Raw genomic sequence first — 143,431 nt, forward strand, 5'->3', positions numbered from 1 at the left:
AATAGAATAATAGGGTAGAGTAGAGTAGAGTAGAGTAGAGTAGAGTAGAGTAGAAGAGAAGAGAAGAGGAAAGAATAGAATAGAATAGAATAGAATAGAATAGAATAGAATAGAATAGAATAGAATAGAATAGAATAGAATAGAATAGAATAGTTGGAAGGGACCTTGGAGGTCTTCTAGTCCAACCCCCTGCTTAGGCAGGAAACCCTCCACCACTTCAGGCAAATGGTTATCCAACCTCTTCTTAAAAACTTCCAGTTTTGGAGCATTCACAATTTCTGGAGGCAAGTTGTTCCACTGGTTAATTGTTCTGACTGTCAGGAAATTCCTCCTTAGTTCTAAGTTGCTTCTCTCCTGGATTAGTTTCCATTCATTGTTTCTTGACTTGCCTTCTGGTGCTTTGGAAGGTAAGTTGACACCCACTCCCTTTTCTTTGTGGCAGCCCCTCAAATAATAGTGCAGAGAAGAGGCGTCGCCAAATCAATATGTCAGGGGATGCCCCAAAGAAGAGGGAGTCAAGCTATTCTCCAAAAGCATCTGAGGGTAGAACAAGAAGCAATGGGTGGAAACTAATCAAGGAGAGAAGCAACTGAGAACTAAGGAGACATTTCCTGACAGTTAGAACAATTAACCAGTGGAACTACTTGCCTCCAGAAGTTGTGAATGCTCCAACACTGGAAGTTTTTAAGAAGATGTTGGAGAACCCTTTGTCTGAAGTGGTGGAGGGTTTCCTGCCTAAGCAGGGGGTTGGACTAGAAGACCTCCAAGGTCCCTTCCAACTCTGTTACTCTAAATCAATTTGATTTCAGGAGGAATTAAAGCCCCATCAAAGTTTCCCAGCACATTGGCTGCTATCTTATCATCCAACTCAGATTTCCCAACAATAGAACTGTCCCCAAGAGAATGTATTTTAGTTGACGATGCAGGAAGTAACAAGGATTTTGTCCAACGGCATGGGATCTACTGCTGGAGATCAAAAAGAGAAGCTACCATAGATCATGCAAATCCCAAATGATGAATCACGCCGGATTCATCATTTCAGCCCAGTTTTTATTTTTCCGAGAAATGACAAGGGAAGAAGCAGAGGTGGGGTCTCTAAGGTACATAAGGAATATATATATATATATATTTCAATTTCTCCTGACATCCTCTCATAATAACTTCTACGGGGAGTCCCTGACAAGGAGAATTCATGGATTCTGCAAAATTCATCATCCCCAGCTCACCTATTGGAAATACCCCCTATAGATAAGTAAATAAGAAAGACATAGCAGCATTCAAAACATATTATGGGTATTAAGGAAAACTGTATTTTACTCCGTGTACAGTACTGTAATTTATTTATTTTTTGAACAGTTTCTTCAAAGGAAATCATGGAAAATTGGACCTAGTACGTGCTGCTAAAACATTACAGCCTTTCCATTTCTAAAAAAAAAAATTATTTTCTCTGAACATAGGATTGACCTAATTCTTAAGATAAGGGACGCTGTGGCTCGGTGGCTAAGACGCTGAGCTTGTCGATCGAAAGGACAGCGGTTCAGCGGTTCGAATCCCGAGTGCCGTGGAATGGGGTGAGCTCCCGTGACTTATCCCAGCTTCTGCCGACCTACCAGTTCGAAAGCACGTAAAAAAATGCAAGTAGAAAAATAGGGACCACCTTTGGTGGGAAGGGAACAGCATTAAACAAGTTATCATGTATCACCCCCTAATCCTTCTCTTTGATAGGCTAGACATACCTAGCTCCTTCAATCGTTCATCGTACGATTTGTCATTTTTGTGGCTCTTCTCTGCACCCATTCCAGGGTCTAAGAATCTATTTTTTGTATCGTGGTGACCAGAACTGTATGCCATACTCCAAGTCAGGGGTGGGTTTGCAGGAGTTCGGGAGAACCTCTAGCTAAGATTCTGTGCAGTTCGGAGAACCCCCAAATCCCAGTCCTTGCTGGCTCTGCCCACCCCACCCCTCCCCTCCCAGGAGTCCCCACGCAGCCCGTTTTGGATGCATGTAAATGCAAGGCACATGTGGAGGCTCGGGAGTGCGAAAAACAGGTCTACCGGAAGTTTGGGAAAGCCGTAAACGGGCCCATTTCCAGCCTCTAAAAGGCCTCTGGAGCCTGGGGAGGCCAGTTTCGCCCTCCCGGAGGCTCAAACAAAGCCTCCAGAGCCCGGATAGGGCAAAAATGCCCCCCTCACACCGTGGTGCAGGAGGCCAACAAGGCCACGCCCACCATGGCCACGCCCACCCAGCAACCAGGCAGAGAACCCCTTGCTAAAATTTTTGAAGCCCACCCCTGCTCCAAGTGTGGCCTCACTACGGTGGTGGGTTTCAAATTTTTTTACTACCGGTTCTGTGGGTGTGGCTTGGTGGGCGTGGCATGGCTTGGTGGGTGTGGCAGGGGAAGGTTACTGCAAAATCTCCATTTCCTCCTGATCAGCTGGGACTTGGTAGGCAGAGAATAGATGGGAGCGGGGCCAGCCAGAGGTGGTATTTACCGGTTCTCCAAACTACTCAAAATTTCCGCTACCAGTTTGCCAGAACTGGTCAGAACCTGCTGAAACCCACCTCTGCCTCACTAGTAGGGTAGAAGAGAAAAACAGAGTTGGAAGGGACTTTGGAGGTCTTCCAGTCCAACCAGCTGCTTGAGCAGGAGACCCTACACCAATTCAGACAAACGGGTCATCCAATCTCTTTCTTAAAAAAAAACAAAAAACGGTAGATTTAATTAAGAAATAATCTTGGAAACGCATTTTTGCATTCTTCAGAAGACCCCGATGGGTGTCGTCACACAGCCCATCTAAGAGCAATCCCAATTTTTACTGCTAGACCTGGAGAGAAGAAAAAAAATAAAATAAAAATCAAGGGATGGAGGGAGAGGCAGGCATTCCCCGAAGGAATGTCTGAAGAGCTGCAGCGGGAATACACCGGTGGAACGGGCCTCTTCAGCCACGCCGTGGCATATCTGCAAAATGAAATGGATTAACAGCTCACTTTCAGTCCGCTTGAATTATGAGCTCAACGATTTGCTGGACATTTTACATGAACCAGAAGATGTGTTATCTGATGAAAATTGCTTAATTTAATATCCCGGCTGGAGAAGGCAGTGAACTGTACATCTTTTGGTGAAGATGCCAAGGAGGTTGATTTTACTTAGCGGGGAAGATTGAGGAACCTGTTCTTTTGCTGTTTCTCTCTCTCTTTCTCTCTCTCTCTCTCTCTCTCTCTCTCTCACACACATACACACACAATGTGGGCTTCCAAAATTTTAGAAAGTGGTTCTCTGCCTGGTTGCTGAGTGGGCGTGGCCATGGTGGGCGTGGCCTAGCTGGCCTCCTGCACCATGGTATATCTTGTCTTTTTATGTACACTGAGAGCATATGCACCAAAGACGTATTCCTTGTGTGTCCAATCACACTTGGCCAATAAAAGAATTCTATTCTATTCTATTCTATTCTATTCTATTCTACTCTACTCTACTCTACTCTACTCTACTCTACTCTACTCTACTCTACTCTATGCCTAATTATTCTATTCTATTCTATTCTATTCTACTCTACTCTACTCTACTCTACTCTACTCTACTCTACTCTATGCCTAATTATTCTATTCTATTCTATTCTATTCTATTCTATTCTATTCTATTCTATTCTATTCTATTCTACTCTACTCTACTCTACTCTACTCTACTCTATGCCTAATTATTCTATTCTATTCTATTCTATTCTATTCTATTCTATTCTATTCTATTCTATTCTATTCTATTCTATTCTACCCTACCCTACCCTACCCTACCCTACCCTACCCTACCCTACTCTATATTCTATTGTACTCTACTCTACAACCGTGTGACTCATTTAACAATTGCGAAAGTGATTCCCTTAACAAATGTTAAAGCAAGAGAAGTCGTAAAATGGGGCAAAAGAACTCACTTAACCCATGTCTCCTTTAGCAACATAAATTGTGGGCTCAGTTATGGCCGTAAATTGAGAACTACCTGTATTGTTTTTTTAAAAAAAACTTCCCCAATTAATTTTCATAGGTTTAAATTGATCTGGAGGCAAGGAACCACCCTCAATGCTTCCTTAGCTTAGAGATCATATCAGTGGTGAAATTCAATTTTTTTTTTACTACCGGTTCTGTGGGCGTGGCTTGGTGGGCGTGGTGTGGCTTGGTGGGCGTAGCAGGGGAAGGATACTGCAAAATCCCCATACCCACCCCATTCCAGGGGAAGGATACTGCAAAATCCCCATTCCCTCCCCACTCCTGGAGGAAGGATATTGTAAAATCTCCATTCCCACCCCACTCTGGGACCAGCCAGAGGTGGTATTTGCCGGTTCTCCGAACTACTCAATATTTTCCGCTACCGGTTCTCCAGAACTGGTCAGAACCTGCTGGATTTCACCTCTGGATCATATGTACAGAGGCCAAATTCTCTCATGCAGACTTTTGTAATCCATTTAGCAGATAATTTTTCCCCCACTTCTTCTTTTCATCCGAAAGCTGTTAGGCGGCTTCATTTTTTTTTTTAAAAAAAATGGTAATTTCTGTTTGGCTTTTAGAGATTCCAGTCCTGTTTTTCCCCCCAAAAAAAACGCAAGGGGAATTTGTCTTTGGGGTTTGCATTCAATCACTTTTTTTTTAATATCTAAAACTTCTGTTCGCGTCCCTGCTTTCTCCACCCTCACCCCCCCAACCCCCCCCCCAATACCACGTCAAATTCATGCCTCTTCTCGTTTGGCCTGCGTATCCTTCTTACGACCGCAAGAGAATGCAGCTCGTATTTTTAATGTGGTTTTCTTCCTGATTTATTTATTTATTTATTTTTAAATTTGTATGCCTCCCTTCTCCCTGAGGACTCAGGGCGGTGAACAGCCAAGTAAAAGCATAAACTACACACATTAAAATCCAATTAAAAAGATATATATATAAATTTGGCCCCATGATTAAAAACAATAACAAACAATTAAAAAGCTAAGAGCCTTGATAGTACAGTGGTTTAGTGCACCCTGTTATTAACACAGCTGCCTGCAATTTCTGCTGGTTCGAATCTCTCCAAGGCTCAAGTTGATTCAGCCTTCCATCCTTTCTAAGGTAGGTAAAATGAGGATCCGGATTGTGGGGGCAATAAGCTGACTTTGTATAAATATACAAAAAGTATGAAGGCTATTGCTTAACGCATTGTAAGCCGCCCTGAGTCTCCGGAGAAGGGCGGCATATAAATCAAATTAAGAAAAAAAAAATTTAAAAAATTGTTAGGCCAGCCCGGCTTGCTGGAAAAAGAAGGTTTTAAAGGCACGGCGGAAAGCACCGAGGTCTTGGAGTCTCCTGATTCATGCCCTAAGACACCGGTAACTGTATTATTCCTTTCCTTGATTCGCTTCCAAACCCTGGCAGAATATCTCCCTGTCTGTCTGTCTTCTCCATCTCTGATGTCTCTCGGCAGGCAGAGATAAATTGAAAAGCCCAAAGAAGGACTGTCGTGATTTATTGGACACCTGGATCTTATCTTCTTCTTTGCTATGTTTGAGTTTAAGCGAAGTAACCTTGGCTGTTCCATCCGGGTTTTTTTTTTTTTTTCATATGGAAATCAGATGTAGGGGTGTCTTGCATTCGTCTCCTTTACCTTTCTGTTCAACAAGGTCTGCCCAGACATGTTTAAATTAAAAAGGGGGGGAGGGGAAAAAGGCACCGACGTTTTCTCAGTCTTTGGGACGTATAGGATCTGTTCTTTCTCCTGGCTGGGGGTGTGGTGGATAACCTCATCAATCCTTCTGAGCCATGCCAGATTGATCGGCTGATGCTTAGCGATCTAGAATGCAAGGGAGCAAAAAGGATGGGGCTCTGATTCCTAATTGCAGAGTCTTTGGGGCGGGGTCTGAGCTAGACGTTTTGTCGCCCAACTAGGTAACATCATCAGTGCTAGAAGAGAGTTGGGGTATATGGAGGAGGAGGGTTGCGGAGTCCTTGGTGCTCTCTGAGCTTGGGTGTTTCCTTGGAGACATTTCATTGCCCAACTACTGTGTTTCCCCGAAAATAAAACCTTGTCTTAAATTTTTTTTGAACCCTGAAATAAGCACATGGCGTTATTTTTGGAGAGGTCTTATTATTACAAGCCTTGATAGTACAGGGGTTTAGTGCACCGTGTCATTAACACAGCTGCCTGCAATTTCTGCTGGTTCGAATCTCGCCAAGGCTCAAGGTTGACTCAGCCTTCCATCCTTTCTAAGGTAGGTGAAATGAGGACCCAGTTTGTGGGGGCAATAAGCTGACTTTGTATAAATATACAAAAGTATGAAGGCTATTGCTTAACGCACTGTAAGCCGCCCTGAGTCTCCGGAGAAGGGCGGCATATAAATCAAATTTTAAAAAAAATTATTTTGGGGTGGATGGAGGAAACCAGAGGAAATGGCAGAGACCAGCTGCTCATGTGTTTAAATATTTTCGGGGAGGGCTTATTTTAGTGCATGCGCTCAAAAGCCCGATTGGGCTTATTATCAGGGGATGTCTTATTTTCGGGGAAACAGGGTAGGTAACATCATCAGTGTTAGGAGGAGGAGAAGCGGGGAGGAAGACTGTGGAACTTGATACCCTCTGAGCTTGGGTGTTTCCTTGTAGACGTTTCATTACCCAAATAGGTAACATCATCAGTGCGAGGAGGAGGAGGAGGAGGAATGACTGTCTGGACCTTGATACTCTCTGAGCTTGGTTGTTTCCTTTCAGTTGTTTCATTACCCAGCTATCTAACAGCATCTCTTCATTGCTCCTGTTATGATAGCTCCTACTGCATGTTTTTTTATAAGCCAACAGGATTGATTAATTGAAGCGCTCCTGTTTGGTCAGGAATCAATTCATCGAATCAATGGCTTTTTAAAAAAATTAAGTGAGGGAAAGCATTCATTAAGCTCGAACGGAGCCAACCCAATGGACAAGTGCAATCATTCCACTCACCCATTAAGACATCTTCACCGGCTGAAGAGTGCTCGCAATTAACCCAATTCTTTTTAGGATGGCTTTGCTGAAAATTGCCATTTGCATCCAGTTTTTGGTAAAGAGTGCGGTAGCTTTACAACCGCTGTGTTCACTTAGTGACTGCCATAAAGGAAATCAGGAAATCAGGTCCCTTTGGTCATGAATCGGTTTTATGGCTTTTACAAATTAACAACTCTGATGGGCAGGCTCCATGACAGTCCTAAGTCGAGGACTATCTGAATATAAAGAAGGAGAGTTAAAACAGAGCCAGGAGCAGCTCATACACACGTTAGGAAGAAATGCAATTAAAGTGATGTTTTCTATTGCAGGTTGTTGTTGTTTTTTTAAATTAAGTGGTGAATTGGGAGTTATCCCTTGATGTTTATGGACAGGCTTGTCCAATTTATCCTGGGAAATCTTTCTTTCTTTCTTAAAATTTTCTTTCTTAAAAATCTTTTTCTTTCTTTTTCTTTCTTCTTTCTTTCTTTCCTTTCTTCCTTTCCTTTCCCTTCTTTCTTAAAAATCTTTTTCTCTTTCTTTCTTTTTAAAAATTTTCTTTCTTAAAAATCTTTCTTTTCTTTCTTTCTTTCCTTCCTTTCTTCCTTAAAAATTTCTTTCTTAAAAATCTTTTTCTTTCTTAAAATTTTCTTTCTTAAAATTCTTTCTTCCTTCTTTCCTTTCCTTCTTTCCTTTCCTTTCCTTCTTTCCTTTCCTTTCCTTTCCTTTCCTTCCCTTCCCTTCCTTCCTTCCTTCCTTCCTTCCTTCCTTCCTTCCTTCCTTCCTTCCTTCCCTCCCTCCCTCCTTCCTTCCTTAAAATTAATGAATATTGAAAGATGTGAAGCTTTTAAAAAAAGATTATACTTGATGTGTGTTCATATCAAGAAAAAAAAAAAAAACCAGAACGGAGTTGGAAGGGACCTTGGAGGTCTTCTCAAGCAGGAGACCCTACACCATTTCAGACAAATGGTTCTCCAATCTCTTCTTAAAAACTTCCAGTGCTGGACCATTCACAACTTCTAGAGGCAAGCAGTTCCACTGGCTCATTGTTCTCATGGTTAGAAAATTTCTCCTTAGTTCTAGGTTGCTTCTCTTAGACAAGTACATACATCTGTACATGTACTTCATGTGAATCAGTATAGATTTTGTGCGCATTTGTGTACACATCTGTATTTGCACACATCTGTGTGTTGGCATATACAACCTTTAAATGATCAAAATACATCCTCCAGATCAGCGTTTTTCAACCTTGGCAGCTTTTGAGATATACGGAGCACACATCTTAAAACCACCAAGATTGACAAACTCCTCTCTAGATTATCTTTTAAAAATGAACTTCCCGTTCTAATGGGAGTTTAATTCTAATTCTAAGAATTCTAATTCCCTTTAAAAGCCTCCATCACTGGAAGCTTTTAAGAAGAGGCTGGACAGCCATTTTTTTCAGAAATAGGATAGAGTTCCTGCGTGAGATGATAGAATAGATGATCTCCAAGAGTTCCTCCAACTTATTGCTTAATGCATTGTAAGCCACCCTGAGTCTCCGGAGAAGGGCGGCATATAAATCGAACCAATAAATAAATAAATAAAATAAACTCTGTTACTGCAATTAAGTTTTAAACAGAGAGACAAGTGTGATGTTACAGAGCCTTGGTGGTGCAGCGGACTAAGTGTTGTTATGTAGCACTTAGCTGCCTGCAATTCATGCGAGTTCAAATCTCACCAGGCTCAAGGTTGACTCAGCCTTCCATCCTTCCGAGGTAGGTAAATTGAGGACCCGGATTGTGGGGGCAATAAGCTGACTTTGTAGAAACACCGCTTATTTGGGGGGGGGCAAAAGTCCTAATAAGCAGGTATATACAAAAGAATGAAGGCTATTGCTATAAGTGCATTGTAAGCTGCCCTGAGTCTTCGGAGGAGGGCGGCATATAAATTGAACTAATAAATAATAATAAATGTTTCCTACTGCAGTTAGAAAAAAAACACAAAGGGGTGAACTGAAAGTCCATATTTCAAAAAAAGAATGAATTAACAGTCTGGTAGAACCGTGTCCAGACAAATCCAAAAGGATTAAAATAGCTCTCCATTCAAAATAGCTCTCAGCTCTTCAATCGTAGTTTGGCTGTGGACTTTAGCTAGGCAGGTTCCAGAAATAAACCAGGAAGCGGGGGATGAGGGGGGGGAGAGAGAGATTCCCTTCAGCCATCTGCTGGAAGGTAGAAGCCTTTTTAGATATTCTGACATCTACACGTTCAAGTTGTCTAGTGAAGGAGCTTCTTTTCCCAAGGAAACGTTGGTGATCATGCCAACACAGGATGCTGTAACCCATCATAAATTGGGTTGAAAAAAAGATGTGGAGACTTTAGAAAGAGTGCAGAGAAGAGCAACAAAGATGATTAGGGGACTGGAGGCTAAAAGATATGAAGAACGGTTGCAGGAACTGGGTGTGTCTAGTTTAATGAAAAGAAGGATTAGGGGAGACATGATAGCAGTCTTCCAATATCTCAGGGGCTGCCCCAAAGAAGAGGGAGTCAAGCTCTTCTCCAAAGCACCTGAAGGCAAGACAAGAAGCAATGGATGGAAACTAATCAAGGAGAGAAGCAATTTAGGAAAAATTTCCTGACAGTGAGAACAATTCATCAGTGGAACAACTTGCCTCCAGAAGTTGTGAATGGCTCCAACATTGGAAGTTTTTAAGAAGAGATTGGACAATCGTTTGTCTTGAGATGGTATAGGTTCTCCTACTTGAGCAGGGGGCTGGACTAGAAGACCTCCAAGGTCCCTTCCAGATTCTATTCTATTCTATTCTATTCTATTCTATTCTATTCTATTCTATTCTATTCTATTCTATTCTATTCTATTCTATTCTATTCTTTCTTCATTCTTGTTCTGTTCTGTTCTGTTCATTCTTATTCTATTCTATTCTATTCTAATTATTTTCTATTCTTTCTTTCTTATTCTTATTCTATTCTACTCATGTTCTATTCTTCATTCTTGTTCTGTTCTGTTCATTCTTATTCTATTCTATTCTAATTATTTTCTATTCTTTCTTTATTCTTAATCTTATTATTATTCTATTCTATTCTATTCTATTCTATTCTATTCTATTCTATTCTATTCTATTCTACTCTACTCTACTCTACTCTACTCTACTCTACTCTACTCTACTCTACTCTACTCTACTCTATATTCATATGCACCAAAGACAAATTCCTTGTCTTTGCTCTGCTTCTGATTTAAACTTGGGAAGAAATATTTCAAGATCTTAGCTGTAGCTCTGGCTTTGTACTCTCTGTTAAGCTTTTTATATCTACCCTGTTTCCCTTGAAAATATGACCTCCCCTGATAATAAACCCAATCGGGCTTTTGAGCGCATGTGCTAAAATAAACCTCCCCCCCGAAAATAAGCTCTCCCCGAAAATATTTAAACGCAGAGCTGGAAATCAGGTAAGACGGCAAGAGAAGCCCCATCTTGCTCCACGCGCCCCAAAATAATAAGACCTCCCCGAAAATAAGGCCAAGCGCTCATTTTGGGGTTCAAAAAAATATAAGACAGGGTCTTATTTTCGGGGAAACACGGTACATCTGTGTACCGCTAGTCCTTGACTTATGACCACAATTGAGCCCAAAATTTATATTGCTAGTCCAGATTCACCAAATCACCATGATACTAACTTAAGAACTGCAATAATTCACTTAACAATCGTGGCAAGAAATTTCAATGAATGGAGCAAATTAACAACGGTCTCCCTTAGCCACGGAAATCTGGGGCTCAATTGTGTTTGTAAGTTGAAGGCTACCTGTAGAGAGAAACTTCTTACCTGGCTGGCGTTTTGGATGGCACCCAAAGGTTTTAATAACTTGAGATGGAATAGAATAGAATAGAATAGAACTGGAAGGGACCTTGGAGGTCTTCTAGTCCAGCCCCCTGCTCTGTCAGGAGACCCTAGACCAGGGGGTCTGCAACACTTAAAACACTCAAAAGAGCCATTTGGACCCATTTCCCACAGAAAAGAAAACACCGGGAGCCACAAAACCTGGCTGGGCGTGGCCAACTCGATGTCACTCACTTCCACCAGTCACATGACTCCCCCTAGCCACGCCTACCTAGCTGGTCATTAGGGCAGAGAACTGGTTGTTAAAAAACACCGGGAACTACAAAACACTTTTGACATCTCTCTCTCCCTCCCTCCCCTCTCTCTCTCTCCCCCACTCTCTGTATCTCTCTATTTCTCTCTCTCTCTCTCCCCCTCTCTCTGTATCTCTTTGTCTCTGCCCTGGCCGCTTCTCCATTCCCCGCCATTGCCTTTACCTTCTCAGGCCAGGCAAGGAGTGAGTGGGAGGGGAGGGCGAGGGGCGGGACCAGCCAGTGGTGGGATCACCTGACAGGGAGCCACAGCAGAGGGTCCAAAGAGCCACATGCGGCTCTGGAGCCGCAGGTTGCTGACACCTGCCCTATACCATTTCAGACAAGTCAGACTTGGTTCTTAACCTGGGATAATTTAGATGGTATACATTTTGGAGTTTATCCTAGATGTCTGATACCAAGAACTTTTAATTACTGCAAATATAGTATCTAGAATACCTTATACAGCTGGTTTTGGGGAAAAAAATAAGTGGATTTTTTCCAGGTTGAGAAACCATATTAAATGGTGGCCTGGAGAATATTTTTTTTTAAAAAAAAAATGATAAACTCCTTCTAAACTGTTGCCCCAAACAGTTAAGGCATATGGTTATAAAATTATTTGAATCCAACTCAGATCTTGCATTAAAAAAATGGGCAGGGGAAAATTAAGTTGCTTGTGTATTTAAGGATGGTTTTGTTCTGATATTTTCCAACATTTGGCATCGAATAAAAAGAGGGGGGAATGTAGAAAAAAAATCAGACTAAGAATCTTTCATTAACCTTTCATTAACCTTTGAAACTAGTGTTCCTAAAAGTTGGCCATGTTAAGATGGGTGGACTTCAACTCCCAGAATTCCCTAGCCGGCATTACTTTGCTGGTTGGGGAATTCTGGGAGTTGAATTCCACCCATCTTAACATGGCCAACTGTGAGAATCACGGATTTAAACTAAAAGGACCTGTAATAATGAAAATAAAGAGAAACAACTGAAAAGTTGTATCTCACAACTCATTTCAGCCGCGGCTTATAAAATTCCTGTAAAAAGAGAGAAACTGAGAGGCCGAAAAGGATACAGAGAAAGAAATGGATATGGAGAGGGCTATATATTATCATTTATTACAGAACATTGTCAATATCAACACCAAAAAAAGAAAGGAGAGGGGTCGGGAGAAGAAGGAAGTTCCACATATTCTTAATTCTTCCCACCTTACCCTGCCAAAAGGGAGATCAAGAGATGCCACGAAGCTCTTGACATCTCCCTTGGGAGCAAAATCAAACAAAACCATCGAAGGGGACTAGTTGGTACCAATGAAAAATCCGGGTGGCCGAGTGAGGAGGTCACAGGCAGGGGACAAAGATGTGCTGTGATATTCAGTGGCTTTGGAGACACCAAAGTAGAGGTGATCCCACCCCATGGTCTCCCCAGAGAAGAGGGCCTGGTCCATCTCTAGAGTGCTTATCTGTGAACGTTCAGTCCAACCAAAGCTTGCCTCTTCCCTTGTTAGCTGCCCTCACTCCATTCTGCAGTCATGCCCACCCCGTGGACAGAATGGTACTGATGAGGGGAAAGTGTCCTGGGCATCCCGTGAGCATAGAGGAACTCAGGTGGCTGTAAGTTTCCAGGAGGAGACTGGATGCTGGCTTGTTGCCGGACGAGGGGCTGGTGAGGAACGGAGGTCTGATGCTGGAACATGGCATGGGTGTCCCCCAATTGGGGCGAGGGATGACCGGCCACAGTGGCAAGGCGGGGCATCAGGGAGCCCGAGGTGAAATGAGCTGAAAAATGTTGGTAAGGCAACCTGTCGATGGGTTGCATGGGAGTTACTGTGCAACTGCTGTAGGAGGACATGGTGGACCAGGTGTTGCAGCTGAGATCTTCCAAGCTGGGTACCGCTTCCGGGGCTGGGGCTGCACTAGCGTACATGCAGGCTTGGCGTTGTGCGGACTCAGTCCTGTAGGCGCTGTTCAGTCCTTGCTGCTGGGGGTAGTTGGAGCGGTGGTAGAAGGCCTCTTCTTCTGCTGGAGATGTTTCCATGTAGGGCTTCTTGTAAGGGAGATCAGCGGTGGAACATTCGTCATCTGAGGGAGACACAAAGGGGAAGCCTTCGAGAGAAGCAGATTTGGCACTGGATTCCATGGCCAGAAGGAAGAGAGGAGAAGGAGGCAGGAAGGAGGAGAAGCAGCAGCAGCAGAGAGGAAGGAATTAGAAGAACAAGGAAGAGAAGAAGAGGACACAGGAAGGAGAAAAAGAAGGAGGAGAAGGAGGAGAGACAAGGAGGAAGGAATGAGAAGCAGAAGAAAAAGAGAAAGAGGAGGCAGGAAGGAAGGAGAGAAGCAGGAGAAGGAGAAGTGGCAGGGAGGAAGAAATTAGAAGAACAAGGAAGAGAAGAAGAGGACACAGGAAGGAGAAAAAGGAGGAGGAGAAGGAAGAGAGGCAGGGAGGAAGGAATGAGAAGTAGAAGAAAAAGAGAAAGAGGAGGCAGGAAGGAGAGAAGGAGGAGGAGGAGAAATGGAAGGAGGAGTGGCAGGGAGGAAGAAATTAGAAGAACAAGGAAGAGAAGAAGAGGACACAGGAAGGAGAAGCAGGAGGAGAAGGGAGACAGGGAGGAAGGAATGAGAAGTAAAAGAGAAAGAGAAAGTGGTGGCAGGAAGAAAGGAGGAGGAAGAGAAGTGGAAGGAGAAGTGGCAAGGAGGAAGAAATTAGAAAAACAAGGAAGAGTAGAAGAGGACACAGGAAGGAGGAAAAAAAAGAAGGAGAAGAAAGAGAGGCAAGATTCTGGTCCAATCCCTCTGTCTCAGCTCAAGAGGCAGAGAGGTCCAGTGGAAAAGGTGCTGAACCAGGAGTAAGGAGGTTTCCTCAGCTAGAAGGAGAAGGAGGAGGGGGAGGAGGAGGAGAAAGAGAAGGAGAGGGAGGAGAAGGAGAAGGAGGAGAAGGAGAAGAGGAGAAGGAGAAGGAGAAGGAGAAGGAGAAGAGGAGAAGGAGAAGGAGAAGGAGAAGGAGAAGGAGAAGGAGAAGGAGAAGGAGAAGGAGAAGGAGAAGGAGAAGGAGATACTTGGTTGATACCCGTATCAACCATCAGTGCCAGTCAATGATATTTGTGATACATTTTTAAATGTTCAGTTGACTGAGTTTCATGTTTAATGAATAAAAGAGATCATCATCATCATCATCATCATCATCATCATCAGCCAAAAGTATCCTGCACAGCTTCCCAACCATGAAAGGACCTGGCAGCTTTGATAACCGAGACATTCCTTGCCCATCCAACCTGAGCCACTGGGGAGATAGCAAGGAGATGTTGGCCCTGTGTTGTTGTCGCCTGGGATGGGACATGATCTATGCGGCTAAGAAGTGGGGATGGGGGGGGAGTGCACCATGGGCAAGATAGCCCTCTTGCATATTACAATGCAAGGAAATGAGATAAAGTGAGTGAGGGGCAGAAGGCCGGAAGCCACCCACCAAGTGGGAATCCCTTAAACTGGAAAGAAAACTTTTTGGGGGGGGGGTATGTCTTTATCGCTCTTCCATGTCTGGAGACAAATGATGGATGGTTTTTACGTTGACAGGATGGCTTCAACCAGAGACCACTGACGCTGCCCCTTCCCCAACTTTCTCTCTGGGGAAGAGAAGCAGCCCCCTTTCAAAATGTAGGAGGAGAGGGGCTTTAGGATTAACACGAAATCTGGTTTTATAATTTCTCCAACGTTCCCTCTATCCCCGCCTTGCAGAAAAAAAGGGGCTCCTGGTTTTATTGGCTGTATTCTTGGGGGGACTAGAAAATTCACAGCATAATAAAAAGCAGAGACATCACCTCGACAGCAAAAGTGCGTATAGTCAAAGCGATGGGTTTCCCAGTTGCAATGAAAGTTGGACCACAAGGAAGGCTGAGCGCCAAAGAATGGAGGCCTTTGAACTCTGGTGCTGGAGAAGACTCCTGCGAGTCCCTTGGACTGCAAGGCCATCCAACCGGTCAGTCCTAGAGGAGATCAACTCTGACTGCTCTTTAGAAGGCCAGATCCTGAAGAGGAAACTCAAATACTTTGGCCACCTAATGAGAAGGAAGGACTCCCTGGAGAGGAGCTGAATGCTGGAAACGATGGAGGGCAAAAGAAGAAGAAGGGGACGGCAGAGAATGAGGTGGCTGGATGGAGTCACCGAAACAGTCGGCGTGAGCTTCAATGGACTCCAGAGGATGGTGGAGGACAGGAAGGCCTGGAGGAACGTTGTCCATGGGGTCGCGATGGGTCGGACACGACTTCGCAACTAACAACAACAAGAAGAAAATTCCATTCAAATTTCTCTTGGTGTTTTTCTGTGGCGCTGACTTTCTCATTTCGAGAAGGCAGAGTGCAACGCTGTGATGTTGTCTACACAGCTTTCCATTGTCGTGCAGATTCCTTAGGGTGGGAAACCAGTATTGAAAAGGTCTCCTGGAGAGGTTGAGTCCTCTTAAGACTGACTGGAAATCCTTGACTTACAACAGTTTGTTTAGTGACCATTCAAAGTCCCAATGGCACTGGAAAAAATGGGACTTAGGACTGTTTTTCACACTTATGACTATTCCAGCATCCCCCATGGCCGTGGGATCAAAATTTGAATGATGGGCAACTGATTCATATTTATGTTGTGGCCCGTCAGCGGCCTGTGCAATTAGTAGCTGATTCCGACAGCGAGGAGGCTGGTGTGGTGCTGCTTCAGCAGCCTGTGCAGCTGGCACTCGAGTCGGATAGTGAGGAGGCTGGAGAAGATGTGGCGCCAGAGGTGGGGATTCAGCCAGGGCCTCCAGAACCTCCAGAAGCTCCCATAAGTGAAGAGGAAGAAGAAGAGGAGCCTTTTCTCGATACACGGGCGCGCAGAGCTGCCAAAAGGCAGGAGTGGCTCCTCAGGAGAAGGTCTCCTCGAGACTAAGGCTTGGGGCTAATTGGCCACTCCCTTAGCCTATTTAAGGAGGAACGCCGACTGAAGCAATTTGTAGGGAACAACTTCAGTTCACTCTCCTTCGCGTCTTGATTCTTAGTTCTCTGCAAATTGCTTCTGGGCTTTCTGCCAATCCTAGTAAGATTACAATTATTTATTCTTTGGATTCTTGTCGGCTGTTAAGAAAGTTAATTAACAGCCTTTGTTTGAAAAAGAACTGATTTAATTTAGTCAACTAAGGTTTGTACAGACTTTGTGTGTGTGCTGCGTTCTTTGGGGTCCGTAGCTGGGGCCGAACAATTTATGACCGTTGCTGTCTCACGTGATCGCCTTTTGTGACAAGCGAGATCAAGGAGGAAAGCCAGTTTCATTTAACAACCATGTTGCTAACTTAACAACTGCCGCATGTGAGAGCTAACCCATGTACCCTTATCTTCTTTGAAATGAGGATCAGAAACATTTGACTCCTAGATTGTTTCTCCAAACTGAAAATTTCCCAAATACCGTCCATGAAGATTCTCAATCATCCCGATTTAAACAGTGAAGCGGGGATTTCTATAAAAAGCAGGTTTTTTTTTTTAAAAATGATTTCAAAATGATAGTTTACCAAACGCTCATTTTTCCCGTGTGCTTCCATTCCAAATTGGCTCAGCCAGCCAGCTAACTCTCTGGAAAAGGCTGGCTAATCTCTCGGAATAGCTATAAATTTCAGCCCTCCGAAATAACCTGCCATTAGCTATTTAAGTATTGGAATTAATCCCAGGTCCTTTCTTAAGGCCTCCCAACCTGATAAGTTATCTGTAACCGAGGCACCAGTTATCTTCCTGGATGTGCATTTAACTTCTGTAGAACTACCGGGGGTCACCTCTCTGTATTTTATCTAGGCTGCTGTTTGTAATATGGGCTGAAAAGGCTCGGAAGGGGCAGTCAAGACGATTCTACTAGATGGGAAACAGAAGTGGAGAGAGAAAAGACAAGGAGGAAGTGAAGATGGACTCAAATGGGAGAAGACCTGAAGCTTCAGCTATGGGGTGGAAGGATGGGAAAAGCTTGCATTGATTCACTTCTCTCTACTCCAGCCAAAATAATCTTAGGAGAGAGTTGGATAGCATGAGACTTAATAAAAGAATAACAGAGTTGGAAGGGAACTTGGAGGTCTTCTAGTCCAACCCAAGTAGGAGACCCTATACCAGGGGTGAAATGCTCCCGGTTCGGACCGGATCGTCCGATCCGGTAGCGATGGTGGCGGGTGCTTAGGAGAATTGGTAGCAAAAATCCCTGCCGCCCCCCCCCACCATGCCCAGCTGAGCCGTGCGATCATCAGAGGCTTTTTTTTTTACTTTTAAAAGCATTTTTTCTATAACCTCTTCAGCTGAAAAAATGCTTTTAAAAGTTAAAAAAAAAGCCTCTGATGATCGCGCGGCTCAGCTGGGGTCATCAGAGGCTTTTAAAAGGATTTTTTCTACAACCTCTTTGGCCGAAAAAATGCTTTTAAAAGTAAAAAAAAAAAAATCCTCTGATGATCGCGTGGCTCAGCTGGGGTCGTCAGAGGCTTTTAAAAGCATTTTTTCTACAACCTCCAAGAGGTTGTAGAAAAAATGCTTTTAAAAGCCTCCGACGATCCCAGCTGAGTTGCCTGATCGTCAGAGGCTTTTAAAAGCATTTTTTTTCTGCAACCTCTTACGGTTGTAGAAAAAATGCTTTTAAAAGTAAAAAAAACAAAAAAAAGTTGGCCGCGCCCACCCAGTCACATAACACCCACCACCACCACCAAGCCACACCCACAGAACCGATAGTAAAAAAAAATTGAATCCCACCACTGGCTAGCTCCTGTTCCCATCTCCCCAGTCTAAAACTCCAACTCACCTGGTCTCTTGGTGCAGTGGTATACCTGCCCATGATCCTGAGTTACAGGATACGGGTTCACAGGTGGTAATAAGTCCTGGGAAGTGCTAGAGACACCGTTCTCACACTGAAACTGGGATCCGAGGTTAGAAGAAGCCGAGAGAGACCTGCCTTCACCACTGAAGGGACTGTGGCTGGAAGACACTTTTTGCCGGATTGTGCTTCTTGGGACAACCGGATACTCCTTGCTGAAATCAAAGGCAAAAAAAATTGGGGGGGGGGGTTTACAATGAATGTCACGGCAACTTTATCCTACGAGCAATAATTCTCCATTTCAAGCCGGTATCCATGTACGGTTCGGGCAAGGGTGGACTTCAAAAATTTTAGCAAGGGTTTTCTCTGCCTGGTTGCTGGGTGGGCGTGGCCATGTTGGGCGTGGCCTAGTCAGCCTCCTGCATGCAGCTACAAGTAGTCCTCGGGTTACGACCACAACTGAGCCCAAAATCTCTGTCGTTAAGTGAGACATTTTGTGAAGTGAGTTTTGCCCCATTTTAGGACCTTTCTTGCCACAGTTGTTAAGTGAATCCCCTGCAAGTTTTTTTTTTTTTTTTTTTTGATGTTGGAAATGTAAACATCAAAAAGGAAATTATTATCACATGTGGTGGTCCTGCCAGAAGGCAAAACAATTTTGGAAAGTTATAATTGCCCATGATTTCTTTATTTAGGTATGACCCTGGGGAATGTGGCAACGGTCGCTAAGTATGGAAAACTGTCAAAACTGTCTATTTGCAAGCCATTGGCACATGTGTCATATAGACACCAGTGGAGGCAGAGAGTGTCTCCACCCCTATGTGGAAAGGAGGGGCTTACCCTGAGTATAAAACCCCCTCCAACCTTTTCCACCTCGCTCTCTCTCCATCTCTCTTTTCATGTTTGTTCCTCATGAGACTTGATCTCTGTTGTACATAGTTAATATGATTTATTATATAAATAAATACGTTGAAGGCATTTATTTATGCATCTGCCTCTGAATTCTTCTATGCTCCTGGGTGTTTCTACGATCCCAATTCCACAAAAAAATGACCCTAAGTGACTTATTTCAGCGCCGTTCCAACTTTGGACGGTCACTACTAAAGGAACTGTGGTACGTCGAGGAGGACGGCCTGTAATAGGAAAATGTTGGGTTTCGCCAAGGAACCTGTTTGCTGCAAATCTGCACTCAATTTGCCCGAGGAAGAAAGAATTCGCCTAAAGAAGAAACGGTCATACGGCGTCCAGCTGCGTTCTCCACCACAATAGCTATCATTTCACTGGCCGTCCCTTTCCCCCCCCCAAAAGAGAAACCTATAAAATGTATATACAAGGAGAGCTGGAGCATTTAGTCCAATTAGAAACATGTGGTTGTTTCTGTTTGGAACGCAATATCATTCCCACCCTGGATCGCTGCCTTTCGTTAAACATCATCCTCTTCCCAAGTTCCATTAAGGCCAAGGACGAGCTGGAATCGGCATCGGCCACCTGTTCATGATTTTCCACACACACCCCTCCACCCAAGAAACTTTTCAGGGAAAGCCCAAAGTTTGTTTCTGACATGAGTCCTGCTTTGTTTCCAGGACGGAAGACGGGATGGGGCCATGGAAAGGACGTTGGGTTTAATTTCAGTGAGAAATGTTTGAGTCGCATCGTACCGCCACATGTACTGAATTACCTTTCCCTTGCATTAAATCCCATTCAGTTTTCGGGGACCATCTTGATATAAAACCTGCCCTTATCAAACTCCCAACCTGAGAATCCATCGTATTTCCCATCTACCAGATGTCAAGCCAACATCTGGAGAGGCCCACAGGTGCTTTTTCCAAAAAGGCAGCTGGACTTCCTTGGTGTTTTCCCTGAAAAAGTTTTCATCCAAGAAGCTTCTCACTTCTTCTAGCTTCTTAGAATAGAATTCTTTATTGGCCAAGGGTGATTGGACACAGAAGGAATTTGTCTTTGGTGCATATGAATAGAGAATAGGGTAGGATAGGATAGGATAGGATAGGATAGGATAGGATAGGATAGGATAGGATAGGATAGGATAGGATAGGATAGGATAGGAATTCTTTATTGGCCAAGTGTGATTGGATACACAAGGAATTTGTCTTTGGTGCATATGAATATAGAGTAGAGTAGAGTAGAGTAGAGTAGAGTAGAGTAGAATAGAATAGAATAGAATAGAATAGAATAGAATAGAATAGAATAGAATAGAATAGAATAGAATAGAATAGAATTCTTTATTGGCCAAGTGTGATTGGAAATACAAGGAATTTGTCTTTGGTGCATATGAATATAGAGTAGAGTAGAGTAGAGTAGAGTAGAGTAGAGTAGAGTAGAATAGAATAGAATAGAATAGAATAGAATAGAATAGAATAGAATAGAATAGAATAGAATAGAATAGAATTCTTTATTGGCCAAGTGTGATTGGAAATACAAGGAATTTGTCTTTGGTGCATATGAATATAGAGTAGAGTAGAGTAGAGTAGAGTAGAGTAGAATAGAATAGAATAGAATAGAATAGAATAGAATAGAATAGAATAGAATAGAATAGAATAGAATAGAATAGAATAGAATAGAATAGAATTCTTTATTGGCCAAGTGTGATTGGACATACAAGGAATTTGTCTTTGGTGCATATGAATATAGAATAGAGTAGAGTAGAGTAGAGTAGAGTAGAGTAGAATTCTTTATTGGTCAAGTGTGATTGGACATACAAGGAATTTGTCTTTGGTGCATATGCTCTCAGTGTAGATAAGGAGAATAAAATACATTCATCAAGAATAAAAAGATAGAACCCTTAGATACTAGTAAGGAAGAGAAGAATAATAGTGATATAGTCTTAGTAAATTATTTGACAGTGCTGTGGAAATTAGTTGTTAATGACAACTAATAATAATAAATAATAATAGTAATAAATAATAAAGAGAGAGAGAGAGAGATTTAGAGATCGATGATAGATGATAGCATAGCATAGCATAGCATAGCATAGCATAGCAAAGCATAGAATAGAATAGAATACAGTCTTAGTAAATTATTTGACAATGTTGTGGGAATTAGTTGTTGAGCAGAGTGATGGCATTTGGAAAAAAAACTGTCCTTGTGTCTAGTTGTTCTGGTGTGCAGTGCCCTATAGTGTCGTTTTGAGGGTAGGAGTTGAAACAGTTTATGTCCAAGATGCGAGGGGTCTGTAGATATTTTCCCAGCCCTCTTTTTGACTCATGCAGTGTAGAGGTCCTCAATGGAAGGCAGGTTGACAGCCATGGTTTTTTCTGCAGTTCTAACTATCCTCTGAAGTCTCTGTCTGTCTTGTTGGGTTGCAGAGCCAAACCAGACAGTTATGGAGGTGCAAATGACAGACTCGATCATTCCTCTGCAGAACTGAATCAGCAGCTCTTTGGGCTTGGGTGAGAAGCTGAAAAGTTTTCAGGGGGGGGAAAAGCCACCAAGGAAGTCCAGTCGCCTTTTGGAAAAGCACCTTTGGGTCTTTCCAGATGTTCACTTGACATCTGGTAGATGGGAAACACTATGGAAAGGTTGAGAATTCTGGGATCTGAAGTCCACACATCTTGAAGTTGTCAAAAGTTGGGAAATACGGCACTGAATAATAACTTACCTTTGCACTCGAGACATTCGGTGCAATTCCATATCGTCGCTGCCTCTAAATCCTTTTGCGAAGGGATTGTTTTCAATCTTGAGTTGGGTAATCTGAAATTGAAGAACCAAAAAGAGGGGGGGGGAAATCAAAACTTGTTTGGATAGCAGCTGCCCATCAATCATCTACGAGAAATCTGCCACAAGGAACAAGGAGTCAATCTATTCTCCAAAGCACCAGAAGGCAAGACCAGAAGCAATAGATGGAATCTAATCAAGGAGAGAAGCAACCTAGAACTAAGGAGAAATTTCCTGACAATGAGAACAATTAATCAATGGAATGACTTGCCTCCAGAAGTTGTAGGTGCTCCATCACTGGAGGCTTTTAAGAAGAGATTGGACAACCATTTGTCTGGAATGGTATAGACTAGAGTCTGCTCTGAGCCAAGAGGTTGGACTAGAAGACCTGTTCCAACTCTGCTATTCTGTCTCCAGACCAATGCAAAATAAGTTTGTTCTCTGAGAATTAAACCACCTTCACTCTTCAGCTGCCGTTGTCAAAAGGAAGTTCATCCCAACAAGCTGATGATCTCGTAATGAAGCACATATTTTGCACGATGACACTTCTCATATCCCTTCCTCAACCGCAAATATTTGGAGAGAAAGATCTCCGAGACATAAGACAATCACACAGCACCCTGGGCTACCACATCTCTACATGTGGAGGTCCATCCATGACAATTTCCCCACCACTGTTTTCTTCTCTGAAAGGAAGTTGGAAAGCCACGAGGAGAGGAGAGGAGAGGAGAGGAGAGGAGAGGAGAGGAGAAGAGAAGAGAAGAAGAGAAGAGAAGAGAAGAGACGAGAAGAGAAGAGACGAGAAGAGAAGAGAAGAGAAGAGAAGAGAAGAGAAGAAAAGAAAAAAGAGAAGGGAAGGGAACAGAAGAGAGAGGAGAGAAGAGGAGAGAAGAGGAAGAGAAGAGAAGAGAAGAGAAGAGAAGAGAAGAGAAGAGAAGAGAAGAGAAGAGAAGAAAAGAAAAGAAAAAAGAGAAGGGAAGGGGACAGAAGAGAGACGAGAGGAGAGAAGAGGAAGAGGAAGAGGAAGAGGAAGAGGAAGAGAAGAGAAGAGAAGAGAGAAGGGAAGGAAAGGAAAGGAAAGGAAAGGGAACAGAAGAGAGGAGAGGAGAGGAGAGGAGAGGAGAGGAGAAGAGAGGAGAGGAGAGGAGAGAAGGGAAGGGAACAGAAGAGAAAGGAGGGGAGGGGAGGGGAGGGGAGGGGAGGAGAGGAAGGGAGAGAAGAGAACTTATGTTACTTAATATAAATATGTAAGACAAGCATTTGTCTTACGTATTTATATTATATTTATCCAGAATGGTACGCATGAGCGGGGGTGGGTGGTGGGTAGTGGGACTAAAAGACCTCCAAGTTCCCTTCCAACCCTATTATCCTATATTCTTAAATCAGATTTTAATGCTCCCACATTTTCCACTGGCTTCTTTCATGACTCGTCTTCTTTTAAAGGAGGAAAAAAAGACAGCTAGGCGGTATCTTTTGACAAACACACGCTTCATATTTTACGAACAGACTGTCTGGGAATTTGAGATATTTCCCTACTGATTTGTAGAACATTGATTTTTTTTTTCTTTTTCTGCTGTAGGTTGCTAATTCTTCCATGCGAGAACCGCCAAGGAGATGTAACTCACATCCTTTGTATTCTAGATGTATTTATTTTATTTATTTATTTATTTATTTATTGGTTCGATTTATATGCCGCCCTTCTCCGGAGACTCAGGGCGGCTTACAATGCGTTAAGCAATAGCCTTCATACTTTTGTATATACCTGTTTAGTAGGGCTTTCGGCCCCCTCCCTAAGCGGTGTTCTTTTTTTAAACAAAGTCAGCTTATTGCCCCCACAATCTGGGTCCTCATTTTACCTACCTCGGAAGGATGGAAGGCTGAGTCCACCTTGAGCCTGGTGAGATTCGAACTCGCAGTAATTGCAGGCAGCTGGTGCTACTTAACAGCACTTTAGTCTGCTGCACCACCAAGGCTCTAATTTATATTTGAAAACATAACTGCCTCCTTCTTCCTTTTACCAGCTCAAGGCTACGCAAATGAAAATGACCCCTTTCAATATTTACTCCTTGTAACTCCTGAAGAGGATGGCGGTTGAGATAAAGCCACACTTCCCAAATTATACACGGAAGGTCCTTTTTTTGATGTTGTAGTAATTGGCCAAGGCACAAGTAGTCCTTGACGTATGGCCACAATTCAGCCCACAATTTCTGTTGTTAAGCGAGACATTTGTTAATTTGGCTTTTGCCCCGTTTTACGACCTTTCTTGCCACGGTTGTTAAGCGATTCACTGCAGTTGTTAGGTTAGTAGCAATAGCAATAGCACTTACTTATATACCGCTTTACAGTGCTTTTACAGCCCTCTCTAAGCGGTTTACAGAGTCAGCCTCTTGCCCCCCCAACAATCTGGGTCCTCATTTTACCCACTTTGGAAGGATGGAAGGCTGAGTCAACCTTGAGTCAGGAAGGAAGGGAGGGTGAGAGGGAGGGAGGGAGGGAGGGAGGGAGGGAGGGAGGGAAGGAAGGAAGGAAGGAAGGAAGGAAGGAAGGAAGGAAGGAGGGAAGGAAGGAAGGCTGAGTCAACCTTGAGTCAGGAAGGAAGGAAGGAAGGAAGGAAGGAAGGAAGGAAGGAAGGAAGGAAGGCTGAGTCAACCTTGAGTCAGGAAGGAAGGGAGGGAGGGAGGGAAGGAAGGAAGGAAGGAAGGCTGAGTCAACCTTGAGTCAGGAAGGAAGGAAGGAAGGAAGGAAGGAAGGAAGGAAGGCTGAGTCAACCTTGAGTCAGGAAGGGAGGGAGGGAGGGAGGGAGGGAGGGAGAGAAGGAAGGAAGGAAGGAAGGAAGGAAGGAAGGAAGGAAGGAAGGAAGGCTGAGTCAACCTTGAGTCAGGAAGGAAGGAAGGAAGGAAGGAGGAAGGAAGGAAGGAAGGAAGGAAGGAAGGAAGGAAGGAAGGAAGGAAGGAAGGAAGGAGGAAGGAAGGAAAGAAGGAAAGAAGAAAGAAGGAAGGAAGAAGGAAGGAAGGAAGAAGGAAGGGAGGGAGGGAGGAAGGAAGGAAGGGTCTCCCTTGCACCCATGGCACTCTCCATCATCATTACCACCTGATGGCAATTTTTCCAAAATTAGCCACTTTACCTTGTGATTCTGATAGGAGGTCACCGCAATGAAAGCCGTCTCTGGAAAGACGTGGGTGCAAAAGGCTGTGTTTTTGGAGCCAAACCCGTTGTTTTCGTCTGCTTTGACAATATGCAGCCTGGGCTGGTATTTGTGCATGGAGTTGAGGATAATCTGCAAAGGAAAGGGGAAAGTAGGGCAGCCTCAATCAGTTGGGGCAGAGAGAGAGAGGGTCGCGGGCTCTTCCCATAAAGGTCTCCCCCAAAGAGACTTCTGCAGGCCTCCGTTTCAGAGTTCTACGTATGAAGAAAAGATCTGCCCACGATACATGGTCTTTCCTTACAAAGGAAATCATGATTTGTTCTCCAAACTGCAAGGAACCTAATTCACCCAACACTAAGCCACAAGCTGTGGTTTGTAAAGTTCTGGGAGTGGGACTGTTATCTTGAGCAATGTAAGGGTGGGCCAGTGGGGGTCACGGGTGATGCAATCCAGCACAGAGAAGGGAGAGGGAGAGGGGGGACAGAGAGGGAGAGGAAAAAGGAGAGGAAGGGGGAAAGGAGAGGGAGAGGAGAGGGGAGGGAGAGGAAGGGGAAAAAGGAGAGGGAGAGGAAAAAGGAGAGGAGAGGGAGAGGAAAAAGGAGAGGAGAGGGAGAGGAGAGGAGAGGAGAGGGAGAAGGATAGGAAAAAGGAGAGGGAGAGGAGAGAGGAAAAAGGAGAGGGAGAGGAGAGAGGAAAAAGGAGAGGGAGAGGAAAAAGGAGAGGAGAGGAGAGGGGAGGGAGAGGAGAGGGAGAGGAAAAAGGAGAGGAAGGGGAAAAAGGAGAGGGAGAGGAGAGGGAGAAGGATAGGAAAAAGGAGAGGGAGAAGAAAGAGGAGAGGGAGAGGAAAAAGGAGAGGAGAGGGAGAGGAGAGGGAGAAGGAGAGGAAAAAAGGAGAGGGAGAGGAAAAAGGAGAGGAGAGGGAGAAGCATAGGAAAAAAGGAGAGGGAGAGGAAAAAGGAGAGGAGAGGGAGAGGAAAAAGGAGAGGAGAGGGAGAGGGAGAGGAGAGGAGAGGGAGAAGGATAGGAAAAAGGAGAGGGAGAGGAGAGAGGAAAAAGGAGAGGGAGAGGAAGGGAAAAAGGAGAGGGAGAGGAGAGGGAGAGGAAAAAGGAGAGGAGGAGGAGATAGGAAAAAGGAGAGGGAGAGGAGAGGGAGAAGGAGAGGAAAAAGGAGAGGAGGAGAGAGGAAAAAGGAGAGGGAGAGGAGAAGGGAGGAAAGGGAGAGGGAGAGGAGAGACAAAGGATTTTCTATATCATGCCATCTATTTATGGAAGACACTCTTATCCTACCAAACATCTCAACCATTCCAGAGAGAACAGGCGGGAGACTTCAACCCAGACACACACACCACCTTGGTTGCGACACTGCTTATTCGCAGCCTCTCTGTCCTAATCCCCTCTCCTGTTGCCTATTATGCGCCCTCCGTCTGGAACCCGCTTCCAAGGGCCACCACTGTCATAAATGCGGTGAGTGAGCCTCTTCCCAACTGCAGCTCCCTCCCAACCTTCCAAGCATGTGGTCCGAAATGTTATTCTTTTGAACAAGCCCGAAAGGAAAACAAGCAAAAGGAGAACAAAAAACGAAAACATTCGTCGGAGGGAGGCGTCTAGCACAGACCTCCGTTTTCTACAATCTGCTTCCAATGCTAGGAAGGGTTTTTTTTTTTTTTTTTTTCCCCCCGTCAACGGTCTCGCCTGCCATAAAAACCGGGCTGCCCCATCTAGGTCGAACATTTGAGGAATATTTTGTTTTTTTTCCTGGCTGGGAAGTTGCTCCAGAGACCACCAGATGCCAACAATTGCATCTGGTGTCCAGGAGGAGGGTCTTTTTGTAATCCTGGGAGAAGCTTTTTTGGTAGCGGAGGAGGAGGAGGAGGAGAAGTAAGCGCTTGGAGAGCCAGCAGCAAAACTGGAACCAATCCAGGTTTCCTTCAGGAATTCGACTTGATTTGGTTTTCCTCAAAGCAAAGAGGAGAAGGCAGTAGAGAATTTTCCAGGAGCCCAATCCAAATTCTAAGATGGTGACATTTTAGTATTATAGAGACAAACGGATGAGAAAAGAAAACACCGGGAGCCACAAAACCCTTCCCGTGCCTGAGCAGCCACAAAACTAACATACATAGTTGAATTAAACATTGTTTTTTTTCTGAAACTTTTCTTTTCTTGGATTTATCCATGGCTGGCCTACCGGGGGTTGGAAAACTCAATAAATCACGTGCCGGCGGGTGTCGTACATTGGCGGTTGTGACGCATATTTTGAGTGACAGGGAGCCGCAGCAGAGGGGTGAAAGAGCCACATGCGGCTCCAGAGCTGCAGGTTGCTGACCCCTGTTCTAGTCCAACCGCCAGCTCAAGCAGAAGACCCTAGACCATTTCTGTCCAGTCTCTTCTTAAAAACCTCCAGTGATGGAGCAACCACAACTTCTGGTGGCAAGCTGTTCCACTGGTTAATTGTTCTCGTTGTTAGGAAGTTTCTCGTGCATTCCAGGTTGCTTCTCTCCTTGATTAGTTTCCATCCATTGCTTCTTGTCCTGCTCTCTGGTGCTTTGGAGAATAAGTTGATTCCCCTCTTCTTTGTGGCAGCCCCTCAAATACTGGAGTACTGCTATTATGTCCCCCTCCTAGTCCTTCTCTTCATCAGACTAGACATACCCAAATCCTGCAACCGTTCTTCGTCTCTTTTAGTCTCCAGACCTTTAATCATCTTAGTTGCTGTTCTCTGCACTTTTTCCAAAGTCTCAACATTTTTTTTTTTGTATTTACAGCTCAACTCATCCTGGATCACTAACTAGGGCAGAGACCTGGTCCAGCAATTTTTTAATTTTGGCAAACGTGTGGGTTTAACAAAAGAAGGACATGACCACAATGTCCCAATATTTGAGGGGCGGCCACCAATCGGAGGGGGTCAATTTATTTCCAACGCACCTGAAGGCGAGACAAGGATGGAAACTAATCAAGGAGAGAAGCAGCCTAGAACAGTTGACCAAAACAGAACAACAGAGTTGGAAGGGACCTTGGAGGTCTTCTAGTCCAACCTCCTGCTCAAGAAACCCTATAGCATTCCATACAAATGGCTATCTAATCTCTTCTCTGGTGATGAAGCACCCACAACTTCTGAAGGCAAGTCATTCTGATGAATGTTCTAACTGTCAGGAAATTTCTCCTTGGTTCTAAGTTGCTTCTCTCCATGATTAGTTTCCATCCATTGCTTCTTGTCCTGCCCTCAGCTGCTTTGGAGAATAACTTGACTCCCTCTTCTTTGGGGAAGCCCCTGAGATATTGGAACACTGCTATCATGTCTCCCTTGGTCCTTCTTTCCATTAAACTAAAAGTTAAGGTTCCCTTCGCACCTATGTGCTAGTCGTTCCCGACTCTAGGGGGCGGTGCTCATCTCCGTTTCAAAGCCGAAGAGCCAGCGCTGTCCAAAGACGTCTCCGTGGTCACGTGGCCAGCATGACTCAACGCCAAAGGCGCACGGAACGCTGTTCCCTTCCCACCAAAGGTGGTCCCTATTTTTCTACTTGCATTGTTTACGGGCTTTCGAACTGCTAGGTTGGCAGAAGCTGGGACAAGTCACGGGAGCTCACCCCGTTACGCGGCACCAGGGATTCGAACCGCCGAACTGCCGACCTTTCGATCGACAAGCTCAGCGTCTTAGCCACTGAGCCACCTGCAACTGTTCTTCATATGTTTTAGCCTCTGGCACCCTAATCATCTTCGTTGCTCTTCTCTGCGCTCTTTCTAGAGTCTCAACCTCTTTTATTTATATCGTGGCGACCAAAACTGGATGCCATATTCCAACTCATCAGAATATTGCAGATAAGGATAATTGCTTGGAGAAGGGATTAAAAAAAAAAAAAAAAACACCCATCCCACACACCAAAATTAAGCCAGTGACAGTAACAGAGTTGGTAGGGAGCTTGGAGGTCATCTAGTCGAACCCCTTGCTCACCCAGGAGACTTGTACTAGGGATTTGAACCGCCGAACTGCCAACCTTTCGGATTCCCAAGCTCAGTGTCTTAGCCACTGAACCAGCCCCACACACACCCTCCCCCATCGGTCTTCTATGCTGGCTGTCTTTGCTTCGATGATATCTTGAGTTGTTTTGCCTGCTAGGGAGAATGTTCAAAATGTGGAAGAGATTTGGTGGCTAAAAAAAAAAAAAACCCAAACAAATTAAAAAAAAAAACCTGAAAAACTCCATGGAGGTTTTTTTTTTTTTTTTTTTCTTTAACCCTGGTGGATTTAAAAACCAACGAGACATGTTTCAAATGAAGTCCTGCTCTTTTTCTTTTCTTTTTCTTTTTTCTTTTTTTTTTTTTGGAGAGCTCCTTTTCTTCTGATTTATGATCGCCAGGAGTGGAGCCAGCCGTAAGGATTAATTCAAACGGGTAACTTGGGCTGGGCTCGACTCCATTCCGGGTTCCCAGATCGTTTAACACATTGTACTGATTTGGTTTTACAAGGCCTGGCCGCCTTCCTTTTCATCTCCCCCCCTTGCTCCCCACTCCACGCGTCCATGAGTGCCACTTGGAGAGGCAAGCGTTCAATTAGAGTCAACTGTTGACAGATTGTGGCAGCCGCCCGACACCCCTTAACTGCTCTCGCTTCCATCAATTTAAGCCCAACCTGATTCGTGGTTAAGCACTCCGTTGGCTGAGCTTCAACGCGCAAGCTTCAAGTTAATCAAGGCATCGATGCAACGAAGCTCTCGCCGGATAATTTGGGTCGTGAATGCTTGATGTTTTTGGATTGCAGGTTCTTCTTCTTCTTCTTCTTCCTCCTCCTCTTCTTCCTCCTTCTTCTTCATCTTCCTCTTCTTCTTCCTTCTTCTTCATCTTCACCTTCCTCTTCCTCCTTCTTCCTTCTTCCGCCTTCTTCTTCCTTCCTCCTCCTCCTGTTCTTCCTCCTTCTTCTTCATCTTCCTCTTCTTTCTTCTTCATCTTCATCTTCACCTTCCTCTTCCTCCTTCCTTTTTCCGCCTTCTTCTTCCTTCCTCCTCCTCCTCTTCCTCCTTCTTCTTCATCTTCCTCCTCTTCTTCTTCCTTCTTCATCTTCACCTTCCTCTTCCTCCTTCTTCCTTCTTCTGCCTTCTTCTTCTTCCTTCCTCCTCCTCCTCTTCTTTCTCCTTCTTCATCTTCCTCTTCTTCTTCCTCCTCCTTCTTCTTCCTCCTCTTCTTCTTCCTTCTTCATCTTCACCTTCCTCTTCCTCCTTCTTCCTTCTTCCGCCTTCTTCTTCTTCCTTCCTCCTCCTTCTCTTCTTTCTCCTCCTCCTTCTTCCTCCTCCTCTTCTTCTTCCTTCTTCTTCATCTTCATCTTCCTCTTCTTCCTTCTTCTTCTTTCTTCTTCTTCTTCTTCTTTTTAATTTTGAAAGGCACACAAATCCTTCAAGACTTTAAAGGTGGGGTTAGCCGTTTGGAAGCTAAAACAGAGGGTGAACAATTTGCGGGAACTGGGTATGTCTTGTCTCACAAAGAGAAGGATGAAGAGTGACGTGATAGCTATCTGCCCAAACTTGAGGGCTTCCACAAAGAAGAGGGGGACAACCTAACTCCAAAGCACCAGAAGGCAAGACAAAGAAGCAATGCATGGAAACTAACCAAGGAGAGAAGCAACCTGGAACTAAGGAGAAATTTCCTGACAGTGTGGACAATTAATCAGTGGAACTGCCTGCCTTCCAGAGTGGTAGCTGCTCCATCACTGGAGGCTTTTAAGAAGAGATTGAACAGCTGTTGACTTGGAATCGTCGTAGTCTCTTGCTTAAGCAGGGAAGTTGGACTAGAAGACCTCTAAGGTCCCTTCTAATTCTGTTATGCTCTATTCTATTTGGACAACACACTGAGATCTCTCTCTCTCTCTCTTTCTCTTTTGGAAAGCAACAGGATAGATGAATCAGATTAAAGTATCCAAGCAAGGTACTTTATCATTCGAAGGAGGAAAGGAATTAAGAATATCAATTCCAGAAAGGCTTATATTTGCTGAATGAGACCACCTGCTGTTCTCAAGACTTAAACAGGGTCAGGCTTGGTTAGAATTTGGCAGAGCATCCCAGCACTGGAGATGGAGTGGGAATTTAAAAAAAAAAAAAATGCAGAAGAAGCCAATGGCAAACCATTAGCCAAGAAAACTAATAAATGTTTCCACCTAATCACTGGCATTGGATTTGGAAAAGATTTATTTTATTGCAGCAGATTTTACCAAAGATGCATAGCGCTGCAGTTAATATGAAGCAGGAACGGATGGTGGGTGGAACCAAAAAGAAAAGGAAAGGATAGGAAAGGAAAGGAAAAGAAAAGAAAAGAAAAGAAAAGAAAAGAAAAGAAAAGAAAAGAAAAGAAAAGAAAAGAAAGAAAGATAGATAGATAGGAAAGAAGAAAGAAAGAAAGAAAGAAAGAAAGAAAGAAAGAAAGAAAGAAAGATAGATAGATAGGAAAGAAGAAAGAAAGAAAGAAAGAAAGAAAGAAAGAAAGAAAGAAAGATAGATAGATAGATAGATAGATAGATAGATAGATAGGAAGGAAGGAAGGAAGGAAGGAAGGAAGGAAGGAAGGAAGAAAGAAAGAAAGAAAGAAAGAAAGAAAGAAAGAAAGAAAGAAAGAAAGAAAGAAAGAAAGAAAGAAAGAACGAACCAGTTTGGTCTAGTAGTTAAAGCGCCATTTAGAAACCAGGAGTCGGTGAGTTCTAGTCTTGCTTTAGGCAGGAAAGCTGGCTGGGAGATTTTGGACTCATCACCAGGAGACCATGAGTTCTAGTCCCGCCTTAGGCAGGAAAGCTGGCTGGGTGACTTTGGACCAATCACCAGGAGATGGTGAGTTCTAGTCCTGTGTTAGCCATGAAAACTGGGTGGGTGACTTTGGACCAGTCTCTTTCTCTCTCTGCCCAACTCATTCACATTGTTGTTTTGGGCAAAATAAGAGGAGGAGGAAGTATTGGGCATGTTCACTGCTTTTGGTTACTTATAAAAATAATAATACAAAATTTTATAAAAATATGGGCCGAGTTGGTAGATTTTTTTTTATTTAGGTTTTTTAAGTCAAAATGGCAATTATGTACTATCTGTATTTATATATTATATTATACAATTTAAGCAGTGCATCGTATTATTTGAATCGAGTGGTATTTATACAATACCAACGCTCTAATATTTATATAACCGAAACCTTTAAAAAAGAAGTAGTTTATATCAATATTAACTCTGATTTCCAAAATGTCAACGTTTTTTTTTTCTTTTCCCTTTTGTTAATATTGTTATTTACCTTAATACTTTACGTGGCTTCAATACGGTGATATTTATACAGTGTTAAAGTTCTTAAGACTCTTTGGACTGGGTAACTTAATAAAGAAGAAATGAAGACATGTTCTGTCAGTATCAATTGCACTTTAGCTCATCACTGTTGCAAGTTTAACATTATTTGACTTTTTCATAGGTCAATGCTGACAAGCATCAGATCATTTAAATGTTGCATCCAAAAGTAAATGTGAAGGTTTAGGATATTTTCATACCTAAAGCAAAACTGGACATTAAGAGTCTCCTATTTTGACCTCTTTGTCTCCATCTCTGACCATGTGGTTCCACCTTCTGCCTAACAGTTGAGTCAGCCCCACAAGATATATGTAGGAAAAGAGCAAGCAGAGCTGGGGGTGGAGTCAAATGTGCCATTAGCTTGGAGTTTTTGCATTGCTATAAGCGATCCATGTTTGACCTCTCCTGGATTCCATTGATTCTTATCTGGCACCAGTTTAGTGCTGAACTTCAGTTGACCAGATTCTGATGTATAAGGTAAAGGTAAAGGTTCCCCTCGCACATATGTGCTAGTCGTTCCCGATTCTAGGGGGGGTGCTCATCTCCGTTTCAAAGCCGAAGAGCCAGCGCTGTTTGAAGACATCTCCATGGTCATGTGGCTGGCAGGACTCAACGCCAAAGGCGCACAGAATGCTGTTCCCTTCCCACCAAAGATGGTCCCTATTTTTCTACTTGCATTTTTTACCTGCTTTCGAATTGCTAGGTTGGCAGAAGCTGGGACAAGTCATGGGAGCTCACCCCATTACGCGGTGCTAGGGATTCGAACCGCTGAACTGCCGACCTTTCGATGGACAAGCTCAGCATCTTAGCCACTGAGCCTCGCGTCCCTTTTCTGGTGTGTAAACTTGAATAAATTTTCTATGCTGCAACCTTCCGAATGGTCCTGAGAATATATTGGTTGGATATATCTTGGCCCCATATAAGAAATGGTGATTTTCATGCTTGAATTAAGGTCCACACGAAGACATTCAGATTGGGATTATTCATTAGGGCACCTAAAACACTCTACACCACGCATCTCCAAACTTGGCAACTTTTAAGACTTGTGGACTTCAGCTCCCAGAATTCCCTATGTTGGCTGAGGAATTCTGGGAGTTGAAGTCCACAAGTCTTAAAATTGCCAAGTTTGGAGAGCCCTGCTCTACCCCGATGTGATGCTCATAGCCATCAGCAATTATGTCCTCTACTACAGCTACAACTTCAAGAGGTAGGGATCTGACCAAACTCTAATGCCAGTCTGGAACAGCTAAATCATACTTACATGGCCAAATGGGTCGAGATGATTATTGGTCAACTTGAGTTTTTGGAAGGAAACCAGCTGTCTCATCCAATGGGCCCCGGTAGCCGGTGAGTCTGGATGGACATACAATCTTCCAGGCATGGACGGTTCAGCCTTCCCAGTTACTGACCTGTCAAAAGCAACACAATATTTTGGAGTTTGTACTTCCCTTATTTCCTCTTTGTTTAGCCCTTAACCTGTTGGGAAATCAGAGAAAGCCAGAGCAGCAAAGGATGAGGGAGATGAAAAGATTAACTAAAGAATACTTATCTGAAGGACACAATAACAGAGTTGGGAGAGACCATGGAGGTCTTCCAGTCCAACCCCCTGCTTAAGCAGGAGACCCTCTATTATCCCAGAAAAAATGGTTGTCCAATCTCTTCTTCAAAACCTCCTGTGTTGCAGCACCCACAACTTCTGGAGGCAATTCGATCTGCTGATTAATTGTTCTGGAAGGAAGTTTCTCCTTAGATCTAGATGTCATCACTCCTTGATTAGTTACCCTCCATTGTTTCTTGCCTTGCTTCCAGGTGGCTTTGGAAGTTTGGAGAATAGGTTGACCGTCTTTTCTTGGTGGCAGCCACTCAAATATTGGAACACAATTTCAAACAAAAAAGGTAAGATCTACTCCCGCCCTTCTATCCTTCCGCAAGAGCCTGAAGACCAGATACTGCCAATTGGTCTAAAGGTAATGGTAATGGTTCCCCTCGCACATCTGTGCTAGGTGTTCCCGACTCTAGGGGGCAGTGCTCATCTCTGTTTCAAAGCCGAAGAGCCAGCGCTGTCCAAAGACGTCTCCGTGGTCATGTGGCCGGCAGGACTCAATGCCAAAGGTGCACAGAACGCTGTTCCCTTCCCACCAAAGGTGGTCCCTATTTTTCTACTTGCATTTTTTAACGTGCTTTCGAACTGCTAGGTTGGTAGAAGCTGGGACAAGTCACGGGAGCTCACCCTGTTACGCGGCACTAGGGATTCGAACTGCTGAACTGCCAACCTTTCAATCAACAAGCTCAGCGTCTTAAGCCTCTGAGCCACCACATCCAATTGGCCTGGTGACCAAATTTAGGAGGTCCCTGCTGGAGATGGTTGCTGGATTGATGGTAGACTTTACCTCTCACTGTCTGGTCTCCACCCATCCATCTGTTTTGGTTATCATATTGAAGTATTATCTATGGAGATTCTCAAGTCATCCAGGTCATGGATGCATCCAAGAAGCTTCTTCAGCTCCAATGATGATGGTCATTGACCAGCTGTCTGCAAGGAGTATAAATCCTTCTCTTCCCCACCATCCAGTCCAGAGCTGAAGAAGCTTCTTGGATGAGAAGCGCAACGTCTTCAAAGAAAAACCAGAAAGTCCAGTTGCCTCTTGAAAAAAACACCTTTGGGACATATTGAAGCATCTGAATTTTGGTCACGTGTCTCTGGGAGATACTGTAATGGCCATAAGTGTGAAAAATGGTCATAAGTCACTTTTTTCAGTGCAGTTGGAACTTTGAACGGTCACTAAATGGAGTAGTCAAGGACTAGCAGTGGACTAGATCTGATATCATTTCCCTTTGGTTACTACAGTGGTGGGTTTCAAAATTTTTTACTACCGGTTCTGTGGGTGTGGCTTGGTGGGCGTGGCAGGGGAAGGATACTGCAAAATCCCCATTTCCTCCCCACTCCAGGGGAAGGTTACTGCAAAATCTCCATTTCCTCCGGATCAGCTGGGACTCGGGAGGCAGAGAATAGATGGGGGCGGGGCCAGTCAGAATTTTTACTACCGGTTCTCTGAACTACTGAAAATTTCCGCTACCGGTTCTCCAGAACTGGTCAGAACCTGCTGAAACCCACCTCTGGTTACTATTTTTTAGAAGATATTTGATTCCGATGGGTTGCACGAAATGAAATATCTTGCAATCAGCAAAGGGTCTCCGTTTTCCTTTTGTCCGATAACAGGAGTGCAACGGATGTTTTTGGATTGGATCTGTGATCCCACCTCTAAATAACATACCATTTGTTATCTGCAAATTTGTATCGATGGTCATCGGAGGGTACAATGTCCATTAGAAGAATGTACTTCGTTTTGGGGTTCAGTCCGGTGACTTTCACTTTGTAGCTAGGGAACATTCGTCTGAAAGCAAGCAAAGGACAGGAAAGGAAAGTCATGCTAATAAAAAAAAAAACAAATGTAATAGTAACTGTAGAGTTGGAAGGGACCTTGGAGGTCATCTAGTCCAACCCCCTGCTTACGCAGGAGACCTGGAACAGAGACCATATCGTCACATTAAACAGTAAGATTGGGACAGGTCTGTACACGAACCATTAGGAACCATTAGCAACCGAAGTGTGAAATGGGAGGCGATTGGAATCGTAAAAGAGATTTGGAACCAAAACTGGGGGCAATCTTCCAAGGGTTTATCCCAACCCTGACTGTGTTTTCCTCTTCCTCTCCTGCATATTTATGAGAATTAGGGAGGGGCTTGTCTGAGACGCTTCCTTAGATTACATTTCTGTTCTGGACTCAGGTTTCTGTTATCTGACAGTTGCCAAGCTCTTCCTCTTGTTCCTCAAGGTATTCCCACAGCCCATTACGGAAAAGGAAGAATAAATTTATGACAATTTAGGGGAGGAGAGGGGAAGGGGAGGGGAGAAGGGAAGAAAAAAGAGAAGAGAAGGGAGGGAAGGAAGAAGGGAAGGGAGGGGAGGGGAAGAGAAGGGAAGGGAAGGGAAGGGAAGGGAAGGGAAGGGAAGGGAAGGGAAGGGAAGGGAAGGGAAGAAAAAAGAGAACGGAAGGGAAGGGAAGAAAAAAGAGGAGGGAAGGGAAGGGAAGGGAAGGGAAGAAGGGAAGGGGAGGGGAGGGGAGGGAAGGGAAGGGAAGAAGGGAAGAGAAGGGAAGGGAAGGGAAGGGAAGAGAAGAGAAGAGAAGAGAAGAGAAGAGAAGAGAAGAGAAGAGAAGAGAAGAGAAGAGAAGAGAAGAGAAGAGAAGAGAAGAGAAGAGAAGAGAAGAGAGTATAATGTGAGGGGGTAAAATTTGAGTACATAAACACATTTCTATATATTATATATATGCTTGTGTACAAATATCCATTGCCTCCACTTATGTAGTGGAAGTGTTAAGTAAGTAAGTAAGTAAGTAAGTAAGTAAGTAAGTAAGTAAGGAAGGAAGGAAGGAAGGAAGGAAGGAAGGAAGGAAGGAATTTTTTCTTTAAAAATTGCATCTTTAAAATGCATCTGGTTCACTCTCATCCCAGATGAACTGCTTAAAACATAACTTATTTCATTAAACGATATAATCGCTCGCTCTTTCTGTGGTAGACAACTACGGCCTTTTCTGGATTTCTCCTCCCTCCCCTTTGTCTCTCTGGATCTTACCTTCCAGCTTTGGTTATTATCATTTCGGTTCCCACGTCGTGAAATTTGAGCCATAGCTCTCGTTCATGTAAAAATACTTTGATTCCTTCCATTCCCTGGGAAGGAAAAGAACAAAAATATCATTTCTCCGTCTCTCTCTCTCTCTCTCTCTCCCTCCCTCTCTTTCTTTCTCTCTCTCCTTCTTTCTCTCTCTCTCCCCCCTCCCTCCCTCCCTCTCTCTGTCTGTCTCATTCTCATTCTCTATCTCTCTCCTTCTCTTTCTCCTGCTCTCTCTCTGTCTCTCTCATTCTTTCTCTTTCTCCTTTTCTCTCTCTTCTTCCCTCCCTCCCTCCCCCTCTCTCTCATTCTTTTTCTCTCTCCTTCTCTCCTTCTCTCTCTCTCTGTCTCATTCTCATTCTTTATTCTCATTCTCTATTTCTCTCTCCTTCTTTCTCACGCGCTCTCTCTCTCTCTTTCTTTCTCTTTTTCCTTCTCTTTCTCACTCCTTCTCTTTCTCTCTCTTTCTCTCTCCTTTCTCCCTCCCTCCCTGCCTCTCTCTGTCTGTCTGTCTCTCTCATTCTTTCTCCTTCTCTCTCTCTCTCTTCTTCCCTCCCTCCCTCCCTCCCTCTCTGTCTCTCTCTATATATCTATCTCTCTCTATATATATATATATCTATCATCTATCATCTCTCGCTCCCCTTCCCTCCCCCGTGAATATGTTTCTATGCTAAACACACACACACACAAACTATATAACTTATATTATATATAAAGTAATATATACTGCTCAAAAAAATAAAGGGAACCCAAGCAGAAAACATCCGAGATCTGAATGAATGAAATAGCCTTATTAAATACTTTGTTCTTTACATACAGTAGTTTATACACTGCTCAAACACCTAAAGGGAACACAAAACTACTGTATGTAACAAACAAAGTATTTCATAAGCCTATTTCATTCATTCATTCAGATCTCGGATGTCTTCTGCTTGGGTTCCCTTTATTTTTTTGACCAGTGTATTTTGTTTACCGAGATGAGCAGCTACAAACAAACAAATCTACATAAAACCAGATGTACTTACAACTACAAAGATACCCAAGTTGTTGTTTCACCCAGGACCCCTCTACTCCAAGAAGGAAAAAAAACACCCAAGGGGGGGGGAGAAAGAAAGCAACGTGCTTTTACAACGCACACAACTTCTGTTTTCCTTCCCAAACACCCACTTTCTTTCTTCGGTGGCTGCCTGTGGGCCCTCGCGCGCAAATTCCCACGGGTCTCCCAAACACACGTGCGTTAGGGGGGCCTTTCCTTAGCTACATGTGAAGCCCCCCCCCTTCTCGCCCTCCTTTCAAAGTCAAACTTAAAATTTTGAGTTGGCAAAGGCGTATCTCTGGCATGCGTCCTTTCACATTAACCCTCCCCCACACAGACCCATCGGTGGAGCCCTCGTGGGCGTTCCACTCTCAGGGCTTAATCCGAGTGGGAGACCGCGTTACGTGTGAATGGGTCTGTGGAAGGGGAACCAGAGTATTTATTTATTTATTATTTATTTATTAAATTTCTATACCGCCCTTCTCCCGAAGGACTCAGGGCGGCGAACAGCACACAAGATAAAACACATCAATACAAAAATTTAAAATAAAGTCAAAACCGAATTAAATAATTTGGCTGAATTTAAAACACCCCATAATTTAAAAACAAATTAAAATTTAAAATTTGCATTTCAAAAGGGGAGAAGCTGGAGCTTTCGCTGTCTTTGGCCTTATCCCTTGGCAAGCCAAAGAGAGAGTTTGGGCTTTATCTCCCCCAAAATGGGGAGGGCGTTTAGGGGAGGGGGGCCCCCCCAACAACGCCCTGCATTTTCAGAGAGTTTGCTCGCGCCCGCGGCCGTGAGAGCCGCTCGGAACTTTCTGATACCAGCAAGCGCTGATAAGCCCCAAAGCATCAAAATAGAAGGAGCTATAATAGGACGAGCTGGAGATTTCCTGAATATTTCTTTTTCCGGGGGGTGGGGTGGGGGGGAGTGAGGGGTGGGGAAGGGGAAGAGTCTGCAGACAAAAGAAGCAAAGTGGCTTGTGAATCCGGAGCAGCGGGACGAAAAAGGCCAGGCGTTGATTCAGATTTGGAAGCTGGGACAAACTCAGACCACGAACGAGGATCTGGCGGCCTTCCCCATTTCTTTCTTTCTTTCTTTCTTTCTTTCTTTCTTTCTTTCTTTCTTTCTTTCTTTCTTTCTTTCTTTCTCTCTCTCTCTCTCTCTCTCTCTCTCTCTCTCTCTCTCTCTCTTTCTTTCTTTCTTTCTTTCTTTCTTTCTTTCTTTCTTTCTTTCTAATTTATTTTATTTATTTTTATTAGTTCGATTTATATGCCGCCCTTCTCCGGAGACTCAGGGCGGCTTACAATGCGTTAAGCAATAGCCTTCATACTTTTGTATATACCTGCTTAGTAGGGCTTTCGGGCCCTCCCAAGTAGTGTTCTTTTTTTATATATACAAAGTCAGCTTATTGCCCCCACAATCCGGGTCCTCATTTTACCTACCTCGGAAGGATGGAAGGCTGAGTCAACCTTGAGCCTGGTGAGATTTGAACTCGCAGTAATTGCAGGCAGCTGGCAGCTAAGTACTACTTTAACAGCACTTAGTCCACTGCGCCACCAAGGATTCTTTCTTTCTTTCTTTCTTTCTTTCTTTCTTTCTTTCTTTCTTTCTTTCTTTCTTTCTCTTTCTTTCTTCTTTCTTCTTTCTTTTTCTTTCCTTTCTTTCTTTCTTTCTTTTTCTTTCCTTTCTTTCTTTTTCTTTCTCTCTCTCTGTCTCTCCTTTCCTTCCTTCCTTCCTTCCTTCATTTATTTATTCATGTTTGTCAAACATGTACATGTTTGTACATGTACATGTACATGGGAAACATGTACAAGATAACAGATATAAGTATAAACATGAATATGAACACAGGAAATGGATACGGATAAATGGGGACAGTAGGACAGGGACGGAAGGCACGCTGGTGCGCTTATGCACAGCCCCCTTACAGACAGACCTCTTGGGAATGGGGTGAGGTCAACAGTAGACAGTCTAAGGTTAAAGTTTTGGGGAAGAAACCACAGAGTCAGGTAGTGCATTCCAGGCATTGACCACTCTGTTGCTGAAGTCGTATTTTCTGCAATCGAGTTTGGAGCGGTTTACCTTGAGTTTGTATCTATTGCGTGCCCGTGTATTATAGAGGTTGAAGTTGAAGTAGTCATTGACAGGTAAGACGTTGGAGCAGATAATTTTGTGTACTACGCTTAGGTCAGACCATAGGCAGGGTAGTTCTAGGTTGTCCAAGGCCAAAATTTCAAGCCTGGTGGCATAAGGGATTCTATTGTGAGCAGAGGAGTGGAGGACTCTTCTCGTGAAATACCTCTGGACTTGCTCAATTGTATTAATGTCCGATATGCAGTGCGGGTTCCAGGCAGACGAGCTGTATTCGAGAATTGGTCTAGCAAAGGTTTTGTATGCTTTAGTTTGCAGTACAATGAGGAGCCTTTGTTCTAAGATCCGGTGAGATATCTAGGTTCCAGGCTGAGCCCCTATGTCGCCACTCTGGCTCCAGCCTGGCAGTGGGGGAAAGAGATGCCAAAGCTTGCTGCTGACCAGGTTTCACAATTCGAACCTGGGTAGTTCTGAGTTCTAATTCTCCCCCCCCCCCCCCGGTCAATGAAGCCCAACCTTCAGCCAGCCGCTGGAATGAAGGCAATGGCAAACCAACTTTTGAAAACTTGCAGGGATTATTAGTCCAGGGAGCTGCCAAGGGGTCGAGGATGACTGAAGGCACAGAAAGTAAATACAGATAGTCCTCGACTTACAACACTTCGCTTAGTGACCGTTTGAAATTACCACGGCATTGAAAACAGCGACTTATGACCATTTTTCACACTTAACGACCATTGCAGTATTCCCAAGGAGATGCAAATTTACCCAGTTACCCAGTCCAAAGAGTCTCAAGAACTTTTAACACTGTATAAATATCACCGTATTGAAGCCACGTAAATTATTAAGATGAATAACAATATTAACAAAAGGGAAAAGAAAAGAAAATCCATTGACATTTTGGAAATCACCGTTAATGTTGATATAAGCTACTCCTTTATCATTAAAGGTTTCGCTTATATAAATACTAGAGCATTAATACTGTATAAATACCACTCTATTCAAATAATACGATTTACTGCTTATATTGTGTAATATAATACATAAACACAGAGAGTGTGTCATTGCCATCTTAACAGACAAAATCCTACCAACTCGGCCCATATTTTTATACAATTTTGTATTATTATTTTTTTAATACATAACTCAAGGCACTGAACATGCCCAATACTACTTCCTCCTTTTATTTTCCACGCAACAGAGAGAGAGAGAGAGAGAGAGAGAGAGAGAGAGAGAGAGAGAGAGAGAGAGAGAGACTGTTCAAAGTCACCCAGCCAGCTTTCATTCTTTTTTTTTTTATTGAAAAAGTTTTTCAAATACAAATTTTTCCCCCTTTTCCCCCCTTTTTCCACCCCCCCTCCTCCCTAACCCCCCCCTCGCTCTCCCCTCTCCCTGTGGCTTCTTCAGGGTACAACCCAAATTCATAACAGATTATATAATACTTTACCATCCCCTTGCTCCATCCCCCATATGCTGACCCTTTCTTTCTAGTAATATTATTATATCCCCCTTATACTATACATTTCGAAAAAACATTCTACTATAACATTATATAATAACTCCTAATTTAGCATAGTAATATTATTATATCCCCCAATTTAACAATTTCTACTCATGATCTACTCTTTTACTCCTCCCCCATACATATATCTCTTAAATCAAATCTTTTTTTGTATATTAATATAACATTTCAAAGCAACCTTCCACTATAAAACTATATAATAAATCCTAATTTAACATTTATTCAACTCATAGTCTGCCCATTTCCTCCACCCCCATAGATATATCTCTTAACTCAAATTTTTTACATATATTCATATCTAAACATAATATCCCTTTTCTTCAACTAAACAATCAATAAGCTAACCTATCTCCACCCACATTCCTACAGAACTACCATACATAATAATTCTTGATCTGTTTATTCTTCTGCCCACACCACTAAGAAGTATTCCCATTCTTAAAGTGGGACTAGAACTCCCAATCTCCTGGTTTATTGGCTCAAAGTCATCCAGCTGGCTTTCATGACTAAGGTGGGATTTGAACTCGTGGTTTCCCAGTTTCTAGTTTGGCGCCTTAACCACCAGACCAAACTGCCTCTATTTGGGCCACTGAAGCTTTTTCTTCCTCTGTCATCCTTCCCTTCTAGGCAGGTTTTGTCAAAAGCGATTCAGCACCAGTGAACGCCAAAATTGCAACTGGTGTCACATCTAAGGTTAACATCAATAGCCAATATTAAAAGGCTGTTTTTCTTAAGAAAGGCAGGAAACCCACACCACCTTAAAAAGAAGAAGGTAGGGCATTTCTACAAATAGGAAGCTGCTTTAGCTTGAATGCAATTTGACCTTGGAGAAGAGGTTGAATGACCAGAAAGGAAAAACTCAGGACAACAGTGGCAAAATTGGAATTTGCCCATCAGGCTTTCTTAAAAGGAAGGAAGGAAGGAAGGAAGGAAGGAAGGAAGGAAGGAAGGAAGGAAGGAAGGAAGGGAGGGAGGGAGGGAAAGAGAGAGAGAGAGAAAGAGAGAAAGAAAGAAAGAAAGAAAGAAAGAAAGAAGAAAGAAAGAAAGAAAGAAAGAAAGAAAGAAGAAAGAAAGAAAGAAAGAAAGAAAGAAAGAAAGAAAGAAAGAAAGAAAGAAAGAGAAATCTCCCTCTTGCAAAGAGTTCACAATTTGGCTTTCTCATTCTCATTCTCTAAACATACAAACATGTGAATGATTTTTTAAATGTTATCTAATTCTGGGTTTTATTTAATTGACCAAACTAAGTAATAATTTTAATTAGCAATTTTATGATGTTTGTGTGTCTATATTTTTCTTGACTGTACACCGCCTTGAGTCCTACGGGAGAAAGGCGGTATAGAAATATAATAAATAAATAAATAAATAAATAAATAAATAAATAAATAAATAAATAAATAAATTCTCATCTTAATGACGAATCAATGGAATCAGGCAGCATATACATTTAATATACCTTCACCATTATCATGTATAGACAAAACAAACCAGCTTCTAAGAAGGAAAAACAGATTTAATCATCCTCCTCTCCCTCCCTCTTTCTCTCTCTCCCTCTCTCTCCCACTTTCTCTCTCCCTTTCTCTTTCTCTCTCTCTCCCTCCCTCTCTCTTTCCCTCCCTCTCTCCCACTCCCTCTCTCTCCCTCTCTCCGTCCCTCTCCCTCTCTCTCTCTTTCTCCCCCTCCCTATCCCTTCCCCATAATTGGTAGGCAAGGAGAGAGATTAGAAAGCAAGCCTTCATCCTTAATCACCAATGAACAGATGTCGGGACTTTGGGAAGAAAAATAAAAAAATAAAAACAGCTCCAAGAGGAAAATCCCGCAGGAAGCTTGCTTGCCTGCCTACATGCAAGCTAGAAATTTACATGTGAACAATGGGTGCGGAGGGGCTTCTCTTGTGCCTACAGGCTGACTTTGGCCCTTCCTTCTGCAAGGACAGACAGAAAGACAGACAGCAGGGAGCGAGAAAGAGGTGGACCCATGAGAGGCCCTGCCTGGAAGATGCCTCCCCCCCCCCCAAGGGAGAGACACAGGAGATGAAAGAAAACGAAATAAAAACCAGCAAAAGAGATCAGATCTAACTTCTACTTTACAGGCAAAAGCTCGCCTGAATTTAAAACAAAGCAAGCTGCCTTTTGCTGTCAGTGGAAGGGCGAAAGGGCCCTTTGCCTGAATGAGAATTCAGACGTTGTTATGCCATCCAGAAAGGGAGGGAGGGAGGGAGGGAGGGAGGGAAGGAAGGAAGGAAGGGGAAGTGGAAAGGGAAGGGGAGGGGAGGAGAGGAGAGGAGGAAGGAAAGGGAAGGGGAGGAAAGGGAAGGGAAGGAAGGGAGGAAGGAAGGGAAGGGGAAAAGAGAGGGGAGGGGAGAAGAGGAGAGGAGGAAGGAAAGGCAAAGGGAAGGGAAAAGAGGGAAGGGAAGGGAGGAAGGAAGTGGAAAAGGGAGGGGAGGGGAGGAGGAAGGAAAGGGAAGGGAAAAGAGGAAAGGGAAAGGGAAGGAAGGAAGGGAGGGAGGGGAAGTGGAAAAGGGAGGGGAGGAGGAAGGAAAGGGAAGGGAAAAGAGGAAAGGGAAAGGGAAGAAAGGAAGGAAGGAAAAGTGGAAAAGAGAGGGGAGGGGAGAAGAGGAGAGGAGAGGAGGAAGGAAAGGGAAAGGGAAGGGAAAAGAGGGAAGGGAAGGGAAGAGAAGGAAGGAAGGGGAAGTGGAAAAGAGAGGGAAGGAAAAGAGGGAGGGAAGGAAGGGGAAAAAAGGAAAGGGAAAGGGGAGGGAAGAGAAGGAACGAACGAACGAACGAAAGAAGGAAGGGCAGAGGGTCGATTTAGCAGGGATCCTGGAACCGCGGTTTGTTCCAGGGCTGGGAAAGACTAAGGCGTTCGTTTTGGTTTAGATCCGCGGAGAGGTGGGGTCGGGTGGGGGGGGGGATCCCAACTTGTATTTTTCTGGAACAACCAAACTACAATTGGACTCTCGCTGCTGCTTCCTCCGGGATTCATTTCGGCCGTGGAGGATGGGGTGGGTGGGTGGGGGGAAAGGCGGAGAGAGAGAGAGAGAGAGAGAGAAGGAGAAAGAGAAGGAGAGAGACAGACAAAAAGAGAGAGGCAGGGAGGGAGAGAGAGAGGAGAGAGAATGAGAGAGAGAAAGAGAAGGGGTGAGAAAGAGAAGGAAAAAGAGAAAGAATGAGAGAGAGAGAGCGTGAGAAAGAGAAGGAGAGAGAAATAGAGAATGAGAATAGAGAATGAGAATGAGACAGAGAGAGAGAGAAAGAGAAGGAGAGAGAAAAAGAATGAGAGAGGGGGGGAGGGAGGTAGGGAAGAAGAGCGAGAAAAGGAGAAAGAGAAAGAATGAGAGAGACAGACACAGACACAGACAGAGAGGGAGGGAGGGAGAGAGAGAGGAGAGAGAATGAGAAAGAGAAGGAGTGAGAAAGAAAAGGAGAAAGAGAAAGGATGAGAGAGACACAGAGAGAGAGAGAGAGAAAACCTTCGGAATAAAAACACACCCCCCCCCCAAAAAAAAACCACACCATCGATTCGGGGGTCCCTCGCTCAGGTTGCGCGGAGACTTCACCTCCCTCTCCCACTCACTCACTCACTCACTCACCACCTCGGGAGGGGAGCAAGGACAGAAAGCTTGCCCGGAGCCCCCCAAGTGGGACCTCTTTATATTTTTTTAACCCAGATGGAGGAGAACTTTCCCCGCGACCGACCGAGCGTCCCCCGGGTGTGGAGCGGGCGGCTCGATCCATCCATCAAGCCAGCTTTCTTTGTTTAGACGTTCGGATTTCAAAACAGAGGTTGCCGGGGGGGGGGGCAGGGAGAGAGAGAGAGAGCGGTTAGGAGACCTGGATCCTCCTCATCCCCTCCCCGGGACATCCTCCCCCCACTCCTGGGCTTAATCATCGTATCTATCTCTTCCCACTTATGACTATAACCCTGTTGCTTGTATCTTTCAATTTATACTGTTTTCTTTGTTTTCTGGTACGATTTTTTTTTTAAAATTTGATTTATATGCCGCCCTTCTCCGGAGACTCAGGGCGGCTTACAATGTGCTCAGCAATAGCCTTCATCCTTTTGTATATTTTATACAAAGTCAGCTTATTGCCCCCACAAACTGGGTCCTCATTTCACCTACCTTAGAAAGGATGGAAGGCTGAGTCAACCTTCAGCCTGGCGAGATTCGAACCCTGCAGTAATTGCAGGCAGCTGGTCTTAATAACCAGCTTAATAACTTGATAGCTTATTAGTAACCTTGACTATCACTAAGTGTTGTATCTTTTTATTCTCGATGGATGTATTTTATTCTCCTTATGTACACTGAGAGCATAGAAATCAAAGAAAAATTCCTTGTGTGTCCAATCACACTTGGTCAATAAAGCTATTCTATTCTATTCTATTCTATTCTATTCTATTCTATTCTATTCTATTCTATTCTATTCTATTCTAGTCTAGTCTAGTCTAGTCTAGTCTAGTCTAGTCTAGTCTAGTCTACTCTAGTCTACTCTACTCTACATTCTGTTTTATTCTATTTGAATATTTATTCTATTCTATTCTATTCTACTCTACTCTTCATTCTGTTTTATTCTATTTGAATATTTATTCTATTCTATTCTGTTCTGTTCTGTTCTATTCTATTCTATTCTACTCTACTCTACTCTTCATTCTGTTTTATTCTATTTGAATATTTATTCTATTCTATTCTATTCTATTCTACTCTACATTCTGTTTTATTCTATTTGAATATTTATTCTATTCTATTCTATTCTATTCTATTCTATTCTATATCATCTATCACCTATCTATCTCTAAATATCTCTCTATGTTTATTATTTATTACTATTTTTATTGATTATTAGTTGTCATTATAAACAACTAATTCCCACAACACTGTCAAATAATTTACTAAGACTGTATTACTGTTCTTCTTCTCTTCCTCACTAGTATTTATCTCTTCCCATTTATGACTATAACCCTGTTGCTTGTATCTTTACAACTTATATTGTTTTTATCGTTGCCTAGTATGATTTGATTGCTTATTAGTATCCTATGACTCTCACTCAGTGTTGTATCTTATGATTCTTGAGGAATATATTTTATTTTTTTCTTTCTGTACACTGAGAGCCTATGCACCAAAGACTAATTCCTTGTGTGTCCAATCACAATTGGCCAATAAAAGAATTTATTCTATTCTATTCTATTCTATTCTATTCTATTCTATTCTATTCTATTCTATTCTATTCTATTCTATTCTATTCTATTCTATTCTATTCTATTCTATTCCATTCCATTCCATTCCATCCCATTCCATTCCAATTGTAATAGGCGCCTCGGGTGCAGTTTCAAAAACACTTGGAGAGCCATTCAAACACCATGGGGCATTGACAAAAATCACCAGCAGGTCAATTACAAGAGGCGGTTCTGTTTGGAAGGGCTGACAGCCCTGCGAGAATCTCTTTAACACCACCAAACATCCACATCTGCCTACCCCACGGACCCTGGGGAAGGACTCCATAGCTGGATAAAAGGGCCAAATAATCCCATCTAAACATCTGGCTGGCTGTGCAACGAACCCTGATAATAGGCAGATGTTGATGGGGTCGAAAGTATGACTTCAACATCTGCCTAACCCAATCCTTGGGAAGGACTCGATAGAGTGGATTAAAAAAGACAGCCACGATAATACTATCACTGTCGTCATTCGGTTTTCCTAATGCCTACTTCGAAACAGAACTCCTATGAAGGATAATAATAATAATAATAATATTAATAATGTTCCAGGAGATTCTCTAGACTCTGGGCAGGCAACAATAATAACAGTGAGACTGATCATTCATTGTCTTCAGAATTTTAATTATTCCTATAACCTGACCCCAATGGAGAAGGAGAAGGAAGAGGGGGAGGGAAGGAGAAAGAAGGAAAAGCGAAGGATCAAAACAGAGAGAAAAGGAAGACAAATCAGAAGACGGGAAGAGAAGGAGAGGGGAGAAAAGGAGAAGGAAGGGGGAGAAGGAGAAAGAGAAAGAGGAGAAAGAGAAGGAGAAAGAAGGAGAAGGAGAAAGAGAAAGAGGAGAAGGAGAAAGGAGAAAGAGAAAGAGGAGAAGCAGAAGCAGAAGTAGAAGGAAGGAGGAGAAGAAGAAAAAAGGGAAAGAGGAGAAGGAGAAGCAGAAAGAAGGAGAAGCAGAAGGAAGGAGGAGAAGGAAGGAGGAAAAGGAGAATGGGGAGGAGGAAGAGGAGAAAGGATAAAAAGAGAGAGAAAAGGAAAGACAAATCAGAAGACGGGAAGAGAAGGAGAAGGAGATGGGAAAAAGGGGGAAGGAAGGAGGAGTAGAAGGAAAAGGAAAAAGAGAATGAGAAGGAAGGACAAGAAGGAAGGAGAAACTGGGGAAGGAGAAGAAGGGAGAGAGAGAGAGAAAAAGAGAAAGAGAGAGAAGGAGGAGAGCTAATCAGACCGGGTCCATTTTATTATTATTGCTATTGGTATTGCCATGGCCGAGCATCTCCTCCTCCCCCCTCGTGCCCCACCTTACCTGCTGGGTGAAGGCTGGCTGGGGGGAGGCCAGCTGCTTGCTACTGGTGCCCCCCAACTCCCCATCCGCCTTGTCTTCAGGGCTCAGCTGTTTTGGAGACGAATCGCTCGGTGTGGCCGCCAGTCCGAACTCTTCCTCCGCCCCTGCCATCGTCCAGGCTACCTCTGCTGCAGGAAGACAGAGAGAACTGATGAGGATAAGGGCCTGGGGGTGGGGGGGGACCACGCATGACTCCCCCACCTTCTTCTGCCCTGAGAAGCCAATGAGGGGGGGGACACACAAACTTCGCCACCCTGTCTGTCTGTGCCAGTCCTCAGCCAAAAGCCATTGAAACACACAGGCCAACAATGGGGGACCCTGGAGACCCCCTCCCCAGCAACGGAGCCACAGAAATCCAGAAATGGACAGCAGGCATCTTCCCCACCTTACCAAACCCCATCCCCACCCCCAAAATACGACATTACAAGCTGGCACTCAAGCGAGAATATTAAAATATTTTGCCGATCGCCAACAATCAGTCTTCTGGGTTATTGGTGCAAGTACCCTGGGAAAATATTCTTAAATTCCTGGAGTTAAGAACGTTCAAATAATCCAGATTGGGGTTGAAAATCTCGCTCCTGGGTTGTGGGGGTGTAAATTCAGTCACAGGCTTAGAATTGGGCCATCAGGATGGCGGGAAGTAGGAAATACAATCCTACCCAGAGATTAACCCAACCTGGATATATAGATATATGAATTTAATTTATATGCCGCCCTTCTCCGGAGACTCAGGGCGGCTTACAATGCGTTAAGCAATCGCCTTCATACTTTTGTATATTTTTATACAAAATCAGCTTATTGCCCCCACAAACCGGGTCCTCATTTCACCTACCTTAGAAAGGATGGAAGGCTGAGTCAACCTTGAGCCTGGCGAGATTCGAACTTGCAGTAATTGCAGGCAGCTGATGTTAATAACTGTTAATAACAGTGCTTTAGTCTGCCACACCACCAGGCTCTTAATATATCCCCGATGAGTGCATTCTGGAAAATCTAGATTTTACTAGTGCCATTTTCACCTGTATACCCACTGAAGTTGGGTTCCCACAACACGTTAAACTTGGGTTCACAAATATGGCTGCGTTCCTGCCATCCAGGATACCCTGCATAACAACCGCACCGGCCATATGGCAACCTTGCAAAATGGGGCAGCTTGCAAAACATGTTAAAAGCAGGGCAGAGTCCCTATAAATAGGCTACATTTTAAAAAAAATCTCCCGATTCCTCAATCCAAGCTAGTTAATTGTGTGAATGTGACCCCCTCCCACCAATGTATTATACCAGTTGCGTGCCTGTATTATGGCTTCCCTTTCTAGAGGCTGTGTATTTAACATCAAATTACAATGTACGATTATATAAGTGTGTGTGAGAGTGATCACAAAAAATTGCCTCTGTTAAATCTTTCCTCTCTCGCACAAATACAGAGCGCAGCAGGTATATTAGACCCACAATTTCACACAACGCGAGGCGGTTATTTTGTTTGCAAAACAAGCTGTTTCCTCACAGGGTGATGTTCCATGGGAAAAGGGTGTGTGTGTGATACAGGCAACCCGCAACTACTCAGATCGAATGAATTGGAGTGCAGCATGTGTGAATACAATTACTAACAGTTTCATTGTTTAAGCTTGTCTCTAAGTAAAGGCCTGTGGATTGGATTACATTGGGCTGTTCAGCCAGGAGTGTGTGTATGTGTGTGTGAATTTGAGAATATATTAAGGCATGCACAGATAGATAGATGATAGATAGATAGATAGATAGAGATAGATTGATAGATGATAGATGATAGATAGATAGATAGATAGATAGATAGATAGATATAGATAAATTTAGTGCATTCAGAAAATAATGTGGAAGGAAGGAAGGAAGGAAGGAAGGAAGGAAGGAAGGAAGGAAGGAAGGAGAATGAAAGTGAAACAGAGAAAGAAGGGAAGAGAAATAGGAAAATGGATAGCGAATAGGAAAAGAAAGAGCAAAGCAAGCTTCTAGTCCTCCATAAACAGATGCTGGATTATTGTATGCCTAGAAAATGTGTGTCAAATTCATATTCGCTAGGTTCAAGACAAGTTTTCTAACCGAAAGGGTTGGTGAGGGGACTGGGGGAGAAGGGTCCTTCCCTGTCTCCTTTCTCAGCAGTTTTTATTCCTGCTTTCCAAATTACAACACCTTTTTTATTTTTAATCTGCTGCAGCTTCTTTTTTATTGTTAAATTATTTTAAATCTAGAAGCGAAGGGGCGGAAAAGTGACGAGGATTTTCGCCTCTAAAAGGAAGGAGAAAAAAATAAACAAATATGTCTAAACTGAAGTCTGGGCAAAGAGTAAGCAATGTCTGAAGGAAGGTTGTAAGTTACAACGCGGAGGAAAGGGGAAGAGACAGGGAGAAATTCAGCCCTTGCATTCAAGAACAAAATATGAATTTATCCCCAAGCATCATGCAATTATCAGGTCTATAAATTTGGCCTTGAGGAATTTTAGCCTAGGATGTTAACCTTATGTTGCCATTTCAGAGTCAAACCTGTAATAATAATAATAATAATAATAATAATAATAATAATAATAATAATAATAATAATAAACAAACAAAAAACAAATACAAAGTAAGAAGAAAAATATAGGAAGGAAAGCTTAAACGACGTCAGTTCTCAATAAAAATAAATTCCTATCTACTACCAAGCACTATTTATACTGTAATTCACTTCCCTGTGAGTAATTTTGACTTCTAAACCAAATTCAAGCCTTCACGAAACGGAGAGGACCTTCCAAATAACATTAAATCTAAACTTAAATTTTATATATGCCTACTCAGAAAGACACCTCGTCAAGATCAGGGGAATTTATTCTAGAGAAAAGGCCTGTTTCTGAATCCAAACTGACAGAAATGTTTTCTACATTTAACTTGGAAGTAAAAAGAAAAAGAAAAAAAGAACAGACATGAAAAAGCTGTACTCACATTCTAAATAAAACCCTGATTACAATCTTACGGTTAAGGCCTATTAACTTGGAAGGGGAGGGGTGTGAGTCTGGGAACTTATTAAAATCTACAACAAATTAAAATTAAAACAGAATGCCCAATTGAAATAAATTAAATGGCGTGATTTTAATACTGCCAGACTGCCTTTTAAAACAGTAAAAAAAAGCTTTTAATCAATCTTCATAAGGGAATATTTTTTAAAGCTTTGGGATGGGAAGAAGAATATTTAAACAACTATATTAAAGTAGTATAATATATTTCAATGTTATCCATCCATCCATCCATCCATCCATCCATCCATCTACAGTTTATACACATACCGAGACATAAATACTTTTATTCAATCTTAATAAAGGATTTTTTTTTAAAAAGCTTTGGTGTGGGAAGAGGAATATTTAAACAATTATAATAAAGTAATATAATATATGTAAGCTAGCTAGCTAGCTACAGTTGATACACATACTAAGACATAGATACTTTTACTCACTTTTACTAGAGTTTTTTTAAAAAAAAGCTTTGGTGTGGGAAGAGGAATATTTAAACAATTACAATAAAGTAATATAATATATGTAAATTATCTAGCTAGCTAGCTACAGTTTATACACATAGCGAGACATAGATACTTTTACTCACTCTTAATAGAGTTTTTTTTTAAAGCTTTGGGATGGGAAGAGGAATATTTAAACAATTATATCAAAGTAGTATAATAAATTTAAATTATCTATCTATAGCTTTGAGATGAGAAAATATTTTTAATATATTAAAATATAATGTATTTAAATCTATCTATCTATCTATTTATCTATCTACCTACCTACCTACAGTTTATACACATACAGAGACACAAATATACCGCATTTTAAAACTTTAGGAAATCAATTTCCCAAACATAATTCATGGCAGGCTTTGGGACACAAAGGCTCTGTATTTTAGTCCAGATTGGATGTATATTTCAACCGAGCTGGATTTCATTTTTTTTCCCCAAGGGATAAACCTTTCCACTGAGTTATTTTTAAAACAGAATACATTCTCAGATACAGTAAATGCTCTTTCGGCCTGCATTGGGCTCACAACAAGAGGGCTGAAGTAGGAGGTGGGGAAATATATATAGGGTATATATATATTCCAGATCTATCTATCTATCTATCTATCTATCTATCTATCTATCTATCTATCTATCTATCTTTCTAATCTCTCAATCCATCCATCCATCCATCTCTCTCATCTCTCTATATGTCTGTCCATCCATATCATATTCTATCTATCATCTATCTATCTATCTATCTATCTATCTATCTATCTATCTATCTATCTATCTATCTATCTATCTATCTATCTATCTGGTTTCCAACTGAAATTGATGGGAGGGGAGAGTTAATTTCCTTGGCTAAGGACCGCGGGAGCATGGCGAGGTCATTTTCAAACCGAGGCCCGACTCATTCTCTACTCTACCTCGGAAATTCCTTCCAAAAAGAAGGAAAAGCCAGTAAAGAGGGAGGGGGGTGATATTTGTATCTCAGGGTCGTCAAGGGGGATTTTTATTTTATTTTTTTAAATTTGTCGTTTGGGGTTTGGAGACGTTTCCTAAATTGGGCAACGAAAGGGTCTCGCAAGAAAACAACGAAGCTCAAGAAAGGAGGCGGCGGCGTTTTGGGGTCGAGGAAAGGGGTCGTGGGGGGGGGACTCCGCTCACGTCGGAGGCAGGGGGCTTCGGGGGAAACCCGCCGCTTTTGAGGAGAGGGGTTACCGACCGCCCTGCTAAGGCAGCCCCTACGGCCAAAAAAGAGCGCTGGGGTTGTTGATATTTTTGCATGTGCCCGTTACTATGTTTCTCTTCCCCGGGAGTTGGGGGGCGGGGGATAGGCATAAGGGGGCTTGGGTGGGGGAAGGGGGGTCTTCGATCTAAAAGATGCAAGGAATCCGGGGGGAAAAAAATCAGAGAAGATCCTTCCTTCCAAGCGTAACACCGTGCGCCTTTCTAAAAAGCCCCGATCCTTTCGAAGTTCGGAGCAAGAGGCGCGCGCTCACACACACACACACACAAGCGCCGCTTGGAAAGGAAAGCAGGCCTCTCGGGCCGAGGCCGGCAGTTTGGATCGCGTCAAGCCGCCAGCAGCCGGCTTCGGCCGAGCGGCCTGGTGGCATCAAGGGAAGGCGCAAACAATAGGGGAAATGTGGGGAAAAAATCCCCCGTTGCTTTTAAGCGCTCTCGTTGGGCCGCCTTCCGCGCAACCCCGAGCCGGCCTGACGTTTGGGGGGGGGAGGGGGAGTGGGCTTCGGCTGGGGCCTGCTCGGGAGCCTCCTCCTCCTCGCTCTGCCACCACAGAGACCCTTCCCACAAAGCCCCCCCCATTCTCCTTTCCCTGGCCGCCCCCCCTTTCTTGGCTAGGCTCCTAGCAGCGCCATCCTGAAGATGGATGAAGGTGCGTTACCTTTGGGCCGGTGTGGCAGCGGCGGCGGCGGCTCACCGCATCTCCCCTGGAAGCCCAGCTGTCGGGCGCTCAGGCAGCGCGGGGTCTCCTCCAGGCCGTCGCTCCAGCCTCGGCGACAGGAAGAGCCATCGCCATCCTCTCTCGGGGAAGCGGGAGGAGAGGACCCCGGGGCCTCTTTTCCTTCCACGAGAAAGTCGTTCAGGACGCGGAGAGCTAACGGCGGGTCTCCCTTCTCCTTCCCACGGCCTCAACAGCCGTGCGCCTTCGCCTCTTCCCTTGCTCGCCTTCGCTGGCTGGCTCGCTCAGGCTGCTTAGCCAAGCACGGGCACGCGCGGATCAGCCCCCCTCCTCCCCTCCCAAGATCGGTGGGTGCAGGATTTTTTTTGGGGGGGGTCCTCCTCCCCACCCCAACCTTCTCTCTTCGTGCGCCCCCCGCTTCCCCTTCTCTTCGTTTCTCTCCAAAGGCGCACGGGAGGACAAAACTAAAATAAAAGGAAACGAAATTGGAAAGAGAAGGGCGGGTGGAGTGGCGAGAATCTCCTCCAGGAGGAGCAGGTTGGCTTCCCGCGACCCGAGGGGGTGAGTGGGGTGGAGGGTGGGAGGGAGGGGGGAAGGAAGGAAGGAAGAGGCGTCCGAGAGGCCGATAAAAGAGAAAGAAGCGAGCGCGCGAGGAAACGGTCTGGGTCTCCAGCCTTTTAGTGCGCCGAGGCGAAGGAAACGGCGCCTGGCAGGGCGCAACGCTCCGGCTGGCCAACCAGCTTTCCCCACTGGAGTACACTGGAGGCTGTCTCTGGTCGGCCTTTCGCAGACCCCCTTCGCCTCCCTCTCCTCCCCTCCCCTCCCCTCCCCTCCCTCCCCCGTTTATTTCTTCTTCCAGGCAAAGCAGGCACGAAAAGCACTCTCGGCAAGGTTTCGATTCCTTCCTTCCTTCCTTCCTTCCTTCCTTCCTTCCTTCCTTCCTTCCTTCCTTCCTTCCTTCCTTCCTTCCTCCTCCTCCTCCTCCTTCTCCTCCCCGTCTCTTTCTTAACTCTCTTCTATTCCCGTCTCCTCTCGCTCCACCTCTCGAATTCTGTCCCCAGTTTCTATCCATCTTTCTCAAGTTAAAAAGAAAAAAAAAGAAGGGGGGGAAGGACGGGGAGGTGGAGTGGGGTGGGGGAATCGTTAGAATCAAAGCTTGGGAAATCTTTCTTGTTCTTCTTCTTCTCCCCTTTCGCTTTGCCTCACACCCCTCCCTTCGCTTTCCAAAAAAAAAAAGAGAGAGAGAGAGAGAGAGAGAGAGAGAGAGAGAGAGAAAGAGAGAGAGAGAGAGAGAGAAGCCGTTGGCTTTTTTTTTTTTTAATAACACAAACCATACCCGGGGGTGGGCTTTTCAACTCCACCCCTCCATTATTGCTGCTCATCAAGTCTCAAGAGGGGGGGGGAAGAGGGGGAGGAGAAATCAAATCGCTTGTAATTCCCTTTGCCTAGGTTCGTGGGTTATTTTTTGGGAGGGTGGGGGAGAGGCAGAGTAGGAAGAAAGAAGGGAAGGGAGAAAAGAAAGAAGGGAGGGAGGATGAAAGAAAGGAAGGAAGGAAGGAAGGAGAGGAGAGGAGCAAAAGGGAGGGAGGGAAGGAAAAGAGGAGGAAAGGAACAGAAAGAAAGAAAAAGAAAGAAAGAAAGAAAGAAAGAAAGAAAGAAAGAAAGAGAAAGAAAGAAAGGAGTGAAGGAAACGGAGAGAAGGAAAAGGGGAGGAAAGGAAAGACAGAAAGAAAGAAAGAAAGAAGACAGGGCAATGAAAGCAATGGATAGATGGATGGATAGAAGAACAGAAGGAAGGAGATAGGAAGAAAAAAGGAAGAGGAAGGAAGGAAACAATGAATGAAAGAAAGAAAAGAAAAGGGAGGTTTGTTTTCATTTCCAATTTTTTTCAGGGGCCCCCGATTATTTTGAAAACCAAGGCTAATTACCACCATAACTACAATCCTCCTTTTAGCTTATTCCTTCCCTTTTTCACCACCCACCCATATAAAGGCAGAAAATAAAAGTTCAAGCCGTTGAAGAATATACACAGCTCTGAAAACCCGGCTGCACTCAAAATAAGCAAGCCGTCAAGCTAAGGCGAAAGATCTGTTTGTATCTGCCCTTCGCCTCTCTCTCTCTCTCTGCCTTGAAGCTCCGGGTCTCTCCCTCCGTCTCCCTTAATGTATTATTTTGAGGGTAAAGTTGAACAGGTCAAAGGAAAATAATCAGCTTCTCTGCCTCATTCTGGAGTCTGAAAAAAGCCAGTTTAGAGATCTGCCTAGATTTGTGTTGTAATTCACTTAACAAAATAACTTAAGACCAAAAAGAGAGAGAGGAGGGGGGGAGAGAGAGAGAGGGAGAGAGAGACTTGGATTCTAGAAACGTAGCCACCTTCTTTCTTGTTACAATAATTATATATTATATTATATTCTGAGTGGGGGGAATCGCCTATGTCTAAAAAACCTCCCTAGCTAAGTGCAAATACTTACAAGGAAGTGTGAGAGCCAGCTCGGTGTAGTAGTTGAAGACTGGCAAGATAGAAAACCGGGGGGGGGGGCTGTGAGTTCTAGTCCCGTCCTAGGTGCCAAACCAAGCTTGGGCCAGTCACTTTCTCTCACCCCTAGAAAAGAGGCAATGGCGAATCCCTTCTTGAGTTGCCAAGAAAATTGCACTGGATGGAAGTGAACGGAATGGGGGAAGGAAGTATGAAATCCATTCGACAGATTCCCTATTTAGAGATGCACCAATGTGGTTACAATTGCACCCACCCAGATTTGGTGAGGCTTACTCCCGTGTAAGACTCCTTGAACTGAAAGGCTTAGGTGGCCCCAAGCTAAATAGCCATCCAAAAGTAAAAGAAGTCCCTACTCCTACCCTAAAAACGACGCTATAGAGCACTGCACACCAGAACAACTAGACACAAGAACAGTTTCCCCCCCCCCCGAATGCCATCACTCTGCTAAACAAATAATTCCCTCAACACTGTCAAACTATTCACTAAGTCTCCACTACTATTAATCTTCTCATCGTTCCTATCACCCATCTCCTCCCACTTATGACTGCATGACTGTAACTTTGCTGTTTGTATCCTTACGATTTATATTGATATTGTTTCCTGATTGCTTATTTGTACCCTATGACTATCATTAAGTGTTGTACCTTATGATTCTTGAATGTATCTTTTCTTTTATGTACACTGAGAGCATATGCACCAAAGACAAATTCCTTGTATGTCCAATCACACTTGGCCAATAAAAATTCTATTCTATTCTATTCTATTCTATTCTATTCTATTCTATTCTATTCTATTCTATTCTATTCTATTCTATTCTACTCTACTCTACTCTACTCTACTCTACCCTACCCTACCCTACCCTACCCTACCCTACCCTACCCTACCCTACCCTACCCTACCCTACTCTATTCTATTCTATTCTATTCTATTCTATTCTATTCTATTCTATTCTATTCTATTCTATTCTATTCTATACAGTTCCTCTATGACACCCCCCAGAGCCCCTCTGTGAAGGAGATGGGCGGTTAAGAACCTTAATATATAAATAAATTAAAATGAATAAAATTATATTCCCAACTTTGCTGGAAGTTTATTGGGGACGACGGATGGACTCAGAAGGACTTCTATTTAACCCAAGTGGAGTTTTGAGCTTTGCTTTGTTGTTGTTAGTTGCGAAGTCGTGTCCGACCCATCTGTTCCTCCAGGCCTTCCTGTCCTCTACCATCCTTTGGAGTCCATTGAAGCTCAGGCCGACTGCTTCAGTGACTCCATCCAGCCACCTCGTTCTCTGCCGTCCCCTTCTTCTTTTGCCCTCCATCGTTCCCAGCATTAGGCTCTTCTCCAGGGAGTCCTTCCTTCTCATTAGGTGGCCAAAGCATTTGAGTTTCCTCTTCAGGATCTGGCCTTCTAAAGAGCAGTCAGGGTTGATCTCCTCTAGGCCTGACCGGTTGGATCGCCTTGCAGTCCAAGGGACTCGCAGGAGTGGGTCCGATTTCTGGCACTCCCATGATCTCCTGGCCTTCCTTGACTTGTTGTGTATCAAACCACAAACACACCATCCAGGAATTCCAAATTGGACTGTTTGAAAGCAAAGTCCTTGGACTGACCAGGTTTGGGGGGTTTAATACGTGTCTCTTCCTTACAATGCGGAATGTTGGACTTTTCAAGAAGACAAGATTTCCCATCAGCATTGTCCCTTTCCTGAGTCTGTGGAAAGGATGAGGCTTCCCACCACATCCCCCCACACCCCGATCACCTGGCACGTAGGAGGTGAAGGCATGGGAGAGGAAAAAAAATAATAATGTAGGGACACAACACCCTGGTTTTTAAGGGGCTCTGAGGTTGGTCTTTTCCCAAGCTTGCCAGACCAACAGCAAAACAGCAGCCTTAGAAATTGGATCACATCTTTTTGGTTTTTTTTTTTTAGAATAACAGAGCTGGAAGGGACCTTGGAGGTCTTCTAGTCCAACCCCCTGCTGAGGCAGGAAACCCTTCACCACTTCAGACAAATGGTTATCCAACACCATCCTAAAAACTTCCAGTGACTTCGTTGGGCTGCAAACTTAGATCGGCAACTGAACAACTTGAAACTGTCCCTCGCACAAGCCATAAGCTTCTTACAGGTAGTCCTCAACTTACGCCGGAGTCCAAAATTTCTGTTGTTATGTGAGACGTCGGTTAAGTGGGGTTTGCCCCATTTTACTACCTTCCTTGCCAGCGTTTGTTAAGCCAGTAATTGTAGGTTGCTAAATTAGTAACCCAGTTCTTCAGTGAATCTGGTTGACTTTGCTTGTCAGAAGGGGATCACGTGACCTTGGGACACGGCAACAGTGGTAGTTCATAAATATGAAGCACCTGAGATTTTGATCACCTGATCATGGGGACGCTGCAAAGTTCTCGTAACTCTGAAAAAAGGATCATAATGAGTCTTTTTTTCCAGGGCCTTTGTAACTTTGAAGGGTCACCAAATGAACTGTTGAGTGTAGAATAGAATCTCTTAGCAGTAGAATAGAATAGAATTCTTTTATTGGCCAAGTGTGATTGGACACACAAGGAATTTGTCTTTGGTGCATATGAATAGAAAATAGTAGAGTAGAGTAGAGTAGAGTAGAGTAGAGTAGAGTAGAGTAGAATAGAATACAATAGAATACAATAGAATACAATAGAATACAATAGAATACAATAGAATACAATAGAATAGAATTTTTTATTGGCCAAGTGATTAGGCACACAAGGAATTTGTCTTTGGTGCATATGAATAGAAAAGAGTAGAGTAGAGTAGAGTAGAGTAGAGTAGAGTAGAGTAGAGTAGAGTAGAGTAGGATAGAATAGAATGGAATAGAATAGGAGTAGAGTAGAGTAGAGTAGAATAGAGTAAAATAGAATGGAATAGAATAGAATAGAATAGAATAGAATAGAATAGAATAGAATAGAATAGAATAGAATACAATACAATACAATACAATACAATACAATACAATACAATAGAATTTTTTATTGGCCAAGTGATTAGGCACACAAGGAATTTGTCTTTGGTGCATATGAATAGAAAATAGTAGAGTAGAGTAGAGTAGAGTAGAGTAGAGTAGAGTAGAGTAGAGTAGAGTAGAATAGAATAGAATAGAATAGAATAGAATAGAATAGAATAGAATAGAATAGAATAGAATTCTTTTATTGGTCAAGTGTGATTGGACACACAAGGAATTTGTCTTTGGTGCATACGCTTTCAGTGTACATAAGGAAAAAAATAATATATTCCTCAAGAATCATAAGGTGCACCACTTAATGATAGTCATAGGGTACAAATAAGCAATCAAATCATACTAGGGAACAGTAAAAACAATATAAGTTGTAAAGGTACAAGCAACATGGATAGAGCCATAAGTGGGAAGAGATAGGTGCTAGTAAGAATGAGAAGAAGAATAGTATTAGTCTTAGTAGTTAATTTGACTGAATCCTGAAGATGAAACTCAAATATTTTGGCCACCTAATGAGAAGGAAGGACTCCCTGGAGAAGAGCCTAATGCTGGGAAAGATTGAGGGCAAAAGAAGAAGGGGACGGTAGAGAAGGAGGTGGCTGGATGGAGTCCCCGAAGCAGTCGGGGTGAGCTTAAATGGACTCCAGAGGATGATAGAGGACAGGAAGGCCTGGAGGAACGTTCTCCATGGAGTCGCAATGGGTCGGACATGACTTTGCAACTAACAACAACAAAGTTAATTTGACAGTGTTGAGGGAATTATTTGTTTAGCAGAGTGATGGCGTTCGGGGGGAAAATCTGTCCTTGTGTCTAGTTGTTCTGGTGTGCAGTGCTCTATAGCGTCGTTTTGAGGGTAGAAGTTGAAACAGTTGATGTCCAGGATGCGAGGGGTCTGTAGATATTTTCCCAGCCCTCTTTTTGACTCCTGCAGTATAGATCTTTGCATTTCTGTGAGCTAACCTTTGCACAGATGCAGACAAAGATGTATGTATTTTTTTAATCAAGAGACTGGCTTGGAGATATTTACATACCAACAGTTAACTATTTTAAGAATAACTAAACTGTTTTCTGTCTGCAAAAGGCAAATGCACTGCAGCCAAAGGGCACACACACACATACATATACATATATATATATATAAATAATTTGCAAACCAATGGAAATTCACGCTAACTAACCTAGGACATATTAGGGTGAATTCCTAGATTTCCGCAAGCCTCAATGAAAAGCAGAATTTTCTTTCCCTTTTTTCTCTTTCTCTCCTCTGGCCTCCTCTTCCCTCCCCAGCCAAATGAACACTTTTTAACATTTTCCCTCTCCTTTTCCGAGAAAACGTCTGGCTGAAAACTCAAAAGCAATTATTATTATTATTATTATTATTATTATTATTATTATTATTATTATTATTATTATTATATAAATAATAATTATATGATTATTTCCTAGAAACAAGTGCAAATACAGCAAAGGTTACGATAATCCTTAAGACAAAATAATTTTAAAAGGGGGGGGAACGTGGAAAAGCTCTTACGCTTTTCCTTCTAGCTGAGTCCAAACGTAGAGGTATTGATATTTAATTCTGCCCAAGGAAGATACCAGCATCACGCGGAAAAGAAGGGGGGGAGAGAGCCGTCAGGACTAGCTTGCTTTCCCCGTGGTCACAAAATGAAACCCGGGCTCGATCCACCCTTCCAGGGTACGTTTGCACCCACTCAACCGTCACGCAAGTATGCGAGACACGCACGCACGGATGCACTCTAGACGCCTGCCTGCAAATATATCGAATTATGCGTGGCATTTCCACGCAGAGGCCCGCAGGACGTTGTTCCTTAAACGCGAGAAAGGCTGCGATATTTGTTAAAAGGGGGGGGTTTCATTCCTCCCTTCCCCCCCCTCCCGCCCCGCCCCTCAAATCGGATTCTATACAACCGCAAAACGGGATTCAGTTGCGGGGTGAAACCATAAAAATCCGTACCCCACCACTCTTGCGATGGATTTACACAACGCTCCCCTTGGACGGAAAGGCGCACCGGTCCAGATAATACACCTCCCCTTCCCTCCTCTCCCGATCCAAGCTCCTTTGCGCCGCGAGACAGACCGATCCAGAGACAATTAAAAAGAAAAGAAAAGAAAGAAAGAAAGAAAGAAAGAAAGAAAGAAAGAAAGAAAGAAAGAAAGAAAGAAAGAAAGAAAGAAAGAAAGAAAGAAAGAAAGGGGGGAAGAGAATTCACACGTCCGCACCTCGCTTCAAACCCGCTCTTGGCTCACCTTCTTCTCCAACCAATTGGAAAGGAAGCGGAAGGCCCCACCGAGAAATTGCGAGCGATTCCCAAGGCCGTCTCGGAGGATCCTGTCCTCCTCCTCCTCTTCTTCTTCTTCTTCTCCAGCGATTCTCGGCTTCCAGCAAATAGCCCGAAGCTTCGTCCGGCGGCCGACGCGAGCAGCAAACAACCCGGGATTTACTTGCTCATTCCTTTCGGGGAAAGGAAATCCTGGCGAGACCCCCACTCTCCCCCGTGGCCGGCCCCGCCGCAGGAAAATTTCAGCGAGTTTCCAGGCGAGGGTTTGCAAAGCTCACGCGCGCCTGCACCTATAGGATGGGGAGACGTCACGGCCCACGCAACTCTTTTCTCAAGCCGGAGGGAGACAAATCCCCCGGACCGGTTCGCGTCGCCCCTGTTTTGCAACGGAGCCCCCCACCCCACAACCCGTTTTGTAGCCTTCTCCCCTCCCCTCCCCTGATCCACAGGGTGGGGGGGAGGACGGGGGAAGAAGGGCGCAGATCGGGGCGCGCAGCAAAGCAACCGCCGGCCTGATTTTGGATTGGGGAGGGGGTGTAGGTGCGGCGAATTGAAGCTGATGGGGGGCTTGAAATGAAAGAAAAGGGGCGAGCGGTGCCCCGAAGGAAGGAGGCGCTTTCTTTTGGTGGTGGAAAATGATCCTGCTGCCCCCGCCGGGGAATTGAAGCCCGGGTCTCGGGGTGGCTCAGCCTGGCGGGAGGCGCCCCCGAATCTGTAAATTCCTTGTTTTAAGGACGCTCTTTTTTTCCCCGCTCTGCTCCGTCCTGTCCTGCAGCTCTCTTTGCTCAGGTCTGCAGTGGTGGAGTGCGTTTGGATAAAGGCTGGCTTTGCACACGCACGCACATAACGAGAGAGAGAGAGAGACAGAGAGAGAGACAGAGACAGAGACAGAAAGAAAGAAAGAGACAGAGACAGAGACAGAAAGAAAGAAAGAGAGAGAGAGAGAGGCAGAGACAGAGACAGAAAGAAAGAGAGAGAGCGAGACAGAGACAGAGACAGAGACAGAAAGAAAGAAAGAGACAGAGACAGACAGAGACAGAGACAGACAGACAGAGAGAGAGAGAGAGAGAGAGAGAGATAGACAGATAGATAGATAGATAGAAAGAAAAAAAGAGAAAGAAAGAAAGGAAGGAAGGAAGGAAGGAAGGAAGGAAGGAAGAAAGAAAGACCAGCCTAAAGAAAAGGCCCCAATAAATAGAAAAAAAGAAAAAGAAAATGGAAAGGAGGGAAGGAGTGAGGGAGCAAAAAAAAAAAAGAGAGAGAGAGAGAGAGAGAGAACTAAACCAGGCAATGGAGCCCAGAAACCCAAGGCGAGGAGGAAGGAGGAGGACGATTTCAGATCGAGCTGGGAGGTGAGAATGGGGAGAGAAAGGAGGGGGGGGAATATATGGGGTGGGGGGAGGTAAGATTCGCTGCTTTCCTTTGTGAAATTGAAATAAACCTTTTGGCTGAGTTCGCAGGACCCCCCTCCCGCTCCTCTCCGCCCCCAACTCGCCACCCTTAATTACTAAAACCTAGGTGGTTAATTTGGGGGGAGGGATCCTGGCCGAGCCCCCCAGATCTGTCCTCGTGCTCAGGTAGTGTTAATATTTCAATTTAAAAAGCTGGAAGAAGTGGGGTGGGGGGGTGGGGAGAGCAACCAATCTAAAATAATTTTGTAAAAGGCAGGAAAAACTGCTGAAAAATGCTGACCTCTTCGGGGGACCCTCCGAGAACGAAGCAAGCCCCTCGCATCTGCCTGAAGATGGGGAATAACCTGAGAAAGAATCTCTCTCTCTCCCTCTCCCTCCCTCTCTCTCTCTCTCTCTCTCTCTCTCTCTCTCTCTCTCTCTCTCTCTCTCTCTCTCTCTCTCTCTCTATATATATATATATATATATATATATATAAATGTATATTTCGCTGATAAAGAAATAAAGGGAGACTAGTATAGATCTATTTCAAGTTATTTGGCTCTCATATATGTATGTATGTATGAATGTATGTATGTATGTATGTATTTTTCTTTAGCCAGGTTCTTCCTTCATAAACCAAGATTTTTATGCAGCCCTAGTTCAGTGAAATCGCAATCCACTAGTTTCTAGGCTTTTTTCAGGCAGCCAACAAGCTCCCTGCTGCCATTAGTCTCCCAATGGGCAGCAGAGTGTTTGCTGGCTGCCAGAAAAAAAAAACCTAGGAACTAGTGGATTGTGATTTCACTGAATTAGGGCTGCATAAAAATCTTGGTTTATGTAGGAAGAACCTGGCTAAAGAGAAATACACATAAAGGCTTACGAAAAGAAAACAAATATATATATTTATATATATATATATGTCTTTGTCTTTTTCGTAGGCTTTTATGTGCATATTCTTTCTAGCCAGGTTTTACCTACGTAAGCTAAGATGTTCCACAGCCCTAGTTCTGTGAAATCTCATTCACAAGTTTCTGGGCTTTTTGTATCTTGCTGAAAAGCAAAAACTTGTATGTATGTATATGTATATATATATTAGAGGCCTCCAATAATATATACATATATATTAGGCCTTGGTCCCATTGTGGTATCCATGGGAAGAATTCCCATCACGAGGCCTTTATTCAGTGCCCCCCCCCCCGCCTCCCACCCAACTTGGATAAAGTGAGAAGAACCAGGACAGAATTTCCCACCAACTAAGCAAGAATTCCCCCACTAAGATTTAAGGGATCATCATCGCCTTCTATTTATTCTGGACTTTTAAAAATAATAATAAAAATTAGGGGAACATCACTTTCACTTTCCTTAAAGTGAAGAGTAGCTCCAGCAATGATGGACTTGCGGTTAATCAGCGGGATGAGTTTTTTAAAAAATGCACTGTAAGGTGTTTGGTCTCTCTCTCTCTCTGTGTGTGTGTGTGAGTAAAATATCCATTAAAAAACAAAACAAAATCCATTGATTTCTTTTCACTGCCTTCAAGTCAAGTGCTTTATTCTTGGTGATTGCTCAGATTTTGTAGCGGCAGTTTTTCCGTGTGGAGGGTTTATTTTTTATTTTTATTTAGAAGTGATTGGTTTCTTCCTCCTAAGGCTGAGAGAGAAGGACTAGCTCTGTGCCTAAGGCGAGACTAGAATTCCCCGTCTCCCAGTTTTTAACTTGGGAGTTAACAAACTGATATAAAATCCCCATAGCATTCGGTTGACTTTCACCAAGTTGGAATTGTTTCTCTTCAAAAGTATTTAATTTTGGATGCCCCTCTCCCCAGTGGATTGGCAGAAGTATTACTGCATAGGTGTGTATTGTGTAAGTGTGTATTGCCTCTATAAATGTTTGTGCTTATATATTTCAAACAATTCTCATATTCAATGGGAAATCATCCCAACTTTCTGTCTGTCTGTTTCTCTCCCTCCCTCCCTCTCCCCCTCTCTCATCTGTATGTATAGGGGTGCTTGTGTATGTGAGAGAGACACACAGTGAGAAATACTGAAAACTTTACAAGAAAGAATGAAGCTTCAGTCCAGATAAATATGCTCAGATGGAAGGTATAGAATTTCCCCCCCCCTAAATAACTATATCTTTTTAAAAAAAATTTAAAGTGACTAACACAACTATCCTACGGTCAACTCTCAACCCCAGCCTCCAAGATTCTTTACATTTAACTCTTCTTAAATTTAATTCTTCTTTACACTCTTTAAATTCTTTCTTTCTTTCTTTCTTTCTTTCTTTCTTTCTTTCTTTCTTTCTTTCTTTCTTTCTTTCTTTCTTTCTTTCTTTCTTGTTAGCAAAAAATAAATAAATAAAAATCTGCCAGGCCGGTGGTTAAGCTAAGCGGGGTTTAACATGAACCCCGAACGACTGAAAATAACCACCGCCAAAGAAAATATACAAGATTTCCTCCTGCCCCTTCCCTCTACTTGTGGGCACACGACTTTTTGGAGTAAATAGATCTCAAAAGATTCCCAAAGGGAAAACCAAACCATTTAGAGAATACTTTTTCCCAGCTCCTTTCAGGACACAATTGCAAAGAAGATCGATTTCATTCAGGGTGGCTGAGCACTGGGTGGCATAGAAATTTGTTCAATAGAAAACTGATAAAGAGTCAGGTTAGTCTAATGTAGTTTAAGGCACCAGGCTAGAAAGCGGGAGTTGTGAGTTCTAATTCTGCTATAGCCATGAAAGATAGCTGGATGGCGTTGGGCCAGTCATACTCTCTCTGTCTCTGTCTCTGTCTCTGTCTCTCTTTCTTTCTCTCTCTCTTTCTTTCTCCCTCCACCCCTCTCTCTCATCCACCTTGCAGGATTGTTGTTATGGAGCAAATAGGAAGAGGAAGGTGTGTTAGATAAGTCTTCCATTTGAGTTTTTCTAAAAAAATATGCGATTAAAATAAAATAAAATAAAAATTATCTCCCTCCCTTTCTCATTCTCTCCCTCCCTCTCTCTCTCTCTCTCCCTCTCCCTCCCTCCCTCTCTCTCTCTCACACACACACACACACTCCCATATACACACAATCTCAATTCATCTCATAGGGGTTTTTGTGGGGAAAATAGGAGGAGGAAAGCATGTCAGATAAGTCTTCCATTTGAGTTTTTCTAAAAAAGATGCGATTAAAATAAAATAAAATAAAAATTATCTCCCTCCCTCTCTCTCTCTCTCTCTCTCTCCCTCCCTCCCTCCCTCCCTCCCTCCCTCTCTCTCTCTCTCCCTCTCCCTCTCCCTCTCTCTCTTACACACACACTCCCATATACACACTATCGCAATTCATCTCATAAGGGTTTTTGTGGGGAAAATAGGAGGAGGAACTTGTCTTGGATAACTTCGCTGCCTTGAATTGTTTATAAAAATAATAAAGGCAGAACATAAACAAGCAAGCAAACTAACAGTGGCGCTTTTATTACTCTGAGCCTCACTGTGTAAGGGGATCTTGATTCCTTCCCCTTTATTTATTTATTTTTATCCCTCTCTTCTACTACAATCACACCGTCTGCCCCACCCCCCCACCCCGGCATTGTCTCGTAAAGCCCCAATCTTATGCGTTAAATGAGTTTAAATTGGGTGTTTTAAATTTTGGGGTTTTAATTTTGGCCGAAATTATTTAATAATTTAAATTACTTTTTAATTGAAGTCTGTATATTTTTGTGTTTTGAATAGGCTGTACACCGCCCTGAGTCCTTCGGGAGAAGGGCGGTATAGAGCCTGTAGTACAGTGGACTAAACACTGTTATTAACAACTGCTGCTTGCAATTACTGCAAGTTCGAATCTCGCCAGGCTCAAGGTTGACTCAGCCTTCCATCCTTTCTAAGGTAGGTGAAATGAGGACCCAGATTGTGGGGGCAATAAGCTGACTTTGTATAAATGTACAAAAAGGATGAAGGCTATTGCTTAACCCATTGTAAGCCGCCCTGAGTCTCCGGAGAAGGGCGGCATATAAATTTAAAAAAGCAAAAAGCAAGCAAAGCAAGAAATAAAATGATGATGATGATGATGCCCCTTTATGTATTCAATTCGAGGTAGCATTGCATCCCCCTCTCCTCCCCTTTTCCAAAAAAAAAAAAAAAGAAAGAAAGAAAGAAAAGGCCTTGAAGACATAGTCTGATCAGCGGCCCTGGGGTCCACAAAAGAACGGAGATGGCACCCACCAAGTGGCTGCTCTGTTTGTGTTGTTGCCAACAGGGGATGGAGATGAGGAGGGAAATGGGTTTTTTACGTGGTGAATTTTTAACATTGTAAGCTGCCCCAGGAGCTACCTGTGTGTGAGCTGAGCCAGCCGTGTGAATTTTGTTTCACAAATAGATAACACTCCTTGGAGATCACGGGCCCTGCGTTGGTGCCACACGCGTGTAGTAACTCTGCCTTTTTATGATCCTGTAATCCCGAACATTATTAAAATATTAAATTCTGGTTGAAGTCCATGGGCTGCGGGTTTAGTTGAGTGAGTTCAATCGAATGGCTTTTTCAAGATGTTTGAACTTCAGATTAAGGAGGAATAAGGTTGGGTGGGTTGTCTTGTTTTATTAGTTTATTATTATTTTTTATTAGTTTGATTTATATGCCGCCCTTCTCCGGAGACTCAGGGCAGTTTACAATGCGTTAAGCAATAGCCTTCATACTTTTGTATATACCTGCTTAGTAGGGCTTTCGGCCCCTCCCCAAGCGGTGTTCTTTTTTTTATACAAAGTCAGCTTATTGCCCCCACAAACTGGGTCCTCATTTTACCTACCTCGGAAGGATGAAAGGCTGAGTCAACCTTGAGCCTGGTGAGATTTGAACTCGCAGTAATTGCAGGCAGCTGGCAGCTAAATACTACTTTAACAGTAGTTTAGTCCACTGCACCACCAGGCTCCTTTTAATTGTATTTATAAAATTGAATGGCCAGATATAAGAAACAACTACAACTACTTGGAAAATGACCTTCCTCTCTATTAAACGGCAGTAGGAGAGCAACAAGTAATCTCACAAATTTGTGATCAGCAGCCCTATTTCATTTTTTTATGAAGTTGTTCCTGGCTGAGTAGAAGAACTGATAGATAGCAACAACTAGCAAATAACGCCAGAGTATCTTAATTTTTATTTGATCATCTGTCCCTATTTTTATTTTTTTATTTTTTTTTTAAAGAGACTTCTTGAAATTGATGGGAATGTCAAGTAAGTGGGCCATCACATACTTGAAAATATCCATATATAAATAGATTGGTGAATTGTTTACTTCAGGCATAAATTCTGAGCATTGAAAGGAATTTTGAACCAACCTATTTTCAGTTTGATCTTGAACTCGGGATCCCAAGTGACTTCAAAACACTGAGAGAAATTTAACTGGAACTTAACCAAAAGTTTATTTCATGTATCAAAGTTTCTTTGATGTAAAAGGAATGTAACTAGAGCTATCCAACATTTTATTTGATGTATTAGTTTATTGGCCGCTTCCTTCCTGTTCAAATAACTTCTTGAACAATAAAAACTGAATTATTGTTCGATCTCCAAAATAGCTGATAAATGTGAACGTTATCTGTAAATCAGGGGGGCAAATCGAGGAAAATTATTAGCTATACTGCATGACAATTGTTCTGCAAATATTTGTACTCACCAACATATTTAAATTAAGAAAAGTTGCTTTTAAAAAGCCGGCGAGAAAGAAAGTGGTGTATTTTGAAGACGTTAAGATTCCCTCTTTTCATTCAAAAATATTGCTTTTCCTGGAAGCCTTTAATTAAAAACCAGCCTTTTTATAATGCACATTTATATAAGTGCTTTTAGCAAGCTGCTTTTAAATTTAAATTAAATTTAAAGGTATCATTAAACTCAAGGCTTAACCAGAAATAGATTTAAATGTCATTAAAATTAAAAAAAAAATTGCTCCACCGTTCTAGAGCTCAAATAAATTTTCCTGAATTCCAAAGCAGAGTGAATTTTTTACAACTTTCTGAAAAAGAAGTGAGTGAAAACTTTCATTTTTAGCGTTCTTTGGGGCAAAATATCCGAGTGGCAAATAAAAAGGCCCTTTAAAAAAATCAGGGGCTCAAATAAGGGGATGGAAGGCCAAAATAAAAATCGGTCCAATAAAGAAAAAAAATAAGGGATGATTTTGAAACGGTTTCCCCCCCCTCTAAGTAACTGATTTAAACTACGCATTTTGACATGTTCTTCTCAGTATCCAATTCAATTCCAGGAGCAAGCCTCCAAAAATATACTTAGTTAAAATCAAACTTAGAATTTCTTAGCAATCGATTCAGAAGCTATCTGTATGAACTCAAGGGGACATGATTTCAAGAGGTGGTCAGATTGCCCATAGATTAGAGTTCCTTCTCAGCAATACACATCCTATTCAAATCCAGGGAGAGTTAGCGTACAGAGAGACCCATTCAAAAGTGTGTGGGTGTGAGTGTGTTTGTGTGAGTTTTCTGCAGGGAGAGTTGTGTGGGCTTTCTTTGTTTACTGCTTGTTTATTAGAAACGGGGTCTAGATGCTCATTATTAAATTGGATCGAGCAGATAAACAGCTGAGAATCTGCACCCTTAGGAGGGGGCTTTCTCCAAATTTCACCAGCTGTTTGATGTCAATGTTTGCTTTGAAGATTCTGGATTCTAGAAAACAAAGGTTCTTTCTTTCTTTCTTTCTTTCTTTCTTTCTTTCTTTCTTTCTTTCTTTCTTTCTTTCTTTCCTTCTTTCCTTCCTTCCTTCCTTCCTTCCTTCCTTCCTTCCACTTCTTTCCTTTCCTTTCTTCCTTTCCTTCCCTTCCCTTCCCTTCTCTCTCTCTCTTGCCCTCTGTCTTTCATTCTTTCCTTGTTTCCTTTCCTCCTTCCTTCCTTTCTTTCCCTTCCTTCCTTTCTCTCTCTCTCTTTCTCTCTCTGTCCCTTTCCTTCTTTCCTTCTTTCCTTTCCTCCTTCCTTCCTTCCTTTCCTTCTTTCTTTCCTTCCTTCTTTTCTCTCTCTCTCTTGCCCTCTCTCTTTCATTCTTTCTTTGTTTCCTTTCCTCCTTCCTTCCTTTCTTCCTTTCTCTCTCTCTCTCTGACCCTTTCCTTCTTTCCTTTCCTCCTTTCCTCTTTCCTTCCTTCCTTCCTTCTTTCCTTCCTTCCTTCCCCTCTTTTTCTTATGTTTCCCTTCCCTTTCCTCCACAAAGTAATTTTAAAAATCCTTTAAAAAAAAAACAACCCTTATTTTAATCCATAATAAAATATGGTGGGTGGGTGAGAATTCTCTGAGCCTCCCCCTTTTAAAACCATGTTCCCAAATCCCAGCAATTTTTCTATATGTGTCTTATGTATACGGAATAAAAAAAAATACTTGATCCTGGTTCTTGGTTGATTCTTTTCTTTTTCTTAAGATTCCTACACATGCACACAACCACACAACCTGCCCATTCATCTTTCATAACTGCCCATTCACCTTTCTCCATCCAAAGGCTGGGTGAAATAAAAAAAAATGCTCATAACCCCAAATTGTCCTGCCAACCTTTAGAAAGAGCTGTCTGTGCTCAACTGAAGAAAATTTAGAAGGACTGGGCATTTTTTTTTGCTGAATTCTCCAAGGTTTTGCTTGCAGAGATGTGTAAACACAGGTCTGTCCTCATATACAATCCAGTATATGAATAAATATTTGTAATTCAAACCTCCATAACTGTCTGGTTTGGTTCTGCAACCCAACAAGAGAGAGACAGACTTCAACGGATAATTAGAACTGCAGAAAAACCATGGCTACCAACCTGCCTTCCATGGAGGACCTGTATACTGCATGAGTCAAAAAGAGGGCTGGGAAAATATCTACAGTCCCCTCACATCCTGGACATAAATTGTTTCAACTCCTACCCTCAAAACGACACTATAGAGCACTGCACACCAGAACAACTAGACACAAGGACAGTTTTTCCCAAACGCCATCACTCTGCTAAAGAAATAATTCCCTCAACACTGTCAAATAATTTACTAAGACTGTATTACTATTATTCTTCTCTTCCTTACTAATATCTATCTCTTCCCACTTATGACTATAACAGTATTACTTGTATCTTTCAATTATATTATTTTTATTTGTTTCCTACTACGATTTGATAGCTTATTAGTAATCTTGACTATCACTAAGTGTTGTATGTTTTCATTCTTGATGAATGTATTTTATTCTCTTTATGTACAGTGAGAGCATATGCACCAAAGACAAATTCCTTGTGTGTCCAATCACACTTGGCCAATAAAAGAATTCTATTCTATTCTATTTGGATTGCAGGATTCTCATTTACTCTTTGCCCCACTCCTCAGGTACTTCTCAAAAACTCAGCTAAGTCCCTTAATGTTGAGACCCTGGAAAAGGTGCAGAGAAAAGGACCAAGGGCTCTGAAGACTAAACCGTAGGGTGAATGGTTGAGGGAACTAGATATGTCTATCCTGTGGAAGAGAAGGATTGGGGGGGGGCATGATAGTTGTTTTCCAATACTTGAGGGGCTCTCGCGGAGAAAGGGAGGTCGACTTATTCTCCAAAGCACTTAGAAAACAAGAATAGAACTTTTATTTGGATACTCAAGGTGGATGTTGACATCAGGGTGGAAGATCATTAAAGAGAGATCCGAGAAATGTTCTGATAGAACTATTAATCAAAGCCTGTCTCCTAGATTTATGGATGCTCCATCACAGGAGATTTAACGGACAACCATTGGAATGCTTGGAATCCTGCATCCAGTTTTGGTCACCACGATGTAAAAAAGATGTGGAGACTCTAGAAAGAGTGCAGAGAAGAGCAGCAAAAATGATGAGGGGACTGGTGGCTAAAATATATGAAGAACGGTTGCAGGAACTGGGTATGTCTAGTTTAATGAAAAGAAGGACCAGGGGTGACATGGTAGCAGTGTTTTAATATCTGAGGGGCTGCCCAAAAGAAGAGGGGGTCAACCTATTCTCCAAAGCACCTGAAGGCAGGACAAGGAAGCGATGGGTGGAAACTAATCAAGGAGAGAAGCAACTTAGAACCAAGGAGAAATTTCCTGATAGTGAGAACAATTAATAAGTAGGACAACCTGCCTCCAGAAGTTATGAATGCTCCAACACTGGAAGTTTTTAAGAAGATGTTGGATAACCATTTGTCTGAAGTGGTGTAGGGTTTCCTGCCTAAGCAGGGGGTTGGACTAGAAGACCTCCAAAGTCCCTTCCAGCTCAATGATTCTAGGACTCTCCACTGCCTTCCAAAACCAAGAAAGTCTGGAGAAGGGAGACAATGTGGGAAGAGGAGGAGTTTTAGTTGATGGGAGCTGCCTGACTGGCTTGCCCCACAGGAAGGGCAGGTGTGTTTGTATGGAGGAGCCCAAGGGCTGAATTTAGTCCCCTAAGCTCTCTCTCTAGGGCTAGGATAAGAGCAGGAGAGAATTCCTCTGTGGGTCCTTTTAACTTCGTAGGCAGCTTTCTTTCTCCTGGCTTGGGTGCTTGTCTCTTTCTTTCTTTTTGGATTTTTTAAAAATATTTTTTTTTATTTTCTTTTAATACAAACATTCCATCCTTCTTTAAACAGTGTGTCATCTGGGCACAATTTTTTGTGAGTGTAACAGTTAAAGCTCATCACCACAATTCATTATTTATATCTACTCTTATTTTAATCCTAATCTTTAACCTATCTATTATTATAATATTTCTCTTCTTAACTTATTTAACTTTATCATACATGACTTTCATATTTATTCTCGAACCATTGATAAAATCAATCCCATATATAATAATAATAATAATAATAATAATAATAATAATAATAATAATAATAATACAGATTCTTCCTCTCCTTTAACTGCAAGTGTTAAATCTATTCATTTCTGCACATTCCAATATTTTCTTAATCACGTTTTTTTTTTTCATCTGCGGGGAATTTCTTCACCTTTCCAATTCTGTGCAAATACAATTCTAGCCGCACTCTCTCGCTCTTTGTGTGTGTGTTAATCCTTTAACTGCAAGTGTTAATCTATTCATTTCTGCACATTCCAATATTTTCTTTTTTTTTTTTTTTGAAAAAGTTTTACAAATACAAATTTTCCCCCTTCCCCCCCCTTTCCCTCCCTAGTCCTCCCTTACCCTACCCTCCCCCCATGGCTTCCCCAGGATGAAATCCAAATCCAAATCATGTTATATAATACTTTACTGCCCATCTATTCTACCCCCTATGTGTTATACATTTCTTCCTGACCTTCTAGTATACTATCCCCTGTATAAACTATACATTTCTAGACAACATTCATCTAAGAATTATCTGGTACTTCCTAGTTTAGTATTTATTAATTCCAATATTTTCTTAATCACGTTTTTTTTTTTCATCTGCGGGGAATCTCTTCACCTTTCCAATTCTGTGCAAATACAATTCTAGCCGCACTCTCTCTCTTTGTGTGTGTGTGTGTGTGTGTGTGTGTGAAAGTAAAAGGGTTATCTCTCTTCGCTTTCCCTTTCACATGGTGAAAGAAGCTTTGATGGACACCCTATTTGGCCCTTGTAGATTAGCGATTAGTGTCTCCTCTCTTGGCGTCCCTATGGTCCATTAAGCAGTTTGATTAAAGAAGGGGTGTGCGCCAGGAGGGGAAGCGATTTTTATTTGGGGAAGGGGTTGATTTGTTTCCACTTGGTATCTGGATTGTTTAGAGTGGGGGAAGGAGAAAGGGGTTGAAAAGACAAAAAGAGGCCAGCTTTTGAGTTCCTACACAGCTCTTCAGCTGGGAAGTCAGTTGGGGAGGCAGCGTGCAGCGCAGTGGTGAAATAGAATTTTTTTTTACTACTGGTTCTGTGGGCGTGGCTTGGTGGGCGTGGCTTGTGGACCCAGCATGGGAAGGATACTGCAAAATGCTAATGCCTCCTACTAAGGCAGCATTTAACATCCAGCTGCCTGCAATTACTGTGAGTTCGAATCTCCCCAAGGCTCAAGGTTGACTCAGCCTTCCATCCTTTCTAAGGTGGGTAAAATGAGGACCCAGATTGTGGGGGCAATAAGCTGACTTTGTATAAATATACAAAAGGATGAAGGCTATTGCTTAGTGCATTGTAAGCCGCCCTGAGTCTCCAGAGAAGGGCGGCATATAAAAAAAAAAATGTCCATTCCCACCCCACTCCAGCAGAAGGATACTGCAACATCCCCATTCCTTCCCCACTCCAGGGGAAGGATACTGCAAAATCTCCCTTCCCACTCCACTCTGGGGCCAGCCAGACGTCGCATTTGCCAGTTCTCCGAACTACTCAAAATTTCCGCTACCGGTTCTCCAGAACCTGTCAGAACCTGCTGGATTTCACTCCAGGTGCGGTGCAAAGTCATGTCATCCCGTTACTTCTTGTTCTGCCCTCAAGTGCTTTGGAGAAAAAGGTAGACCTTCTCTTCTCTGTGACTACTGGTAACTTTGGTTTGGATTTTCTCTATCCTACAACGAGATCCCTTAACTACAAACTTGGAAGCCTTCAAGAAGAGACTGGATTGCCATCTGTCAGAAATGCTCGACTGGGGGGGGGGGGCTGGGGATGTCTTCAGTCTGGGCTGTGGGGTGTTGGGGTCGGGGTGGGATGGGGTGAGGTTGGTTATCAGCCGATTTGGTTTCATGCTTTCCAGGGGCAGCGAAAACCTGATGATTAAACCAGGTTTATCGCATATTGCAAGCCAATTTCCCATCAGTAGCCATCTCTCTCTCTCCCCCTCTCTCTCTCCCTCTCTCTCTCTCTCTCTCCCTCCTCCTCTCCTCCTCTCCCTCTTTCTCTCCCACCCTCTCCAGCCCTAATTTTGCCACAGCTGCAACGCTAGAAGTGATAAGTGAAAGTGGTATTTTTATAGGCCGATAACTCCAGCCTTATCTGGGCTGCTGGGTTTCCTCCTTCCCTTCCCCCACCTCCCCCTTCATTTTCTCCTAACCAAGATTCCTTGACTGGCCAGCCACCCTGCACAAGCTACAACCGAGGGGCCCAGCCTGCCTTTCAACTATCTAATTTCAGGGGGAACATCTTGGTCAAGCTCTTCCCAGCCCAACCAAAGAATTTCTCTTTCAGAAGTCCTCACCCCACCAAGCAGGTGCTGTGCTCACACTTCCTTCATCCATCACACCCTGCATTATCCTTGTGTTGGAAATCAACTTCGTTGCTCGTGGACCTTTTCACAGGCATTTATGTATGTTCCAAATATTAAGAAACAGGCTGGGTCCTTATTGTTCTAATCCAGAAGTGTTCAACCTTGGCAACTTTTAAGACTTGTGGACCAAACAAAGCAGACACAGACTTCAACGGATAATTAGGACTGCAGAAAAAACCATGGCTACCAACCTGCCTTCCATGGAGGATCTGTATACTGCATGAGTCAAAAAGAGGGCTGGGAAAATATTTATAGACCCCTCGCATCCTGGACATAAATTGTTTCAACTCCTACCCTCAAAATGAGGCTATAGAGCACTGCACACCAGAACAACTAGACACAAGGACAGTTTTTCCCCAACGCCATCACTCTGCTAAACAAATAATTCCCTCAACACTGTCAAATAATTTACTAAGACTGTATTACTATTATTGTTCTCTTCCTTACTAGTATCTATCTCTTCCCACTTATGACTATAACCATGTTGCTTGTAGCTTTCAATTATATAGTTTTTATTTGTTTCCTACTACGATTTGATAGCTTATTAGTATCCTTGACTATCACTAAGTGTTGTATCTTTTTACTCTTGATGAATGTATTTTATTCTCCTTATCTACACTGAGAGCATAGGCACCAAAGACAAATTCCTTGTGTGTCCAATCACACTTGGCCAATAAAATAATTCTATTCTTTTTTTTTTATATAAAATAATTTTTATTGAGTATTTTACATTTTAAAACTAAACACACAATAGCAAAAGAAATCAATGGACAAAAACAAAAAACAAAAACACACGTACACCAGACGTTAAAATACAATACTAACAACAGATATATACAATTTTACAATTTTCTGCATCGATGTTTGTCTTTACACTTAGCTTTTATCCTCCCGCTCCTTCTCTTTATTTTTAAATATTCATAATTAACTGTTTTGTTAGCAGGATCATTTTTTACATTAGTATCCAGTATGTTAATATCTAATTTCGCTTTATATTCTTATTTCTTAATTTGGTTTCTGTTTTCCAACCATGTATAAAACCTATTCCACACTTTATAATAATCCGAGTCTTCTCTTTCTTTGATCTCCATCGTTAATTTATCCATTTCGGCACATTCTATTCTATATCCTATTCTTTAACTCCAGGAATTAACTCCCATGGCTGGGTAGCGGAATTCTAGGAGTTGAGGTCCACAGGTCTTAAAGTTGTCAAGGTTGGACACCTCTGTTTTAAACCATAATGTTGTCTAGGTTTGTGTGTGTGTGTGTGTGTGTGTGTGTGTGTGTGTGTGTGTGTGTGTGCGTGCCTAACATCCTTTCTGATCTGAGAAAGGGAACTGACTCCAAATGGTTTTTTAGGTCATAAAACATAAAATCACAAGGTTGGAAGCAACCTTGGAAGTCATCTAGTCTATACTGTTCTGGACAAATGACTATCCAGACTCCAGTCTCTTCTTGAAAACCTTCAGCGATGGAGCACACCCACAAGTTCTGGAGGGAAGCAGGTCCACTGGTTAATTGTCCTCACTGTCAGGAAATTTCTCCTTAGTTCTAGGTTGGATCCCTCTTTGATGATCTTCCAACCTTTACTTCTTCTCCTGCCCCCAGGTGCTTTGGAGAATAAGTCGATCTCATCTTCCTTTTAACTGCCCCTCAAGTACTGGAAGACTGCTATCATGTCACCCGTGGTCCTTCTCTTTGTTAGACTTGTTGCTGAAAGTTGCAAAGTCGTGTCCGACCCATCACGACCCCATGGACAACATTCCTCCAGGCCTCCCTGTCCTCTACCATCCTCTGGAGTCCATTTAAGCTCAGGCCGACTGCTTCAGTGACTCCATCTGGCCACCTCGTTCTCTGCCGTCCCCTTCTTCTTCTTTTGCCCTCCGTCGTTCCCAGCATTAGGCTCTTCTTCAGGGAGTCCTTCCTTCTCCTTATGTGGCCAAAGTATTTGAGTTTCATCTTCAGGATCTGGCCTTCTAAAGAGCAGTCAGGGTTGATCTCCTCTAGGACTGACCAGTTGGATGGCCTTGCAGTCCAAGGGACTCGCAGGAGTCTTCTCCAGCACCAGAGTTCAACGGCCTCCATTCTTTGGTGCTCAGCCTTCCTTATGGTCCAACTTTCACAGCCATCCATTGCAACTGGGAAAACCAGTTAGACTAGACATACCTAGTACCCTCAATCATTCATCATGCGCCTTGTGACTTCCTATGGCAGACAGACATCTTGAATCAATAGGCCTACAGAGATAGCTGGAAGAGCTTGAGCTGAAACCTGATTCAATCCACATTTTAATGTGGTTTGTAGGACTTAATTGGGCCCCATCAATCAGCCAGAGCTTTCAACCCTCATTTAGAACCCAAATAACATTTTTCAGGACAATACATGCATTTAATTCTCACTGCAGCATGTGGCTTCTGAACAGAAGCTACCCATATTTGTCATTCTTCATGGCAGTATATTTATAAAGTTAAACATATTAGGGAATTAAGAAAAAATACAAAGAAGGAAGACATTAAAATGGGAGAAAGAATAAGATACAAAGGAGAAAAGAGCAAAGGATTTTTAAGCATCATAGATCTTGATACACAATTAATTCATTGTACAAACCACTGCTGAACTCTGAAAACACAATACAGCAGAATAAAATATGAATATCCAGATTTGTGTCAGAAACAATGGTGAACAAAATATAAATCATAACATGAAATTATGAAACTGCCACAAAATTCTATCCAGGCTGTCCTAATTTAAAAAGCCTTACACAATAAAATATTAAGACTTTATGCTATGGGAAACCCAAACTTTGGATGGAATACGAATGGAGATATTAACATTGTAACCTTAAAACGGGATTCATTTCGGGTTGAATGCTGATCTTCTGAGATGATCCAAATTCTCAACCCAAGTTGGGAAAGATCCAGTTTATCATCCTGGATGGGTTAGATTGGGAAACCTGGCCATGTTGAGAGCTACAGATGATAGATAAGAAAGATGATAGATAGATAGATAGATAGATAGATAGATAGATAGATAGATAGATAATGATGATGATGATGGATGGATAGATGGATGGATGGATGGATGGATGGATGGATGGATGATGATGATGATGGATGGATGGATGGATTGATAGATAGATATAGATGCATAGATGATAGATAGATAGAGATGCATAGATGATAGATAGACAGACAGACAAATTCCTTGTTTTTTTATCTTTATTTTCATTGAAAAGACAGCCAGAAAGAAAGACAATGGATTAGATAGATAGATAGTTAGACAGACAGACAGAGATATAGATGATAGCTAGCAAATATAGATAGACAGACAGACAGCTTGTTTTTTTTTTTCATTGAAATGACAGCCAGATTGACAGACAAAATGGATTAGATAGATAGGTATAAAGAGATAGTGTATACACACAAATACACATACACATAAACACGCACACACATTGAGAGAGAGAGAGAGAAAGAGAGAGCAAGAAAGAGAGAGAGAAAGAGAGAGAGAGAGAGGGAGGGAGGGAGGGAGGGAGGGGGGGTATGGTTAGCCTCTAGAAGCCAGAAATCCAGAAACAGGATGCGGTTGCCCCAATGCTGTAACAGAAACCAGCATTCAGCTGTTAATTTCACAATGCAGCCATCCATCTGATGGCATGCTTTCCTCCAAACCAGCATGGAAGACTTGCGAAAGGAAGAAGAAGAAGAGGCAGAAATCAGAGCCCAAAAACTGTTAGGGCTTGGATCATATCAAGGCTTCCTTTCAATTGGCTGAAATGGAGGCGACTTTGGTCGCTGAGTTAAGGGAAAGAAAGCCCGACAAACTTTCAAAGAGAAGAGAAGAGAAGGGAAGGGAAGGGAAGAGAAGAGGAGGAGAAGGAAAAAGAGGAGAGAAGAGGAAGAGAAGAGAGGAGAAGGAGAAAGAGGAGAAAGAGAAGGAGAACAAGAAGGAGAGAGAGAGAGAAGAGAAGCAGAAAGTGGAGAAGGAGAAAGAGGTGAAGGAGAAAGAAAAAGAAAGAGAAGAAAGAGAAGAAAAGAAAGAGAAAGCGTGGAGAAGATACGGAGAAAGTGGAGAAAGAGAAAGAGAAGGAGAAGGAGTAGGAGAAGAAGAAAAGGAGAAAGAGAAGGAGAAGGAGAAGGAGAAGAAGAAAAGGAGAAAGAGAAAGAGAAGGAGAAGGAGAAGGAGAAGAAGAAAAGGAGAAAGGGAAGGAGAAGGAGAAGGAGAAGAAGAAAAGGAGAAAGAGAAGGAGAAGGAGAAGGAGAAGAAGAAAAGGAGAAAGAGAAGGAGAAGGAGAAGAAGAAAAGGAGAAAGAGAAAGAGAAGGAGAAGGAGAAGGAGAAGGAGAAGAAGAAAAGGAGAAATAGAAGGAGAAGGAGAAGAAGAAAAGGAGAAAGAGAAAGAGAAGGAGAAGGAGAAGGAGAAGAAGAAAAGGAGAAAGGGAAGGAGAAGGAGAAGGAGAAGAAGAAAAGGAGAAAGAGAAGGAGAAGGAGAAGGAGAAGAAGAAAAGGAGAAAGAGAAGGAGAAGGAGAAGAAGAAAAGGAGAAAGAGAAAGAGAAGGAGAAGGAGAAGGAGAAGGAGAAGAAGAAAAGGAGAAATAGAAGGAGAAGGAGTAGGAGAAGAAGAAAAGGAGAAAGAGAAGGAGAAGGAGAAGGAGAAGAAGAAAAGGAGAAAGAGAAAGAGAAGGAGAAGGAGAAGGAGAAGAAGAAAAGAAGAAAGGGAAGGAGAAGGAGAAGGAGAAGAAGAAAAGGAGAAAGAGAAGGAGAAGGAGAAGGAGAAGAAGAAAAGGAGAAAGAGAAGGAGAAGGAGAAGAAGAAAAGGAGAAAGAGAAAGAGAAGGAGAAGGAGAAGGAGAAGGAGAAGAAGAAAAGGAGAAATAGAAGGAGAAGGAGAAGGAGAAGAAGAAAAGGAGAAAGAGAAGGAGAAGGAGAAGGAGAAGGAGAAAAGGAGAAAGAGAAGGGAACCAAGTAGTTCTGTGTTTATTTTGCTTCTTTTTCTAAAGCTCCCCACTACAAAGGAAGCCCTCCATTAAGATTCTGTTTTCGAAGGAATGATCAAAGCTGCGCGGAAGGCACATGACAAGGCAGACGTTGATGTCTGCTTAATAGACTTCATTGGCTCCGCTTACTCCATCCTGCTCCTCGTGCGCTTTCGGTACCGGGGCGAGTGATGCTGAGATATGAGGAGCGCTCTTTTTCCCCCCCAAAAGCTAGTGCATCCAGGGGCACTCCACATCCCATCATCCACACCACCCTAGTGACTGAGAAGGTTGGGAGGTGTAGTACCAAGCAGCTAGAGGAGGTTTGAAGAAGTTTGACCTTGGCTGACCTCAACCTTCAACAACCTTGTTGAGTGAATCATGCAGTCATTAAGCGAATCCGGCTCCTCCCCCCCTCCCAGTTTGGGCTCCATGGTGGGCGTAAGTCGAGGACTGCCTGTATTGCATTGTGAAGTGCTTTTTGCTACTAACGGGTAAAAGTATTAGCACTGATTTATAAAGCCTTAGTAAAGTCACACTTGGAATACAATTTGGGTCATCACATTACAAAAAAAAAATAAAAATAAATGTTGAGACTTTGGAAAGAGTGCAGAGAAGAGCAACTTCTTTAAAGTTTAAATCTTTAATCTTCTTTAAAGATTAAAGGCCTGGAGACTAAAACATACGAAGAAGAACGGTTGCAGGATTTGGATCTGGCTAATTTTGAGAAAAGGACTAGGAAGAGACAAGATAGCAGTCTCCCAATATTTGAGGAGCTGCCACAAAGAGGAGGGGGGGGGCAACCTATTTTCCAAAGCACTAGAAGACAAGAAACAATGGATGGAAACTAATCAAGGGGAGAAGCAACCTGGAATGAAGGAGAAACTTCCTAACAGTGAGGACAATTAACCAGTGGAACAGCTTGCCACCAGAAGTTGTGAATGCTTCATCACTGGAGGTTTTTAAGAACAGACTGGACAGCCACTTGTCTAAAATCAAGAGCCTTGGTAGCACAGTGGTCTAAAGCACCCTGTTATTAACACAGCTGCCTGCAATTACTGCAGGTTCGAATCTCACCAGGCTCAAGGTTGACTCAGCCTTCCATCCTTTCTAAGGTAGGTGAAATGAGGACCCAGTTTGTGGGGGCAATTTTTTTTTTTTTAAATTTGATTTATATGCCGCCCTTCTCCGAAGACTCAGGGCGGCTTACAATGTGCTCAGCAATAGCCTTCATCCTTTTGTATATTTATACAAAGTCAGCTTATTGCCCCCACAATCTGGGTCCTCATTTCACCTACCTTAGAAAGGATGGAAGGCTGAGTCAACCTTGAGCCTTGGCGAGATTCGAACCCTGCAGTAATTGCAAGCAGCTGGTCTTAATAATCAGCTTAATAACAGGGTGCCTTAAACCCCTGTACTACCAAGGCAATAAGCTGACTTTGTATGAATATACAAAAGTATGAAGGCTATTGCTTAGCGTATTGTAAGCCGCCCTGAGTCTCCGGAGAAGGGCGGCATATAAATCAAATTTTTTTAAAAAAAAATCGTATAGGATCTCCTGCTTAAGAAGGGGATTGGACTAGAAAAGCTCCAAGATCCCTCCCGGCTCTATTCTGATTGATTGATTGATTAATAAATGATGTTCTTTGGGGGAATATTGAGGTTTAATCCATTTTGTAATAGCATCTTCCCCCCCTTCTCCATCCTTGATTTCCACCTCTCCTCCACCCCCACAATTCACCCCCCTTCCTTTGTCTCCTCTCTCTTAACTTTCTTCTTGATGTTTTCCAAAAGCTGGCTTCACTCTTTGCCATGTTGGGAAGGGGGGCCCTGGGTCTTGCCCTCAATATCACAGTCACTTATGTAATGTTTTCCTTAGGACATGAATTATTCCCTTACAAGGGACAGGGCTCGCCAGCTGGACCATAATCTTCAAACTTTGCTGGGTCTGTGGGTTGGGGGGGGGGAAGGGTGTGGGTCCTGCTCACCCCCCAGGAACCCAAACTAAACCCCAGATTAACTTCATCCGAAAGCCCTTGAAACCTTCTGGGGAAAAAAAAAATAGACACGTTTGGGGAGTTTTATTCCGAGTGGGCGCGAGAAAATGATTTGCACGATGAGCAGCTTGCTGTGTAATCTGGGTTTATTTCATGTGAACTCGTGCAAAATTCCCTGCCAATTGTAAGGTACCAAAAGAGGAAGGATGCCCTCAGTTAAATTTCTTCTGAAGGTTTCCATCCATGGGTAGAAAGACTGCCTACTACTAGGTACCGTTGAATTATAAATCCCAGCAGCCTCAGCTCAGAATACAGAATGAAAAAGTTGGAAGGGACTTTAGAGGTCTTCTAGTCCAACCCCCTGCTCAGGCAGGAGACCATTTTGTTCCATCTCTTCTTAAAAACACCCTATGATGGAGCATCCATAATTTTGGGAGGCAAGCACATCCATCCATCAATCTATCCATTTATCCATTTATCCATCTATCCATCCATCCATCCATCCATCCATCCATCCATCCATCCATCTATCCATCCATTCATTCTAATTTTCCTTCCTTCCTACCTTCCATCCATCCATCATTTTTATTGTCCTTTCTTTCTTCAATTCTTCCTTCCTTTGCTCCCCTTGTCCCTCCCATCCTCCCTTCCCTCCTTCATTTCGTTCCTTCCTTCCCTCTCATTGTCCTTCCTTCCATTCTTCCTTCCTTCACTCTCCTTGCCCTTCCTCCCTCCCTCCCCTCCTTTTTTTCATTCCTTCCTTCTTTCCCTCTCTTTTTTTTTTAATTTTTTTATTGAGTTTTAAACAGAGATATAAAGACAATACAAAAAATACAAAGACATTACAAAGACAAACGAGTTCCCACCACCAACCTACCCACACTATACTTTACATATATGTTTTGATCATCATCAGAATATATATTGCTTTATAAGTTAATATATACGTAATACATTGTCAATTCAGATGTTTTAGATTAGAAATAATCTTGCATCTCCTCTTTATTTAGTTGTTTCCGGTTTTATTTTTTCTACCCTATATTCTTTCATCTATATTTGTACTGTTTTTCTTTTCCAGCCATTGATACCACTGGTGCCACACAAGATAGAATTCACTTTCTTCTTTATCTTGGAGTTCTAGTGTCAGTCTATCCATTTCTTTCCCTCTCATTGTCCTTCCTTCCTTCCTTCAATTATCCTTCCTTCTTTCCATCCATCACTCTTATTGCCCTTCCTTCCTTCCTTCCTTCCTTCATTCATTCATTCTAATTTTACTTCCTACCTTCCATCCACCCATCACTTCTATTGTCCTTCCTTCCTTCCATTCTTCCTTCGCTCCCTTTGTCCCTCCCTCCTTTCTTTCTTTCTTTCTTTCTTTCTTTCTTTCTTTCTTTCTTTCTTTCCTTCATTCTTATTTTCCTATCCACCCATCAATTTTATTGTCCTTCCTTTCTTCCATTCTTCCTTCACTCCCCTTGTCCCTCCCTCCCTCCTTCCCTTCCCTCCCTCCCTCCTTTCCACCCACTGTTCTTCCTTCTTTCCATCCATCCACTCTTATTATCCTTGCTACACCGTTCATCTCCAACCAGCATGGTTGGACACGAAGTAAGAACCCGAATTTACACTTATAAAATTACAGAGTTTACCTCCCCGGTAATCTTTCCGCCATCCCCTCCTCCTTTTAATTCCCAGGAAAATTCAAATTAATTCCCATCAAGGTACGTTTTTTTTCTCCGATCTCTTCACTTCTGGTCTGCTTCAATTCAAGTACAAATAAAGCAGCCAGTTCTGGAAGTAAAGGAAGCCCAGAATAAAAAGAAGAAGCTAATTTCGAATTGCAGCTCGCAAGGCAGCCGAATTGGCTTGTCAAAAGAACCGTGGCTGTTTCCCACCGACTCCGAACAACTCCGTGTCCTTCCGAATGAAAGAAAGAAAGAAAGGAAGGAAGGAAGAGGGAGAGGGAGAGGGAGAGGGAGAGGGAGAGAGAGAGAGATCGTGTGTATTTATCTACAGTATCCATCCATCCATCCATCCATCCATCCATCCATCCATCCATCCATTCTCTTATCTATCTATCCATCCACTCATCCATGCATTTATCCTGTCTGTCTGTCTGTCTGTCTGTCTGTCTGTCTGTCTGTCTGTCTGTCTATCTATCTATCTATCTATCTATCTATCTATCTATCTATCTATCCGTCCATTCTCTCTCTCTTATCTATCTATCCATCCACTTATTCATGCATTTATTCCTATCTGTCTATCTATCTATCTATCTATCTGTCTATCATCTATCTATCATCTATCTATCCATCCATCCATTCTCTCTCTTATCTATCTATCCATCTATTCATCCACTCATCCATGCATTTATCCATTCTATCTATCTATCTATCTATCTATCTATCTATCTATCTATCTATCTATCTATCAGAATTCAGTATTGCAGGCTAATTCTGCCCACTTGCTGACTGGCTAATTCTGCCCACATCCTGACCGGCTCAACGTTGACTCAGCCTTCCATTCTTCCAAGGTGGGTAAAACGAGGACCCAGATTGTTGGGGTTTGCAAGAGGCTGACTCTGTAAACCGCTTAGAGAGGGCTGTGAAGCCCTGTGAAGCGGTCTATAAGTCTAAGTGCTATTGCTATTAACCCCTTCAATTTGCCTCCCCCAAGGAAGATAAAACCTAGAAAACAAGGCACCCACCACTGAAGATAGAGAGGGACCATAAAGCAACAAACCAGGAATCCCAACTTGAAGGCACCCAACTCAAAATTGGGTTTGGGGATCTCCACATTTTGACCCAACCGGAAAGCCATTCATCTGATGGAGGATTAGATGATTTTGCAGAGACTTTTATGATATGCTTACAAACAGAATAGAATAGAATTTTTTATTGACCAAGTGTGATTGGACACACAAGGAATTTGTCTTGGTGCATACGTTCTCGGAGTACATAAAAAGAAAAGATACGTTCGTCAAGAATCATAAGGTACAACACTTAATGATAGTCATAGGGTACAAATAAGCAATCAGGAAACAATATCAATATGAATCGTAAGGATACGAGCAACAAGGTTACAGTCATACAGTCATAAGTGGAAGGAGATGGGTGGTGGGAACGATGAGAAGATCAATAGTAATACAGTCTTAGTATTTAATTTGACAGTGTTGAGGGAATTATTTGTTTAGCAGAGTGATGGCGTTTGGAGAAAAACTCTCCTTGTGTCTAGTTGTTCTGGTGTGCAGTGCTCTATAGCGTCGTTTTGAGGGTAGGAGTTGAAAGAGTTGATGTCCAGGATGCGAGGGGTCTGTAGATATTTTCCCAGCCCTCTTTTTGACTCCTGCAGTATAGAGGTCCTCAATGGAACAGGGTCCGTGTGTGGGTAGGGGACGGAAAACAGACGCATGGATGGATGGATGGCTAGCACCCCAATATCTGAAACGCTCGGAAGAGTTTTCAGATATCGGGGTACCTCTTAAAGCCTTCCTATCCAACGGCGGGCAAGCGCTCTCTCTCAACAGCACCCAGCACTGGGGCGGGGGGTGCATTTTGGCGCGGATCAGCTGCCAGGCGCATCCCCACGTGTTGAGTTCCCAACTGTCGGGATTCCATCTCCAAACCGGACACCGATCTCTCTCTCTCTCTCTCTCTCTCTCTCTCTCTCTCTCTCTCTCTCCCTCCCTCCCTCCCTCCCTCTCTCTCTCTCTCCCAACAAGCCACTAGTCCTCAAGAGCAACTCACTCAACCAACCTTCCTTTCGTCCCATTTCTGTCAATCTCTCCTCCCTCCCCTCCCCTGCCCCCCCTTCCACAGGGCATTACCTGCAAGGCCAGGACTCCCAGGAGCCCAAAAGATCTCCCTTTCCCACGGAGCGCACCAGGACTCGACCGGCCACGGATAGCCACCACTTCGGCTCCCCTTTCCTTCCCAGCTGGACCGCCGGCCTCCTAACGAGGGACTGACGGTTCCCAAGAAGCGTCCCTGATACGTTATCGTCCCAAACCTCCTTTGGAGCGCAACGGTCAGCCAGCGCTGAGCTCCCCCGGCCTGCGGGAGCCGCCTTTGCAGAGCGGCTGGGAAACGTCGAGCGATTTCTGGCAAGGATCACTTCACACGACCGCCCGCATTCCACTTTCCCTCTTGTTCTGGGGGTCTTTTTACCACCCAATCTGAAGTTACACCTTCGCTTGGTTGCCACGAGCTGCTGGTTAATGCCAGAAATCCTCTAAATTTTCCCCCAGGACAATAAAGACTGTACTCTTTCCTTTCCTTTCCTTTCCTTTCCTTTCCTTTCCTTTCCTTTCCTTTCCTTTCCTTTCCTTTCCTTTCCTTTCCTTTCCTTTCCTTCCCATCCCTTTCCTCCTTCCCTTCCCTTCTTCCCCTTCCTCCTTTCCTTTCCTTCCCATCCCTTTCCTCCTTCCCTTCCCTTCTTCCCCTTCCTCCTTTCCCTTCCTTCCCCTCCCTTCCCTTCCCTCCTTCCCTTCCCTTCCCATCCCTTCCCTCCTTCCCTTCCCTTCTTCCCCTTCCTCCTTTCCTTTCCTTCCCCTCCCTTCCCTTCCCTCCTTCCCTTCCCTTCCCTTCCCTTCTTCCCCTTCCTCCTTTCCTTTCCTTTCCTTTCCTTTCCTTTCCTTTCCTTTCCTTTCCTTTCCTTTCCTTTCCTTTCCTTTCCTTTCCTTCCCCTCCCTCCTTCCCTTCCCTTCCCCTCCCTTTCCTCCAGTCTCTTCTTAAAAACCTCCAGTGTTGGACCACCCAGAACTTCTGGAGGCGAGTCGTTCCACTGGTTAATTATTCTCACTGTCAGGAAATTCCTCCCTTTCTACTTTGGATCTCTTCTTTAACAATTTCCATCCATGGGTCACCAACCTTTACAAGCAAAGAAAGAACAAAGGAAGGACATTCCTCCCAATCTTTCTAACCGATTGTTCCCCAGCGTGCCTCACTTCTGGTCCTACTTGGGACTTACACTTCATCAATATCTGGAAATCAGATATTAAGATATTAATCAAATATTAAGGCATTAAGAATTGTTAACCTAATCTTGCATAGCTTTTTCTCTGGTAATGTTGTACTACTAACTAGAGCATACAAAACATTTGCTAGACCAATTCTTGAATACAGCTCATCTGCCTGGAACCCGCACTGCCTATCGGACATAAATACAATCGAGAGAGTCCAGAGATATTTTACGACACCAGACTCCAAATTTTGGGTTTAGACAACTTAGAACTACACCGACTTCAATCTGACCTAAGCATAGTACATAAAATTATCTGCCATAATGTCCTTCCTGTCAATGACTACTTCAGCTTCAACCACAAGGATACACGAGCAAATAATAGATACAAACTCAAGGTAAACTGTTCCAAACTCGATTGCAGAAAATACGACTTCAGCAACAGAGTGGTCAGTGCCTGGAATGCACTACCTGACTCTGTAGTTTCTTCCCCAAACCACCAAAACTTTAACCTTAAACTGTCTACTGTTGACCTCACCCCATTCCTAAGAGGTCTGTAAGGGACGTGCATAAGCGCACCAGCGTGCCTTCCCTCCTTGTCCTAATATTCCTTTTCACTCTTACCCTTTTCATGTATTCAAATTATGTTTATACTTTTACCTGTTATTTGTTTTCTCAGGTTTTCGCGGGTGTTTGTATGTAGGTCTTTGGTTATTCGGGTCTTCTCCCACGTAAAATTGGAAGTGTCTTGGCGACGTTTCGACGAAGTCTCATTCGTCATCTTCAGGCTGGTGTTCTCGGCTTCGTGCTTCCAGGAGCAATGTTATCTTTTACCTGTTATCTTATATATGCTTGGCAAATAAACTTATGATTATGATATGATTAATCATCCAGCGAATTAGACACAGAAGGGAGGATCCACCTACCAGTCATCTGGTCTGGTCTGAGACAAAGTCCAGTTGTCCTGCAACCATATTTCACTCAACTTGAGTGGTCTTGTACCCATTAACTCCATGTCAAGCCTTTCCTGCAGGCAGAAACACCAAGGCTCAGAACCCAAGACCCCCTAAGTGTCAAAGACAACAAACTCTGGTGGTGAAGACAAGATCTATAATGACTTCCTCAAGGTCACCATAAAGGGGACGAGGTGTTCACATGCCTGGCATCCTGGATAAGCCCAAGAAAACTCTACTCCGTGTTCATTCCAACCACATATATGGTCTTTTGTACTAGGGTGCCTCTGAAAGAGCTGTTGGTTGAGCTTGGATTAGCTTCCCCAAGTGGAGAAGAATAAACACGTCTTCTTGTTGTTGTTGTCTCAATGACACTCTTCAACCTGTTTATCTACAAGGACAGTATCCTAGTAGGACAATGAAGCTGTCATCGCAGAAACCCAGGAGTGGAAATAATACTGGACAGAACCTAAGAAAAGATCTCCACAAGATGCAGGAGCAATTTCACTTCTAATTAAAGAGCTTAACCTCTCTTTTTCCTCTCTCTTTCATTGAGCAAGAAGAAGGACTTTAAGAAGAGCATTTTGTAATAATAAGTGATGAGATCCCATCTGAGGAGAATGTAATTTTTTAAAAAAAGTTAGATTGTGCAGAAATGGATAGATTAATGCTTGCTATTAAGGATAAAGAAGAAACTGAATATTTTTTTATCTGGGACACATTTTATCAATGGCTAGATAAGAATAGAATAGAATAGAATAGAATAGAATAGAATAGAATAGAATAGAATAGAATAGAATAGAAGAGAATAGAAGAGAAGAGAAGAGAAGAGAAGAGATAAGATTTTTTTATTGGCCAAGTGTGATTGGACACACAAGGAAATTGTCTTGGTGCATACACTCTCAATGTACATAAAAGATAAGATACGTTCATCAAGAATCATAAGGTACAACACTTAATTATAGTCATAGGGTACAAATAAGCAATCAGGAAACAATATCAATATAAATCGTAAAGATACAAGCAACGTCATAAGTGGGAGGAGATGGGTGATGGGAACGATGAGAAGATTAATAGTAGATTAATAGAAACAGAAGTTAGAAAGGAAGAAATATAAAGGGAGGAAATGGTCCAGAGGAGAGTCGTTAAAGAAGGCGATGTTAAATATTAAGTATTAAGGTTATTATATTATAGTGTTATTGTATTATTCATATGATGGTGATGACTAAATATAATGAAGGTGTATAAATATGACCATCCAAACATAATTGTTCCCAGAATACACACTATTTGATGAAAATTGAGTGTTACATAAATAAATAAGAGCCTGTAGTACAGTGGATTAAAGCACTGTAATTAACATCTGTTGCTTGCAATTACTGCAAGTTCAAATCTCCCCAGGCTCAAGGTTGACTCAGCCTTCCATTCTTTCAAAGGTAGGTAAAATGAGGACCCAGATTGTGGGGGGCAATAAGCTGACTTTGTATAAAAAGAACACCGCTTGTGGGGGGACCGAAAGCCCTACTAAGCAGGTATATACAAAAGGATGAAGGCTATTGCTTAACGCATTGTAAGCCGCCCTGAGTCTCCAGAGAAGGGCGGCATATAAATTAAAGCAAAACAAAAAACAAATAAAACATGAAAAAAAAGAAGAAGAAGGGCATTTTGCTTTCCGGTATGTGCTGTGAAATACAAAATTGATCCCCGGAATTAAGGAAGTTTGTTGAGGAATCTTAGAGACTATGGAATCACAGAGTAACACCAGGCCATTCAATTGGGTTCCTTGAGCCTGGCTCTCTGCACAAAAAAACCAACTTTCTGATCCACTTAACTCCCCACTCATTCCCCCCCCCCAAAAATAAATCAATAGCGTGGACAGTTCCCATGGCTCTGTCCGGTTCACTCTCTGTCAAAGAGTTCAACCCCACCCCGGCAGCAAATCGGATTAAAAGGAAAGGAGACAGTTGAGTCTTGTTATCTCACCCACCATCTTGCTACCCAGAGCTTGGAGGGGAGGAGTGGAGGGTTTGATCCCCAAACTGCTGATAGCCACCAAAACAGGGGAAGTTGCTGGGCGCTTCAATCCCCCCTAGAAGGAAGGAAGGAAGGAAGGAAGGAAGGAAGGAAGGAAGGAAGGAAGGAAGGAAGGAAGGAAAGAAAGAAAGAAAGGAAGGAAGGAAGGAAGGAAGGAAGGAAGGAAGGAAGGAAGGAAAGGAAGGAAGGAAGGAAGGAAAGAAGGAAAGAAAGAAAGAAAGAAAGAAAGAAAGAAAGAAAGAAAGAAAGAAAGAAAGAAAGAAATAAATTCATTGATATGGAAGAATGCAAAATCAGAACTGGCTGAATCTGACATCTGAATGTAGCTATACAGTTAAGCCCTGCTGAACTCAATGGGAGATTTGCAAACTAGGTTACACCTCCGAGTAAAATCACAATGGTTATTACTTTGGTTTCACTTATAGTAAGTTTTACCTACTACTTACTACGGTGATTTATACAATTAAGTTTCTGAGTAAATCATAATGGTGATTTCTTTGATTTCAGTTGTAGCAAGTCGTAAATTTTACATACTACTTACTACGTTGGCTTATATAGTTTAGTTTTAAAAAAACAGACCATGGATTTTGCCCAACAAAATCTCCAGGGCCCTTTAAGACAGGTCAATAAATGGATTCGCTCCCAAATCAGGCCGAGTCCAAGAAGAATCATCACATGCCGATATTTTATTGATCAAATTGATACACACTTCTTACCTATTCGATTCTGAGGCCTTTACGAAATAAAAACCATACATACAGCCATATGAAAGTGAAGTTTTAAGTTAAAAAACCAAGTCGAAAACAGAAGTAGAAACAAGTTCCAAAGTTTGTAAAAGTTTTTTTAAAAGTTTAAGGTTTTTAAGTTAAAAAACCAAGTCGAAAACAGAAGTAGAAACAAGTTCCAAAGTTTGTAAAAGTTTTTTTTTTTTAAGTTTAAGGAGATGAAGGGAGCCCCCCTCAAACCACTAACACCCCTCCCCCCCCCTCATGGCTTGTTATTAAAAGAATAACAAATTATTTTAATAATTTTAATTGGTTTTGTCTTTTTAAATTTGGGGCCAAACAGAGATATTTCTTTTAATTGTTTTTAATGTTTGTATTGTATGTTTTTATCTGGCTGTACACCGCCCTGAGTCCTCAGGGAGAAGGGCGGTATATAAATTTGAAATAAAATAAATAAATAAATAAATAAATAAATAAATGGCTGCATACCACTCTTAGATTCCCCAAGCCAATTGGCAGTGCCTTGATCCACCCCAGTCTTCTCCATCTACCTTATCTACTGAGAAGGCATAACCCCCATTGAATGCAATAGGCTTGATTCAGAAGTGAAGTGTGGCTGAATGCAGACAATACATGATACCTGCCTTCATCAGACCCAGAAGTTGTGTTTGTGTAACCCTGCTTTGTCCATTTAAAAAACATAAAAACAAGTCTTTGGGGGGGCGCAATATGCCAGTTTTGTAAATGGCTTAGAAAGGGCAGTCTATATGTCTAAGTGCTATTGCCATTGCAAATTAACGCAAGGGCTTGCTCCCAAATGATGCTCCACGAACTGCAAACCCCTGTTTGATCCTGGTTAAACCACTCTTAAAGAAATAAAAGGAACTGAACAAGCTTTTTTTTTTTTTAACAGGATCGAATTTAAAGGCGGGTCAGCCTTAAAAACCAAGTACTGTCCAATCTGTTGCATTTTACGATTTATATTGACTGTTTCCTAATATGATTTGATTGCTTATTTGTTCCCTATGACTATCATTAAGTGTTGTACCTTGTGATTCTTGATGAATGTATCTTTTCTTTTATGTACACCGAGAACATATGCACCAAAGACAAATTCCTTGTGTGTCCAATCACACTTGGCCAATAAAGAATTCTATTCTATTCTATTCTATTCTATTCTATTCTATTCTATTCTATTCTATTCTATTCTATTCTATTCTATTCTATTCTATTCTCCTCTCTTCTTTTCCCTTCCCTTCCCTTCCCTCCCTGTCTCTTCTCTTCCCTCCCTGTCTCTTCTCTTCTCTTCTCTTCTCTTCTCTTCTCTTCTCTTCTCTTCTCTTCTCTTCTCTTCTCTTCCCTCCCTGTCTCTTCTCCTCTCCTCTCCTCTTCTTTTCCCTTCCCTTCCCTTCTTTTCCCTTCCCTTCCCTTCCCTTCCCTTTCCTTCCCTTCCCTCCCTGTCTCTTCTCTTCTCTTCTCTTCTCTTCTCTTCTCTTCTCTTCTCTTCTCTTCTCTTCTCTTCTCTTCTCTTCTCTTCTCTTCTCTTCCCTCCCTGTCTCTTCTCCTCTCCTCTCCTCTTCTTTTCCCTTCCCTTCCCTTCCCTTCCCTTTCCTTCCCTTCCCTCCCTGTCTCTTCTCCTCTCTTCTCCTCTCCTCTCCTTTTCCCTTCCCTTCCCTTCCCTTCCCTTCCCTCCCTGTCTCTTCTCTTCCCTCCCTGTCTCTTCTCTTCTCTTCTCTTCTCTTCCCTCCCCTTTCCTCCCTGTCTCTTCTCTCTTCTCTTCTCCTCTCCTCTTCTTTTCCCTTCCCTTCCCTTCCCGTCTCTTCTCTTCCCTCCCTGTCTCTTCTCTTCTCTTCTCTTCTCTTCTCTTCTCTTCTCTTCTCTTCTCTTCTCTTCTCTTCTCTCCTCTCCTCTCCTCTCCTCCCCTCCCCTCCCCTCTCCTCTCCTCTCCCCTCTCCATCTGTCGCATTTTTTTAACCTATTGAAGAATATCAGCGCATCCAAAGGACGGAGAATAAAAACTCGGAGGGTGCCCAGTCCTCTCCACGCGTGTTCTCGCAGACAGCGGGACCATTTCCAAAATCAGTGCTCTGTCTGGTAAGATTTAAAACTTATTCCAGTCCACAGCCAACTCCCCCCCACATCCCCGGTTTGGCTTGGAAATTAAAGAGCCGGGGAAAAATAATTGCAAAAATTACGTTTGCATCTTATATATAGCTGAATAACGGTGGGTGCGTAGGTCTGTGTGTTTGGGGGCGCCGATCTGGAAAAGAAAACGAAACCCAGGAATCGGTTAGCAAGTGCCGAGGCGTTATCCCGCTCCCCTCCCACCCCCGCCCTCTTCCCATCACTCACTTTCCCTTTTTAAACGCTCTCTTTAGTATATATTTCACCCTATTCGTTGGCGCACAAAAATAACTTACCTTTTTGCACAGAAAACTAAAGTTTGGGTGCAACGTTTAACGGGAAAGACGTGGCCGGGGATTTGCAAAAACCCTTCGCCCCCCCCCCAGCCACCCCAGCCTCCCCCCCCCCAATAACATCTCTGTAAGGAAGAAAAGAGGAGTTACAGACCTCCAAGATAATTTTAGTCGCCTCTTTCAGCCATTAAACCAAAAAAACAAAACAACTACAGGCGTGCTTTGAAATTTGCATCCCGACACCGCCCTCCAGCCCTCCCGCGACCCCCCTCCCTTATGAATTAATATTTTGAATTTAAGACACGCGGGTGGGGCATGGATCACAATTAAAGGGTTTCCACCGTGTCGTGGAAACACCGGTTTGATTCCAAAAAAACGGCGGGCAGGATTTTAAAAGCCTAAACCCGTTTTTGTTTTGTTTTTTAAGTTTTCAAAGTGTAAATATACAAAAGGATGAAGGCTATTGCTTAACGCATTGTAAGCCGCCCTGAGTCTCCGGAGAAGGGCGGCATATAAATCAAATAAAAAATAAAAAATAAATAAGTAAAATAAAGTTCCTTCCTCGGTTGCCCGCGGCTTAGGAGGCTCTATTTAAGGGGAGGTGGGAATGGGGGAGATTCCAATTTTAAAATACTGAGAGCTTGAACTCGGCCATGGAGAAGGCTAGCCTCCCCATGCACGCTTTTTAAAGAAGTAAATCGAACCGAGCTCAATTTTCCTGGGCTAGCAAGGCGAACCCATATTCAAGAGATTCCAGAGTGTTGCCCCATCTTAAAAACAAAAACAAAAACAAAAACTGGAGAGTTAGCAAAAGACTCATGGAGGAAGGAAGGAAAGAAAGAAAGAGAGAGAGAGAGAAAGAGAGAGAGAGAGAAAGAGAGAGAGAGAGAGAGAGAAAGAGAAAGAGAAAGAGAAAGAAAGAAAGAAAAGAGAGAAAGAGAAAGAAAGAAAAAGAGAAAGAAAGAGAGAAAGAAAGAAAGAAAGAGAAAGAGAGAAAGCGAGAGAAAGAAAGAAAGAAAGAAAGAAAGAAAGAAAGAAAAAAGAAAGAAAGAAAGAAAGAAAGAAGACAAGCTCTGAGTTTTACGCCCCCAATTTAAAAAACGAGGGACATTTACAATCTCGCCAGGGTGGCTAATTGAAAGACGTCTGGTTATCCTGTTTACATAAGCCTCCGTAATCTACGGGGTGGACATAAAATCTAAATCTAAATTTAAAATGATTGAAGGCCAGAGAATCCCTGGCTCTGTAGGTCGAGCCTCCGTAAAGCTAATTTAAGCTTTTAAAAGGGGAGAAGAGGTGGAAAACGGTTTTGCAGGAGGGTTTTTTGAGGGGGGGTGTTTTTGAGGCATCTACTTTCCCTGGCTTCACCAATCTTCAAAACACCTACCGGCCTGGCCAAATCACGCACCTGAATTACCAGAGAATTCAATGAGAAAGGGACCCTATGGTTGCGAGAAGTGATGGAAGGCAAAAGGATTAAATTGCCCAAGTCAGTTAGATTAGTCAAATGCAGAGTTTTCCAAACCTCCCAGTTTCTGTACTCCTATTTTAGACCCAGGCAAAAGTTCTTTGCCAAGATAGATGCCACCTCTGGGCAGTGACAGCTACTTTGGTGTCCTTCTCACTTTCTCCCTTCCCTTCCTCTTCTCTCTTTCTTTCCTTCCTCCCTCCCTCCCTCCCATTCCCATCTCTCTCTCCTCCCGTTCTCTCTCCTCTCCTCTCCTCTCCTCTCCTCTCCTCTCCTAGCCTAGCCTAGCCTAGCCTAGCCTATCCAAGCCTATCCTAGCCTATCCTGGATAGATGATAGATAGATGATAGATAGATAGATAGATAGATAGATAGATAGATAGATAGATGATAGATAGATAGATAGATGATAGATAGATAGATGGATGGATAGATAGATAGATAGATAAACAGATATAGATAGATAGATAATAGAAAGATAGATAGATAGATAGATAGATAGATAGATAGATAGATAGATAGATAGATAGATAGATACTGGACTGATAGATAGATAGATAGATAGATAGATAGATAGATAGATGATAGTAGGATAGATGATAGATAGATAGATAGATAGATAGATAGATAGATAGATAATAGATAGATAGATAGATAGATAGATAGATAGATAGATAGATAGATAGATACTGGTAGATAGATAGATACCAATAGAATAGATAGATAGATAGATAGATAGATAGATAGATAGATAGATAGATAGATAGATAGATAGATAGATATTAGTAGATAGATAGATAGATACCAATAGAATAGAATAGAATAGAATAGAATAGAATAGAATAGAATAGAATAGATAGATAGATAGATAGATAGATAGATAGATAGATAGATGATGGATTTGATTTAATTTAATTTAATTTAATTTAATTTAATTTAATTTAATTTAATTTAATTTAATTTAATTTAATTTAATTTAATTTAATTTAATTTAATTTAATTTAATTTAATTTAATTTAATTTAATTATTTAATTTAATTTAATTTAATTTAATTTATCATATTTCTATGCCACCCAACTCCCAAGGGATTGGTTAGATAGATCTAAGCAATTTAGACAGTGGAGAGAATGCCCAAGATTGTGTCCCAAAGAAAAAAACCCCAATATTTTGGGTGGGCCAATCTGGGGGGGTGTTGTTGAAATTCACCAGTCCAATTTACTAAAGTCTTCCTCCGCCATTTCTTTCCTTCCATTCCTCAGCGATTGAAATGATGTGATGAATCGAGGCAATCCACCCTCCGCATGTTCCCCTCATTCTCAACATCTCTCATAAATGTATCTAAAAGGAGAGGAGTTCCTAAGGGGGGTGGGGTGGTGGGGAAGCCCACCCCTTTTATCGCCTGAAAAGGGAGGTTTGCCATCTTTCATCAGCCCGAATGCAAAACACATTTGTTGGCTTGTTCCAAGAAGCCAAATTCTGCATCTCTCCATCCAGATGCTTCTAACTGAAGCTCCTTTTTCTCTTCTGGACAATTCTCTAAGTCGCTTCCCACCTTCAAATATCTCCCTTCTTTGGTTTGCCCCCAGCTGGGGAAGTTCCCACCAGTCCAGAAAATAGAAAATTTGCAATTTTGGGGTTGAGAACTTGAAAACTGGTCTATGTCTTCAGTCTTCATTTGGCCAAGGGATTGCGATAATTTAACAGTCCTAATGGCTTCCATGTGCTACATATTCAATGGGAACACAAATCTATAAGTTACGGGAAAGCAGATGTTAGGCCTATAATATAAAGAGTCAGTTTGATGTAGCGGTTGAGGCACCAGGCGAAAAACCAGGAAATGGTGAGTTGTAGTCCCACCTTAGGTGTGAAAGCCAGCTGGGTGTCTTTGGGCCAATTGACAGGAAACTGTGAATTCTAGTTCCACTATAGTAATGAAAGCTGGCTGGGTGACTCTGAGCCAGTCACCAGGAGATGGTGAGTTCTAGTCCTGCCTTAGGCATGAAAGCCATCTGGGTGACTTTGGGCCGATCGCCAGGAGACGGTGAATTCTAGTTCCACTATAGTAATGAAAGCTGGCTGGGTGACTCTGAGCCAGTCACCAGGAGATGGTGAGTTCTAGTCCTGCCTTAGGCATGAAAGCCATCTGGGTGACTTTGGGCCAATCGCCAGGAGACGGTGAATTCTAGTTCCACTATAGTAATGAAAGCTGGCTGGGTGACTCTGAGCCAGTCACCAGGAGATGGTGAGTTCTAGTCCTGCCTTAGGCATGAAAGCCATCTGGGTGACTTTGGGCCAATCGCCAGGAGACGGTGAATTCTAGTTCCACTATAGTAATGAAAGCTGGCTGGGTGACTCTGAGCCAGTCACCAGGAGATGGTGAGTTCTAGTCCTGCCTTAGGCATGAAAGCCAGCTGGGTGACTTTGGGCCAATCACCAGGTGACTGTGAGTTCTAGTCCTGCCTTAGGCATGAAAGCCAGCTGGGTGACTTTGGGCCAATCACCAGGAGACTGTGAATTCTAGTTCCACAATAGGCATGAAAGCCATCTGGGTGACTTTGGCCTAATTGCTAGGAGACTGTGAATTCTAGTTCCACTATAGGCATGAAAGCTGGCTGGCTGACTTTGGGCCAATCACCAGGTGACTGTGAGTTCTAGTCCTGCTTTAGCCATCTGGGTGACCTTGGGCCACTTCCTCTCTCTCAGCCCAACTCCACTCACAAGGTTGTTGTTGTTGTTCCGAAAATAGGAGGAAGAAGGAGTATTAGGTATATATACCAGGGCCCTAATCCTAATATTGCTCATTTTCTTGGAACAAGAATCTTACGAGTCTGAATGCGTTTCCCTCCCCCCTCACTTTTATGCAAACCGGGGAGGGGTTTGTCTGAGAAGTTTTTCTTAAATTAGTTTCTTGGATCAGGCACAAGCCACGTTTATCTGATTGTTGCCTTGGCAGCAATTCTTCTTCCTGTCCTTCAAGGTCATTGACTGCGACCTCCACATCTGAAGAACAACAGAAGAACAGACTTTGAAGGGACCTTGGTGGTCTTCTAGTCCAACCTCGAGCAGGGGACCCTCTACCAGTGACGGTGAACCTTTTCCGGACCGAGTGCCCAACACGCCCGTGCACCCGTGTGTAAATGTGTATGTTTGCACACCCCAAAAATGGAATGCTTACGTGACCCCCATGCATGTGCCCTGCCCCTGCGCATGCAGATGGCACCCACACAAGCCTGCCCCCCGTGCATGTGCGCACGCCCCCACATGCATGCAAGGCCCCCGCACACGCCCTGTGTATGCGGGTGCCGAAGAGGTTGTAGAAAAAAAAATGCTTTTAAAAGGAAAATAAAAAAAGCCTCTGACGATCAGGCAACTCAGCTGGGATCGTCAGAGGCTTTTAAAAGCATTTTTTACAAGGAGGAGGAGGAGGAGGAGGGTCCTTGGTGCTCTCTGAGCTTGGTGATTTTCTTGCAGACATTTCATTACCCTACTAGATAACATCTTGATAATAGAAGGCAGTGGGCCTTGTAGAGAGGAGGAGGAGGAGGAGGAGGAGGAGGAGGAGGAGGAGGAGGAGGAGGAGGAGGAGGAGGAGGAAGATAGTAGGGTCCTTGGTACTCTCTGAGCTTGGTGTTTTTCTTGCAGGCATTCTATTACCCAGATTAGGTAACAACAGTGCTAACACATCACCACTAGCACTGATGATATTTCCTAGTTGGGTCACGAAACGTCTGCAAGAAAAGCTACCGAGCTCAGACAGCACCAAGGACCTCTCTCAGCTCAACCCTGAGCTACAAATATTCTCCTCCTCCAGTGGATCCAGTGGTTTTTAAGAGAATTGCTTTGGCAGCTTTTGACTGAAGTGGAACCCTGCCTCTCTCTCTCTCTCTCCTTCTGGTAAACTGCGGGAGAATTATGGGTGAGCCTTTAAAGAGCCTTGGTGGCGCAGCAGACTAAAGCGCTGTTAAGTAGCACCAGCTGCCTGCAATGACTGCAAGTTCGAATCTCACCAGGCTCAAGGTTGACTCAGCCTTCCGTCCTTCCGAGGTAGGTAAAATGAGGACCCGGATTGTGGGGGCAATAAGCTGACTTTGTATAAAAAAGAACACTGCTTAGGAGACCCCGAAAGCCCTACTAAGCAGGTATATACAAAAAGTAGTATAGTATAGTTTATGACGGCAATACGAGCCAGTTATATCAAAAAAATTTTTATCGATTGTAAGGAAGATGAGCTCAGTTAGAGAGGAGCTATCCTATTTGGGTTATCTAGTCTTGGCAACTTAGCTATTGAAATTTGATATTGTAAAATTTTAATGTCATCTATCATATATTTTTAGATTGCTATTTTTGTAACTTTTATCTTTTTCCCTTTTTCTTTTCTGTTTTGTTTGAAAAGGCCTTCGGGCTATTCAATAAACTACAAAAAGGATGAAGGCTATTGCTTAACGCATTGTAAGCCGCCCTGAGTCTCCGGAGAAGAGCGGCATATAAATTCAACTAATAAATTAAATAAATAAATAAATGGACTGAAGAAGTTAATAATGGTTCACCCTCATTGCTTGGCTGCAAATGGGAATAAACGCTCTGATTAATTGAGAATTTCAAGAGGGTTTCCACTCCCCCTCCTCCGGGTCTCAACCTTCAAGCTCTTTAGATGTTTCCATCTCCTTTTTTTCCCCCCCTCCTCCTCTGACTTCAAGAAATTTTGAACACATGAATGGAGACGGAGAGAGAGAGAGAGAGAGAGGGAGAAACAGAACGGAGGGGACACTTCAAAGAAAGTGGGAACCATTACGGGAGAAATCTGTTTATAGAAAGAATGAATGATTATGAGGAAGATGCCAACTGCCGGGAGGGAGGGAGGGGGAGAAGAGAGGGGAGGGGGCTCACTTGTTGCAGAGGGACTTTTCCCGTGTGGTTCTCATCACTGGCATGAAGGGGGGGTTCCTTCCCTCTTCCCCCCCCAAAAAAATTCCCCTTTGAACATGCTGCCCAGCTCCTTTCCATTAAAGAGCAGGACATCTGATTGAAATAGCCCTATAGAAAAGAAGAAGAGGAAGAGGAAGAGGAAGAGGAAGAAGAAGAAGAAGAAGAAGAAGAAGAAGAAGAAGAAGAAGAAGAGGAGGAGGAGGAGGAGGAGGAGGAGGAGGAGGAGGAGGAGGAGGAGGAACAAGAAGGAGAAGAAGAGGAAGAAGAAGAGGAAGAGGAGGAGGAGGAAGAGGAAGAGGAACAAGAAGAAGAAGAAGAGGAACAAGAAGAAGAAGAAAAAGAAGGAGGAGGAGGAGGAGGAGAAGGAGAAGTAGAAGAAGAGGAAGAAGAAGAGGAAGAGGAGGAGGAGGAAGTGGAACAAGAAGAAGAAGAGGAAGAGGAACAAGAAGAAGGAGGAGGAGGAGGAGAAGAAGAAGAGGAAGAAGAAGAGGAGGAGGAGGAGGAAGAGGAACAAGAAGAAGAAGAGGAGGAGGAGGAGGAGGAGGAGGAAGAGGAACAAGAAGAAGAAGAAAAAGAAGGAGGAGGAGAAGGAGAAGAAGAACAAGAACAACAAGAAGAAGAACAAGAAGAAGAACAAGAAGAGGAAGAAGAAGAAGAGGAGGAGGAGGAGGAGGAAGGTCTCAAAGTAACAGAAACAAAGTTGGAAGGGACCTTGGAGGTCATCTAGCCCAACCCCCTGCTCATGCAGGAGACTTATACTAGGGATTCGAACCACCAACCTTTCTGATTGACAAGCTCAATGTCTTAGCCACCGAGGGCACGATATCGTCACGTGAGTGGTGGGGGGGGGGTAGGTTTGAAGAAATGTTTTGATTTAAATCTTGAGTTAAGTCTCGTGGTGGGGGGGTCCTGTGGCCACCAAAGATATTTAGATGGAGTCCGTGGTGAAGAAAATCTTCCCATTCACAAGAACGGGAAGATCTCCAACCATGGACCACTGAGGAGCACACAAATAGTTAAATATCCAGCTATTCCCATCCATCTTTGAATTTTGTTGGAAAAAAAGACTCTCTGTGTAAAACATGTTTCATCTGAAACTGTTGTATGAAGAGTTCCGAAGTTCCCAAAGACATTTGGGAGGCTCTTTCTCCAAGAACACAACTCTGTAGCTTCACACTCACCGTGCACAACCAACGCTCCATGAATCTATCCAGTTTCTATTTCAAAGCCCTTTGTTCGCCCACCACCATCCAGCCCTGCTGGCATCTCTCTCTCTCTCTCTCTCTCTCAAAATCTCAGTTCTTCAACTCACAATGTACAATGGATGGAACGCTGCCAACTTAGCTATCATGAAAGCTTGGGACCCTGATACAAATATAAACTCCTCAGGCGTCACTCTTGTGGTTGATGGTGATGTCAGCAAGGGCCACCGAAGATCATTTATTTAAGCAGAATCGATTCGCAAGGATGGTGAGCTATGAATTTGTCAGTCCGAGGATCTTGCTTGATAAATAGAATAGAATAAAATAGGAGTAGAGTAGAGTAGAGTAGAGTAGAGTAGAGTAGAGTAGAGTAGAGTAGAGTAGAGTAGAGTAGAGTAGAGTAGAGTAGAGTAGAGTAGAATAGAGTAGAATAGGTAGAATAAGAGTAGGGTAAGGTAGGGTAGGGTAGGGTAGGGTAACATAGGCTAGAGTAGAGTAGAGTAGAGTAGAGTAGAATAGAATAGAATAGAATAGAATAGAATAGAATAGAATAGAATAGAATAGAATAGAATAGAATAGAATAGAATAGAATAGAATAATATGGAATAGGAATAGGAGTAGAGTAGAGTAGAGTAGAGTAGAGTAGAACAAAATGAAGAGTAGAGTAGAGTAGAGTAGAGTAGAGTAGAGTAGAGTAGAGTAGAATAGAATAGAATAGAATAGAATAGAATAGAATAGAATAGAATAGAATAGAATAGAATGTCAACAGGGAAGCGAGATTTACAACCGGGTTACTAACTTATCAACTGCCGTGACTCACTTAACAACTGAGGCAAGAAAGGTCGCAAAATGGGGCAAGATTCACTTAACAAACATCTCACGTAACAACAGAAATTTTGGGCTGAGTTGTAGATGTACATCAAGGACTATCTGTATAATATACCAATCTACTAAGCTTAAATCCCAGTTTAAAACACAAAGAGCAAAATTAGCCTGAAAATTAGCCTGGGTCTAATAAAGAGGACGTGGTGGCTCAGTGGCTAAGATGCTGAGCTTGTCAATCGAAAGGTTGGCAGTTCAGCGGTTCGAATCCCTAATGCTGCGTAATGGGGGGAGCTCCTGTGACTTGTCCCAGCTTCTGCCAACCTAGCAGTTCGAAAGCAGGTAAAAAAAATGCAAGTAGAAAAATAGGGACCCCCTTTGGTAGGAAGGTAACAGAGTTCTGTGTGCCTTTGGCGTTGAGTCATGCCGGCCACATGACCACGGAGATATCTTTGGACAGCGCTGGCTCTTTGGCTTTGAAACGGAGATGAGCACCGCTCCCTAGAGTCAGGAACGACTAGCACGTATGTGCAAGGGGAACCTTTATCTTTACCATAATTCCAATCATTGCATTCTCCGAAGGGTGCAGCTTTAAAAAATAATCAAAGGTTGAAAACAGGAGGAGGTTTGAGGTGAAGGCAAAGGCGAAGGTTTCCACCGTCTCCGTGACTTCTGCACTGACAGATTCTCTCAATGTTTAATAAAACACTTTCCTAGGCCCCCTTGGAAATACTGTGGAACGATGCATTATTTAGCTACGATCCTAAGGAGAAACACAGATGCTGAATGGGTATGGCTCCTTTTTTTTTAATTATTGCCAGAGAAGATTATCTCACAATTGGAAGTGAATGGAAAAGAAAGAAAAAGAAAGGAAGGAAGGAAGGGAGAAAGGGAGAAAGGGAGAAAGGAAGGAAGGAAGATAGGAAGGAAGGAAGGAAGGAAGAGAAAGAAAGAAAGAAAGAAAGAAAGAAGGAAGGAAGGAAAGAAAGAAAGAAAGAAAGAAAGAAAGAAAGAAAGAAAGAAAGAAAGAAAGAAAGAAGGGGAGAGTGGGAGAGAGAGAGGAAGGAAGGAAGGAAGGAAAGGAGAGGGAGAGGGAGAGGAAGGAAGGAAGGATAATAAAGGTATGCAAATCTTTTAAGATCCAACTCTGATTTTACTTCAGTTAATTGTCTGTTTATTAGAATAATTTATTTGATTCAGGAAGTCAAACTGAGCTGATTAGAATGGTCAGAAAGGTCCTTCCTTCCTTCCTTCCTTCCTTCCTTCCTTCCTTCCTTCCTTCCTTCCTCCCTCCCTCCCTCCCTCCCTCCCTCTTTCTTTCTTTCCTTCCTTCCTTCCTTCCTTCCTTCCTTCCTTCCTTCCTTCCTTCCTTTCTTTTCCATTCAAGGCCAGATCAAGGCAAGATCCTTCCTTCCTTCCTTCCTTCCTTCCTTCCTTCCTTCCTTCCTTCCTCCCTCCCTTCCTCCCTCCCTCTTTCTTTCTTTCCTTCCTTCCTTCCTTCCTTCCTTCCTTCCTTCCTTCCTTCCTTTCTTTTCCATTCAAGGCCAGATCAAGGCAAGATCCTTCCTTCCTCCCTTCCTTCCTTCCTTCCTTCCTTCCTTCCTTCCTTCCTTCCTTCCTTCCTTCCTTCCTTCCTTCCTTCCCTCTTTGCTGTAACCTTGCCTCTCTTGGTGATTTAAGTTTAGAAAAAGAACAGGGCGAGGATTTGCTGCGACATTTAAAGGCAATCTGGGTAATTAATAGCCCCCCACGGCCCCCACCTCTTCCTCCATATATCTGCACAACCGTATCTATTTTTGACATGGCTGACACGCCGTTTCCTTTCTCAACCCGAGGGCAGCAGCCCATCTTTAACTTAACCCCCGTCTCCTGCCCCCTTCCAATCCCTGAAGAAGCAGACACCGGTGGCTCATGTTATCTGGAGACTGTGCAGGCCTCCTGAGGGGAAGGAGATGTATAGGCCTTGCCCTACTCCTTGGCAGGACCAACCCAAACTCTTGTAGCATTAACAAATGACACGCAAAGTCCCTTCGGTATCTAATCACCTTTAATGTTCAGATTTAGAAGACAACTGTACAGGACAAAGAAGAGATTAGCCGTCAAGCCGTCCAGCTTTACGGGAAGCAAATCACTGCCTCTCCACATTCAGTGTCTACGTTTTGATGGTAAATGCCCCCCCTCTTTTTTTTAAAAAAAGGAAATCAAAATAAGATTCGGAGAATGGAATAGGAGCTGAATTCTGCATCCAGTTTTGGTCATCACATTATAAAAAAAGATGTGGAGACTGTAGAAAAAGTGCAGAGAAGAGCAACCAAGATGATGAGGGGACTGGAGGCTAAAACATACAATGAACGGTTGCAGAAACTGGGCATGGCTGGTCTAGTGAAGAGAAGGACCAGGGGAGACAGGAGAGCAGTCTTCCAATATTTGAGGGGCTGCCACAGAGAGGTGGAAGGGGGTCAAGCTATTCTCCAAAGCACCTGAAGGCCAGAGAAGGAATAATGGATGGAAACTGAACAAGGAGAGATTCAACCTAGAAATAAGGAGAGATTTCCTGACAGTGAGAACAATCAACCCATGGGACAGAGGTTGCCTTCGGAAGTTGTGGGAGCTTCATCCCTGGAGACTTTCAAGAAGACACTGGACTGCCATCTGTCAGAAATGGTTTAAGGTCTCCTGCTTGAGCGGGGGAGGGGGTTGGACTAGATGACCTATAACCGTGATGGCGAACCTATGGCATGCGTGCCACAGATGGCACACGGAGCCATATCGGTGGGCATGCGAGCTCAGCTCCAGCGTGCATACGTGCGCCAGCTAGCTGATTTTCGAGCCTTCTGGGCCTACCGGAAGTCGAGAAACAGGCTGTTTCTGGCCTCTGGAGGACCTCCGAGGGGGTGCGGAAGGCCATTTTTGCCCTCCCCAGGCGCCTAGAAAACCTCTGCAGCCTGGGGAGTGCAAAAAATGGGCCTACTGTGCCCACCATGCCAAGCAGGGGGGAGCACGGGAATGTCGCACACACATGCATGTGGGGGGAGGCGTATAGAATTATGGATGTGGATGCACACATGACCCCCCCACCACGCTTCCCCCCATATGAGGATATCCTGATCTGGGGTGTCTTTCTTCAGATGAAGAATTCTGTGGAATTTGGAAGTCTGGCTCTCAAGAAAACCTGTATAATTAGAGCTGTAAAGTATATCTCCTTTGTTAAGGATATTGTTGTTGTGTTACCAACCAGCAGAGTGTAGAGCACAGAGAAACGTTGCTGAGAGCAATGAATAAGAGAGGTGCAAACTGGTTTATCAAAAGTTGACTTTATAGTGAAAAAACAATCTCATAGTCTTTAAATCAATCCAAGTCTTTGCCAGTTAAATCAGTCCAGTGATACAAAAAGTCTTCTTACCACACAAACAGTAGTTGGTTAGAATAACAAACTCACTCTGGTTCACAAACCACGATGGTAGCAGATCCATCCAACGATGATAGCACAATGATAGCAACTCCACACACTGTGGTAGCATATCATCAACTGAATACGTTACAGTACCTTTCTTAAATACGTTTACAACTAGTGATTATCTAATTACAGCATGACTCAGCATTACAATGAATCAGCAGTAAAACTTTAAAGTCACACAATACATATCCATGTTAAAGTCACAGAACACATATATTGCCTGGACAACTTGTTAGGCTCAAACCATATCCTAATATCCTTAAATGGGGCAGGTGTTAGCAGAGTAAAGAAGAATAGCCAATGGATGATAAAATGCAGATTTATTCAGGTTTGGAGACCCAAATTTTAATCTTCTCTCTAGTGTGGAAGTTCCAGGGAGGACTTTGGATCAGTTCGTCCATCCTCTCAGTGTCAGACTTCGATGCTATCTCAAAATAAATGAATTTCCAAACTGCCAATCTTTAAGGAAATCTTTTCTTTATTCGAGCACAGCAACCGGATCATGACTCAATGCGGACAAGACTGACCTTTTGCCCCCCCCAATCCCTCCCTTTCCGATCCCCAATTCTCTGCTTCTCATTGGCTATCTTCCAAGTCATTCTCCAGACTTCTTGTCTCGTCATTTCACAGGAATGTCTCCCCCCTCCTCATTTCCACGACGACCGGGCTTCAAAGGGATTTAGCAGGCAAAAGTTCAGAGCTTATCTGTTATTATTGTTAGTCACGAAGTCGGGTCAGCATTCCTCCAGGCCTTCCTGTTCTCTACCATCCTCTGGAGTCCATTGAAGCTCCCGCCAACTGCTTCAGTGACTCCATCCAGCCACCTTGTTCTCTGCCATGGTCCAAACCCTGGTCTTTTCTTAAAATCCTTCAGTGATGGAGCATCCACAACATCAGGGAAGCAAGCTGTTCCACTGATTAATTGTTCTCACTGTCAGGAAAGTTCTCCTTAGTTGGTTTTCTCCATTGTTTCTTGTCCTGCTTTCTGATGCTTTGGAAAATAAGTTGACCCCGTTCTCTTTGTAGGATGGCGTCTCAAAAATATTGGAACTGGGCTATCACATCATGCCTACTCCTTCTTTTCATAACATCAAAACAGAGGAGGGTTGAGATCTGTTCCACTGATTAATTGTTCTCACTTCTTGTCCTGCTTTCTGGTGCTTTGGGAAAATAGATAGAATAGAATAGATTATAACAGAGTTGGAAGGGACCTTGGAGGTCTTCTAGTCCAACCCCCTGCTTAGGCAGGAAACCCTACACAACTTCAGACAAAAGGTTATCCAACATCTTCTTAAAAACTTCCAGTGTTGGAGCATTCACAACTTCTAGAGGCAAGTTGTTCCACTGATTAATTGTTTTATTTATTTATTTTATTTATTTTATCGGACTTATATGCTGCCTTTCTCCACAAGGACTCAGAGCGGCTCACAGCAATAAGCAGCAACAAGTCCAGATTAAAATTCAAACAATAAAAGGAACTAAAATTCCCATTAAAACCCCATTCAGTCCAGGCCAGCAGTCAGAAAATTTCTCCTTCGTTCTAAGTTGCTTCTCTCCCTGATTAGTTTCCACCCATCGCTTCTTGTCCTATCCTCAGATGCTTTGGAGAATAGCTTGACTGCCTCTTCTTTGGGGCAGCCCCTGAGATATTGGAAGACTGCTATCATTTTTTTTTTTAATTTGATTTATATGCCGCCCTTCTCCGGAGACTCAGGGCGGCTTACAGTGCGTTAAGCAATAGCCTTCATTCTTTTGTATATTTTATACAAAGTCAGCTTATTGCCCCCACAAACTGGGTCCTCATTTAACCTACCTTAGAAAGGATGGAAGGCTGAGTCAACCTTGAGCCTTGGAGAGATTCGAACCAGCAGAAATTGCAGGCAGCTGTGTTAATAACAGGGTGCATTAAACCACTGTACTATCATGTCATCCCTAGTCCTTCTTTCCATCAAACTAGACATACCCAGTTCCAGCAACCGTTCCTTTGACCCTCCCTCTTCTTTGTGGCAGCCCCTCAAATAACTGGAACACTGCTGTCATGTCCCCCCTAGTCCTTTTCATTAAACTAAATATTCCCCAATCCCACAACTGTTCTTCATATGTTTTAGTCCTAAGCATGGAACTTGTTTTTAACAAAAAAACAAACAAACCCCATAATCGCAGAACTGCAGATCTTCACTCTGCCTTCGTCCCTTGTCCGATCTTATTTTATTCCACTGCCGATAACTCTTGTCGCAACCAGGTCGAAAGGCACTTAAGGGCATTGCTCTCCGTCAACCCGGCTCCGTTGTGTTGTCCCAAATCGCGCCATTTCTTTGCCGCTTTTTGGAGATCAGAACTGACACCTGCCGCCCTCTGGATGGACCCAATCCTGTGTCGCTTTAATCAATCGATCCCGGGGACAGCAATAAGGACTTTCTCCATCACGGATCAAAGTTTTCGTACAATGGAGAGGTTCAAAAGTCCAGTCTCCAGCGAGACAATCTGTCTCGTCTCTCTTTCACGGAGCAATCACCTTTGAAGAATTTGTGTTTAACCCCGGTGCCATGTTTTTAATCCTCCCAAATGGGGATTGGGTTATTTTGTAAGGCCAGGATTGCACGCGTCCCGCTGTTGTTTATCTTCTCCGAAGAGTGGTTTTTTAAAAAAATCATTCCTGCACATTAGGAAGACATGAATATGTTGTCTTGGGGGATCTTACCAGAAACTTAGAGTAAAGGAAATGTCTATTTGGTTATTCATGTAATAACCGCAGCTAGAATTGTATTTGCACAAAACTGGAAAAGTGAAGAGATTCTCCTCCTAAAGAGGAGACTATGATAAGGAAAATATTGGAATGTGCAGAAGTGAATAAATTAACACTGGCAATTAAAGAGAAAGAACAAACTGGTTGTTGTGCGATATGGGAAACATTTTATCGGTGGTTAGAGGACAAATATAAGAATTAGAAATAAAAGTAGATGAGTAAAATACAGAAAATAGTTAACAGAGTTAAGCAAATTAAGAAGAGGATGTAAAGTATTAGATATTTAATGTATTGGTGGTATTAAGTTAAGAATAGGTTAAATAATGAATATGATTGTAAATTTTAACTGTTATTGCACAAACATTTGTACCCAGATGACACGCTGTTTAATCATGGAAGATGGATTATTTGTACTAAAATAAAAATTTAAAAAGTCTCCGGAAAAGGGCGGCATATAAATCAAATTTAAAAAAAAAAAAAAAAAGTGGGGAAAAAGACACTGGAAACATGGAGACTGCTTGGAAAGATGGTTTAATGGTGGACAGGATCACATGGCTTGAGTTCCTGAACAGAAAAAGGGGCCAGACGCAGCGAGTCCCCAGGTTTTATGCTCTCTCTGGCTTTGAACTTCCTGGGGCCCCCGAAAGAGTATCCTGATTGGTGGGGGTCTCCCAAGGGGTGGGGGGTCTTAGCTAGCCTTGCTGGCTGATGTCATCTTCCCAGGTGCCATGTGATGAGTTTCTGTTGCTATTGTGTTGCAGATGGGTCCTATTGTCAAAGATTGAGTTTCTGCCTCTGGCCCATTAACAAAGGGGTGGGGGGGGGAGGCAGGAAGGTGGGAGTTGCTTTGTCTTTAAAACATGTTTCTCCATTTCTCAACCAGGGAAACATAATATTCTGCCTTTTTAACATTTCCTAAAATATTTCATTCTTCTCGGAAAGGGGTGGGGGGCTAACTTCCGACATAAGTTTCCACCTTGATTTGAATTCTCCCGCCTGCTTTGTAAACTCACGCTGGTTTATTATTTATTTATTTATATTTATTTTTAAACCCGCCCTGTTTAGGGCCGCCCCCTCCCCATTGAACAGCAAGATGATGTTAGCCCTAATTTCTGTCCCAAGGCGCTACAAACTTCTTCTTCTTTTTTTTTTCTTTTAAATCCCAGCCATTATCAACAGCTCCGCTAATGTCTGGCTCCTCGCCCCCCGCCCCCAAGCACCACAATCATCCATCAGAGGCTTTTAATCACCTTGCTTATGGGGAGAGACATAAGGGCAGCCCCTGCTTCTTTCCCCATTTGATGGACTCAATCTGCTCCCTGTGTTTTTTCAAAGGTTGGCTCAACCGGTTTCGAGCTGGAGCATTGCCGTCCCCTGGAGGTGGTGTGGAACATTTTCCTGGGGTGTTTTTTATTTTATTTTATTTTATTTTATTTTATTTTATTTTATTTTATTTTATTTTATTTTATTTTATTATTTTATTTTATTTTATTTATTTTTTTTATTTTATTTTATTATTATTTTATTATTATTTTATTTTACTTTACTTTACTTTACTTTACTTTACTTTACTTTACTTTACTATTTTATTTTATTTTATTTTATTTTATTTTATTTTATTTTATTTTATTTTATTTTATTTTATTTTATTTTATTTTATTTTATTTTATTTTATTTTATTTTATTTATATACCTCCCTACTCCCGAAGGACTCAGGGTGGTGAACAGGCACAAGATAAAACACATAGAATACAAAAATTTAAGAGCAGAAGTAAAACCGAATTAAATCAATTCAGCCCAAGACAAATTTAAAACCCCAGGTTAAGAACATTTATTATTAGTCAAGCATGTAGAAGGTAACAGATGTAAATATAAACCACGATGATGAATACAGGGAATGGATACGAATAAAGGGGTAGGACAGGGACGGTAGGGCCCCAGTGGTGAAATCCAGATTTTTTTTTTATACTACCGGTTCTGTGGGCGTGGCTTGGTGGCCATGGCAGGGGAGGATACTGCAAAGTCCCCATTCCCTCCCCACTCCAGGGGAAGGATACTGCAAAATCTCCATTCCCTCCCCACTCCAGGGAGAAGGATACTACAAAATCTCCATTCCCACCCCACTCCAGGGGATTGATACTGCAAAATCTCCATTCCCACCCCACTCCAGGGAGAAGGATGCTGCAAAATCTCCATTCCCACCCCACTCCAGGGAGAAGGATACTGCAAAATCTCCATTCCCTCCCCACTCCTGGGGGAAGGATACCACAAAATCTCCATTCCCTCCCCACTCCAGGGAGAAGGATGCTGCAAAATCTCCACTCCAACCCCACTCCAGGGAGAAGGATGCTGCAAAATCTCCATTCCCACCCCACTCCAGGGAGAAGGATACTGCAAAATCTCCATTCCCACCCCACTCCAGGGAGAAGGATACCACAAAATCTCCATTCCCTCCCCACTCCAGGGGATTGATACTGCAAAATCCCCATTTCCTCCCCACTCCTGGGGGGAAGGAGATTGCAAAATCCCCATTCCCACTCCACTCTGGGGCCAGCCAGAGGGGGTATTTGCCGGTTCTCCGAACTACTCCAAATTTCCGCTACCGGTTCTCCAGAACCTGTCAGAACCTGCTGGATTTCATCCCTGTGGTAGGCACGTTTGCATCCCTGCAAAGATTCCACAAAATTTTGCACAGGTTCTGATTGAAATTGGATAGACTTGCACAAAAGCTAAACAGAGCAGGGACTTTGAAGTGTTTTTTTTTTTCCTTACAAAGTCTATTTTTTTCCCCCTACAAAAGCCCAACTACAGCAGATAACAAAAAATACTTTCCAGCAAAACAAACATAAAGCCATATTTGATCCTCTATTGCTCTCTAGTGGCGGAAACAAACCTCTTTCGCCTGAGCAGACTTGCATCAAATCCAGAGTTGCTGAAGAGGGAACAAAACAGAATGGAAGTAGGAAATTCATTAGAATAGAATAGAATAGAATAGAATAGAATAGAATAGAATAGAATAGAATAGAATAGAATAGAATAGAATAGAATAGATTTGCTTAACAGCTGTGGCAAAAAAGGTTTGTAAAATGGGGCAAAACGAATTTCACAAATGTTTCACATTACAAACAGAAATTTTGGGGCTCAGTTGCGGTCATAAATCGAGGATGATCTTTAATAGCTGATTTTGAAGACTCAAGGATGGTTACATGCTTAGTTCCAATGGGGCAAGAAATTAACCATATTTAAAAGGTAAAGGTTCCCCTCGCACATCTGTGCTTAGTCGTTCCCGACTCTAGGGGGCGCTGCTCATCTCCATTTCAAAGCCGAAGAGCCAGCGCTGTCCGAAGACGTCTCCGTGGTCATGTGGCCGGCATGACTAAATGCCAAAGGTGCACAGAACGCCGTTACCTTCCCACCAAAGGTGGTCCCTATTTTTCTACTTGCATTTTTTTTTTTACATGTTTTCGAACTGTTAAATTGGCAGAAGCTGGGACAAGTCACGGGAGCTCACCCTGTTACGCGGCACTAGGGATTCGAACCGCTGAACTGCCGACCTTTTGATCAACAAGCTCAACGTCTTAGCCACTGAGCCACCGTATATATAACCATATTTATCTTTTGCTTATTTTGGGGGGGAAGGGGGGGGAAGGATATAATTGTAATTGAATAGATGTTTTTTCTGTAACTCAGGTGATAGAAGAGTTTTCGAAGCCAATCACACTAGAATATTTAGAAAAACAAGAGGTGGAAGGGACCTTGGAGGTCTTCTAGTCCAACCCCCTGCTTAGGCACTGTGTTGTTAGATCTTGACTGATGTTGATACAGACTAGGGGTGAAATCCAGCAGGTTCTGGAGAACCGGTAGCAGAAATTTTGAGTAGTTCTGAGAAAAGGGCAAATACCACCTCTGGCTGGCCCCAGAGTTGCGTGGGAAGGGAGATTTTGCAGTATCCTTCCCCTGGAGCGAGGAGGAAATTGGGATTTTACAGTATCCTTCCCCTGGAGTGGGGAGGGAATGGGGATTTTGCAGTACCTTTCCCCTGGAGTGGGGAGGAAATTGGGATTTTACAGTATCCTTCCTCTGGGGTGGGGAGGGAATGGGGATTTTGCAGTAGCCTTCCCCTGGAGTGGGGAGAGAAATGGAGATTTTGCAGCATCTTTCCCCTGGAGTGGGGAGAGAAATGGAGATTTTGCAGCATCCTTCCCATGGAGTGGGGAGGGAATGGGGATTTTGCAGTACCTTTCCCCTGGAGCGGGGAGGAAATTGGGATTTTACAGTATCCTTCCTCTGGGGTGGGGAGGGAATGGGGATTTTGCAGTAGCCTTCCCCTGGAGTGGGGAGAGAAATGGAGATTTTGCAGTATCCTTCCCCTGGAGTGGGGAGGAAATTGGGATTTTACAGTATCCTTCCCCTGGAGCGGGGAGGAAATTGGGATTTTACAGTATCCTTCCCCTGGAGTGGGGAGGGAAATGGAGATTTTACAGTATCCTTCCCCTGGAGTGGGGAGGGAAATGGAGATTTTGCAGTAGCCTTCCCCTGGAGTGGGGAGAGAATGGGGATTTTGCAGTATCCTTCCCCTGCCACGCCTCCCAAGCTACGCCGCTAAGCCACACCACACCCACCAAGCCACGCCCACAGAACCAGTAGTAAAAAAATTTGGATTTCACCACTGATACAGACCCGTCTTGGTTGATCCTCCTAGAAGAAGGAGGATTGTATTGAAAATCAACCCTTTCAATACACACATCAGCAGTGTGCAGAGAAGACGATCCAAGAGGGGGAGAAGGGTGAGTGGGTGGAGGGAATATTAAGGATGTGAAGCCAGTTCTCTTATGCTTCACTTCAGGGTATGAAGTCTTGGTGTGTGCCTGGTGTGGGAGGAATGTGTTGGCTCTTGTTTGGCCATGCCAAAAAAAATAAATAAATAAAAACCAGAGGACAAATAAACAGGCCCCGGATTCCGTCATAGCTTTTGCAAGCTCCTGTCGGATTGCCAAAACAGCTGGAGGGAAAGGACAGGAAGTTAAAGACAGCAGTCTTTTCAAAGTTTGTAAAACAAACAAACAGCAATTCATTAATGAATTTGCACGAGGGGAGCAGGGAAAGTGTGTGTGGGGGGAAACAACACTGCCTGGGGAGGAAGAAAAATATATATATATAGCATGGCACTCTCCATTGCAATCAAGCCCCAACAAGCAATTGTTGCATACAGGTGGAGAGATCCACGCAGGAATGGGGCGTAGACCTTACAAAGATGTTCTCTGAATTCAACCTTGGCTCTCCTTTCTTTTGTCTGTGATTTCATGGCAAAGGTTCAGCCCGGGAACGGGGACCTGGCCTTCTCGAAGTGGCCGTAAAAATTGCCCCTCTCTTTTCTTCCTAAATTTCAGTAAGGGAGGATCATGAACAATATTAGGGCTCTGGAGGCTAAAACATACGAAGAACGGTTGCAGGAACTGGGCATGGCTAGTCTAGTGAAGAGAAGGACCAGGGGAGACATGAGAGCAGTCTTCCAATATTTGAGGGGCTGCCACAGAGAGGAGGGGGCCAAGCTATTTTCCAAAGCACCTGAAGGCCAGACAAGGAAGAATGGATGGAAACTGAACAAGGAGAGATTCAACCTGGAAATAAGGAGACATTTCTTGCCAGTTTAGAACAATTAACCTAGAGTCCTGCATCCAGTTTGGCTCACCACACTATAAAAAAAGATGCGGAGACTCTAGAAAGAGTTCAGAGAAGAGCAACCAAGAGGATTAGGGGGCTGGAGGATGAAACATACCATGAAAAGTTGCAAGAACTGGGCATGGCTGGTTTAGTGAAGAGAAGGACCAGGGGAGACAGGATAGCAGTCTTCCAATATTTGAGGGGCTGCCACAGAGAGGAAGGGGGTCAAGCTATTTTCCAAAGCACCCGAAGGCCCGACAAGGAATAATGGATGATCAAGGAGAGATTCAACCTAGAAATAAGGATAAATTTTCTGACACTGAGAACAATCAACCCATGGAACAGAAGTTGCCTTCGGAAGTTGTGGGAGCTTCATCCCTGGAAGCTTTCAAGAAGAGACTGGACTGCCATCTGTTGGAAAGTTTGTAGGGTCTCCTGCTTGGGCAGAGGGTTGGACTAGATGACCTACAAGGTCCCTTCCATCTCTGTTAATCTGTATATTGGATATTATGGCGCATGAGTCTTCCTGTTTGGATACATACCGTAAAATACATACGTATTTTAGATACGTACGTGTGTAGCGAAAATCCAGTAGACTAGATGGTAGCTAACAGCTAAAGATGGCTGCAGTGCGTCACCATCATGATCAAATGATTGGGTAGATCTTCTGCGCCACGGACGCCAGAGATGTATTGTGGTTAGAATGCGGTACTGCAGGCGACTTCTGCTGACTGCCGGCTGCCTGCAATTTGACAGATCGAATCTCACCGGGGTCAAGGTTGACTCAGTCTTCCACCCTTCTGAGGTCGGTAAAACAAGGACCCAGATTGTTATGGGCAACAGGCGGACTCTGTAAACCGCTTAGAGAGGGCTTGTGAAGCGGTATATAAGTCTATGTGCTACTGCTATTGTAGAAGACCTCCAAGGTCCTTTCCACCTCTGTTATTACTCCGTATTCTGTATTTTCAACAATTGCTTAACGTGGAACACCAAAGATGCCTCAGAGAAGTTCTTTCCCATCTTTTGGATCCCAAACAAAGGCAAGTCATTAAAATAAAAATTAAAAAACCAACCCCAAATTCCTAACTCTCCATCCAGGTATTTCACAGAGTGGCTTCGCTGCCAATCTAGCTTCATACGTCTTTGACAACATCTAAGTTCTCAACATCAAAAAGAGAGGAACAAAACTTCTGGGTAGCCTGAGGAAGTCTACCCCTACAGCGTTTTTAGTTGCTATTATTAGCTCCTTTCTCAACCACTCAGGTGTTTTCACACGGATTTCTTCAGCGTCATTTGGGTTTAGATAAATGAACTGTCAGGTTGTCTCCTAGCAACCTTCGACACAACCCCACATCTGTTTTCCCTCCAATGACCCCATCCCATGTACGCACTTAACCCAAGCTTTTACTTACGCAGCCAAGTTTTCTTACCCAGGGATCTAACAGCCTCCAGCATCCACATTCTAGATAGCGCTAACAATAGCAGTAGCACTTAGACTTATATACCGCTTCGTGGAGGTTTTACAACCCTCTCTAAGCGGTTTACAATCAGCCTATTGCCCCCCCCAACAATCTGGGTCCTCATTTTACTGATCTTGGAAGGATGGAAAGCTGAGTCAACCTTGAGTTAGTCAGGATCGAACTCCTGACTTGTGGGCAATACTGCAATACTGCATTCTAACCACTGCACCACCACGGCTCCTGTCTATCGTCTGTCTGTCTGTCTATCTGTCTGTCTGTCTGTCTGTCTGTCTGTCTGTCTGTCTCTCTCTCTCTCTCTCTCTCTCTCTATCTATCTATCTATCTATCTATCTATCTGCCCCCCTCTCTCTCCATCCATCCATCTCTCCACATCTATCTATCTATCTATCTATCTATCTATCTATCTATCTATCTATCTATCATCTATGTATCTATATCTATCTATCTATCTATCTATCTATCTATCTATCTATCTATCTATCTATCTATCTCTATGTCTCTATCACAAAAGCAATAGCACTTAAGAGTTATCTACTGCCCCATAGTGCTTTACAGCACTCTCTGGGCAGTTTATAGATTCAGCCTCTTGCCCCCCAACAATCTGGGGTCCTCCTTTAACCGACCTCGGAAGAATGGAAGGCTGAGTTGACCTTGAGCCGGTCAGGATCGAACTCCTGACTTGTGGGCAGAGTCAGCCTGCAATACTGCATTCTAACCACTGTGCCACCTCGGCCCTCCTCCTTCTCTGAAGAAGAAAGAGGGACCTATTGTGGTCCGCCAGCAGCCTGCAGAGCTGGCAGCGGAGTCGGACAGTGAGGAGGCTGGGGAGGAACATGGGCCGGTCCTGGAGTCTGGGGAAGGCTCGGACGAGGGCTCTGCGTCAGAGGCAGAGTTGGGGGCAGGGTCATTTGGAAGCGATGCACATACTCTGGAGCCTCCAGAGGCGGACAGCAGAGAGGCAGAGGAACAGGAGGAGCCTGTTCCTAGTGCACGCATGCGCAGAGCTGCCAGAAGGCAAGAGCAGCTAAAGCAAAAGGGATGACTCGGGAGTAAGGCCAGGAGATGATTGGCCTCCTCCCAGAAGGCTTAAAAGAGCAGCAACGGCTCTTGGGCTCTTTGTAGGAAATCAACATTGCTAACTCTGTTTCCAGTTGGCATTTCTTGTTTGTTTCTGAACTTCGTGGGGCTTTGCCAAGTAAGGCCTTTGGCAGGGTGTCAAAGAAGATCAAGATTGGTGATTATCCCGAAGGACTTCTTCCGAAGGACTTGTTTTGCAACTAATTGGGATTCAGCTGGGAATGAACGTAATTCTCAGCTGTTACATAATATAGGTTTGTTTGGGATTAATTGTGTCTTATAATGATTCAGTAAGCCTAGGTCATAACAGGACCTTGCCGTCCCTTTGATCTGTTCTACCACACGGTTCCACTACGCCTTCCAAATATTCTCCAAAGGCTATTTGGAGCTGCCAACTGTGAAACACCCATTCTGAGAGAGGTCCCATCGGGCTCATCCATAAGGGTGAGAAAACTGGCAAGTTCAACTCGATTGCCTCCAGGGAGAAGTCTGAAGACTTCAAGAATTGCCGCCTCAGTGAAGGAGCTGTTGCTGCTGCTGCTGCTGTTGGAAAATGCGCACCCTCCCACTTGTGGCTGCACCTTTGCAAAGTGCTTCGTAATCCATGCATTAAAGAGCCTTTGAGTGGTGTAAACAGTTATCTCTCTTTCTTTTGCACTCTTTTTTGCACTCTCTGTCTCTGTCTCTGTGTCTCTCTCTGTTGGGTCGTCGGTTCCTTTTTTCAGGGCCGTTGTAACTTCGAACAGGTCGCAAAACGAACTCAAGATTTTAAGTCAACGATTTCTTCTATCTTTAATTCTCCGGAGAGGGAGAGCAACTTTCGAACAAGGAATCTGGAAACAGATTCGTTGCAGACGTCAGCGAAATATCTCTCTCTCTCTTCCCCGCCCCCTTCAGCTAGCTGTATATTTCGGCTGCTGACGCAAACAAACCTGCTGGCTTGAATTGCATTTTCTGGCAAGCGAGGAAAAGCAAAACAACACCTTCCTTTGCATCAAAGGAAGAAGGAGAGGCCCAGAAAATATTACTTCACGAGCTTCGCTGGGTGGCGTCAGGCTAGGCGCGAACGATTTACATGGGAGGCTCAACTTGCTCGATGAGTAAGAAGAAAGAAGCCGAGCTGTCGACATCTCGTAGGCAGCTTGGAGACTCCCAGCTACTTTTCGACTTGATCCCTGGGGCAAGAACCACCCTGAAGGGAGATGCCACTGGGGCCACGTATTTGTCGATTGCTTAAGTGGGTTAATTTATATGTTACCCGTCTCGTGCATCGAGGCGACTCCGAGAAGTTTACGAGAGTGCGATCAAACACGCAGATAAAAACAATTTATTAATATATTTTAAAAAACGGATTAAAATGGCAGAAGCAAATAGGTTGAAGGCATCATTTGAGGGCCTGCCTCAAAGAAGGGGTGTGTCCGTGTGTCAGATTATTCTACAAAGCACAAGCGGGCGGGACAAGAAACAACGGTTGGAAACTAACCAAAGGGAGAAGCAATCTGGAATTAAGGAGAAACTTTCTGACAGTGAGGACAATTAACCAGTGGAACAGCTGGCCTCCAGAAATCGTTGGCGCTCCATCCTTTTTAGGAAGGGAGACCGGACAGTCACTTATCTGAAATAGTATAGGTTCTCCTGCTTAAGCAGGGGGTAGGACTACAAGACCTCCAAGGTCCCTTCCAGATTCTATTCTATTCTATTCTATTCTATTCTATTCTATTCTATTCTATTCTATTCTATTCTATTCTATTCTATTCTATTCTATATATATTCTATTCTATATATATTCTATTCCATTCTATTCTATATTCTTATTCTTATTCTATTCTATTCTATTCTATTCTATTCTATTCTATTCTATTCTATTCTATTCTATTCTATTCTCCTTGTATTCCATTCCATTCAATTCTATTCTATTCTATTCTATTCTATTCTATTCTATTCTATTCTATTCTATTCTATATTCTTGTTCTATTCTATTCTATTTTCTTATTCTATTATATATTCTTATTCTATTCTATTCTATATTCTTATTCTTATTCTATTCTATTCTATTCTATTCTATTCTATTCTATTCTATTCTATTCTATTCTATTCTCCTTGTATTCCATTCCATTCCATTCCATTCCATTCCATTCCATTCCATTCCATTCCATTCCATTCTATTCTATTCTATTCTATTCTATATTCTTGTTCTATTCTATTCTATTTTCTTATTCTATTCTATATTCTTATTCTATTCTATTCTATATTCTTATTCTTATTCTTATTCTTATTCTATTCTATTCTATTCTATTCTATTCTATTCTATTCTATTCTATTCTATTCTATTCTATTCTCCTTCTATTCCATTCCATTCAATTCCATTCTCCTTCCTTCTATTCTATTCTATTCTGTTCTGTTCTGTTCTGTTCTATTCTATTCTATTCTGTTCTGTTCTGTTCTGTTCTGTTCTGTTCTGTTCTGTTCTGTTCTGTTCTGTTCTGTTCTAGATAGAATAAAAAAAATATTTTAAATCATTCAATTGAATTGTTGAATTGTTCCATGGCGAGTTGACCATGGCAAGTTGACTGTGGCAAGTTGGCCATGCAAGTTGGCCGTGAATGAGTTCTCCCATTCCAAGCCCTCGGTGACTGCTTCATTCAGCCCCCCATCATCGCTTCCATCGGTTGTTGAACGAGCGGTTGGAAAGCGAGGACTACTACCTGTTTCCCGTCCAATCCAGGAGTCATTTCATCCGTTCTGAGTGCAATGTGGCCTCTGTCTGTCTCCCTCCTGGCCTCCACCATGCCAACGCCCCCGTAGTTTCTCAGAAAATGTGACCCCCGTCCTCTTCCTGACCTCCTTTTGCATCCAGCAGCCCCACTCCACCACTTCCCCTAATTAAATTTCCGAAGAAGCCCAGTGTTTCAAGAGGCTGTCTGAGGTGACTTCATTATCCTTGGGGGTCGGGGGGGGGGGTGGGGGAGGTAGAGAAAAAGAAAACAGAATGAAATGCGGTTCCCTTGTTTGCATCCTTCAGCAATTTCCGCTCCGCACAAGGGTTCTTCTCCACCAAGAGCAGAGAATGAAACACACAGAGTCACAACAGCCCTTTGGTCTCCCAAGGGTCTGCCTTCCCCTCTTCTTGGTGGACCCCAAAGCTGCTCTTCCCTTGGCCCAATTAGCGACTGCCCCTTCAAAGGGAAGCTTACCTAATTTGACCTCCTCCTCCTCCTCCATTCCCCCAACCCACCCACCCCGACTTCAATCCTTCCTTTTCAAACCCTTCGAGATGCAGTTTTCGGACCAGATCTTGGAGGTCCCCGAGAGCCAAGTCCATGCTGGGACAAGAAGGTTAGATGTCAAGTCAAGTCAAGCCTTCTTCTCCTGTCTTAATATTAACATATCCAAAGAGTCCGTTCTTTCCTTCCCTTCCCCCTTCCCTCTCCCTCGGACCCTTTCTCCCTCTCCCTCTCTCTTCCCCTTCTCTCTCCTCTTTCTCTCTCTTCCATTCTCTCCATCTCACTGACCTTTCCTTCTTCCTCTCTCTCCTCTCCCTCTCTCCCTCTGTCCCTTTCCCTCTCCTCCCTCTCCCTCCCTCCCCTCTCTTTTTCCCCTGCCTCCCTCTCCTTATCTCTCTCCTCTCTCTCCTCTTTCTCTCCCACTTTCTCCATCTCACTGTCCCTTCCCTCTCTCTCCTCTCCTCTCTCTGTCCCTCTCTCCCTCTCTCCCTCTCTCCAGTGTCTGTCTGTCTATATCTATCTATCTATCTATCTATCTATCTATCTATCTATCTATCTATCTATCTATCTATCTACCTATCTACCTACCTACCTACCTACCTATCTTATCTATCTATCTATCTATCTATCTATCTATCTATCTATCTATCTATCTATCATCTAGCTAGCTAGCTATCGTCTAGCTAGCTAGCTAGCTATCTCTATCTAGCTATCATCTCTGTCTATCATCTAACTATCATCTATCTACATAACTACCTACCTACCTACCCTATCTATCTATCTATCTATCTATCTATCTATCTATCTATCTACCTATCTACCTATCTACCTACCTACCTACCTACCTATCTTATCTATCTATCTATCTATCTATCTATCTATCTATCTATCTATCATCTAGCTAGCTAGCTATCGTCTAGCTAGCTAGCTAGCTATCTCTATCTAGCTATCATCTCTGTCTATCATCTAACTATCATCTATCTACATAACTACCTACCTACCTACCCTATCTATCTATCTATCTATCTATCTATCTATCTATCATCTATCATCTATCTGTGTCTGTCTGTCTATCTATCATCTATCTATCTATCTGTCTGTCTGTCTATCTATCTCTGTCTATCTGTCTATCATCTATCATCTGCCTGTCTGTTTGTCTATCATCTATCTATCTATCTATCTATCATCTATCTATCTATCTATCTATCTATCTATCTATCTATCTATCTATCTAGATATCTATCTATCTAGATATCTAGCTAGCTAGCTAGCTATCCATCTATCTTTATCATCTATCTGTCTGCCTCCTCCTGTCTCCTGAGACATTCAGAAAGACTAGGTTCTCTCAACTCTCGCTCCATGCAAATAAAATAAATTGCATATTCCTTACCACTTCAAAATCTTCATTTGATGTTGTCTGCATTTGTTTGATTTAATGCCAAGAGAAATAAATGAATAAAATCATCATCAGTTGCTGCAAGGAGGGACTGGAAAAACATCAAGCAAAGATGCACCTGAAGATGCGGGACAAAGAATATCTGGAGAAGCTGAAATTCCTTCATGGAGGGAAAATCTATCTATGGCACTTGATTGCCCCTTAGAGAGAAATAAAGTTTGAATGGAAGTGCCAACACAGTAGTGGAGTTTTTGATAGCTTCAGTAGGACAAAAGCTAATGAAGGCCATTAATGGTGGACTAAGTGGGACATGATAGTAGGCTTCCAATATTTGAGGAGCTCCTACAGAAATGAAGGGGTCAACCTATTCTCCAAAACATGATGAGAAGCAGTGGATGGAAACTAACCAAGGAGAGAAGCAACCTAGAACTAAGGAGAAATTTCTTGACAGTTAGAACATTTAATCAATGGAATAGTTTGCCTCCATAAATTATGGGTGCTCCAACACTGGAGATTTTAAAGAAGAGAGTGGACAAACATTTGTGTGAAATGATACAGGATTTCCTGCTTGAGAGAGGGTAGATTAGAAGACCTCCAAGGTCCCTCCCAACTCTTTTATTCTGTTAAGAGGGGGTCAATCTATTCTCCAAAGCACCAGAAGGCAGGACAAGGAGCAACGGATGGAAACTAATCAAGGAGAGAAGCAACCTAGAACTAAGGAGAAATTTCCTGACAGTCAGAACAATGTATCAGTGGAATTGATCAATGAATTAAACTTTTGTTTTCGAAGCAAATGGTTGGCCGAATCAAGACTCATCCGGTTTTCCCCTAAATCTTTTCTAAAAGACCTTCCAAAGCTTTGTTCCTTTTTTACTTGGTGACTTTTGCTCTGAAAACATTCACAGGGGAAAGGGGAGCTCTTTCTTTTATCCTCTTCTGGCTTCCAAAACCCTCTGAATTGGTCTGACGGACACAAAGAAAGGAGCAAAATAATCCAGTTATTTCTCTCGAAGTGGTGGTGGTGGGGGGGAAATATCTCTTTTTCTGCCTCCTTCCCTCCACACCATTCCACAAACAATGATCCGTATTTCATGAGAGCATGTTCTTACTTACAACGGGCCCGTCTGCTGAATAACCAGGGCAGGCACAAAAATCAGGACGACACAATTTCGGTGTACACCCAACCCACTTTAAATCGGATCCGTCTAGAATCTGGTGACGCCTTCAGTTATTCTCCTTGTGTTTACTCCCAGGGTTTCAGGAGAATCAAACTGGCTGACACCTGAAGAGTTTTATTTATAAAGCACCCTGACTGGGATAGAAGCCCATTTCTGTTTTAACAACTTTCTTTCTTTCTTTCTTTCTTTCTTTCTTTCTTTCTTTCTTTCTTTCTTTCTTTCTTTCCTTCCTTCCTTTCTCTTTCTTTCCTTCCTTCCTTCCTTCCTTCCTTCCCTGCTTCCTTTCTTTCCTTTCCTTTCCTTCACTTCCTTCCTTTCTCCCTTCCTTCCTTTTTCTTTCCTTCCCTGCTTCCTTCCTTCCTTTTCCCTTTCTTTCCCTTCCTTCCTTCCTTCCTCCCTCCCTCCTTTCTTTTTCTTTCTTCCTTTCTTTCTCTTTCCTTCCTTCCTTCCTCTTTCTTTCCTTCCTTCCTTCCCTGCTTCCTTTCTTTCCTTTCCTTTCCTTCACTTCCTTCCTTTCTCCCTTCCTTCCTTTTTCTTTCCTTCCCTGCTTCCTTCCTTCCTTTTCCCTTTCTTTCCCTTCCTTCCTTCCTCCCTCCCTCCCTCCTTTCTTTTTCTTTCTTCCTTTCTTTCTCTTTCTTTCCTTCCTTCCTTCCTTCCTTCCTTCCTTCCTTCCTTCCTTCCTTCCTTCTTCCTTCTTTTTTTCTTTCTTTTGAAAACACTGGATCACATTTAGAGAATGGAAAAAAAAAATCAGTCCATACACAGAATAGGATGAACTATGAAATTCAAAGATGGGTGGGAATTGCTGGGCATTTAACTATTTGTGTTCTCAGTGGTCCATGGTTGGAGACCTTCCTGCTGGGAGATCACCCTCCTCCTCCTCCTCCTCCTCCTCCTCCTCCTCCTCCTCCTCCTCCTCCTCCTCCCTAGACACCACTGTTCCTTCTAGCACTGATAATGTTACCTAGTAGGGTAATGAAACATCTGCAAGAAAACAACCAAGTTCAGATCATCCAGGACCCCACATTCCTCCTCCTCCTCCTCCTCCTCCTCCTCCTCCTCCTCCTCCTCCTCCTCCTCCTCCTCCTCCTCCTCCTCCTCTACTTCGGGTGTCAAGGGGACTTCTCCACCTTCACACATGTTAAATTTCTGCAGAACATCTCCAAAGTTGAGTTGTATCTTCCAAGGGTGGTTGTGGTTTGTAAACTTCACCTGTCCTAAAGGTGACTTTGGCTCTGCAAATGCCTTTTGAGCAAACATCACATTAAATCTCCACAATCCTGCCTTAACAATATCAGACTTAACTTTTCTCTTTTGTTGCACTCCCCTACCATTACCGGCAGATGGCAATATAAGAACAGTTTAATTTTGCTTTCAGTTTAACTCTGGGTGGAATTAACACTGTACCTTCATTTATTTCTTCTTTGGATAGCAGGAAAATCCAGGGGAAAGTTAATTTTGAATAGAATAGAGTAGAATTGAATTGAATTGAATTGAATAGAATAGAATAGAATAGAATAGAATAGAATAGAATAGAATAGAATAGAAAAGATTTCTTTATTGGCCAAGTGTGATTGGACACACAAGGAATTTGCCTTTGGTGCATATGCTCTCAGTGTACATAAAAAGACAAGATACATTCGTCAAGAATCACAAGGCACAACACTTAATGATAGTCATAGGGTAAAAATAAGCAATCAAATCATATTAGGAAACAATCAATATAAATCGTAAGGATACAAGAAACAAGGTTACAGTCATGCAGTCATAAGTGGGAGGAGATGGCTGATAGGAACGACGAGAAGATTAATAGTAATAGTAATGCAGACTTAGTAAATAGTTTGACAGTGTTGAGGGAATTATTTGTTGAGCAGAGTGATGGCGTTCGGGAAAAAAACTGTCCTTGCGTCTTCTTGTTCTGGTGTGCAGTGCTCTATAGCGTCATTTTGAGGGTAGGAGTTGAAACAATTTATATCCAGGATGCGAGGGGTCTGTAGATATTTTCACAGCCCTCTTTTTGACTCGTGCAGTATACAGGTGGGAAGTGGTGACAGCTATTCCTATACTGAGGAAACGAATGCAAATATTAGAGCATTGGATGGAGAAGTGGGCCAATTTTCACGTCAAATTGCTTTCTTGATGCTTTCTTGATGCCAATCAGTTCTTTTTTTTCATTTTACTTTCCCAAGGTCCACGCCTAGAAAAGTATTGGCAAGTTCCTGCCCTACGTCGTGAAGTCACAGTAAATTAAATTGCTTTTCTAAAACCCCCAAGGCAAACACTTCAGTGGTGCGTGACTTTCCTTGTTCCATACCTGGGGATAATACTGCTCCCTCCCCGCCCACCGATGGCTTCCCGATGGCCTGAGAAAGAGGAAGATTGACAGGAAAATAGAAAAACAGCTAAACCAGCCTGATGAGTAAGTTTACACATCGTGTGTGTGAATCCTCTGAAAATGAATTAATCCAGGGAGCCAGATTTAGTGCATGGTGTGGCGAGAGCCAGTCTGGGCAGCGGGTTAGACTAGAAGACCTCAAAGGTCCCTTTGTATTCTGCTGTTCAGTAATTCTGTAAAGGAGAACCCAACCCTACAAAGGTACTCCTCCATTGAGCCCCAAATCCCCATCACTAAGTCCTGTTTTTACGACTTGACTTGCCACAAGTCGTGAATCACTGCCTTTGTTCAGCTAAGGAACCCGGTGATTAAGTGAACCTGGCTTCCCGCTTGACTTTGCTCGTCAGAAGGTCGCAAAAGCGGATCACGTGATACTGTGGGGCACTGCGTCCGTCATAAATATGAGTCAGTTGCTAAAGCGGTTGAATCTGGATCACACGACTGCAATGGTCGTCAGTGTGGCGGTTGTAACTTCGGTCACTAAACGAACGGTTGTAAAACTCGAGGACTATCTGTATTCTGATTCTGTATCCCAGAATGCACTGGGATTTTTCTCCCTTTCTCAGCACGTTCCAGACATTGCAAACAGTAACAGAGTTGGAAGGGAACTTGGAGATCATCTAGTCCAACCCCCTGCTCACACAGGAAACCTATACTAGGGATTCGAACCGCCGACCGTTCTGATCGACAAGCTCTATAAAGTTGAAAAAATTAAGAGTTTCTGAGACATGTAAGGGAAGATCCTTCTACCTTTAAATGGATGCTAAGCCCTTAAGAAGGGAGTTACACTGTGTGTAGAGATGGAGAGGTTAGCTATGGAATTAGACAGGAGCCTTGGTGGCGCAGCAGACTAAAGTGCTGTTAAGTAGCACCAGCTGCCTGCAATTACTGCAAGTTCAAATCTCACCAGGCTCAAGGTTGACTCAGCCTTCCATCCTTCCGAGGTAGGTAAAATGAGGACCCAGATTATGGGGGCAATAAACTGACTTTGTATAAAAAAGAACACCGCTTGGGGAGGGGGCGAAAGCCCTACTAAGCAGGTATATACAAAAGTATGAAGGCTATTGCTTAACGCATTGTAAGCCGCCCTGAGTCTCCGGAGAAGGGAGGCATATAAATCGAACCAATAAATAAATAATAAATAAATAAATTAAAGGATAGAGAAGAAACGGAATACTATAAAATTTGGAATCTATGGTATAATTGGTTAGAAGATAGACGTAAAACTGCTATGTAAGGAATATGTAATATATGTATATTAAAATGAGAAAATACTGTATGTACTTTTAACTACTAGTGTAATTTAAAAGTAGATAATTAAATGAATAGTAATATATATGATTAGAAATTATGTTAATATAAACGATAGCGATACTGAAACGCTGTAATGAATGAAAGTGTGTTTTTTAAAGTTGAAATATGTTTAATAAAAAATGTATTTATGTATATAAAAAAGAAGGGAGTTACTTTGTTTTCTCACCATTATAGGTAGTCCTCGACATTCAAGAGTTTATTTAGTGACCGTTCAGAGCTCCTTCCTTCCTTCCTTCCTTCCTTCCTTCCTTCCTTCCTTCCTTCCTTCCTTCCTTCCTTCTCTCCCTACCTCCCTCTTCGCTGAGGAAGTAGAAAAGGATCAAAAATAATTCTGGATGCTGGATTCTCATCAAAAGAAGAATGGAAAAGAGTAAGGAAGAAGAGAGAGAGAGAGATTAGAGGGAGGGAAGGAGAAAAAAAGGAAGGGGGGAAGGAAGGAAGGAAGGGAGAGAAGTGGGGAGTGAGAGATAGAAGGGAGGGAGGGAAGAAGGGAGGAAGGAAGCTCTGGTGGCTCAGCAGACTAAAGCACTGTTATTAACATCCACTTACATCTGCTGCCTGCAATTACTGCAAGTTCAAATCTCGCCAGGCTGAAGGTCGACTCAGCCTTCCATCCTTTCTAAGGTAGGTAAAATGAGGACCCAGTTTGTGGGGGCAATAAGCTGACTTTGTATAAATATACAAAAGGATGAAGGCTATTGCTTAACGCATTGTAAGCCGCCCTGAGTCTCCGGAGAAGGGCGGCATATAAATCAAACTTAAAAAATAAAATAAAATAAAATAAAATAAAATAAAATAAAATAAAATAAAATAAAATAAAATAAAAGGAAGGAAGGAAGGAAGGAAAGAAGAAAAAATGTACTTTTTTAAAAAAAATAAAGTTTATTGAACTTCAAGGAAACATAGGACTTTTAACTTTTTGAAACATGTGTCATTTTTGGAAATTCACCTCCAAAAGATCCAGTCCACGTGCCTTGGAAGTGCTAGGATACGTGGGAACCACGCGAGGCGCTCCGTGTGGATCCACCTCCATCCGCCACGCCTAGGTGGGCACCGGGAGGAAGGGCTGAGGTGGGGTGGGGCAGAAGGCAAGAAACGCGCTATTCCCCGCCCGTGGCGATAGATGGCGCTGGCTCCCCACGGAAGCCGAAGGCGGCCTGACTCCACCCTACCGAACCATAAAACCGACGGGGTCTCAAGCCAGGCGCCAGATGAGTAATAAAGATGATAATCCGGGAATTGTTCGCTGTTTACCTCGTCCAACAAGCGCCACCAGAGTTACTCATTAACGTTACTATTTTATGTAAAGAAAGAGAGTTCTGCCGTCAGGAGATGCTTCCCTTCCCTTCCCTTTTTCCTCTCCTTTCCTCTCCTTCTTCCCTTTCCTTTCCCCTTCCTTTCTTTTCTCTCCTTTCCTTCCCTTTTTCCTCTCCTTTCCTCTCCTTCTTCCCTTTCCTTTCCCCTTCCTTTCTTTTCTCTCCTTTCCTTCCCTTTTTCCTCTCCTTTCCTCTCCTTCTTCCCTTTCCTTTCCCCTTCCTTTCTTTTCTCTCCTTTCCTTCCCTTTTTCCTCTCCTTCCCTTCCCTTCCCTTTCCTTCTTCCCTTCCCTTTCCTTTCCTTTCCTTCTTCCCTTCCCGTCCCTTCCCTTCCCTTCCCTTCCCTTCCCTTTCCTTCCTTTCCTTCCTTTCCTTCCTTTCCTTTCCTTTCCTTTCCTTCCTTTCCTTCCCTTTCCTTTCCTTTCCTTTCCTTTCTTTCCTTTCCTTTCCATTCCTTTCCTTTCCTTTCCTTTCCTTTTTCCTCTCCTTTCCTTTCCTTCTTCCCTTCCCTTCCCTTTCCTCTCCTTTCCTTCCCGTCCCTTCCCTTCTTCCCTTCCTTCCTTTCCCTTTCCTTCCCGTCCCTTCCCTTCCTTCCCTTCTTTTCCCTTCCTTTCCTTCTTCCCTTCCCTTTCCTCCCCTCCCCTTTCCTTCCCGTCCCTTCCCTTCTTCCCTTCCTTCCTTTCCCTTTCCTTCCTGTCCCTTCCCTTCCTTCCCTTCTTTTCCCTTCCTTCCCTTCTTCCCTTCCCTTCCCTTCCCTTTCTTTTCCTTTCCCCTTCCTCTCCTCCTCTCTCCCTTTCCCCCGTTCCTTTTCTTTTTCCTTTCCTCCTCCTCCTCCTCCTGTTTTCCCCTCTTTTCTCTTTCCTCTCTTAAACCCACTCACTATTTCACAATGCCGCAGTACTAAAGTAGTACTACTAACTGCGGTTTATTTTTTAGAGCAGCGCCGGCCTTTCTTAACAAGCCATAAAACCACACCAAAGGGACTTTTGAGTTTCAGCCACCTAGTAGTATCTCAATCTCTCCTGACGGGGCCTCGCTTCGATAAAGCTTAAATTAACCAGCCTTTTGAGCTTCTTCTCTTTTTTTTAGGGCGTAGAGACGCTTCTTCGGACGGCTTTTCTCTCCGTTCATTTTTCTCCCGATTCCAAAACGTGGTTTAAAAATAAAAATAAAAAATAAAAATCAGCTGGGCTGAATTGGAGGCCCGGGGGCGTCCAGGTCTAATTGGGGCGAGGGGGGTGGGCATGGGGTTATGTAACTGGATTTGTCTGTGTGAGGGTGAGGGTGACCTCAGGTTTTTTTTTTTTTCCCTGGTGGTACCTTCGCTTTCTCTTTTCCAGCAGAAATGGGAGCTACAGGATGGGCTAGGAGAATAATTGAGGGTGGGGTGGGGCGGAAATCTGGCTACTTTTTCTATTCTGGGGGAAAAAAGTTGAATTCAAGGTTAGAATCTGGAAGATAAGGAAGTCCCCAATTTTTGGAATTGGGAAAAAAAATATTTTGGGGATATAAATGGATGGAATATTCCTTTTCCTCTTCTTTCTTTTCCTTCTCTGCTTCCTCCTCTTCTTCTTACTTTTCCTTCTCCTCCTCCTCTTCCCTCTCTCCTTCGTTTCCTTCTCCTTCCTCTTTCTTTCACCCTCTTTTTCCTTCTTTCGCTTCTTCTTTCCTTCACCTTCTCTCTCCTCCTTTTTTTCTCCCCTTCCCTTTTCTTCGCCCTTCTTTCCTTCTTCCTTTCGTCGTCTCTTTTTCCTTCTTTCACTTCTTCTTTCCTTCACCTTCTCTCTCCTCCTTTATTTCTCCCCTTCCCTTTTCTTCGACCTTCTGTTTCCTTCTTCCTTTCGTTGTCTCTTTTTCCTTCTTTCACTTCTTCTTTCCTTCACCTTCTCTCTCCTCCTTTATTTCTCCCCTTCCCTTTTCTTTGCCCTTCTCTTTCCTTCTTCCTTTCATCATCTCTTTTCCCTTCTTTCCCTTCTTCTTTCCTTCACCTTCTCTCTCCTCCTTTATTTCTCCCCTTCCCTTTTCTTTGCCCTTCTCTTTCCTTCTTCCTTTCATCATCTCTTTTCCCTTCTTTGCCTTCTTCTTTCCTTCACCTTCTCTCTCCTCCTTTATTTCTCCCCTTCCCTTTTCTTCGCCCTTCTCTTTCCTTCTTCCTTTCGTCGTCTCTTTTCCCTTCTGCCTTCCCCCTTTCCTTCTCCTTATACCCCTCTCGAAAGCTCACCTAGGGCCTTTTAATTAATTTATTTATTAAAATAACAAATGTATAGGGCTGGTCCATTCAGCCACAGGTTACCCGGGAGAGAAAAAGCGAGAGGCGCTATAGAAATACCAGGACAAAAAGGTGCAATTACAGAACGAAAAAAAAATGAGCTGGGGAAACTTTGCTAAGAGTTGGGCACGTCCAACTTTTGTGCACACCTGGGATGGCACACTGATGTCCGGAGGTGTACCGTTTGGGACACACTCCATCCACTCCACCCACCCACCCCTTTCCCTAATATATCAGGGGTCCCGCTTGTCTTTGAACTGCGCTGCCCTCCGTCAATCCAGCAGCCGATCCTGGCTGGCGATAACCGGTTGGCCTCAGCTCCCGGAGGTGAGCTAGCAAAAATGAGCCAGGCTGCCTCCCATCCACTTGGCGCCTTCCATGCCCTGTGGGCCAGGTAACCTTCCTGGAGGCCTGGCGTCCGCGGCCCGGCCGGTAATGTTGGGGGGCGCCACTTGGAGAAGGCTGCGGTGGTGCCCCTTCGAAGGAGCAGGGGCGCTTTCCCCCCCCCCCCGAAGGCGCGGCTGGAATTGGAAGGAAGGCTCGGTTCAAACTTCTTGGCCACGGAAGCGGTGTCACTGAAAGCAGGGCACTTACTCTTGAGTAAATATCCCTTCCCGCGATCTTCCTTCACGCGGTTTCACCCGGGCCAAGCGAAATTGCCAAGTTGAGGAACGGACAAATTCTCTCATTCGTTCCTTTCTTTTATAAGGAACTCAAGACATTCTGTATTTTGTTCTGCTCCGTTCTGTTCTTTTTTTTTTCCTGTCTTTTTTCTCTTCATTCTTTTCTTTCCTTGTCTTTCCTTTCCTCTTTCCCTTCGTTTTTCCTTTCCTTTCTTTTCCTTTCCTATCTTTTTTCTCATTCCTTTCTGCTTTTCTTTTCCTTTCCTTTCCTTTCCTTTCTTCTTTCCTTTCCTTCCTCTCTCTTCCTCTCTCTTTCCTTCCTTCCTTCCTTCCTCTCCCTCCCCCCCTTCCCCCCTCTCCTTCCTGCTTTACAAATATATGTTTTATGGACGGCCATAAACCATCTTAAAAACTCACTGAAGTTTTAAAAAAAGCAAGCGGAAGGGGACTCAAACCGCCACACTTGCATAGTGGAAACGAATTTGGATTCCAGCAAGGGAAGATATAATTTGTATATATTTCCGAATCCTCTCTTTAAAAGCAATGTTGTTTATTCGCAATTCGGTTTCCAGACGCCTTTATGTTTTCCTGGTTGGGTATCCAGAGGAGGAGCAGGGGTGGGGGTGGGGAGGTCAAGGGATCCTGTTTTATGATAAAAGGTAAGGCGTAGGACGGGGTGGTGGGGGTTTGGTTTGACTGTGTGACCCTGTCTTCCATCCGTAAGTGGGGATTTTGAATCCTCTGTTACCCAATCTCAGAGGAGACCTATTTACTCGGGGGTAAGTTCTCCTGGGATCCACAACAAATGGGACTAAGAGCATTTCTCCTGCAAATCGGAAGCCAGGATCAAGCTAGCGCTCTCTCTCTCTCTCTCTCTTTCTCTCTCTCTCTCTTTCTCTGTGTCTCTGTCTTTCTCTTTCTCTGTCTTTCTCTTTCTCTGTCTTTCTCTTTCTCTGTCTCTCTTTCAATGTGTGTGTGTTTATGTGCAGGTGTATTTGTGTGTATACACTATCTCTTTATTTATACCTATCGATCTAATCCATCTTCTCTGTCTGTCTGTCTGTCTATATCTATCTATCTATCTATCTATCTATCTATCTATCTATCTATCTATCTATCTATCTATCTATCTCTGCTATCTATCATCTATATCGCTGTCTATCTGCCTGTCTGTCTGACTATTTATCTATCTAATCCATTGTCTTTCTGTCCGGCTATCTTTTCAATGAAAATAAAGATTAAAAAACAAGGAATTTGTCCGTCCGTCCGTCCGTCCGTCCATCCATCCATCCATCCATCCATCCATCCATCCATCCATCCATCCATCCATCTATCTATCTATCTATCTATCTATCTATCTATCTATCTATCTATCTATCTATCTCTGCTATCTATCATCTATATCTCTGTCTATCTGTCTGTCTGACTATCCATCTATCTAATTCCATTGTCTTTCTGTCCGGCTATCTTTTCAATGAAAATAAAGATTAAAAAACAAGGAATCTGTCTGTCTGTCTGTCTCTCTCTCTCAATTAACACAAGGGCTAGTGGGCTTCCGTGGCGGGGGATGCCTCACCGCCTAAAAACTACATGGCTGGGCTAAATCCCACCACGTAACTCCTCTCGTAAGGGCGGGAGGCTCACAGCACCCCTGAGCCCACCAACCCCCGCTTCGGCCTGGCCCAGCCTCTTCTCACAGCCCACCTGCGATCGAAGCCAACAGCCCAGGCTCTCAAGCCGAGACGCCGCTTCGATCGACCCAAGCTGGCTCGCTCGCTCTGCCTCCAGCTCAAACGCCTTTCTCCTTCCCCCACTCCAGCAGCACCCGGGGGGCGGGGGGAGAAGAAAACCTCCCAGGCTGCACCGACGGAGCTCCCCGTTTTAAGACCCCCCCCCCGCCCCATCCTTCGCTTCGTCGTTAAAAAGGGCTGCTGATTATTCCAGGTAGGGAGAATAGATCGCGAAGACAGAGGCGTCTCGTCCGGGCGCTGCTTGGCTAAACTTTCAAAAGTTTATTCGGAAGCAAAGCCAAGGGCTTGGCATTCCTCTCCCTGCGATTTGAGAGTTTAACTCGGGAAGCGCGAAATTCAGTTGTTTTTGAGGTGTGGGTGGAAGACCGGGGTGGGGTGGGGGTGGGGAGAGAATGTATAGGCCACGTCCTGCCTTCTGAGTGTGCCTTCTCTAAGCAAACTAAGCTAATTCCGAAGTGAACTTGCTGGCAAGACAAACTCAGCTTTTAATGTAATGCAAAGTTACAGAGAACTAAGTTTCGCGGGGGCGCGGTTCGCTGAGCTTTAGGGACTGCACAGATTTTACATAGGTAGGCTCACGTACAGGCACGGACGGATGTAGAAACTGAAACAGTAAGGAGAGAGTAAGGTAAGAAAAAAGAAGAAAGAGAGAAGAAAGAAAGGAAAGGAAAGAAAGAAATGAAGAATTGAATTGAGTAGAATAGAGTAGAGTAGAGTAGAGTAGAGTAGAGTAGAGTAGAGTAGAGTAGAGTAGAGTAGAGTAGAGTAGAATAGAATAGAATAGAATAGAATAGAATAGAATAGAATAGAATAGAATAGAATAGAATAGAATTCTTTATTGGCCAAGTGTGATTGGACACACAAGGAATTTGTCTCAGTGCCTACGCTCTCGGAGTACATAAAAGAAAAGATAAGTTCGTCAAGAATCATAAGGTACAACACTTAATGATGATCATAGGGAAAAACAGTCAATATAAATCTTAAGGACACCAGCAACAAGGTTACAATCCTTCAGTCATAAGTGGGAGGAGATGAGAAAGAGGAAAGAAAAAGAAAGAGGAAAGAAAGAGAGAAAGAAAGAAAAAGAAAGAAAAAGAAAAGAAACAGAGAAAGACGAGAGATACAAAGAAATACAAAGAGAGAGAGAGAAAGAAGAAAGAGAGAGAGAGAGAAAGAAGGAGGCAAAGAAAAAGAGTGAGAGAGACATACCCAACTTTGGAAAAGAACAAATCTGAAAAGCGAACCCCCAAAAAACTCAAAGCAGAACCGATCTGGATTACTTAATCTCTCTCCTGCCCCCCACCCCCGCCACCTAGAGTACATAAACCAATATTTGTCAATCGAAACTTTTTCCGCCGCCCTGTCTGAACTACGAAGCCGTAGCTCAAGAAGGAGAACCTATATAAAATATACGTTTTTCTCCTTTGCTTTACTAAAGGAAGAAGGGGCCACGAAGACATGAGGGTGGGGGGAGCTAAGGCCACTGGGGTGGGGGGTGGGGAAGAGCCCTCGCTTGGTGTTTAGAACGATTCCTACGCAGAATTTCGACGGTCCCGCTTTTTTTCCCCTCCCCCACGCCCCCTCCCCCACTCTCCCCCGAAAAAAAGCGCCGGTGTGGATCCGAAAGGAGCGCGCAAAATTCAGAGGAGAGAAGGAAGTTCCGCGAAAAGACGGCGGTGGAGGATGGAACCTGGGGGAGGAGGATTTATTTTATTTTATTTTATTTTTCTCTGATATTTATTGATAAGCGTCGTCGGAGTCTTCACAATACCTACCCACCCCCTTTTCCACCGGCCCCACAAGGCGAGATTTGCTCGAACTTTTGCGCCGATCCAGAGACCGCCTTTGGAAGTTGCGTTGAAGGGTCCGATCCGTCCCGAGTTTGACCGGCCAGAGTTTTGCGGAACTTGTCTCCCCGTAAGATTTACAACTCTCTTCTTCTTCTCCGCCCCTCCTTGGCGGAGGCTTTCCGAGCTGTATAAATATTTTTCCCTGAATCATAAATACAGATGAAAAGAAGAAGGCAGGCCGGATAGAAGGTTGAAGTTATGTTGATTTCTATTCCCCCGGTAGAATTATTATTATTATTATTTTTTTAAAAAGCTGCTAGTAAATTTACTCTTTGGCTGCCTCGCTTCATTTTTTTAAAAAAAACAAAACCTCTAGCCTCCTCCAGACCCCCGTCGGATTTTTATTGCTTCTTCGAAGCCTTTTTATACACCCAGACGAAAACTGCAAAGTTTAAGGTGGAGGGGGAAAAAATCTTGATTTGACTGTTTGAATAGTGCGTATCTTGGTGGGTTTCTTTGCAATGCAAAATGCTTCCGGCAAGGCCACAGCGAAGTTTGGGGAGGAATTTGGGGGTTTTTTTGAGGGGGGGGAAGGGCAGGGGAAAATCAACCAGTAAAGGAGACAATTTTTTTAATTGGTCTAACCCCCATTGATGTCAATGGGCCTGCCACTCTCTATCCAGCAAGTAAATGTGAGTGGAAAGTTTAAACACAAACACATACCTTACTTGCCCCTTACAAATCTGAGTAAAACTTTGCACCCAACCAAAACTGAGCTTGTATGCAGCCTTTTCAAGTTTCCCCGCCTTCATTGGCGTCCATAGGCTTTACTTCTGATTGTAACTGGTACCACCTCACTGCTTTCAGATTTACTTTAAATGCTTCGGAAGGGGAGCGGGATTTACCTTAGTCCCCTTCCCCAAAACAAAGCAATCCAAATTCAGTACAATCTGGAAAAAAAAAAGATTGGTGGAAATATTTTGGATAAACCCCCACTGGTCCCCTCAAAGGTACATGAGTTGAGAGCATCAAAGATGCAGCTATGAAAAGAAAAAAATACAGTGGGTTTAAATTGCAAGGAACTTAAAAGCAACTTTCTTTTGAATTCGGCGGGGAGGAAGATTACAGGAAAGTTGGGGAAGACTTGGAACCATTTCAACAAATCTATTTATTTATTTCTGTTTTGGTTTCAACAATGCTCAACAACTTAAGGTTTTGAACCTGTAAAAATATCGGACTCAATTTTTCCCCCAATAATGATGATCATTGTAATAACCTGCCATAGAACGTCCCAGATTTAACAACTGTCAATAAGGAGAGGGGGGGGAGTCTGGATAATGGTTATGGCGGTACCTGGAGACAGCAAAAGAGAAGAAAGAGAAAGAATGGGAGAAAAAAAATACAAAGAGCTACAAATCCAAGTGGAAGGACTGTGGCCAAAGAAAGCAAAGATAGACCCAATTATAGGGATAAGCAACTTGGGTGCAATCCCAAAACATCTGGAGCAGCAACGGAACACTATCCGGGCATTGACAAAATCCCCCATCAGTCAATTGCAAAGGGCAACTTTAGTTCTGAGGAGCTTAAATCCCCGGAGACAAAAATCTATATAACACCATCAAATATCCACATCTGCCTATCTCAGGTCCTTGGGAAGGACTGGTGAACCAAAAAATGCCAAATCCAGTTTAAACATCTGGCTGACCATAATAGATTGGCAATGGGGGGGGGAAATAGCATTTTTTTGGGGGGGGTCTTTTTAAATGAACAAAACTCCCAGATTTTTTTTCTCCCCCACCCCCTTCACAAATCTACTGGAAAAGTGTGTCGGTATTTAATTTACATATTTATTTAATCATTTCTACCCGGGGTAGAATCAGGGAGCATCCAGCGATGTCCAGCGATTGTACAAGTCTTTTTTCAACCCTATTTGTTCTGCTTTTTGCATGCGTACACCTCCCCTCCCTCAAAATCAACAAAACGACCCCTTTTCTCTTTATAATGGCACAGTAAAACAAACAAAAAAAAACAAAAAAAACAACAACCCGAAACATCGGAAATGTAAACATGATCTTCCCCTGATAGATTTTTGCTTCCTCTCCCCTCCTGTTTTTTTTTTTTTTTTTTTTTGAAGCTGTAACTCTTCACAACGGAACCTGACTTTGAAATGAAAATGAGTTTAAAAACCAAACCAAACCAGAAAGACAGCTGCGGTCTATATTTACAGACATATATACAATATCAATAAATTAAATTTTTAATTTCGAGTATTCATAGGCCAGGTTATTTACAAGTCATCCATTAATTACATAAATACTTTTTTTTATCAATAGTGTCCACTGTTTTCCTTTTTTTCCTTCTCCTTTATTACGCTGATAAACCTTCTTATTGCATATACAGTAAAAGGAAGGGGGGAAAATGTATGAAAAATAAAAAAAAAAGGAGGGGGGAGGGTCATCTTAAAACAAACCAGCAAAATTATAATGCTCCCCCTTCTAACTATATTTTTTTAATTGCTCCTATCGGAAAAAGAAACCCAAAAATGTAAAGAAATATGTATACATATATATGTATATATGTATGTGTGTGTATATATATATATTTATTTATATCAGAATACATATATACATACACACACATGCATACACATATAAATGTATGTGTGTAGACACACACACATGTACACACACACACACATATATATTCTTTTCTTTTCGTAGGCGTTTATGTGTACTTCTCTTTAGCCAGGTTCTTCCTACTTAACCAAGATTTTTATGCAGCCCTAGTTCAGTGAAATCACAATCCACTAGTTTCTAGGCTTTTTTTCCAGCAGCCAACAATGGGCAGCAGAGTGTTTGCTGGCTGCCAGAAAAAAAAAACAACCTAGGAACTAGTGGATTGTGATTTCACTGAATTAGGGCTGCATAAAAATCTTGGTTTACGTGGGAAGAACCTGGCTAAAGAGAAATACATACATACATACATACATACAATATTCAATATATATATATATATATTCAATACACACACACACACGTATGTATGTACATATGTATGTACATATCTACACACATATCTACACACACACACATACATACATATTTAATGCTCTGGGGACCTTAAGCAAGCGTTTATGGAACGTGGGGGGGGGGGCTTTCACAAAATTAAGAGTTTTGGAACGAACCATGCAAAAATAAACAAACTATAGCCGCAGACACCCGCCTTGCGCCCCCCCCCCCAAAAAAATATTAAAAGGCTTCGCTTTTTTCTCCTTCCCTGCTCCCCCCCCCTTTTCGGCTTGATTTTCGAAGGAACTTCTACGCGGGGAAAAAAACAACCCCAAAACAAACAAATTCTCCATTGGGGAACCCCCCCCCACAAAAAAGAGGTCCCCCATTTTCTCTGCCCATCTCTGTTTTGATCTTTAAGGGGAGGCAGGAACCCCCCCAAAAAATAAACCCCAACAAAACAAAAACCCGAAGAAAAGGGGGATGGAAGGGGAGAGGACCCCAGAATTCACACCTGCCTCCAGTGGACAAAACAGTGGTTCATAGCAGCTTCCAGCAGCGCCCCACCCCCACCCCGCCCGTCCGTCCGTCCATCAGCTCCTGGGCCCTCCTTCCTTCCTTCCATCCCCAGCGGGACCCCAGCCCCACACACAAAATCCCCGCTGGCCAAGTTTGGAGAGGCCGGATGGGCCCATAAGGCGTGGAGGGGGGGAGGGGGGGAGAAGCTGGAGGTGCCCCTCCCCCATACTGTAGGGGGTGGGAGGGGGAGGACGGTCTCCCCCCTCCCCACTAGGGCGACCCACTCCTGGCTCTGTCCTGCTTCGACTCGAGTCCACTCACTAAGCGCTGGATGTTTTGCAGCTCGCTGGTGGCTTCCTTATCCGAGCCGGAGGACGAGAGTGTTGAAGAGCGGCTGTTCAGCTCGGAACCGGAGGAATCCAAGGCTCCCAAGCCGGGGCTGGGCGCTAAAGCTCTGCCTTTGCCTTCCGTGCCGCCAACCAGCGAAGGCGGCAGAGCGGTGGTGAGCAAGCTACTGCCGCCGCCTCCGCTGCTGCTGTCCGGCAGAGGCACCGAGAGGGAGTAAGGGCTGTAACGCAGGCGAGGGCGCACGGCGGCGTTCAGGAAAGGCGGGTGTCGGTGCATCGGGGCGGCCGTCGAGGCTGCCGCCGCCGCCGCCATGTAGGTGTAAGGGTAGGGGAAGAGGCTGCCGAAGGGAGACATCGCCAGGCTCTGCAAAAGAAGAGCGAGAGACAGTCAGAGGGGCGACCACGGGGGGTGGGTGGGTGGGGTGGGCTGGGGAGGGTGGGGGTAGGGGGGGAAAGCTCCCAACAGTCCCCCGTCCCGCCCCACAAGCACGATCTTGCCTGGCAGTGGGTCAACCAGGCTGTCGGGCCAGTACAGGTAGTGGGTCAACCACGTCAGCATTAGTGGGTCAACCAGGTTGAATGGACAGCATAGGCAGTGGGTCAACCAGGTTGCATGGACAGCATAGGCAGTGGGTCAACCAGGTTGCATGGACAGCATAGGCAGTGGGTCAACCAGGTTGAATGGACAGCATAGGCAGTGGGTCAACCAGGTTGAATGGACAGCATAGGCAGTGGGTCAACCAGGTTGAATGGACAGCATAGGCAGTGGGTCAACCAGGTTGCATGGACAGCATAGGCAGTGGGTCAACCAGGTTGAATGGACAGCATAGGCAGTGGGTCAACCAGGTTGCATGGACAGCATAGGCAGTGGGTCAACCAGGTTGAATGGACAGCATAGGCAGTGGGTCAACCAGGTTGAATGGACAGCATAGGCAGTGGGTCAACCAGGTTGAGTGGACAGCATAGGCAGTGGGTCAACCAGGTTGAATGGACAGCATAGGCAGTGGGTCAACCAGGTTGAATGGACAGCATAGGCAGTGGGTCAACCAGGTTGAATGGACAGCATAGGCAGTGGGTCAACCAGGTTGCATGGACAGCATAGGCAGTGGGTCAACCAGGTTGAATGGACAACATAGGCAGTGGGTCAACCAGGTTGAATGGACAGCATAGGCAGTGGGTCAACCAGGTTGCATGGACAGCATAGGCAGTGGGTCAACCAGGTTGCATGGACAGCATAGGCAGTGGGTCAACCAGGCTGAATGGACAGCATAGGCAGTGGGTCAACCAGGTTGCATGGACAGCATAGGCAGTGGGTCAACCAGGTTGAATGGGCAGCATAGGCAGTGGGTCAACCAGGTTGAATGGGCAGCATAGGCAGTGGGTCAACCAGGTTGAATGGACAGCATAGGCAGTGGGTCAACCAGGTTGAATGGACAGCATAGGCAGTGGGTCAACCAGGTTGCATGGACAGCATAGGCAGTGGGTCAACCAGGTTGCATGGACAGCATAGGCAGTGGGTCAACCAGGTTGCATGGACAGCATAGGCAGTGGGTCAACCAGGTTGAATGGACAGCATAGGCAGTGGGTCAACCAGGTTGCATGGACAGCATAGGCAGTGGGTCAACCAGGTTGCATGGACAGCATAGGCAGTGGGTCAACCAGGTTGCATGGACAGCATAGGCAGTGGGTCAACCAGGTTGCGTGGTCAGCATAGGCAGTGGGTCAACCAGGTTGCGTGGACAGCATAGGCAGTGGGTCAACCAGGTTGCATGGACAGCATAGGCAGTGGGTCAACCAGGCTTCATGGACAGCATAGGCAGTGGGTCAACCAGGTTGCATGGACTGCATAGGCAGTGGGTCAACCAGGTTGCATGGACAGCATAGGCAATGGGTCAACCAGGTTGAATGGACAGCATAGCAGTGGGTCAACTAGGTTGCATGGACAGCATAGGCAGTGGGTCAACCAGGTTGAATGGTCAGCATAGGCAGTGGGTCAACCAGGTTGAATGGACAGCATAGGCAGTGGGTCAACCAGGTTGAATGGACAGCATAGGCAATGGGTCAACCAGGTTGAATGGACAGCATAGGCAATGGGTCAACCAGGTTGGATGGACAGCATAGGCAGTGGGTCAACCAGGCTGCGTGGTCAGCAAAAGTAGAGGATCAATTAGGCTACCAGGACAACACAGGCAGTGTGTCAACCGGGCTGCCTGGTCAGCACAGGCAGTGGGTCGACCCACCAAGGACGTTCCCCTTTCTCACAACCACCAAGCCATCCCTGGAGAAGCTGCCCTGTTGTGCCAACTCCGCCCTGTTGTTGTGCTTTACTGATGGAGTAAGAGTCAGGAGAGGGCAAACCTATGGATTAAGTCCAGGAAACCAGCCCTTTCTTTGGCCAAGAGAAGCATCTTGGAGCAGAACAAATGTCTTAGGGTTAAGGGTTCAGGGCTCGGAGGTCCCTGGCATTCGTGGAAGCAGGTGCAAACACACGCAAAGACAAACACACACAAAGACTCTTCCATGAGTACCAGGGATGGACAGAAGGAGAAAGAGAGAGAGAGAGAGGGAGGGAGGGGATAGAGAGGGAGGAGAGGGGGAGGGGGAGGGAAGGAGGGAGAGAAAGAGAGAGAGATTATACACACACACACACACAGAGGCTTAAGGAGTGTCAGGAACAAATAAGCACATTACATATACTACTATTATTATTTAAGATTTAATCTTCAGTTTGATTCCCAGTTTGGGCTGGTAAAAACTTAACAGTTCAAGTCCTAACCAAGGATCTAAGAGCTATTAAGGTAGCATCTGAATGTAAAGGCAGTTCCAAGTAAGATGGGTGTTTTTTTTTTTTGCAAAGAGCCTTGGTAGGACAGTGGTCTAAGGCACCCTGTTATTAAGCTGGTTATTAAGACCAGCTGTCTGCAATTAAAGTAAGATCGAATCTCGCCAGGCTCAAGGTTGACTCAGCCTTCCATCCTTTCTACGGTAGGTAAATTGAGGACCCAGATTGTGGGGGCAATAAGCTGACTTTGTATAAATATACAAAAGGATGAAGGCTATTGCTGAGCACATTGTAAGCCGCCCTGAGTCTCCGGAGAAGGGCGGCATATAAATCAAATTAAAAAAAAAAAAGTCAGGATATTCTGGTCTAATAAATTCAACATTTCCATGGCAGCCCTTTGAGTATTGCTCCAAGAATTGCTCTATTACTATTGGTACATCCATTGATTTCTTCCTCCATAATCGCTCAACTTCCGTTTGCAAATAATTTGCATCATCATCTTCATTATTATTATCTCTTTTATTCATTAAACATGAAACTCAGTCAACGGAACATTTAAAAACGTATCACAAATACCATTGACTGGTGCTAATGGTTGATACGGGTTGCTGCCAGCGTCCTAGGTATCAACCAAGTATCTTCTTAAAATATACGATGTTCTGAGCAACGCAGTTTTTTGCAGTCCCGCTGGTGTTATTGCAGGAAGCTGCAATTTGTTGATTTATTTATTATTTATTATTTATTAATCAAATTTCTATACCGCCCTACTCCCGAAGGACTCAGGGCAGTGAACAGCCAAGATGTATCTTATAAAATTCTTGGACATGGTACCAAGTGCCCCGATGACAATGGGTATCACTGTTATATGTTTCATCCATAGCCGTGTAGCTTCGATGGCCAGGTCGTGATACTACTACTACTACTACTACTACTACTACTACTACTATTACTATTACTATTGAGATGTTTTATTTTAATGCTTTAATTTTTATTCTGGTCTCAATAAAAGATCAAATGATTGCTATAGAAACAGAGATAAATTCAGATTCTCCCATTCTTGGATGGCTTTCTATTCCGTCCCAGCCTTGCATTCAATCCATTTCCCCTCCCCGTCTTCCCCAGGTGCATCTGGAAAGGAGGGCATCCCTCCAGCTGCTCCCAAACTACAGCTCCCATTAGCCTCACCCTCCTGGCTGATGGCCCCTATGGCAGAGGTTTCTGTATCTCCCAGCAAGAAATCTCGCCAGCTTAAGAAAAATCTGGCTTCCAAGTCTCCGGGCTTTTTTCCATGGGGGAAGTAGGGGAAAGAACTTGGGACTTATTAGGAAGACAAAAGGCCTACGCTGCCAAAAAGGTGCCCTGGGATATACGCCTGAGATGCTAAAGCGCCTAGTTTGCCAGGTGTTTTTGTCCGCCAAATCCCACTTCATTTTCTGGCTTAAGGAGAGCCAGCCGCAGTTGGTTGGTTGGTTGGAAGCCGAGCCTGGGAAAGCAGAGCCAAAATCAAGTTTGCACTCTGATCTCCATTCAATCATCCGTCTGTCTCTCTCTCTCTCTCTCAAGGTGCTGACTGACTCTTTGCTGGCTCGGGCCAAGGAACCGTTGATGGTTGTAGCCAGAGGAGGGGGAAACAAACGACAGCCACGAACGGGGCCCAGAAAACTACCAAGCCAAGGATAAAAGTGGGAAACGACAGACTAGGTTGGGCATTTCCTGGCCACTGTTCTTCTTCTCCACTAGCCCTTCTTTGACCCAGTTCCGAAAACAAAACAAACAAACAAAAAATCCACTTAAGTTTTCTTAAGTGAAGAAAAAGGCTGGGAAGATAGCTTATACTTTGGAGGAGCCTTCGGAAAGGCTGAAGTTCTTTCGGTAGGAGGTAGGTAGGTAGAAGGGCAGGTACACAAGCTGATACTTGATTGCTGGCCCTTAATCCGATTTGTGAAACGACCTGTTTGTGGGGTTCCCCTAGACCTGAAGCTTCGAATAAACCCCATAACTCGGGCACGGTGCCAAGGATGAGCTGTAGAAAGCCGAAGCAAATTTTTAAACAGGAGTCAAGCTGGGCGAAGGCTTAGCTCTTTCCTTAAGCAAGTTAAATATATATTTTTTTTTAAAAAAAAAGATGTTCTGTTTTAATCCCACGTTTATTATTATTATTATTATTGTTTTATATAAAGGACTCAAGGGGGTGAACGTATCTGTCTAACACACCTCCCTATTTTCACCAGCCTGGGAAACCAGTTGGACTGACAGAGAGGGAATGTTTGCTTAGATGGCCAATCTGACTGCCGAATTTATTTTTTAATTCCTATCTGCATCTCTCTCTCTCTCTCTTCTCTCTCTCTCCACTCTCTTTCTCTCCTTCCTTGTCTCCCCCCTCCCTACCTCTCTCTCTCCCCCTCCTTCTCTTTTCTCTCTCTTTCTCTCCCTCTCTCTACCTAACTCTGTCCCCTTCCCTCTCTTTTCTCTCTCTTTCTCTCCCTCCCTCTACCTAACTCTGTCCCCTTCCCTCTCTCCCTCTCCCTCTCCTCTCTTTCTCTCCCTCCTTCCCTCTCTCTACTCCTTTTCTCTCTTCTCTCACTCTCTCACTCACTCGCTCTCTCCCCTTCCCTCCCTCTTTCCCTCTCCCTCTCTCCCTCTCTTCTCTCTCTTTCTCTCCCTCTCCCTCGCTCTCTCCCCTTCCCTCCCTCTCCCTCTCCCTCTCTCCCGCTCTCCCTCCCTCTCCCTCTTGCCCCCCACCTCCCTCCCTCAACAAAAGGGAACCTCAACTTTCCTGAATTTGAAAAAAAAAAAAAAAGAGGTGGTGGGGGGAAACTATTTTTGTTTTTAAAAAATGAATGAATCACACATACCCCTCACAGAACTGCAGCCACAAGTTTACTTCCCCTCCTCACTCCCCCTGCTCCCCCCCTCCCCGGGCCACCTGCAAAAAAACCCTTTAAAATGGTGAGTTTTCCTTTGGAAGATTTGCCTCACTTTTTCCTGTGCAAATAGGAAGCTATCCCAGAAGACTCCTAAGTACAGTAGCTGCCCCCCCCCCTTTTTTTTTTTTTTTGCAAACCGGTTTTTAATTTTTTGATTGTTAAATTGCATCGGCTGTTTCTGCATAAAGCAAGAACCCAGTGGCTGTGGTGGAAACCCCTTTTTTAAATTTAGACCCGTCTCTCTAAATCAGTGTTTCTCAATCTCAGTGAGTTTAAGACCTGTGGACTTCAACTCCCAGAATTCCCCAGTCAGCTGGCTGGGGAATTCTGGGAATTGAAGTCCACAAGTCTTTTGCAATAAATGAAGTTTCTTTGGTCCCTCTGAGGTTTAGGGGTGGGGGACATGACAAAGCCAAGAAGGCGATGAATCCCATGGATGCTACAGGTAGTTGGAGCAAAGGTCTGACTTGCTGGATGCCCAAAGAGCAGTGGTGAAATCTAAATTTCTTTTTACTACCAGTTCTGTGGGCGTGGCTCGGTGGGCGTTGTGTGGCTTGGTGAGCGTGGCAGGGGAAGGACCCTGCAAAATCCCCATTCCCTCCCCATTCCAGGTTTTATGGGTTAGTTTTTTAATTGTATAGCTTGGGGTTTTAAATTGGGAGGCCGATTAATTTAATTTATTTTTAGTTATCTTAACTTTTATATTGTATGTTATTTTAATTTTCGGCTGTTCACCGCCCTGAGTCCCTTCGGGGAGAAGGGCGGTATATAAATTCAATAAATTCAATAAATAAATAAATTCCTGGGGGAAGGATATTGCAAAATCTCCATTCTCACCCTACTTCATGGGAAGGATACTGCACAATCCCCATTCCCTCCCCATTCCTGGGGGAAGGATACTGCAAAATCCCCATTCCCTCCCCACTCCAGGGAAAGGATACTGCAAAATCTCCATTCCCTCCCCACTCCAGGGGAAGGATACTGCAAAATCCCCATTCCCTCCCCACTCCAGGGGAAGGATACTGCAAAATCCCCATTCCCTCCCCACTCCAGGGGAATGATACTGCAAAATCCCCATTCCCTCCCCACTCCAGGGGAAGGATACTGCAAAATCCCCATTCCCTCCCC

At 43.5% G+C, this 143,431-nt stretch overlaps 2 protein-coding genes across 7 annotated transcripts in view; both read right to left on the reverse strand.

Annotated features, from left to right (window-relative positions):
* Positions 1–12,174: 12,174 nt before the first annotated feature.
* TBX5 (T-box transcription factor 5) lies at positions 12,175–87,975 on the reverse strand. 6 transcript variants are annotated; one of them, XM_087880189.1, is made up of 9 exons: positions 85,362–87,975; positions 47,832–47,998; positions 36,634–36,728; positions 35,273–35,392; positions 33,259–33,406; positions 24,676–24,828; positions 21,496–21,587; positions 17,871–18,097; positions 12,175–13,165 (listed from the first exon to the last, which is right to left on the reverse strand). In XM_087880189.1, the coding sequence occupies exons 2-9, from the start codon at positions 47,979–47,981 to the stop codon at positions 12,588–12,590; spliced, it is 1,563 nt and encodes a 520-aa protein (XP_087736315.1). In that variant the 5' UTR covers positions 47,982–47,998; positions 85,362–87,975; the 3' UTR covers positions 12,175–12,587. The 6 variants fall into 6 exon arrangements, with proteins under 6 accessions (XP_087736315.1, XP_087736314.1, XP_087736318.1 ...); XM_087880188.1 differs by lacking the exon at positions 85,362–87,975 and adding an exon at positions 61,030–61,446; XM_087880192.1 differs by lacking the exon at positions 85,362–87,975 and adding an exon at positions 61,030–61,355 and having other exon boundaries at positions 47,832–47,995.
* Positions 87,976–134,547: 46,572 nt separating this feature from the next.
* The window catches only part of TBX3 (T-box transcription factor 3), a 26,495-nt gene continuing 17,611 nt past the window's right edge, over positions 134,548–143,431 (reverse strand). Inside the window, exon 7 of the mRNA XM_060683763.2 lies at positions 134,548–136,958. Coding sequence (XP_060539746.2) covers positions 136,518–136,958 — 441 coding nt within the window. The 3' untranslated portion in view covers positions 134,548–136,517. The remainder of the gene's footprint in view (positions 136,959–143,431) is intronic.

Source organism: Pantherophis guttatus, chromosome 17, assembly GCF_059756535.1.
Source record: "Pantherophis guttatus breed Tessera chromosome 17, ASM5975653v1, whole genome shotgun sequence".
Classification (NCBI taxonomy): Eukaryota; Metazoa; Chordata; class Lepidosauria; order Squamata; family Colubridae; genus Pantherophis; species Pantherophis guttatus.

Bases quoted from the DNA above. Each gene is read 5' to 3' on its own strand.
- TBX5 (XM_087880189.1), bottom strand. From the start codon at position 47,981: ATGGCAGGGGCGGAGGAAGAGTTCGGACTGGCGGCCACACCGAGCGAT. The intron at 21,588-24,675 runs GTAAAGTGGCTA...CTTCAATTTCAG, and splicing joins CCTCCTATCAGAATCACAAG to ATTACCCAACTCAAGATTGA. The intron at 18,098-21,495 runs GTAAGTTATTAT...CTTTGATTTCAG, and splicing joins CGAATGTCTCGAGTGCAAAG to CAAGGAGTATCCGGTTGTCC.